Here is a 144179-nt window from a genome sequence, read left to right as displayed (position 1 = left end):
AGGAAGCTTTCCTTGATCTTCCATTACCAACTGAGTTTTGGCCTTACCTTTCAGACCTCACATAGCTCTTTGTTTGATTTGCTGATTGTGGAATTTTGGGTACAGTCAGTCCTGCTCTAATGTTGCTTCTAAAATGCAAATTTGATAGATTAGGGAACATTTTGAGCATAATGTGAATTTCAAGTTAGCTGAGGCATGATTTCTTGAAAGGAACATTGAGAATGCAGAGAATGGGACCACTTTATAACCACTCATAAGCTGCCACCATCCTGAGGCCCACTTTCATGAATAAACTTTAAAGGCCATATTAATTATATCTCTTCTTGGACTGTGTGGAGGAGAGCTACTTCTAACTCTTGTTCCTTCCTTCTCTGACTGATTCAGGATCTGTTCAACTTCCCCTCTTGGGGAAAAGAGTGGAACAATGGCCAAGATCACTATTTATTGCAGTATTGATGTATTTCTTAAGCATTTAACATGAATTAGACTATGCTACTATTTTTGTTAGGTTCCTAACAAAATTGTAACATGTCACTGATGGAGTTTTTTAAGAGTCATTCTCCGATCCCATTTTCCACATAAACTCTGTAGTTTTTATTGTTTGACTTGGCATAATGGGATGATTTTTCCCATTGGATATGTTATATTATAGCAGGACTGCCTATATTAGCATTAATTTCTCCGTGTATCTTGTCTGTCTTTCAAGACTCACAATGGCATCTAAAGCTGGTACAATTTTTAAAAATAGCTTTTTATTGACAGAACGTATGCATGGGTAATTTTTCAACATTGACCCTTGCAAACACTTCTGTTCCAACTTTCCCCCTCCTTCCTTCCACCCCCTCCCCTAGATGGCAGGTAGTCCCATACATGTTAAATCTGTTAAAGTATATGTTAAATACAATATATGTATACATATGTATACAGCTATCTTACTACACAAGAAAAATTGGATCTAGAAAGAAGGTAAAAATAACCTGGGAAGAAAGCTGGTACAATTTTTTATAAACATTAGTTGCTTAATAGTTGTGGTTGTTGATCTTTCTCTAACACATACTCCAGAGCACACTTATGCTATGTGATGGTTCACTGAAGGGGAAAAAACCCAGTAATGATTCAAAATGATCTATAAAGGAAGGGTAGAGAAAATAATCTCTCTTACCCAGGCTGGGTGACTCCTGAATTTACTAATCTACCCATACTAATGAAAAGTCAATCCCTGATTTCTGCCCAACAATGATCCTCCAGGGCCATGAAGTCCAACTTTCAGGCGACCTTGTCTGTCTGTGGCTCAAAATAAGAATGAACTCCTTCTATCCTTCTATTCTCAACACCCTAACATGCATTTTAAGATTCATCCGATAATGAGTGGAAGTAGTTTCTTGGTTTTCCAGTTCCAAGTCTACCAAGTCAAGCAGAAGATAGCAAAGCAAGACTTATCAGCAGTTCCTATTGTTCTGCTTTAAGATTGGTATAATATCAGATCAAAGACCTCCTACTCCCGCTTTCACTAGGACCAATTAATACACCTTCCATGAAAAAACTTTCTACCAATGACACTAGCACTATGTCTTTGAGTTGTCTCCTTACACATTGCCCTTTCATGTATCTTGGTACTTCTGGAGCATTAGGCTTTACTTTATGACACATCTCAGGAAGTTGATAGTGAAATGGGGTGCACCCTGATGAGAATGACCTGGAAGGTATGGGGTCTTGAGAACAAAATTTGCAAATCTTTGGAAGCCACCAGAGAGGTTTAGTCTAGAGAAGATTTTGAAGGTGGTAGCAGGTCTTTAAGTCTTTGAAAGTCTGTGCCCTGGAAGAAGAATTAGATTTGCTTTGGCCCCAGAGGGAAGAATTAGTAGTGAATAAAAGTTTCAAGAAGGCAGATTTCCTTCTGCATAAGGAAACTCTTCCTAAAAGTTAGAACTACCCTGGCCACCTTTGAAGGCAAAAGTTTTCCCTTTCTGGACACCTCTAAATGTTCTGTCATCAGCAGCGGTGTCCTGGTAAATGTTTAATAACAGGCTTTCCAGAAAAAAAAGCATGCATGACACATTTTAAAATTAATTTGAACTATTAATATTTTCTCCATCATCTTTTAAGTGTAGACAACCAAGCGAATAATAAGGCAAACGCTTGTTTGTAGTATTTGCTGATTTCCAACTTGCAAATGCTCACACTGAAAATTTAACAATCTGCTCACGCATATCATTGGAGGAGGATAAAAAAGAATACCACAGCAGAGGCTTGAATTGATCAGGGACAGTCTTTGCAAATCACAATCAGTCACAATAGAAGCTAGACATCTGTGACTGATGTTTAGGGGACATATAGGGGGAGGGTGATAAGCTAGGTGTTGGGGAATGGGATGTGAAGGACTGAATACTAAATATTGAATACCAGGGGAAGTTGGATTAGGGCTCTGCCTGTGCAGCAGTTTTATTCCTTATAGCTTTTAGTGAGATCTCTATAGACTCAGACATTTAGATAATTAGATACTTAGATAAAACCAGGTTTCCTCCATGTTGCTATGCGACCCCAAGAGACCACAATGGAAGGGAGGGCCCAGGAGCAACAGCCCCACAGCATGGGATCAGCACCTGCTGTTTCCTGGAATTTGTGTCTCACTCTGCAATACCCACAGCTCTGGTGGCCACCGCTTCCTTGCCCTGCATTCTACCAGTGCTCGTACCTTAACAAATGATCCAGCTCAAAGGACTATGGGCACTATTAAATGTGCCTTGGAGCAGGTCGTTGGAAGAGATTAAGCAATACAGTTTACTAGGCTTCTGATCCTTCCACAGTCAGTCTTGAAAAGGGATGTGATGACATAAAAAAGACTTGTATTCACGGTCTCCATCCAGACTTAACTGAGGATTTAGAAGACAAACAAACAAAAGCAATTTTTGTTCTGCATGATCTCTGTCTGCACCTTATTATTGTTCATTTTTCTCTTGAGAATTAGCCTTAGCCAGGACTTTTGGAGCTGAACCAATCTGATTTTGTTCTTTTACAACTGATGTGGCTTGTGTTATAAAAGGATCATATCATAGGAGGGGGAGATTATAGTATTGGTGTCTTGATCAGCTATGAAAACATTCCTCTCAGATTTGCTTGACACTAGCAGGGCCATTCGATCAAAACATCACTTCCAGAGAGACACAAAGTGGAAGATGCGACTATATTTTGCAATTGTAATTACAAATTACAAATTACAAAAGCTAACATTTATGTGGCTCTTTCTGTATGCTTTCTGTATGCACTGATATCTACTGTTTCCAGATTTATCAATATGATTTAAATAGGGCTTTAACAAACTTTTTTTTTGTTTAAATCTTTTTCACACTCATTGAATCAAATACCTATTAGTTTTCACATTTCACAAATCCTTCTACACTCAACTCAAGAATCACTTCCTTCAGGAAGTCTCTCATGATCCTTCCAGAGCACTTTATTGAGTATCTCCATGGTTTTATCACTATCATCTTGTTTTATACTAATCTGTCTATATATTCTAGAACCAGACATTATTAGCCACTGCCTTTCATTTGATTGTAGTTAGAAGTCATATATGCCCGATCTTGCCTCAACAATTTCCCTTCTCCCCTCTGGCTTCAGCAAACACAAGACTCCAGTTCAAGAGTTGGACCATTCACCTTTCCAAGTGTTGTGTTAAAGTTCAATTCTCTGACCACTCAGTGGGACATTCTCCCAACTAGCTAACCATAACCCTAACTAACTAACCCTACCTTTTGAGCAATTTGACCTGACAGCTATAGAAAGGCCTTTATACTACAATTCCCATCTCTCCCTGGCAAAATGGCATCTCCTCAAGGGCAGGATGGGCTTCTTTTCACCTTTGTTTCCCTATCACCTCAAGAAAGAGTTGACACAGATTAGGTGCTGAATGAATATTTCCTACCCTGGATCATCACTGGTCATTTGTGAGCAGAGCAAAAGCAAGATCAGGAGTTTTAAGATTTAGAGCTAGGCAGGACCTTAGAGATTTGATATTGTGGACAATGATATAGCTCTTTACAGGTTATAAGGTATTTTATATTGGAAGATTACACTAGCTACTGTCTGAAGGATGGATTAGAAAGGGAAGAGACAGGAGACACTAAAATCAATTAGAAGGCTATTGGGATAATCCAGGAAGGGATTAAGGGCTTCATTCTCTTTTATTTCACATACACAATTACCACGTTTTTATTGATCCTGTCTCCACAACATCCCATAAATCTATCCCCTTCTTTCCCAAATTGGGCTATTTAGATTTCCATTTCTTGTTTTGTGAGTCTGAGTATTTTATGTTTTCATAAAGATTTATGTCAGAAGTTATCAATTTTATTGGAGTATAGTTAGGCAAAATAGTTGCAATAATTTCCTTTGTTTCCTCTTCCTCTGTTGTGAATTTTCCGTTCATTTTTGAATCTGGGAATTTATTTTGTTTGGTAAACTTAGTCAGTGTGGTTTGTCTATTCTATTAGTTAAAAAAATCAGATCCTAGTTTTGTTTATTAATTCAATTTTCTCACCTCTTTGATTTTTAGATTTGCTCTTTTGTGTTTAGTTTTTTAATTCACTTTTTTTTTTTAAATTGCATGCCCAGTCCTTTGTGCTGACACTTGGAGACATTCCCCTCTAAAATTGGGGGGAGGATTGCCTCATATTCAGCGTCTTAGTTACAGATTGTGACATTTGTCATTTGCAGAAGAAAGACATCAAGAATACCTTAGTAGTCAGGGAAGACTTCCTGAAGGAGTTATTTTGATCTACCTCAGACAGGATGTAGTGAAATGCTGCTTTCCTTAGACCTTGTTGAACTACATCTAGAATATGGCAGTATTCAAGAGAACTCCAGATAGATTAAGCAACTTGTCCATTTGTAGGGAGCCAGTGGTGAACACAGTCCTCTCTTGGGACAAAGGCTCCTTCATCATCAACAACAACAATAAGCCTATTTGAAGCATCTGCTCCAAGACAGGCACTGTGCTAAACCATGGTAATAATTTAAATAAAAAAAAAAAGTCAAACACAATCCCTGCCCTTGAGAAATTCAACTTCTAATGGGGGAGACAATATGCAAACAACTTTGAATGTATAAAGTTGTATGAATAACTAAGGAAATCCCACTTGTAAGCAAGAATTCACAGCCAAAGTGAGGAGCAAGCAGAAGGAAGGTCTTGGCAGTTGGGGAGGGGGGAGATCAACCAGAAAAAGATTCTTGAAGAAGGTGGGATTTGAGCTGAGTTTTGAAGGAAACTGGGTACCTTGGAAGAGACATGTGAGGGTATTTTTCACACGGGGCATAAACCTGGATTCAAGAAATGGAGTGTCATAGCTTATAAGAGGGGAAGTAAGGCATGAGAAGACTGACAAGGTAGGAAGGAGTCAGGTTAGGAAGGGCTTTAAATAGCCAAAGAGAAAATTTTATACTGGATCCTGGAGGTGATAGGAGAATGGGGGAATGATGGTCAGCCTCATATTAAGAAGATCACATTGGTAGCTGAATGGAGGATGGACCAGAGTGGGGAGAGACTGGAAGCAGGAAAATCAAGCCAGTTCTGGCTATGGGTGAGTGTGAGTGATGGGGTATCCCCAGGGCATGGCAGTGTTAGAGAAACGGGGGTGTACAAGAGACAGTATGAAGATAGAATTGATAAGACTTGGCCACAGATTGGCTATGGAGGATGAGTCCTAGGGTCTCCATTGAAGGAAGGAGCCCAGAGCTGCCAGTTTATTTCCCATGTGACTACAGGACCTCATCATGCTCCATCCTCCACTTCCATTTTAAGCATCTTTTTATGCAATGTCTCTTTCATTAGATTGTGAGATCCTTGATTAGCAGGAACAGTCTTTTGCCTATCTTTGTGTCACTAACACCACAGTGCCTGGCACATAGTGGGCTCCTAATGACTGAGTTTAAGTGAGAAGTCAGATATAACACCTGCATTATAAGTCTGGGTCACTAGGACTTACTAGCAGTAAGAGGGAAGTCTGTAAGAGGGCAGGCAAGTTGGGATGGGGGAAGATCACAAAATTATTTTGGACATGTTGCCTTTAAGATGCCTATGGGACATCTAGTTCAAGATGTCCAATAGGCTGTTGTTGATAGAAGAATGGAGGTCAGGAGAGAGGTTAGGGCTGGCTAAATAGACCGGAGAATCATCTTCACAGAAATGAGAAATGAATCTGTAGGAGCTGATGTGTTCTCCAACAGAGTGATTGACAAAGTCAAAAGTTACAGAGAGATCAAGAAGAAAGAAGATTGAGAAAAAAGGCTTGAGATTTGAACATGAAGAGATCACTGGTCATTGGAAAGAGCTGCTTAAGTAGAATGATAAAATTGGAAGAGGGTTGAGAAGAGAATGAGAGGAAAGGAGGTGAAAAGCACCAGTTTCAGGCAGCCTTCCTTCTCACAGAGTTTAGACGCACAAAAAAAGAAAAAAGCTAGAATGACATAGCTGGCAGGAATCGGTGGAGCAAGTTAGATTTTTTTCTTTTCTTTTTGGATGAAGGAGACATGGGCTTATTTTTAGGCAACAGGGAAGCATCCAGGAGAAAAGAAAAGATTAAAAATACGTGGGGGATTGGGAATGCTACAGGAACAATCTGTTGGAGAACCAGGATGGAATGGAATCAAGGGTGCAGGGAGAGGGATTGACTTTGGTGAGGAGAAGGCTCACCTCTTTCTAGGAAGCTCTTAGTAATAGAAATCAGAAGTAGTTCTCTTCTACTCCCCCTCCCCAATCTTTGCTTTCCTGTTCATATAGTGGCAGCTGCACAGAAAGCATTAACACATTTTATTCTTCAAAGAACAAAGGAACCACAAGTCCTTAAGCCCGTTAAAAAGATATTAGTGATGGGGAGGAAAGTGGCGGTCTAGAGTTTTAATGGAGAGGAGATGAGAAAAGCCACATAACTCCTATCTCAAGGTAAAGGGGCCTAATGCATCAGAAATCAGATTCTTTGATGCTAAAGATACCGTGGCCCTAAATTGAGAACAAGAAAAGTCCATTAGTGACGTGTGTTTAGATTGCTCCTCAGCAGAAGCTGGATTTGAGCCCTAGGAGGGAGGGGAACAAATAATTTTCTGTCCTCAAGAGCTTTGGTGCATTAGTGTCAAATTATACTTTGTTCAAGGTGGAAGAATGGGGTGGAGGAGGGATTGCAGAGACAGAGGGATTCTGAACTCTGTGAGAAAATAGAAAGCTCCTTTCTGGGCAGCTCAGACTTGTCAGGAAGAGGAAGGCAGGAGAGACTAGGGTGGAGAGGGATTCAATTTAATCTTATGAGCATTTGTTAAAGGCTTACTATGTGCCAGCCACTGGGAACAAAGCAAATAAATCAAAACCAACTCTGCTCTTTAAAAACCTTATATTTTGATGGGAAGAAAAAGATTGGACCCAGATAAATAAATGCAAAATACAGTCAAAGTACATATATTGTAATTGGGAGGCAAAATGATATTAAGGAGAAAATCATGACCTAGAAAGTTTAGCTGTCTTGTCAAAAGTCACAGGGGGAGAAGTAAAGGTCTCATTTAGGAGTTGGTACCTGGACTCAGTAGTGAATTCATTTGAGAGGTGATGAGCATTTGAATTAGGATAATGGCTATAAAAGTGAAAAGAAGGGGATGGATATAAAACAGGCTAGAGTTGACAGATCAGTTGTCACCAGCAAAACTACATTTTAGTGAAAGTGAAAAACTTTGAGAACACAGATCATAAATGATAAATATTGACAAAACCTTCAGACACGGATACATAATTTATGACATACATAAGAATGGTATGTACTATATCAGTGTATGATAAACAATATATAATATACATTTTATATATGTTTGCCATAAAAACATACACAGATTATTCTTTGACTCCTTACCCATTTACAACCAGAACTCACAAGCCCCCATCAATGTGTTTTCTTTGTTTTTTCTCTTTTTATTAGTCAAAAGTTCTATTTTATTTGTATATAGGGTAGTATATGCATGTGCATAAATATATGACACCATGGTATATAATGAACTAAGAACACAAATCTTAGTGCAATATAAGCCAAATGCAAAGAAATATACATCACCTTGGCAATTGGAAAAACGTTTTGGACATGGATTTGGCTTGCTTGTGACCAGGGGAAATGGTCAACCATCACTGCAATATTGCTTATATTCTCCCCAGCTCCTTGCAGAAATAAAAATTCTATAGACTCAATGACTCAAAGGTTTGCAAAGGTTGATTCTTTCCTAATACCCAGCATAAGATGATAATCTTTTCTTGTGAACATGCAAGGCATATGATTCATACTTCTTAAAGATAGAGGCAGTAAAATTTGCTTCTTGCTAGCTGAGTGTCTTTGTCCCAAATGTCCAAAGGGATCATGTGATGTTATCAGGGCCATTGAGTATAGCTACTCATATAGCTTGCAAGCCCCCACCAATGTGCTTACTTCTTTTTTCTAGTTAGAGAATATGATTCATTCATTGAAGGAATCATTCAAAGCAAAGGCATTTAATGAAAAACATAACAAGAAAAGAAACATAAAATATAGGTCAGAGGGATCCAACAGGCAGTTCTTGCATCACATGCACATACCGAGTGCAGCCTGAATCAGATTAAAATGTAATTGGGACATATTAACAAAATAATAAAAATATAATAAAACATAATAATGTTTAGTTGTGGTTTTCTAAGATAATATGGAGCCCATAGGGACTGTCAGTTTCTATTTCTATTTGAATTTAGCATCAATAAATTAAAGTGTAATCTTCACAAATACACTCACTTTCAGTGAGGAAAATGGGTATGAATGAGAATCACACATGAGGAGCACTGGTGAAGGGAGCATGTTTAGCTTAAGTAATATGTATAGGGGCCACTCATAGTTGGATGCTACAGGGTCACCAATGTCTTTTGATGATACAGCCACAGCTTTTTTCTGCACCTGCTGCCTGCTGGGCATTGCCTGGGTAGCTCTGCCATTCTCTGCCAATATCTCTCTTATCAGTTGTGCTCGTCTTGTGGTCTCTTAATTGATCTCATAGTTGGGCAATGACCCCTATTACCACCTTCTGAACTTTATCTCTTAATTGGCCATCAGTTGGCTTTCTCAGTGCTGATCTGATAGAGTGTGGTTTGTAGTGACTTCTTCAAGCCAAAGGTAGGCTGAAGGCTTTTTAGCCTGAAACAAATCACATCCAGCTAAGAAGCTAATAACAGTGATTCAGGCTGCCCTAGGCTAAGATTGTTTTTATTTTCAACTCTATAGTCCTTTGTACCAGATTACTATCTGACTTAGGTTTAGAAATCCCCAAACTCCTTTTTGATTTCAAAACACAAAAGTATGTGTGTCTATGTATGTATATATGTCAACATACAAAATCCTAAGTTAGGGACTGTATTTTAGAAGCAAAAAAAAAAAATCTTGTGATTTCACTCTATATAAGAATCAGAGACTCTTGGGTAAAGCTGGGATACACCTAACCAGGATTGGTAAAAATGCATTTGTTTGTCATTGTACACATTTAATCAGAAGAAATTTAAACTAAACAGAAGGGAGAGGGAAAAAAAAATATTTGTATATAGCCCAAAGCCATGTATAATAGAGCTAGCCAAGACATGAGAAAAAGAAGAGCCAAAGAAACAATCCAGCAACTGGAGAAAAAGAAACCCAAAGAAGAAATCATAAATAAAACCTATGTTCTGTTACAAAAAGCATGGGCAAAGTGAAAGTAATAAGCAAAGTCAACTTGACGCTAATGCAAAGGTACAAGTGCAACTTCATAGACACTGGGGGGCCAGAGGTGGGGGGGATGGAAGTCATAACCCTAATATAGTAATAAGTGATTCCCTTAGTCATAAGAAACAGAATAGATAAAAGGTAGAAATGGAGTAGATATTTATATTACCTATACCTATGAGCAAAGGTGGTAGTGCAAAGGATAGAGCACTGGGTTTGGAATTAATGATTCATCTTTCTGAGTTCAAATGTCTTAGACACTTACTATCTATGTGACCGTGGGCAAGCTATTTAATCCTATTTGCTTGTTTCCTCATCTGAAAATAAACTTGAAAAGATAATGGCAAACCACTTTAGCATCTTTGCCAAGAAAAAACCCAAATTGGAGTCATGAAGAGTTGGATAACTAAACAACTACAACAACAATCCCCATGTGATGAAATTCAGAAACCAGAGTTTCTTGGGGAGTATGGTGGAGAGAATTTTCATAAAGATCAGTCATGGAAGAAATAGGGATGATTTTGTTATCATGGCATATAAAATAGAACACCTGGAAAAAAGAATAGGTGAAAAACTTGGGAAATACACGCCAATCTTAGCAAGGAGATAATGTTATGGTAGGGAGGACGATTTATATGTACTGGACATCTGCTAGGACTCTCACTTTGTCAAAAGCTGAGATGCTAATCATTTCTTGATTTTCCCTCATGAGATATTTTTCCTTGAGTAGTTGGAGTTCACTATTCTTAACCAACAAGAAGGAAGTAGTTGCTGAGATAAAAATGATGGCGGTCCTAGGGTGAAAGTAATCCCAACATGTTAGAAATTTATGAGTGGAAAGGAAGCTTGACGTATATTTCCTTACTTGGTTTTGGGAGAGCTGATTTCAAAGAGAAAGTATAGACACAATTATGTGACTTAAGCTTCTATCAGGGACATTCTCCCAGGATGGATGGGAATCTCTCAAGAACAAAATTCTTGATGATGATTACAAATAAAATGGATTCTAATGAGCAGGGGAAAGGAAGTTGTCTTAAAAAATAAATAAGCCATGTAGAAACACAGGAAATTGACCAGCTCGCTTAGATTTTTTCAAAGATACATAAAGAAGGTAGAAGAAAGACTAAGTAAAGGGGTAAATTTAAAAAAAATCAGGGCATGGTCTTTTCAACATAATGTCAGGGGTGCTAAAAACTAGAAGAAGCTAAAGTCATTAAAGATTGATAAGGATGACAAACAAACAAACAAAAAACCTTTAAAAACTCTATTGGGGAAAAGAGGAAGCTCCAGGAAGAGACAAGATTGGAGCCTAGGTCGAGATGTACAACTCTCATTTTGCACTTTTTTAATGGCTAAGGGAATAATTCTTGAACTGGGGAAAATGAACACAGTACATAATAAGAGTTGGTAACCAAGATGACAGTGAGAGAAAACTGAGTTTCTTGATGAATCAGTAGTGGGTCATAAGAGCCAAGAAGGCCAACATCATCAACAGTATTAAGGAAAGTGTGATGTCCAGAACTGGTGAGATGAAAGTCCTGCTGGGCTGGCACTGTTCAGATTACCTCCAGTCTTTTGTGCTTATTTCCTGGCACTTATTAAGAAAGGTCATGGATAAGCTGGAGAGCAGCCAGTCAAGGCAGTTAAGGATGCCTTAAGGCTCTTTGTGAGGACAGTGAAAAGCCTTCAATCCATGTCATTTGGTTAAGGAAATGGAGAAAGCTGATCATTATCTCTAAGTATTTGAAGAGTTGTCATCTGAAAAAGAGGTTGGACTGGTTCTGTCTAGCCCTGGAGGGAAGAACCAGGAGGTATGAGTGGAAGGTGCAAAGAGGAAGATTTCAACTTGATGACATGATGTCCCAATGATGGGAGTTGTCCCTAAGGGGACTGGGCTGCCTTGGGAGTGGGTGGGTGAATTTTTCATTCTTGGAGATCTTCAAACCAAGGTCAAATAACTATTGCTGAGTATGTGGTGGAACAGGGAACTCTCATTCACAGAGTTGGAGAAGATGACCTGGGACATTCAGATACTTTGCAGTTCTTTACGAGAGAGAGAGAGAGAGAGAGAGAGAGAGAGAGAGAGAGAGAGAGAGAGAAAGAGAGAGAAACAAGATAACTATAAATATGTATATATATATATATATATATGTTGGATTAACATATATTTTAACATATGCAATATATATTGAACTACCTGTCATCTAGGGGAAGAGGTGGGGGAAGGAGGAGAAAATTTGGAATAGAAGGTTTTGCAAGGGTCAATGTTAAAAAATTACCCATGCATATTTTTGTAATTAAAAATCTTTAATAAAATAAAAAAATAAAAAATGATTTATGAATTACAAAAAGAGAGAGGAGAGGGAAAGGGAAGAGGGAGAGGGAGAAATTGGGAGAAAGGGAAGGAGAGAGAGAAAAGAACCCCTAGAGTAGGGATGATAGGATGCCAGGTAATGTTGCCTGGTCCCCAAGGTATTGGTAATGGAGAGAAGGGGTGGTGACCCAGAGGTGGCAACTAGAGTTGTAGCGTCACCTTCAATGGACAAAATGAAGGGACTCTTGTGGTGAAGCAACTCTTCATATATTATTCCCAAGTCAAGGACATCTCATATACCAAGCTATCCAAGCCCTCTCAGATTTTTTTTTACATTAATCTAGGCACCTAGATGAGGTAGACACCTAGTTGTGCCTACCTCATCTTTCTACAATGAATTTCTGTGAATGGTAAAGCTCTAAGAAAGATATCAGAAATAATAAAAATAAAAATCAGAATTATAGTATCATAATGATTATTCCTACCATTTTTTACTCCATTTTTACTTACCCAGCTCTAAGTTTTCCTTCTTATAAACAGATCTAAAAGGAAACCTAAATAAAAGTTATGTTTATCCATCAAAGTAAACCTAAGACCAAATTAGTGGAGGGCAGTAACCTGGTGGGATGTGGATGATCCTGGTCACAGGGCTGACAATCATGATCCACCATCCATCATCACTTCCTCAAGTCAATGTCAACACATTCTGGCATATGACTCAGTGTCCACCCCCATGCTTCCATCTCAGCATGCAGACCATCATTCCCCAAACCTACGACTTAGGACCTCTTTTCTGACCTGTCCTGCCAACACCTAAAGCACCCACAGTTTTGTTTTCAGTGAGTCATCCTTTTCTCTCTGTGTTTATGTAACTAGCTGAACCACAACTACTGTTGCTGATTATAAGCTGGAAGTGATCTAACAATGTCTCATTTAATGGTCTCCATTAATTTCCATCTGGTCTGTGGGTGGCTGGGTAGTCATTACTCATCAATAAAGATTTTCAGATGCATATACATGTGCATGTAAGCAATAAAGTTTCACTAATTCTAGCTAATTGAAGGGAAGGTCTCTCAGAATTAAAGACAAATATAAAATGTAGTTTATGACCTTGAAGGGCACAAAGTAACTTCAACCTCTTGTTAGCTGGTTATTGACAATTATTAGCTTTGTTTTGACTTACTGCTGGACTAGATGGTTCAGTAGTTAGAACATTGGTCCTAGAGGCAGAAAGACCTGAGTTCAAGTATCCGGGCAAGTCACTTAGCGAATTCATTCATTCCATAAAGAGGCAACAAGATGTAAGAGATGGTGGCTTGGAAACAGAGGCCTGGCTTCAGACCCTAGTTTAGGAATTCACTCTGTGGTTAGGATCTACTCATAATCTCCCTGAAACTTAAATTTGCCATCTGTAGAATGGGAACAATATCTACTATCCTTATTAGAGGTGTCAAATGAGACTTTACCCACAGACAGACACACAAATACACATATCTACACATGTGTACTCATACATGCAAACATACAATACATATGTGTATGCACACATACAAACATGTGTGTGTATATTGGTACTATATGAGGTACAGGACATACAAAGACAAAGTTTCAGCAATCCTTCCTCTCAAGGAGCTCATCAAAAAGAGGAATTACTGGAAGAAGGAAGATTAGTTCAGAAATGAACATATCCCATGTATGTCGATATATAATAATAGCAGTATGCAAGACAAGGGCTAGAGTGTTGGGTGGAGACCAGCTTCCTGATTGGTCAGTGCTGGGAGAGGGGAAAGAGCTTCATCTTCCAACTGATTGATGTCACATTCCTTGGTCAGATGACAACTCCCTTGGAGTTAAGGGCCCAGAGCCTGATGGAGGGCATCGGCATTGCTGGTCCCTTCCAGCTCCACGCTTTTGATCCTTTGCAGAGTGGTATTATGGGAAGATACTGATTTGGATTCTGAAAGACCGGCGTTCAAATACCAGCTTTGACATTTATTTCCTGTGCAATTTTGGGCTAGTCTTTTTCCTTCTCTGGACCTCAAATTTCCTCACTCATATAAGGGGGGACTGCCCAAAAAGTCCAGTGTGGTTGGCTGATTCACTGACTCCTGGGGAGTAGGATGAGGAGCCCATTTCAGAGAGATGGGGTGCAATGCAAGTATCTTGCAGACAGTTCAGAGCATGCCAGACTTTCCATCATGGTCTTATTCAGCTAACCCCATGGGGAATGGGAGGCTCCTGGACTGGCTTCAGAGACATTCAGAAGACCATTAATTGACCTCCACTCCTTCCTTTTGGTTGGACCTCTTATCTTGGGGTGACTTGGTCTTAGGCCAACATGTGACCTCATGGATGTAGGCCCATGTTCTTTGGCCACTTGGTGGTCTTTCATTTCAGATAAAGGGACTGTAGACTTCAATCCTGTTAAGTCTTAAATGGTCAGAAGAGCGTACCACCCAGATGGAGGAGTCCGGGAGTGGAGTCTTTGGCCAGTTTTTCAGTGAGCCCAGCATTGGCTGGACTATTGGATAGAAGGAAAGAAGCACATCTTGCAGGCATTTCAAAAGAACAAAAGGCCTCTGGCTGACTGGTCAGAGGGAGAGAAGTGGAAGAATGAGTCAGAGAGTCTGGGATACTTCTTAGCCTGAATTAATAAGAGAATGGTGAGATCATTGGTAGAAGCCTGGATTTTAGGAAAGAGAATCCTTTGGGGGGAGAGAGTGAATTTGGGTTTGGGCAGGTAGAACAGAGCACTGGATCTGAAGTCAGGGGAACTAAAGCGGACTCTCTCTTCTCTCTGTTTGTCCCAAGCCCAAGGCATTTAAAATTTTTGGTTTCAACTTTTTCATTTCAAAAATGAGAGGGGGGTGAATTAAGTGGTTTGTGAGTTTTGATTTCCCTCTCAGTCTATGATTCTATGATCCTGTACCTTCCTCAGGCCTCAATTTTCTTGTTGGTGAAATGAAGGAAATTAGACTAGATGACTTCTGTAATTCCTTCCATTTTGAATCAATGATCCTATATCATGCTTTGGTCTCAGTTTCCTCATCTAGAAAATGAGGGGTTGCATTTCATGGTCGCTGAGGTCTTTGCACCCTAGATCACTGGGGGTGAAAGGACACAACTCCTGACTTCAATTCTGTGAGTTTCCTTGCCCCATTTTGGATACCAGTCCTTCCATCACTTGGCAACCAATCGCCAAGAGATACTGTGGCCCGGTAGCCAACTGCAGTTGAGGATGGATGGTCATCTGACAACAGACACAAGATCCCACATTGGGTTCATTCTCAGAGTTTTCCAGATTGGTAGATACTAGTTGAATTTCTAGCTTTTAAAAGCATGGAGAGGGGCAGCTAGATGGCATAGTGGATAGAGTAGAGCCAGGAGGACTTGACTTCAAATCTGACCTGAGATACTGAACACTTAATAGCTGAGTGACCTTAGGCAAGTCACTTAACCCCAACTGCTTTCCCCCAAACCAAAAACAAACAAGCAAAAACCTTAAAAAAATGGACCCATTTCTATATTATGATGAAAAGTTGGGGAAGACTTTACTGGAAAAAAAAACAAAAACCAAAAACCAGGATGACTCAGTGGAAACAGCCTACAAGATAACAGGGCAGGAGTTTGGGTTAGAGATCTAAGCTTTTCATCTGGGTCCTCCCAGTAGAAAGAAAATCAACTACCTGGGTTTGATGTTAACAAAATTAATTTTCCAAGAGCTAGAATTTCTTTTCAGTTATTTCCAAGGCAAATTGGTGGTGTAGGAACTAGAATGCTGGGTTTATAGTTTTGAGTTCAAATCCAGCCTCAGACATTTCCTAGCTGTGTGACCCCCTGAGCAAGTCCTTAACCTCTATCTACATCTCAGCTCTAAAATGGGCAAAGGAATAGTACCTACTTGTCAGGATTATTGTGAGGCTCAAATGATATGTTTGTAGAGGGTTTAGAGGATTTAGCACAATACCTGGTTACATAGTAAGCACTTCAATATTTGTTCCTTGCCCTTCTCTGTCTTCAATCTAAGGCTCCATGTCTTGATCTCTATCTTGTCACTGGACCCAGATGGCTCTGAAGGGGAAAGTAAGGCCGGTGACCTGCCCAGTCCTCAAACACTTAAATCCAAGTCACTTGCAAGTCATGGAGTCATCTAGCTGATGTCATGGGCCTCTTCGAAAATGAAAGATTAGCTACAATAACAGCAGCTCCATGCTCAGAGCTTCAAAAACCAGGTCTAATCTGGGGCTTCTCTCCCAAATCAGTTTTTCTTTGGCTCATTGTGCTCCTCTCTGTGTGGCTCATGTCTAGGTTCCCCCAGATATCAGGGAGAGCGCTCCCACATTCCATATAAGCCCTCAGAGCCACGAAGGTATATGCTGGGTCTAGGGCAGTTTTATTTTGCTGCACGGGATGAAAAGCTCTCACGGTACCCCATAAACAAAGGAGGAAAATCATTCAGGACTGACAGAAAACCTTAAGCAACAGAAAATTCTCCTTTTGATTTCTGCTTTCATGGTACCCTAAAATCGGTCAGACTCAGAGCGCCACCCTGTGGTTTGGATTTCCCTTAACATTTGTTTAAATTTGAGATGGCTAGAGAGCTCCTCTGATATTCTGGGAAGCCCCATGTTCCACAGGGATTTTCTTTCTTTCTTTCTTTCTTTCTTTCTTTCTTTCTTCCATGTTCCACAGGGATTTTCTTTCTTTCTTTCTTTCTTTCTTTCTTTCTTTCTTTCTTTCTTTCTTTCTTTCTTTCTTTCTTTCTTTCTTTCTTTCTTTCTTTCTTTCTTTCTTCCTTTCTTTCTTTCTTTCTTCCTTTCTTTCTTTCTTCCTTCCTTCCTTCCTTCCTTCCTTCCTTCCTTCCTTCCTTCCTTCCTTTCTTTCTTTCTTTCTTTCTTTCTTTCTTTCTTTCTTTCTTTCTTTCTTTCTTTCTTTCTTTCTTTCTTTCTTTCTTTCTTCTCTTCCTTCCTTCCTTCCTTTCTTTCTTTCTTTCTTCTCTTCTTTCTTTCTTCTCTTCTTTCTTCCTTTCTTCCTTCCTTCCTTCCTTCTTTCTTTCTTTCTTTCTTTCTTTCTTTCTTTCTTTCTTTCTTTCTTTCTTCCTTCCTTCCTTCCTTCTTCCTTCTTTCTTTCTTCTTCTCTTTCTTTCTTTTCTTTTTTTTCTTTCTTTCTTTCTTTCTTTCTTTCTTTCTTTCTTTCTTTCTTTCTTCTCTCTCTCTTTCTTTCCTCCTCCTTTTTTTCTTCCTTTCTCCCTCCTTCCCTTTTTTCTTCCTCCCTCCTTTCTTCTTTTCCTCTCTCTCTTCCTCCCTCCTTCCCTCTCTCCCTTCCTTCCTTCCTTCCTTCCTTCTTTTCCTCTCTCTCTTCCTCCCTCCTTCCCTCTCTCCCTCCTTCCCTCTCTTCCTTCTTCCTTCCTTCCTTCCTTCCTTCCTTCCTTCCTTCCTTCCTTCCTTCCTTCCTTCCTCTCTTCCTTCCTTCCTCTCTTCCATTCTCTTCTCCCTCCTTTTCTCTTTTCTTTCTTTCTTCTTCCTTCCTTTCTTCTCTCTCTTCCCCTTCTCTTCCTACTTCTTTCTTTTCTTCCTCCTTCCTTCTTTTTCTCCCTCCCTCCTTCCTCTTGTTGTCTTCATCTTCCTAGTCTTCCTCTTCCTCCTACTTCTTGTCTGTTCCGATTCTGTCTTCGTCCATCTTAGGATTGTCTATGTTCTCAGAAAATCTACCTCGTCACCTAGTGGATAAGCTGGAGAATATCCAGAGAAGGGGCTGAAGTTGGAGATGGGTCCATCTTAGGAGTATTTGGAGAACTTGGGGATGTTTAGCCAGAAAATTAGGACACCTGGAGGGAGGGAAGGGATGAAGCTCTGATATGTGCTTTCAGACATTTGTCTGTCATGTGGAAAAGATGCTAACTTTGCATGTTTCATTGTGCCAGAGGGCAGAAGCAAGCTAGGATGATTGCTAATGAGACCTCTTTTCACTGACTGGCTCTAGATTGTCATTTCTAAAAATCACATGTTCTTCATCTGGGTGAAGCACCTTTCTGACTTTAGATCAGAAGAGTCTAAATTTGAGGACAGGTAGAGAGTCTGCTTCCAGGTCATGGCATCAGCACTAGATGGGCACTCTCTGTTTGTACTTGATCTGGGATTCTGGACTTTGATCTTGATCACCAAACATTCATATTCTTTCTATTTTCCTTGGTCAATTCTCCTCTTTACCTTTAAGACAGGACAACGAAAATTCTGATAAGGACAGTCAGAAGAAGTCATAGAAGCCTTTTAGACAGTTGCATCAGTGTCAAAGACTGAGAGATGAAGAGTACATGTTAATTTTGTTATTTTTTTTTAATTGTATTTTATTTTTTCAAAATTACATATAAAAACATTTTTAACATTTGTTTTTAAAATTTTTTGAGTTCCAAACTCTCTCCTTCCCTTCCTCCCGTCCTTTTCCAATCTCTGTTTCTGTCTTAGAATGAACCAGAGGCAATTTGATATAGATTATACATGTTCTATGTCATGCAAACATATGTTCCACTTATTCAGTTGTAACTTTAGTTGAAAGAACACCGACATTTATGTCAACAACAAAAAAGAATTTTAAATACCACCAAACCCCAAACCAAAACAAAATTAAAAAACAAAAGTTTAAAAAGACTGCTTTAATCTGCATTCAGGCCATCCAGTCTTTCTCTAGCGGTAGACAGCATTTTTTCGTGCTAAATCATCTGGGATTGTCTTGGATCTTTGCGCTGTTGAAGCCAGAGAGGTCATTCATAATGGATCTTTGTCACAATGTTGCTGTTATTGTATACAGAGTATACTGGCTCTCCTCACTTTGTATCAGTTTACGTAAACCTTTCTAAGCTTTTCTGAAATCATCCTCCTGATCATTTTTATTGTGCAATAATAATCCATTGCACTCATATACCATAACTTGTTCAGTCATTTCCCAATTGTGGGCACTCCCTCAGTTTCCCTCAAAATCCTCTCAATTCTTTGCCACCACATTTGCTATAAATGTTTGTGTACTTATATGTCCCTTTCCTTCTCTCTCTCTGTCTCTCCATCTTTCTCTCTCTGTATTTTTCTGTCCTTCTCTCTCTCTGTGTGTCTCTCTCTCCCCCTTTATGTCTCTTCCCATACCCCACTGTGGATCTCTTTGGGAAACAGACCTAGTAGTTCTAATTCAGGACAGTTAGGAGGCATAGTAAATAAAATGTTAGGCCTGAAGTTAGGAAGACTCCTTTCCCTAAGTTCAAATCGAGCCTTAGATACTTACTAGCTGTGGGAACCTGGGCAAGTTATTTAATGCTGTTTGCCTCTGTTCCCCATCTGTAAAATGAGGTGGAGAAGGAAACAGCAAACCATTTCAGTGTCCTTTCCAAGAAAATCCCAAATAGGGCTACGAAGAGTCAGATGTGACAAGAAGAAGTGGTGCTTCTGGGTGAAAAGACTATGCCCAGTTTTATAGACCCTTCAGCACAGTTCTCAGTTGCCCGAAGATTACTTTGGAGAGAAGGAGATGAGTATCAAATGCCCCATAGAGAAATGAGAATTAAGAAATGGCCATTTTTTTTTGTTGAGAAGAAAGTGTATTATAAGAGAAAATATACTTAAATGGAAGTCAGGAGTCCTGTATTCGAATGAGGGCCTGCCACTAACGGTGTAGCCTCGAAACAGATCATTTCACTTCTCCATCATTCAAGCTCTTTCAACTAGATGAGACCAGGACATGGGTCATCTGAACAGCCCATCCCACTACATTGCTCTCTCAGAGACTCAGTGACCTGCTCTGGTCCCACCCAGGTGGACATTTTAGGTGACATCTCTTTTAATGAAACAAATAAACTCTTGAGTTGGAAAGTATCTTGAAGACAAAAGAGTCTAATCTGTTTGTGACCAAATAAACCGCTTACAAAACCTCAAAGAAGCACGGGCTTGGAGGCTTCCATTGAAGGACAGCCCATTCCCCTGGGGGCACAGTGCTAAAAGAGAAGACATTTGCTCAAAGTAAAATTTGAACACAGGCCCTTTGATTCCAAATTTAATGTTTGTCCCACCATTGCCACTGTACTATTTGCCCTCTGGATGTTCTCCCATTGGTCAAAGTCCTGCCAAAACTGTGCTCCCCAAAACTGATTTGGTGTTGCAGAAGTATTCTGAGCAGGGCCGAGGGCAGAGGGAAGCTGGTCTATAATGTTATCCTGGACACTCAGATGCTTTTCTCAACTCCAGATTTTCCTTCTTTCAACTTCCCTGTATTGCTTATTGCCTATACAGAGTGTACAATAACAGCAATGTTGTGACAAAGATCCTCTGTGAATGACCTCGCCGGTCTCAGCAGCACAAAGATCCAAGACAATCCCAGATGATTTAGCATGAAAAAATGTTATCTACCGCCAGAGAAAGACTGGATGGACTCTGAATGCAGATTAAAGAAGTCTTTTTAAACTTTATTTTTTATTTTGTTTTGGTTTGGGGTTTGGTGGTATTTTAGAATTCTTTTTTTTGATTCTTTCTATCATGGGACCCCCCACTTCTCATCCTTTCCCTTCCAGGTGAGCATAGCTACCAAAAAGAGGATCATCCAATTGCATTCAGAACCTTAGGCATCTTAGTGATTGTTCTGGTGACACTTCCTTTTATTGAAATGGAGGCTCAGAGGGATTTAAAGCAATTTGTCTACACTTCCAGGGCAGCTCAATGATCTTGATTCCCAATTTAGTTTGCTGCTTTCATAATTTTATTGCTATCTATTTTCTATGATGTAGTGGAGCATTAGGATAAAGTTGAAAATCAATAAAAAAAAACCCTCCCATCACTGTGAGTAGCCACAGTAATGTCTCTCTCTCTCTCTCTATGTCTCTCTCTGTTTCTCTCTGTCTCTGTCTCTCTCTGTCTCTCTCTCTCTCTCTCTCTCTCTCTCTCTCTCTCTCTCTCTCTCTCTCTCTCTCTCTCTCTCTCTCTCTCTCTCTCTCTCTCTCTCTCTCTCTCTCTCTCTCTCTCTCTCTCTGTCTCTCTGTTTCTCTCTGTACATGCTTGCAATTGGGGTTAAGAGACTTGCCCAGGGGGTAAGTATTAGATGTCTGAGGCTGGAATCTCCTGACTTCAGCGCTATAGCCACGGTGCCATCTAGCTGCCTCTAGAAATGTCTTCATAAAGCCTTTTTGATTGATAAGACAAAGGAAGTAAAAAACCTAGTCCCTGCCCTCAGGGAGCTTTTATTTTAGCAGGAGGGATAGCATTGAGTCTGTCCCCTCATGCTCTACAGGAGAATCATTGTGTCACTCCAAGGGAGGCAGGATTGACTTTTCTAGCCTTCCTTGCCCCTCCTTCCATCCTTCTCTAAAGGGAGGCTATAATCCGTGTCAGGAGGTTGAGATCAGAAGCTTGTCCACTCTGCTCTCCTCTATCTTCTCCTTTCAATATCATTAGTCTAATGGATGTAGTTTTCCTGTTCAAACTAATTTCTGATCACCATTTCTTAATGAGGGGAGAAGGATCCAAGTTTTGTATCTAAAACTTAATCCCTTCCTACCCAATCCTAATTCTAAAATGACCACACACAGCAAATAGGAGAGAAATCCTTTTATTCAAGTCAACAATAAAACAGAAATCAGAGAAGGTATATCAAGGAAAATACAAGGCAACAATACTGAGAAGGAGCTGTCCCATGGGGAGGGAGCTAACTTGGCTCAACCAAGAGGCTCAGATCTCACCTAAGCTAAAGTTTCCCCAAGGTAGGAAGCTGGGGATGGAGGTGTGGTGGAGCCAGCCTACTCTTGTTGGCTTCTTCCTGGAGACTAAATATCCCTTCAGTGACCTGCAGTGGAGTTGGTGACAAATCCCTAGCAGCTAGAAGCCTCCTAGACGCCAGAGAATCTAAGAGACTTCAGAGACCCGCAGAGCTGGCGGAGAGAGCTCTCTTCCTTCCCACTGTCCCACTCCACCTGGTCTTCGAGGAGATTGGGGACAAAGATCTTAACCAAGGAGCAGAAAGTCCTACTCAATGACCTTTAGGACTGTGTTTACATAATTAACCAGATGGAAGAAGATACAGAATAGCTGGAAGGGAATCCCTGGGGGGAGAAGGGGAGGAGAGCCTAGTACCTGTGAGGATAAGGAAAGACTCAGGAACTGGAGTTTGACCTGGGAGCTGCAGGAAGCCACAAGGACCAGGAACCTAGTCTCATTTTTCCACTTCTTGAGAACTGTAAACTTGTGCAGGTTGGATCTCAAAGGAATGGTCTCCAAATCTGTCCAATGTATATATATGCATGTGTGTATATGTGTATGTGTGTGTGTGTACGTGTATGTCAGTTGTTTTTCTTATCCCCAGAGGGTACAACTGGGAAGTCTCTTCTTAATGGACCTTAGCAATCTTCTAAACTAATCCCTTCAATTTACAAAAGCAGAAACTGAGATCCAGAGAGTTTACAGGATTCTCAAGGCCATGTAAACAGTAAGTGGCAGAAAAGGGATTTGTATTCAGGTCTTCAGGCTCCAGATTCAAGACTTGCTTCCTCATCTGTTTTCCTCCAGTCCACTCTTTGCTATGAATTTGCTCTGTGATCTCAACTAGGTCAGTCATGTTGCCTTTCTGAGCCTCAGTTTCCCCATCTACAAAACAAGAAGCGGAGTAGTGTGAACAAGATGGACTTATAATCAGGAACTGTCTGGGGTCAAGTCCCAATTCTGGTGTTCATTAGCTGTGTGCCCTTGATTTTCAATATAAGGAAAATGAGACTAGTAAAGGAAACTCCTGCACCTTGTGAAGATAAAATGAGATCTCTGAAAAGTGCTTTGCAAATGTCAAAGCTTCTACATGCTCACTGTTAGTATTCTCAATGTCCAGATGATTTCCAATTTATGTAACAGTTTCAAAATCCTCAATTTGTGAGGTTGTGGCTGTTGGACCCCCTCTTTTTTTTGGGGGGGGAAGTGGGGGGCTCTGGACAGAGTGTTAAGGAAGTAGAAGTTTGGCAATGATTAGCAGCCAAGCTGACTGTTGTATTCCTGCCACCTAGTGGTGCCATACTAAAACAGCTTAGATTTATTTTGATACAATCTTTTAGTAAGCTCACATATACCTGTTCTGTATTCAGTAAATGCTAAATGGTTGGTAAGTAATGGTGGGAGATTCCAGAGAGATATACACAGAGAAAGAGAGAGAGAGAGATAAATAGAGAGAAACAGGAGGTATACACATAGAAAGAGAGATAACACAGACAGAGAGAGACAGAGAGAAAAAGAGACAGACCGACAGACAAAGGGACAGAGGGAGAGGGAAGGAGGAGGGAGAGGGAACAGGAGAGAGAGAGAATGCTTCGATCAGTGTTCAGATACAATCAGTTCCTTTTCTGGATATGGATAGTATGTTTCATTGCATTTTTTTTTCAGTTAGCAAGCATTCATTTTCTTTTTCTCCTACTAGTTTCCTTCCCTCCTTTTTCTTTCAAAAAGTAAGCAATTTGATACAGATTATTTCATTGACTTTGGAATCTCTTTCCTTTATAAACCACCTTTCACAAACCAATATTCCTAAAACATAAATCTGACTATATTACACTTCTACTCAGTGGTTTCCCCATGGCCCCCAGGATAAATTATGAAATAGCTTTGCAGAGCCCTCAAAAGTAGGGCTCCCATCAACATTTCCATCTTATTTCATATTATTCACCTTCACATATTTTTCTTTCTGTTCAAATGAACTTGCTCCTTGCTCTCTGTGTCCTGATTCACACACAGTGCTTCCTTCCATCTTGCATGCTCTCCTTCTGAATCTTTGCCTGTGTAAATCCCTAGTACAAGCTAATCTAATCCTCAACTCAGGTACCCAGGGTCTTTAGGGCCATTTGCACTTATTTATCTGCCTATCTATTAAATTCCTAGAGTCTTAGAAGGGCTGAGTTTGTCACTTGCCTCAGGCTCAGACTAGTTGTATGGCTCTGAGCTTTTGAATTAACTTTTGAAACTCAACTCCAGCATTTGTATAATAAACTTGGTTGACCTCAATGGTTCCAGCTAGCTCTGACTCTCTGAACTTCAGATTCTGGAGGGAAGCATCTGGTTTTGTTTTGCCATTCCATCTCCAGCACGAAGCCCAGTGCCTGGCACTAGGAACATCTACAGAAAGTTCCATTCCAATCCATTTGTGTCTAATGCCCCAAGAAAAGCTAAAGTATATAAATCATGGATCACTTGGGATCAGAAATGACTAAATCTCATTAGTGAAAAACCAGGCACGAATGTTTGTGGCAGCCCTTTTTGTAGTGGCTAGAAACTGGAAACTGAGTGGATGCCCATCAGTTGGAGAATGGCTGAATAAATTGTGGTATATGAATATTATGGAATATTATTGTTCTGTAAGAAATGACCAACAGGATGATTTCAGAAAGGCCTGGAGAGACTTACACGAACTGATGCTGAGTGAAATGAGCAGGACCAGGAGATCATTATATACTTCAACAACAATACTATATGATGACCAGTTCTGATGGACCTGGCCATCCTCAGCAACGAGATCAACCAAATCATTTCCAATGGAGCAGTAATGAGCTGAACCAGCTACGCCCAGAGAAAGAACTCTGGGAGATGACTAAAAACCATTACATTGAATTTCCAATCCCCATATTTATGCCCACCTGCATTTTGGATTTCCTTCACAACCTAATTGTACAATATTTCAGAGTCTGATTCTTTTTGTACAGCAAAATAACGTTTTGGTCATGTATACTTATTGTGTAACTAATTTATATTTTAATATATTTAACATCTACTGGTCATCCTGCCATCTGGGGGAGGGAGTGGGGGGGTAAGAGGTGAAAAATTGGAACAAGAGGTTTGGCAATTGTTAATGCTGTAAAGTTACCTATGCATATAACCTGTAAATAAAAGGCTATTAAATAAAAAAAAAAAGAAAAAAAAAAAAGAAAAAGAAAAACCAGAATAAAATCCACCCAGGCAACAACCATCACTTTATCTAGTTTTTCTCTCCTCAGTCATTTATATTTGGAGACTCCCTAGCACAAAGACTGAGCAGACATCATTAGTAATAAGTAATTTCTGAGGAATAGAATATACTTTTCTCTTAAGTAATACATCATAAAAGCGGTTATTTGCTGAAATTGGACAGGGATAATGAACAGGCAGCATCAGGAGACAGACAGCTGCCACCCCTAGCTCTTTCTGCCCTTTTATTTCCCTGATTCTTCCCCTATCCTCTGGTACTAGTTATTCAGGGAATAAGGGAGGACTGGGGGGAAAGAGTCAAGTTCTCCTGATGTCATCGCTTTTGTGGATTGTGGCACCCTCTGGTGGGCAGATGTGCACATTTTCTATTTTATTTTTCAGTAACTCTTAAAAGAGTAAGATGGAAGCAGGAGGGGATGTGAGAGGTCACGCAATTCAACTTCATTTTCCAAGGGAGGAAATTGAGCACCAGAGGAGTCAAGAACATGTAGATTTAATGTGCTTTGGAGAATCTTTAAGTTATTTTAAAATGACTAAAGTGGCAGTTTTTAATCTAAATACTAATCTTATTCTATTTTACAAACTATCTTGAGAGCAATACTTCACCATAATTGGTTTTCTTTGTGATATTATGTATTCTATTCTATGCATTTAAAAACATTATTCTTAAAAGAGTTATCTAAGTTTTTTTCAAAGCCTGCCAAAGAGATTTTTAAAGTAAAAAGTTTGTAAACTCCTGGAAGGCATTAAAAATAAACCCACTTTTCTTTTTCTTTTTTCCAGTTGGGGGTAGATGAGTAAGAGGGATAGGGCAGAAAAAAGAAGAAAAAATGAAAAAAAAAAGAGGTTAATTGAAACATTTAAAATGCACAGAAGTTAACAGAAAAAGGATTTTTTAAAATCATAGACAAGAGGACAACTTTGGGTGGTACACATTGAATTTATTGCTTACAATAACTATTTATACATCTGTTATAAATAATCGAAATTCAATTATATTTATAATGTACCTTTTTTTGTATTGCTCTGAATATGAAAATGCCCAATTACTTGCTGTTTGTTAAGTTCAGGATGAAAAATAGATTAATTAATTAAAATAAACCCATTTGTTTACTTCAAAAGCCAGAATTTTTGCATCATGACCAACAGAATAAGAATAGTGGGAAGAGCACTCATTGGGATTGGATGATTGAGGCTCTATTCCCTCCTTAGATGCTGACCACTTCTGAAACTTTGGTCCAGTCACTTCCCCTGTTGTCCAGCTTTCATTTTCCTCATCCATAAAATGAGGGGTTTTGACTATATGATCTCCAACGTTCTTTCCAACTCTGAAACTTACAGTAATATATCAAATGAGAGAATATGGTAAAGTACTTTTCAGATAGTAAGTAGCTGATAAATCTTATAACTTTGACAGTGAAATTAATTCAGGTCTATAAAATGCTCTATATAAATGATTTCATTTATTTTCTCTCTTTCTCTCTCTCTCTCTCTCTCTCTCTCGCTCTCTCTCTCTCTCGCTCTCTCTCTCTCTCGCTCTCTCTCGCTCTCTCGTCCTGACATGATTTCATAGGTGTAGGGAAATATGAAGTGTGGAAGTAATAGCTAGCCTTTACATAGCACTTTAAAGTTTGCAAAGAAAATACTTTACAAACTTTATCTTATTTACAAACTTTACAAACATTATCTCATTTGATTCTTACAACCCTGGGAAACAGATGCAATTATTATCACCCCCATTTTACAGTTGGGGAAACTGAGGCAAACAGAGATTAAGTGACTTGACCAGAAACACACAACTAGTAAGTATCTGAGGCTAGATTTCAACTCAGGTCCTCCTGACTCTGTGTCCAGTTCTCTATCCACTAAGCCACCAGCTGCCCTCCCAGGTGCAAATCTACATTTGTCTAGGGGTTCCAAGAGATTGTGATTAACTCTTTGGGACTCAGTTTTCTCAACTATAAAATGATGGGATTGGACTAGATGGCCTTTGATGTCTGCTTCTGCTTTAAATCGATGATCTACTGACCTCTGGTCATACAGTTCTGGTCATACAAGTCACAGGCAGGACTTGAATCCAGGTCTCTACTCATCATACAACATCATCACCATCCCTTCTAGAGGTACCTTCTAAAGGAAGCTTTGTTAGCAGTAATAGGTAAATTGAACATCCCTTTTTCTTTTTCTGAAGTCAATTATTCTTCACATCACAGTTATTTCCTGAAAACCACTCCTATTCCAAGACTTTTTTTCTACCCACTTACCCAAAGAGCCCTCCCAGGGAAAATAAAAGTGATTGAGTATCACAGTGTACCCAACAAGCTGATCCTCTAAGTTTCCATCAATCTAAGAAAGGGAAATGGGTTTTATTCTCTGTTCTGCACCAAGGTTGGCCACTAAAATTACTTGGTATGACCATGTGCGTGTGTGAAATGTACATATAAATACATATACTTATAATATATACATACACACACATACACACATATACATATATATATATAGAAAGAGAGAAAGTTTGTTATCCTTTGTTTTTTTTTTTTTTTTTTTTTTTTTTTTTTTTTGCTAATGTATGTCCTTTATTAAATTCTGCTTCTAATTAAGCAAACTTTCTACCCTAAAGAGAGAAATCAATTTTCTGCTTAAAAGACTGTCAATAAAATCCCTGTGATTAGTAAGATTGCAGTTAATTATTTTTTTTTTTTTTTATTTAATAGCCTTTAATTTACAGGATATATACATGGGTAACTTTACAGCATTAACAATTGCCAAACCTCTTGTTCCAATTTTTCACCTCTTACCCCCCCCCCACCCCCTCCCCTAAATGGCAGGATGACCAGTAGATGTTAAATATATTAAAATATAACTTAGATACACAATAAGTATACATGACCAAAACATTATTTTGCTGTACAAAAAGAATCAGACTCTGAACATTTAATATCCTTTGTTTTTGAAGAAGACCAAAATGACATCATTCAATTAGAATTAAGTTGTAGTGTGTTTGATTATGACTTATCAGACCAAAACAAGCTCTGAAACTCTACTCCAGGTTGGGTACAAATAGTCCAAGTGAACATTTGGGATGCATGCTCTGAATTTGTGAGTCTCACATTTCTTTTGAGCTATTTCAATTCTGCTTTGCTCAGAGAGCACAGCACCTTCTCTGATGAGGGCTCAGTGGTTCCCATGTTAAGCAATCAATTCCAAAATTCTTCAGAGAATGGTGTCAATACACATAAGTATACACACAGAGACATATGTGTGTGTATAGTGTATACATATATAATATATACATAAACATATTTATTTACACTTGTAATCTTTCTATACACTATTCTCTATTCTTTGTTTTCTAGCCTCTATACTCTATCCTCTAGCAATTCCATCCAAATTCAACAATGAGCCCAATGTCAATTATGTTTTATTCTGTAAGTATTTATTAAATACTCACCATATTCAAAGAGAGAGACAGAAGCAGAAAAGTATATAGAGAGAAATGGAGATAGAGACAAAGAGACAGACAGAGAGAGAGAGAGAGAGAGAGAGAGAGAGAGAGAGAGAGAGAGAGAGAGAGATACTTGTTAGTAGAAATTTTGTAAAAACCCATTAGCACTAGAATCAGTAAGATGTAGATTCACATCTCAGTACTGACACTAACTGTGACTTGAAACAAATCATTTTACTTTTTGGGTCTCAATTTCCTTATCCATAAAATGGGGAATTGGATTTTAATGCCCCTAAGATTCCTTCTAGCACTTAGTCTATGACTCTATGATCTAAAAAAAAATAAACACATAGAAAGCATGTGTAGCTTATGGGTATGAGTTTGTCTAAATGTGGTTTATGCAGAAGCTTTAACAGATATTTTGGGAAACTTGCCCAACCTCTCCAAAGGTTATTTTGATTCTTGTTTGAAGGGGAGGAGAAGAGGTCGTGGGGTTGAATACTATGATGTCACCAGAGAGGGTACCAGACTAGAATTATGTTTACCTGCTGTCCTAAGTATTGTTAGACTAAGGGGCTACTTCTTCTCTTTTAGGTTCCAATCATTTTCTGATCACTGAAAGGCGAGGAAATACCTTAAGCTTCTATGAGAAATTTTTACTCCTTCCCACCAAACAGTACTTACAAAAAAGATCATCGCCAAAAATAAATGATAATTAAGTCTATTGAATCAAGAAGATAGCAAACAGTTTAGATAATACACAGAATGAATGAGCTTTCTCGGTAGGAACAAGTTATTTTAGCTCAATCAATAGAGAAAGACATAGTTACTGAATTCAGTCAAGGGGAAATGTTTTAAATTTTCTCTGTCAGTTAACTGCAAACCAGGATGTAAATTTATTTATTTGTTTGTTTGAGACTGGGTCTCCTTTTTTAATCCAGACTAGAAGTACATCAGTCACCATTGTTCAACAGGGAAGCTTTGACCTGCTCTAATTCTGATTTGGGTTGGTTTGCTCCTTTTAGACAGTCTGGTACCTCCTTGATCCTGGGGACTCGAAATTTTGGTGCCAGATTGGCTCCCTTTGTCCACAGCAGCTCAGAATTTCAATCTCAAATGATTCACCAACCTGTCTCCCCAGTAGTAGGAATTACAGACATATGCTCTCCTGCCTAGAAAATTAGTGGCAAGAGAGTTGGTTCTCTCTGTCTCTGTATTCTTGTCTTTCTGTCTCTGTCTCTGCCTCTCTCCCTCTCTCTTCCCCTCTTTCCCTCTCTCTCTTTCTGTCTCTGTCTATCTGTCTCTGTCTCTGTTTCTGTCTGTCTCTGTCTCTGTCTCTGTCTCTGTCCCTCTCTCTCTCTCTCTGTCTCTATCTCTGTTTCTCTCTCTCTCTCTCTCTCTCTCTCTCTCTCTCTCTCTCTCTCTCTCTCTCTCTCTCTCTCTCTCTCTCTCTCTCTCTCTCTCTCTCTCTCTCTCTTTCTCCAATTTCACAGAGGAAAGTAGGAATGTCTTTCCAAATGCTTCCCATACACAGGAAATCACAGGTTTGGAGAAAAATCCCCAAACAATGACAACAATAAACCAACTCTTGAAGCAATGAAGAAGTGAGAAGTGTTGTGAGAAATCACTGTGGTGAGGGATTAAGGGTGGGGCAGCTGAGCTAGCCTTGGCAGGGAGATGGGGAAAATTTCAGGAAGAAGAAACAAAGGGGTGGGCTAAGGTAGGATAAAGATGAATTCAGAAAAGGGTGAGTTGCCAGTTTGGCTGGGATGGCTCCAGAGTATGCAAAAGGAAAGAGAGAGGGAGAGAAGCTTGGGCAAGTAGATGGTGGTGGGAGGGGCTGTTGTGGAGTCTTCAATGAGACTCCACAGAAAAACCAAAGAGGTTAACAAGAAAAGGGGAGCTAGCTCATGATTTTTGAGCAAGGGTGTATCATGATCACCCAGGAGGAGGTATCTTTTTTTTTGTTACTATCAGATAATATTTTATTTTATTTTTTTAATGATAGCTTTTTCTTTTCAAAATATATGCATAGTTTTCAACATTCACTCTTGCAAAACCTTGTGTTCCAATTTTTTTCTTCCTCCCTTCTCCTTATCTCCCCCCAGATAGCAAATAATCCAATGTATGTTAAACGTGTGCAATTCTTCTATACATATTTCCACAATTATCATATTGCACAAGAAAAAAACAGTTCAAGAAGGAAGAAAACAAAAAACAAGCAAACAACAACTAAAATGATAAAAAAATTATCTTGCGATCCACATTCAGTGCCCATAGTGGAGGTATCTTTCTTAAAGAGGTCACTATCAGTCATACAAGTTCTCCTGGTATATAACAGTGCCCAGGAAGTCCACCCCATTCTGTCTCTTTTGTCTCCTTACAGTTCAGTCATGAGGGATATTCACTGTTCTTTCTTGAGGTGGCTACCTATTTCCCTCTCCAAAGCATTGGCTAAACTTCCCAATCCAATACTCTCTGTGAATACTTTGAGTACTGACAGGTTCTTCAATTTCCCTTTTTGATCTTTCTGGGAATCATAGGATTTAGGAATGAAAAGAACCTTAAAGATGACCTAGTCCGCTGCCCCTCCCAATCATTTTACAGATGAGGGAACTGAGGCCCAAAGGAGAGAAATTAACTTGACCAAAGTCACACAAATAGTGCTCAAGTCAGGATTTAAACCCAGCTGAATGGTACAATGGATAAAATTTTGGATCTGGAGTTAAGAAGTTCTGAGTTCAAATCCAGTTTCAGATACTTATTAGTTATATGACACTGAAAAGCCATGTCGCTTCTGTCTGCCTCAGTTTCTTCAATTGTAAAATGGAGATAATGATAGTATCTATATCCCAGGGTTTTTGAGAGTATAAAATGAGGCAACATTTGTAAAGCATTAAATACAGTGAGTAGAGCAAAGTAGGTACCATATAAATACTAGCTATATTAATGATGATGAAGATGATGATGATGTCTTCTGACTTTTGAATTCCATGTTCTTTTCCTTAGACCATGATTAGGTCTGGTGAGCCATCAGTGAGATATCCCTTCCCTAAAGAAATATTGCTGGGGGTTTGAGGAAGCACTCCTTTCCCCATTTCTATAATATATAATATTTCTATTCCCCATTCCTATTCCCCAGCTCAAATTTGGAGTCATGTCTAAAGGACTCTCAAACTGTGCATATCTTTGATCCAGCAGTGTCTCTCCTGGGTCTGTACCCCAAAGAGATCATAAAAAAGGGAAAGGATCCATATGTGTAAAATGTTTGTGGCAGTCCTATTTTGTGCTGGCAAGAAACAGGAAACAATGGATGTCCATCAGCTGGGGAATGGCTGAATAAGTTATGGTACATGAATGTGATGGAATATTACTGTTCTGTAAGAAACTAGCAGTGAGATGATTTCAGAGAGGCCTGGAGAAACTTACATGAACTGATGCTGAGGGAAGTTAACAGAACTAAGAGAACATTGTACATGGCAACAAGATCATGCAATGATCAGTTGTGATGGACAGTTCTTGGCTCTTTCAACAATGAGATGACTCACGCCAAGTCCCTAACCTTAACCCTAACCCTAAATAGACTTGTGATGGAGAGAGCCATGCATCCAGAAAAAGGACTATGGGGACTGAATGTGGATCACAACATAGTGTTTTCACCTTTTTTGTTGTTTGTGTGCTCTTTTTTTTCCTTTCTGATTTGATTTTTCTTGTGCAGCATAATTGTGGAATTACGTATCGAAGCATTGCACATTTTAAATATATATTGGATTATTTGCCATCTAGGGGAAGGGATGGTTGAAGAGAGAAAAATATGGAATAAAAGGTTTTGCAAGAGTGATTGCTGAAAACTATCTTTGTATGTATTTTGCAAATAAAAATCTATTATTAAAAACATAACCATAGCTCACTTCACATTTCCTAGGCAATTATTTCCTGTGATTCTCACAATATCGTCCAGAGAGAGGAAGCGTAGTTGTTATTGTCATGTTCTTTTTATATCCATATAGGTAGGACTACAACTCAGGTTTACTGAATCCAAAGGAAGCCTTTCCCCACCTTCTGCACTTTCTCCTGTCGAGTGCTGAGACTCTCCATATGCAAATGACTTGGGAGCCCAGAGGGCCCATACCTCCTCCTGCCAGGAACCCCATTACAAATACCTTCCTAGGAATCCACTCCCTCAGAATCACTGCATTTCTTTCTTCACTAATTGGGGTTACATTAATATTACATTGATTTTTATGTAACCAGAGGGGGAGAGAAAGTTGGGCAAGATTTTCTTTTTCATCTATATTTGGCCTGGAACCTTTTTCTCTCAGAGGTACAATGTGCTCCTCTTAACCCAGGTCTTTTTGATCTCCAGAACATCACACTGCAGGGGGGCAGCCTTTGAAGTCAAGTCTATCAGAATTCTCTGTTGGAATAGAGCTCTTCATGGGAGATCTCCCTCCTTCACTGGACAATGGTGCTTGTGACTCATAGCTTTTCTTCTTCCTCACAGTGTAACCTTTTAGCTTGTTCCTAACTTCCCATTTTGACTACACTGAGGGCATGCCATTTTCCTGACCATCTCCTGCCCTGTGGCGCCATTCAAAATCCCTATGATTTTAAGTTGTAACTACCCACCTCCAAGCTCCCATTCCTTACCTACATGTCAGTTTTCTCACCCCTATCCAGGTCAAACTTATCCCTTCCAGGGACCTACCCAAATTTGATCTCTATTTCCATTATCCCATAACTATCAATTCAATTCAACATTTATTACATGATTCCTATACACAAAGAGGAAGATTCACTTGTGGTGTTGGGAAGAAAGATAGCTCAGAGTTAGAGAATTTTTGCATCTGGAGAAGTTGCTTAACTGTTCAGTGTTCCAGGCAATTTTTCTATAACTATTAGATGCAGGACAAATGCCAATCTTAAAGGAGTTTCCTCATTGAAAGTTCCCTGCACCAACAAAGTCATAGGTTTGGTCAAAAAACAGATAGTGTGACATCGGAGTTACAAAAACTAGAAATTTTTTTTAAAGTTCCTGCCCTCAAGTGATTTAGATTTTCTCTTCTGAACATATTTCCATATTTATCTTACTGTGAAAGAAAAATCAGATCAAAGGGGAGAAAAACACAAGAAAGAAGAAAAATAAACAAGCAAACAAACAATAACAACAAAAGGTGAAAATACTACATTTTGATCCACATTTGGTCTCCACAGTTCTCTCTCCGGATGCAGATGGAACTTTTCATCCTAAGTCTATTGGAATTGCCTTGGACCCCTTTATTGTTGAAAAGAGCAAGTCCATCACAGCTGATCATCACATGATCTTGTTGTTGCTCTATACAATGTTCTCTTGGTTCTGCTTACTCCACTTAGCACCAGTTCATGGAAATATTTCCCGACTTTTCTAAAATCAGCCTGCTTATTATTTCCTATAGAACAGTAATATTCAATTATATTCATAGACCATAACTTAGTCAGCCATTCTCCAAGTAAAGGGCATCTACTCAATTTCCAGTTTCTTGTCATTACAAAAAGGGCTGGATTAGTTTACATTCTCTAGGAGGAGACCACAAATCTAAAAATAAATATAATACAAGGACAGCCAAGGAAGAAGAGACCATTGATGGAATGGGCCCATTCTAGGGACCACAAATACTTCAATACTTCAGTCCTTCAAAATTGATGATTTTTATAATATGGTTGTAATCATATAAAATATCCTCCTGTTGCTACTCACTTTATGCCACATTGGTTCACACAGGTCTTCTCAGGTTTCTCTGAAACTATAATTTCTAATAGTACAATAGTATTCCACTCAATTCATGTAATATAATTTGTTCAGCTATTCTTTAATCTAGGGTCATACATGATCATAATACTTACATAATTAAGTTTCTTTCCTGTTACATTATGGTGGTCATTCAGTCCCTTATTTTTAGACTACAAAAAGAACTGCTATCAATATTTTTGCACTTATGGTCTTTTTAATTTTTCTTTGATCTCTTTGGAATATAGGTTGGGTGGTGGTACCCTAACCCTTCTCTAAGACAAAACCATTCATTCAATCAGTTTGCAGATTTATAAAAAGTTGGGAAAGGAGCTGGGAAAAGCACAGGGGAGAGTACTTCATTAATGAACCCATCTTTGAAGTAAAAAAAAAATACTAGAGGTAGGCTCAGATAGTTACACAAATATAGTTCTTATTTGTCTGAATCCTTGCAATAGCTAGGGTTCTTCCTGCTTGGGCTGGTTTGTGCTATCCAAGCTTTAGAGGCTTTTTGGTTGTCACTCTTCTGCATTATAGTTTGGGTTTCTAATTCCACTCTTCATTGAAAATGCAGCATTCATTCATAGCATTAGACTCCTTCAGAAAATAACTTGAGTTAATCTCAGAATTTCAAGAATAACTATATCTATGATTATGATTATGACTGCAATGATTTCTCCTCCTCCTCTTCCTTTCTCCTCCTCTTCTTCTTCCTCCTCTTTCTCTTCTTCCTCCTCCTCTTCCTCTTTTTCCTCCTCTTTCTCTCTTCTGTCCTCCTCTTCTTCTTCCTCCTCTTCTTTCTCCTCCTCTTCCTCCTCCTCCTCCTTTTCCCCCTCTTCTTTCTCCTCCTCCTCCTCTCCCTCCTCTTCTCTGTCGTCCCTTTTCTCCTCCTCTTTCTTCTTCTCCTCCTCCTCCTTCCTTTTAAAGAATAACTTCATTTTCCTAGATAAGCTAGAGAAATCATGCTCTCCAAAAAACACTCTTCTTCCCCAACACTGATATACTACATCCTTCAAAGTCTTTTTTATTTCCTAGTTGTTAGTGTTCCCCTCCCTCATCTAGTCAAAATGACTTTGTAGTTACTTACTTGTACACATATTTTCCACTACCCCTGCCTTATAGTCTGATGAAAGCTCCCAAAGAGCAGGGCCTATTTTTACTTTAGTCTTTTTATCTCTAATACTGACAGAGTGGCTGGGCCAGAATTATCTATCATCTCCTCCATTAGTCTGTGAGCTCTTTATGGGCAAAAAAACCTGATTTTGTCTTTCTTTGTATCCCCAAGTCTTGCAGGATCCATTGCATCGAATATAGTAAGTGCTTAATCAAAGCTTGCCAAATTCCTGACAGAAATGTTTAATAAGTTCATATTGAATTAGCTTGAATTGAAATACACGGGGTAGTTGAGGAGACCACAGTGGAAAAGTTTAAATCACAACATCAATTGCTTTTCCTAGTCAGGTACTAAGCCCAGCAGATGCATATTAAAGCAAAAATAAAGACGTTCCCTGCTCACAATGAGGTTGCATTCTAAAAAGCAAAAACGAGCCTATTAACTGAACTAAAATGGAGAGAGTGAATGTCATGAAGAAAGTTGGGAGAGCCAGTTGTAGAGTTCCTCTGAGGAACTCATCTGGGCACTTTTCTCTTTTTCTTTCTTTCTTTCTTTCTTTCTTTCTTTCTTTCTTTCTTTCTTTCTTTCTTTCTTTCTTTCTTTCTTTCTTTCTTTCTTTCTTCTTTTTTTGCTGAGGCAATTGGGGTTAAGTGACTTGGAAGTGTACTTTTCTTAAAAAAGAGGTCCTGGGATTGCACAAAAACTAGTCATTGGGTAGTGGTCTTTCCTTCCCAGAATCATTCATTTATTTATTTAGATTTTTTTTGGACTAGATGAAAGAGATTTTTTGCCTCAATTGCTCCCTAGCCTTAATCACTGAATGGGTGTTGATTCTGTCAAACTGAGACTTGTTGAAGACTTTAGCTAAAAAAGGCCAACATTTCCCATTGCATTCGGGGCCATATCAAGTAGTCCTGATCTATATCTGACCACTGGATCCAGATGGTTCTGGAGGAGAAAGTGAGGCTGATGACCTTGCATAGCCCTCTCTCACTTAAATCCAATTCACTTGCATGTCATGACATCACCTCCCCGATGCCATGGTTCTCTTCAAGAATGAAGGACAAATAACAACTTTTGATAGGGACAGTGACTATAATCCAAACTGAGTGTATGGACTTTGACAAGTGATCCTTTTACCAAAGAACTCTTCTAAGACAATGTGCCAGATGCCAAAGCTATGTTGTCTGCTTACTTCCATTGTTTGATTTCCTTTTCCCCCAAAATAAGCAATAATTTTAGTGATACCATTTTAGATCACTTAAATGTCCCCCTGTGTCCTTGTGCCATCCCTTATTACAAATACATTTTTAATAGAAAAAGGGAGGGAAAAATAGCAAAATTTTTCACTATGTCCCCCCAAATCTGAGAGTATATGCAGTCTCCCACCTGTGAACCTTCCTACCCCACAATCTCTGCAAAGGCACAAAGGCACATCTTCTCACGTTTCCTATTTGAGGCCAAGCTTAGTCCTTGTAATTTCCATTTACAGGAAATTGGGGAGTGGTGTGAGCACCACTTGAAACTGATTGTCAAAATCCGAGACCCGCAGAATGCATGTCTGTTAATGCTAATAAACCCAGAGAACAACATTACTTCTCTCACCTCCAAGCATGTGCTTGCATGAAACAGTTAGGCTTGTTTCCTGAACTTCTGACTTTATTTTTATCAAGGCAATTCAGAAAATACTCTTATCTCAATTGTCCAAATTACTCCATTATTTTATGATAGAGCAGCCTAGTAGTCTATGGTTTACTGTTTAAAACTCCCATCTTCACAAAGATTAAAAAAAAAAAATAGAAAAAGCAAATGCTGAAGGGGTTGCACAAAGATAGGAATACTAGTTATATAAGGCTAATACAAAGGGATCTGGATGATACAGTGCATAAAATGCCTGGATTGGAGTCAGGAAGATATATCCTTGAATTCAAATCTGAGCTCAGCCATTTATTAACTATATGACCTGGACAAGTCACTTTGTTTTGTTTGCTTCAGTTCTTCACCTGTAAAATGATCTGGGGAAGGAAATGGCAAATCACTACAGTATCTCTGCCAAGAAAACCCTAAATGAAATCACAAAGAGTTGTATATGATTGAACAACAACAAACAAAGAAATACTTATAAAGTGATGATAGAGATAGAAATTCAACAAACATGGAAAACAATTAGATGTTATCCTTAAAAAGGTGATTAAAGGGCCTATTTCCTTTTGACAGATCCTACTGTTAAGTACATGCTCCAAGGAGGTCAATGATATGTAAAAAGTTTTCTTTTATACTGGGATACTTGGTGCAGAGCATTTTGTATCAGCAAATCCTTAAAGAATAGATGTTCTTTAGATATCCCCCATAGGGATATGGTTAATTAAAGAGTGATTCATACTCTAATGGGATATTTCTGAGTCATAAGAAATGCCACATAATGAATTCAGAGAAACTTTGGAAAACTTAGATGACCTGATAGATTGCAGCAGGCAAAACCAGAAATAATGATTATAACAATGTAATAGGAAAGAACATTAAAAGGAAACATAATTGTATGCTATATAATTACAATGACCAGATTTGTCTCAGGAAAAGATTTGAGGAAATGCACCTTCCTCTTTTCATTACAGACTGGGGGGGGAGGGTGCAGAAGGTGGGCTATAGGTGGGGGATATTACATATGCTGTTAGATGTGTTCTATGTCATTTGGGTTTAGTGAACTCTGTTTTTGCCTCTTTTTAATCTTTTATCAAGGGAAGATTTACTTTGAAAGGGAAATACATACACACACACTATATATATATATATATATATACATATACATATATATACAGACACATACACATAATGCAATATACATATGCACATTCATACATAAAACACATACATGTATGGAAATTCATGTTGAAGAGATCCTGAGTAACAAGATGGAGTTGACAGGGAAAGACTAAAATTCTGATGGGATTAATCTCTGAACAAAACAGTTTAATCTCTGTAGAGGTCGTGGGTAGCCCTACCTTGCTATGTCCAGTTAGACATCTGAGTTATGTCAAACTCCTGAGATTAAATTTCTCCTATAAATCTTCCATAGCTTACGCCATCTTTGCTGAACTCCTTCTGGGAGTCTGCCATGGCACTCTGTCTCATGGTGTCTTTCCCCTCATCCTCCATCATGCCTCATGGTGTCTTTCTCCTTCTAACTAAGTACCTCTTTTAGGATGCTAAAGTCCTTTATGGATTCAGCTTGCCAGCTAACGATATATTTCCACCTCTTGGGGTTTTTCCTTTCTTCTGGTTAATTGTGAGTTCCATTAGGAAACTTGACTTTTCCATGGCTAATTGTTAAAACCCCTTTCCTTGCTATGTGCTCTCCCAACTCTATTTCCCATTTCCCATTCCTGGTGTCTATTGTACCACTTCATTTTGCCCGTAACCTCTTCTCTTAAACATACCTATGTTTTGCCAACAAAAATGGCCATTGTGAATTCTTCACATGACCGAACCCCAACATTTGGTGTTTCTCAACATTTGGTGCTAAATCTTAAACACATTGTTTGGGTCTTAAATCACATCATTATCATAAAAAAGCCATCAAGAAAAGACGAAATATAAATAAAAAAGAAAATGAGATGAGCAGCTTTAGGGAATAATGGGTCCTTCCCTCCCTTGCTCTGCTTCTTGGCTTCTTCATAACTAAAATCTTCTCTTTATAGGAAGTCTTTGCCATTTGCCTTTGATTCTAGCACTTTCTCTCCACTGATTATCTCCACTTCATCCTGGATAGATCTTGTTTGCACATGGCTATTTGCATGCTGCCTCACCCATTAGACACAGCTGCTAAAGAATAAGACCTGTCTTTGACTTTCTTTTGCCACAGTGCTTGGTATATAATAGACACTTAATATATGCTTATTGATTAATAGACCTCACGAAAGTTCTTCAAGCTCACACCAATGGCTATTATCTCCTAAACTGTCATGGAGTCTTTGTCAGTTTCCCAATCAGTCCTTCGCCACCTCCAACCAAATAAGATGAGGGCAAAGTCAGATCAGACTCACCAAAATTGGGTTAGAGGCATAATTACCTAATAATGTCGCCAAATTAACTTTTCCTTCTTTCTTGGATAGGCAGGTTAGAGAATGTTGACTTCATAGGTCTGGATAAACCGAACACTTGAAGCCCTCATCATGGTTCAGATGGAATGCTGGGGCTCAGAACACCATGGGCAGGTTCATATCAGTTGCTGTTTTAACATGGTTCCCCACATCTCTGAGCAATAACTCTGTTTACTTTACCTTTTCTATCTCATCTCTTTCTTAAAACTGCTAAATGCTAGATCTGGAAAGGACCTCAGTGGTCAACTCATCTCATTTTACAGGTCAGGGAATTATAGAGGTGATACAGTGGGATAGAAATAATATTGGAATCAGAATAAGGAAGCCTCCATCCAAATCCCAATGGGCCATTCACTATTCTTGTGAGTCCTTGGACAGGTAAATAACTTTTCTGAGCCTCAGTTTCCTCATCTGTAAAATGGGGAGATCAAACTGAGGACGTTCAAAGGGCCTTCCAGCTTTAATTGATTATTCTTTGGATCAAGCCAAGTTGATATGCATCATGCTAGGTAAAAGCTATTGGTCAGAGTTGGCACTATGGGGCAGGCTCCTAAACTTCCTTCCCTATGATCTTTTCCTGACATCTTTTCCTCTCTTCTGTCTCTATGACTTAAAAAAAGCTGCAGATAAGAGGCTAAAGCCTTAATGTTGCAATGAGTTAACCATTAAGCTGTCTTAAAACTGGCTGTCAACATTTCTATGAATTTGTGGCTTCAGGGATTTGCTGATTCAACAATTCAGACAGATTCATTCATTTCTGAAAAGGCTTTTTTTTTTTCTGTGTAACTATGTGAAATGTGAACTCTGGCTTATTAAAATAGGGGTGTTTATATTCAGACTGTTTGGTGTTGATAAAAGGCAGTTTAAAAAAATTACCTAGACTTCATTTCCAAGGTCTCAGTCTTTTACCTGCTAACAAAATGAAGAAAAATGATCCACGGGGCCCCATCTATCCTCTGATGTAAATTGGCTTTTGATTAAAAATAGTGCTGATTATTATAGGGCTCTCCTAATTTAAATTAATGATTACTCAAATAAGAGTCATTGCCCATTATTTTTGCCTGCTATGAGAAATCCTTGGGTTCCTGAACTGCATTCTTCCCCATTCAGAAACAGTCTCTGCTCAGCAATGCTTCAGCCCCTCCATTAATTATTTTGAAATTTCTTCATTCATATGCACGCAGTTCTGCTCCTGCAGAAATACATTCTAATGAAGATTCTGGAAAGTGACAAGCTATAATTTCTAGTCAAGGACTCTGACAGAGCTAAGCAATGAAAAGAGACTCTATAATAGCATTGGAGGAGAAGGAGAATAAAATTCAATTTTAATATTTTAATTATATCCTTAATTAGAAGAAAAATATTGAAATCTTTTATGCTCAGACAGGGTACCCAAGGCCAAAGAACTGTTCTGATGGTAAAAGTATATTTTTGAGGAGGAAAAAAGAGAGAGTTCCATATTTAGTGGGAATAAGTTTGTTGCTGTGACATAACTGACTCCATTTTGTATCGTCTCCATTCTGTGACTGGGTAGTTGTCAAATGCTATTTTTCTATTGTAATAGAAAAGGATTTGGATAGTATAGTTTGGCAATGACATGAACACCCTCCCCAATTCACAAAAAATAATAATGTGTATGTCCTTCAAAATCTGATAAGTGATTACTAAACACTTGCTAATGACTTCAGCTTTCGTAAATTTAAAGCTAAATTTATAAGTTCATAAATTCATAAATTCGTCATAAGCTTAGATTAAAAAAATCACCCATTAAATGTTGGGTATAACTAGCTAAGGACCAAAGTTACTATAAGTATACCACCAGAAACAAACTTCCTCTAACCTCCCATCTTTAGCTTGATCTTGCATTATGATTGATGCTAACTCTTATTTTATTTGTTTTTAAAAAAATATAAAAAAATTTCCAAATACATGCAAAGATAGTTTTCAACATTAACTTTTGCAAAACCTTATGTTTCAACTTTTTCTCTCTCCCTTCCTCCTCCTCATCCCCTAGACAGCAAGTAATTCAACATAGGTTAAACATGTACAATTCTTCTAAGTATATTTCCATATTTGTCCTGCTGCACAAGAAAAATCTAAAAAAGGGGGAAAACAAGAGAAAGAAAAAAAAAGCAAACAAACAATAACAACAAGAAAAGTGAAAACACTCTGCTTTGATCCACATTCAGTCTTTATAGTTCTTTCTCTTTCTCTGGATGTCGATGGCTTTCTCCATCCCAAGTCTATTGGAATTGCAAAAGAGCCAAGTCCATCCCAGTTGATCATCGCATAATTTACATCAGGGGATAGATGGGGCCCCGTGGATCATTTTTCTTCATTTTATTAGCAGGTAAAAGACCGAGACCTTGGAAATGGAGTCTGGGTAATTTTTTTAAACTGCCTTTTATCAACACCAAAAAGTCTGAGCATAAACACCCCTATTTTAATAAGCCAGAGTTCACATTTCACATAGTTACACAGAAAAAAAAAAGCCTTTTCAGAAATGAATGAAACTGTGTGCAATTTCTTCTTGGTTCTACTCCCTTCACTTAGTACCAGTTCATGTAAGTCTCTGCAGGCCTTTCTGAAATCATCCTGCTCCTGACTCTTATTTTCATTCTTGAGAATTAGCATGACTCAGATTTTCTCAAGGATAGTACTGACCGACAGAACTTTGCTGATTTATCAGACAAGCATTTGGGAGGGAGAAATGTCACCCCTGGCTTGGTAGAGTGGGGACTCTTGATTAAAGTTTGCATTCCCCAATTGATAATATAAACTAATGTTTGCACACCTTTGATTAATAAGGTTTGATTACTAGCAATGAGACATGTATATCAAATTAAAAATTAGGCTGCATTAGTTAACATAAGTAATAAAAAAGTTGTTTTCCCTATGTAAGGCTTGGCAAGGAGACTATATTGCTATTTAAAAATTCTTGCTATTAAACACCCTATTGCTATTTAAAACTGGTTCTCATACCAATTTTCCAGATGAGGACATAGAGGCCCTGAGAGGATAATAATAACAATAGTAATAATGATAATCATAATAATTATTAGCATGTATATAGTTTCTACTATGTGCCAGGTATTTAAAACTAAAGCCCTTTTACAAATATGATCTCATTAGATTCTCACAACAATCCAGATGTTATTATCCTTATTTTGTAGTTGAGGAAACTGAAGTAGAGAAAGTTTAAGCGATTTGTCAAGAGTCATTCATCTCGTAAGCGTCTGAAGCTATAATTGAACTCAGGTCTGCCTGCCTCTGGATTCAGTGCTCTATCTATCCACTGCACCTCTTCTCTGGATCACACAACTATTCAGTACCTGAGGCAGGACTTGGAGGGAACGTGGGTCCTATCCCAGGCTTCCTTGGGTGACCTTGGATGAAGGTCTCTCATTACTCATCCAGAGGAAAGATAGCCTCAGAGCTCACTCTGGCTCAAAGGGGATGTGTCCTCATGTCCATCATGGCAGTGTGCCCAGATAACATCGGTCATCAACTGGGATTTCTAAGAGGGAGGAGCAGCTCAAAGATTATGACTACAAGGCAGGGAAAACATGATGTTAATCTTGCATACAAATATCAGAACGATCTGAAATGTCATCGGCATGCAGAACTTTCAACATGGAAATTCCTTCTCCTGATCCAGATTGCAGCCTGTCTGTAGCTTAGGAGACCCCACGGCGACAGGGCGCACATTTAAAGCCAGAAGGCATCTTGGAAGTTATAGATCCCAATCCTCTCATTTCAAAATGGGGAAGTAGAAACTCAGAAGGAGATCTCAAGACACAGAAGCACTGATTTAGAACTTAGAGAGAACTCAAGGTCATGGAGTCCAATGTGAGTAAACTGAGGCCCAGAGAGTGAAGTGACCTGACTATGATCACATGGACAGTAAGTGGCAGAACCAATATTTGAATTCAAATCCCTGACTTCAAGGTCAGTAGTTCTTCTTCTACTACAGGGGTGGTGACTTTTTGGGTCAAGTCAGAGGGAGCTGCTCAAAGCATGTTAAAAAATGGAAGTGGAGATGCAGCTAGAAAGTAATAGTGACAAAAGTTGAGCCTTTTGTCCTTTAGCTCCTGGCCAATGCCGTACTATATAAAAATACTGTTGTCGCTCGGTTGTTCAGTTGTGTCTGACCCTTCATTATCCTATGGAATCCAAGGCACACCAGACTCTTCTCTCCTCCACTCCCTCAAAGCCTGTCCAAGTTTATGTTGATTGTTTCCATGATATTTTCTCTCTATCTCATCCTCTGGCAGCCCCTTCTTTTTTTCCTTCAATCTTTCCCAACATCAGGGACTTTTCCAATGAGTTCTTTCTTCTCATCATGTAGCCAAACTACTTTAGCTTCAGCTTCACCTTCAATATTTGACTTTCCTATGAATATCCTGATTTAATTTCTTTAAGTATTGACTGATTCTTCCTCCTTGCTGTCTAAGGGATTCTCAAAAGCCTTCTTCAGCACCACAGTTGGAAAGCATTGATTCTGCAGTTCTTGGTTTTCATAAAAATTCATACATTTGGGGAAACCAAAGCTTTGACTCTATGGACCTTTGCCAGCAAGGTGACACCTCTGTCTTTTAGTACACTGTCCAGATTTGCCAGAGCTTTCCTTCCAAGAATCAGCATCTTTTAATTTCATTGCTGCAAATGTCATCTGTAGTGATCTTTGAGCCCAAGAACATAAAATCTGACCCTGCTTCCATTTCTTCTCCCTGTACTTGCTGGAAAGAGATGGACTCAGTTGCCCAGCTCTTAGTTTTTGGATGTTAAGTTGTAAGGCAGCTTTTATACTTTCACTAGGGCTGGAAGGAAGCTGAGAGCTACTTGGACCACATTATGCCTTCATTTTGCAGATCATAGGACTTATAGACAGAGAGCTGGAAGATCATTTAATTAGAGGTCATATAATCCAACACCTTCACTTTACAGATGAAGAACAAGGTGATGTGCCTTGGGTCACACATTAGGCAACTAGATGATACAAGACTAGGGCTGGATTCTGTAAGACCTGAGTTCAAAACCTATCAAACATTTAGTAGTTCTATGAACCTGGCTAAGTCACTTGATCTTTCTCAGCCTCAATCCCAACTATCTGTAAAATGGAGCAATAGCACCTCCTTCACAGGACATTGTGAGGATCAAATAAGATAATATTTGGAAAGTACTTTGCAAACCTCAAAGCACTATGGAGATAGCCCCATTTTTTCCTCTTCAAAGAGATACTTTTACAACTAGGAATAGTTTAACAGTTTATCAACTACTTTTTTTTCTTTAGATATGTTTACATCTATATATTATATCTATGTACATATTTTTTTCAATAAACAAAAAATTCACTATTTCTCCCTCCCATCTTCCTCATTATTGAAAAAACAAAACACAAAACAAAACAAAACAAAAAACAAAATTGTTGTAATGAACAAGCATGGTCGTGCAAAAACAAAACAAAACTAAATCACGTATTGCCCATGTCCTCCAAAGATATCTCATTGTGGTGCATCTGCTGTTGAGTGTACAGAAAAGATTTCCACATTTAATTTATAATTAAAATATAACGTATAAAATATAAAGATGGTTCCTCATCTTCTCACCTCTTTCCTAGCTATTTTAAAGTCCAGGTGAAAGCAGGAGGTGAACCCAGATTTCCTGGCTCCAAGCCCAGGACTCTATCCACTAAAACTAGACTAATCCTCTTTGGGACCCAAACTTTTGCCAAAGAAGTTCACTTTTCCTCCCTCTAGAACATGGAGCACAGTGATGTCCAGGGGATCCAGGCCAACTCTCTGTTCCATAGTGTTTGATTTAATATGTTACCCTGATGTTCAGAAGCAGAAATAGATACTGAGAGATTACTCAATAATTTCCCAGTAGGTGGGAAAACACACACACACATACGCAAACCTAGCAACATTTATATTACTCTGATAAATCACCTAACCTGTCAGCCTCAGTTTCTTAATCTGTAAAATGAGGATTAATAGTAGCATCTACTTCATAGGGTTGTTGTGAGAATGAGATAATATATGCTAAGAGCTTTGCAAAACTGAAAATGCGAAATAATTTGTTGTTGTTATTATTTGTACCCAATAGGCAAAGAAGGAAAGGATATGATTTAGTCTCTCAGATTTATTCAATCAATATTTAAATTAAAAATACTTTCAGAGTTTTTTTCTCCTTATTGCAAAATATCTGTCCTATGTGTTGATCCCACAACCCAACTATCTTTGGCCTGCCTAGGACTTGAAAAGGTCACTGATCAAAGCAGTTTTGATCTTGACCTTTTGAATAATTAATAAATTATTATTAATGAATATCCCCTTACTTGAATGTACCTTATTTCATCAGCATGCTGTGCTTCTGGTATGGGTGTGTTCTCCATTAATTCAGGCTCTATCCAGTTTATGATTTTCAATCAAATTTAATCAAATATTCATTTTCCCTGCTGTAGACAATACATGCAACTTCTATGACACAGGGAACTTCCAGTGAAGAAAACCTTTTTACCACTTATGGACAGAATACTGTCTTCCTGGGGCTCAGGTGCTAGCCACAGTATCAGGGAAATGGGTTCGTATCTTGCTTAAAACATTTGTTGGCTGCAGCATTCTTAACTAGTTATTTAAGCTCTCTGTGCCTCAGAGATTGTAATGAGAGGATTGAAATGGGAGGAAGGGAGCAAGTATTTATTAATCAGCAACTATATGCTAGCTACTGTGATAGATGCTTTACAAGAAATATCTCATCTGATCCTGACAACAATTCTGTCAGGTACTTGCTATTATGATCATTATTTTACATTTGAGGAAATTGAGGCAGACAGAGATTACATGATTTGTTCAGGATTCAATCTCTGTTATGTCTCTGAGGCTGTATTGAACTCAGGTCTTTCTTACTTCTGGCTCAGCATTCTGTACATCCTTTAGTTGTTTCTCAAGGAAGTCATCACGGGAGAATGGGCAGAACATGGAGCATGGCAGAAGGATGTTCCAGGGTGAGAAGTCTCTCCACTGAACTGTAGACATATCACTAATTGCCTTTTGGACAATTTCAAACTGGATGCCCCAGAGATGGCATAGCTCTAAATGAACTCATCTTTCCTATCAAACCTTCCCTTCTTCCTTTCTTTCCTGTTTCTGTTGAAGGGACCAGCATCCAATCTTCCAGGTTAATAATCACTTCCAGGTATTTTCCCTGACTTTTAACTCTCCCAAAGCTCCTATGTACATTCAGTCGCCAAATCATGTTACTTTTATCTGTTGAATATCTTTTGCATGGATCTTTCTCTCTACTCATGAAGCTAAACTTCATCACTTCTTGCCCAGATCAGTAAAACAGCCTCCTAGTTGGTCTTTTTGCCCCCCTTTTTTCCTATTTGGGTCCATGGTAAACTGTGCTGCCAAAATGACTTAATTTAAACTTCACTCTTTACCTTTTAAAGTCCATCACCATTTGGCTCGAAACTATCTTTCTTGGTTGATTGGACATTATCTCCCCTCATGCCCTCTGGGGCCTTTTCTCTGTTGCTCAAATTTGACACTCCACATCTTCTGCCATTTGTGTTAGTTTTCTGATATGTCTGAAATGCACTCCCCTCTTTACTTCTATTCCCCCAAATTCTCTCTTCAATATGTAGCTTAAGCACCACCTTCTACATGAAGCTTCTCTGGTCCTCTCCTTCTAATTGCTAATCTTCTCCCTTCCAAATGATCTTGTGTTTATCTACATTCTTTTATTTGTATTAATTCTTTTAATTTTCCCTCCGTCAAAATTTATTTTCCTGTTTTTTTTTTTACTATTATTAAGCATTGCTTTCCCCCTCTTTCCACTTCTCCTAACTACAGAGGAAAAAAAGAATATTAAGGTGATTCAAATAGAGCGTGGAAGACCTGGCGTTATACTTGTCCTCAAACTCTGGGAAAATTACTTAATCTCTAATTGCCTCAGTTTCCTTAACTGTAAAATGAAGTTGGCAATATCACCTACTTCCAAGGGTTAAGATATTTAAGATAATGGTAATATTAGAGATAATATTTGTAAAATATATATCACAAAGTCTAGCACAGAGTAGGCATTTAATAAATACTTATTTTCTTTCTTCAATAGTCCCTTCAATATTATAAATTTTCTTGTTTGTTCGTCTTTGCCAGTATCATGGGTATGAGGTATAACTTGCATCCTTCTAAATAATTTGGAGCATTTTCTTCTCTTCTCTTGAGAAATTTCATTTCATAGCCTTAGAGTATTTACCGATTGGGGAATGGCTCTTATTCCCTCATTATTATTTGAGTCACTTATAGCTACTTGGAAGAGAATTCACTATTTGACTAAAAATGTTTGGGAAAATTAGGACTCAATATGCAATGTAGTATGTTTTTTTTTTTTTTTTACCAACAGCTCACAAGTAATCCAGAAGACCTCCAAATAGCTATGTGTCCTAGATGGAAAGGATCATATCATAAACAAATTAGAGAAAGAAGAAAAAAATCCATTAAATTTATGGTTAGGGAAAGGCTTTATAACCAAACGAGGTAAAGAGGCTCACAGAAGATAAAATGAATAACTTTTATTGCAAAAAAAATAATTAAAAGTTTCACACAAGTCATCAATACAAATGAAATTAGAAAAGTAAATTGGAAAAAAATGACTCTTAACAGCATTTCATTTATAAGATATATGGGATATTTATTTTCTTTACACTTACTCTTAATATATTTATATATGTATTCATTGTATTCCCTAATTGAATGTAAATTCTATGCAACAAGGGATTGTTTCTTTGTACTTGTACCTCTAAAGCTTGGTAGAGTGCCCAGCATATATTTGGGATTTAATCAATGCTTATTGATTGTTTGAATGATGAGATATGGGATTGGAATATTTCCCAATTTGCTCAAATATGGCAAGGGGATGTGGAGATCCTTTTTTATGATGCCAGGTGGCAAGGAATTGTTTGGATCATACTATATAAAATTATAAGGTGGGGAGAGATGATGTTGGGAAGGAAGAAGAGCTTCCTGTTGAATAGGGGATCTTTTACTTAGTATTTCTTAAATTTTATTTTCAAATGAAAACCGGCCTTTTCTCTGCTTCTCCTCCCTCCACCACTAGCAACACAAATTCCTGCATTGCTCATGTTAAAAAAAATCTGAATCTGTAATCCTGAGTCCATCACCTCTTTCTCTTATCAAGAGGTGAGTACCATGCATCGTCATGATTTATTTGGTATAATAATTGATGATTGTGTTGATCAATGTTCCTAAGACTTTCCATTGTTTGTCTTTAAATTGCTATTTATATAATTTGTTCTCCTGATTCTTCTCATTTAACTCTAGATCACTGTAAACAAGTCTTCCCCAGGTTTCTCTTAAGCCGTTTCTTTCATTGTTTCTTATAGAAAAATTTTATTCCATCACATTCATATATCATCACTTATTAAGCCATTTTCAAATTGATGGGAACTCCATCAGTCTCCAATTTTTGCTACTCCAGGTAAGGAGTTAAAGAAAACATGTTTTTCTGAGTTCAAACCTGGTCTCAGATACTGTATAATCTATGTGATCTTGGGTAAATCATTTAACCCTAATTCAGTTTCCTCATATACAAAAGGAACTGGAGAAGCAAATGACAATTTGTATTTGTATAGTATTTGCACCAAGAAAACCCCAAATGGAGTCATAAAGAGTTGGATACAAATTGGGCCTTTTTTCCTCTTTCTTTGATCTCCTTGGGTCATAGACATAAGAGTGGTATTGATGAGTAAAAAAAATGAGTAGAAAAAATGAGCTCAATTTGATACTTATTGAGGCTTAGTTCCAAATTGTTTTCCAGAATGTCTGGACCACTTCACAGCTTCACTAATGTATCCCAATGAAATTACTTTCCCATAGGCCTGGTAACATTTGTCATTTGTCATTTTTTGTCAGCTTTGCTAATCTGTTGGGTATAAAGTGGAACCTAAGGGAAACTTAAATATGTATTCTCTAATTATTCGTGATTTAGAGTGTTTTAAAAATATACAGCTATTGATAGCTTGATTTTTTTTCCCTCTGAGAATCCATACAGCTATTAATTGAAGAATCGTTCTTATTGAAAATTTGAATCATTTCTCTGTAGTTCATAAAAATAAAAGCTTTAGTAGAGAAACTTACTGCAAAGGTATTTTTTCTTTTGCTTATTTGCCTCTCTTCTAATTTTAGATACATTGGTTTTGTTTGATGTTATTTTATGTTAAAAAAAATTGAACTTTTTATTGTCTGTGAACCTCTCTGTCTTTTGTTTTGTCATTAACCTTTCCCCTAGCCATAGATCTAACAGATCATTTCTTCCTTGTATCTCTGATTTATGATGTAACTCTTTGTATCTAAGTTATGCTCCTATTTAGAGCTTATTTTGGTGTAGAGTGAGATATGTTGGTCTATACCTACTTTCTGTTAGATATCTTTCCTGTTTTTTCAAGTTTCCTCATCTGTAAAATGAGCTGGAGAAGGAAATGACTCCAAAACACTCTAAGTGTTTTTACCAAGAGAAACCCAAGTGGGGTCATGAAGAAGAGGACATTACCAAAATGACTAAACAATTATAATTTTTATTATATTGATTCAAATTACTCATGAGTAATTAATTTCTCCAATTATTTCAATCTGTCTTTGTGTACAAGTTGGGTAAAAGACACAACTTATAGTTATCTTCATTTAGTTTCTCTGTGTTCTCGATAGATTAACAAATATTTTAAACTTGCTGTAGGTATTTTAATTTTTAAATTAAAGTAATTAAAAGAAATACAAAATAGAGGGAAAAATGGAAACAGAAAGAAAAAAAATTGTCATAACAGATATGAGAGGATTCAAAATATGAGATAAGCTCTTTTGAGGCTTTGCTGGCAGCTCTGGGGCAGTGCTGGGCTGCTAATTTTCCTGGATGATCTTTTGGAAGAAGCATCATGGATGCCCTCTGTCTGCAATTTATAAAAATCAAAGGGTACATTTATAGGAAGATCTATATGCAAGAATAGACCTATCAAAGTGACTCTCTTCAGAAATGAGAGGATCCAATTCAATTCCAATTGATCAGTGATGAGCAAAACTAGCTACACCCAGTGAAAGAACACTGGGAAATGAGTATGAACCCCAACATAGCATTTACACTCTTTCTGTAGTTGTTTGCCTGCATTTTTGTTTCTCTTCCCAGGTTATTTTTACCTTTCTAAATCTAGTTCTTCTTGTGCAATGACAGAACGGTATAAATTTGTACACATATATTGTATTTAAGATATACTTTAACATGTTTAACATGTATGAGACTGCCTGCCATCTAGGGGAGGGGGTGGGGGAAGGAAGGGAAAAGTTGGATCAGAAGTGTTTGCAAGGGTCAGTGTTGAAAAATAATCCATGCATAGGTTCTGTCAATAAAAAGCTATAATAAAAAAGAAAGTTATAGGAAAAAAAAAGAATAGACCTATCAGCATGAAGAGAAAGATAAAAATCACTATGGAGAGCCCCACAGAGTGTTCAGAAGAGCTCAGTAACTCCAGTGTGTGGTGGTGGTCCCTAGAACTCATTGGGAAGAGGTTACAGAAGAGTACTTAAAGCTAAAAACCACAATTTAGTTTATTCTAAATAATGGTTTTGTGATTTTTTTTCTAGTATGAGTGAACAGGATGTTGAAGCAATTGGGACTTTGTATAGTGCAAAATGGTATGGCACTAGCTAGTGGATTAAGCCTTGTGGTTTCAATAACAGTCCCACAAAAGATTACCAGTATGTCAAGGCATATAGCTGGCTTGTTCAATATCTGAATAATAGGGAAGCTCAAGAATATGGTGAAGATTAGTAGGGTCATATTCACATGAATGAATTGTTCTTTAAAGATTTGATAGAATTTATTTATAAATCCATCTGATCCTGTGGTTTTTTTCTCCTTAGGAGCTCATTTATGGATTGCTCAATTTATTTTTCTGAGAATGAGTTAAGTCCTCCATTTCTTATTCCGTTAATTAATTATATCATTTTATATTTTTGTAAATATTCATCCATTTCATTTAGAATATCAATATAATTGGAATTTATTTGGGTAAAAAGTAATTCTTAGTAATTTATTTCTTCTTTATTGGTTGTGAATTTGTTTAAAAAATTGATACTCATAATGTGATTTTTATCTTTTTTTTAAAAAATAAATTTATCTAATGCAAGACAAAATTAGAAGGGAAGCAAAAATATTGGAGAAACATTTTTTATATTCAAGGGTTCTGATAACAGCTTCATTTCTAAAATATATAGAGAATTGACTCAAATTTATAAGAATTCAAGCTATTCTCCAATTGATAAATGGTCAAAGGATATGAATCGATAATTTTCAGATAAAGAAATTGAAACCATTTCTAGTCATATGAAAAGGTGATTTAAATCACCATTGATCAGAGAAATGCAAATTAAGACAACTCTGAGTTTGGTTCCACTCCACACTTCTCAGATTGGCTAAGATGACAGGAAAAAATAATGATGAATGTTGGAGGGGATGTGGGGAAAACTGGGACACTAATACTTTGTTGGTGGAGTTGTAAAGTGAGCCAACTATTCTGGAGAGCAACTTGGAACTATACCTGAAGAGCTATCAAACTGTGCATACCCTTTGATCCAGCAGTGTATCTACTAGGTCTGTATCTCAAAGAAATAATTTAAAAAAATGGAAAAGGACCCACATGTACAAAAATGTTTGTAGCAATTCTTTTTGTAGTTGCAAGTAACTGGAAACTGAATGGATGGCCATCATTTGGGGAATGGCTGGACAAGTTATGGTTTATGATTGTTATGGAATATTATTTTCTATAAGAAATGATCAGCAGGATGATTTCAGAAAGGCCTGGAGAGATTTATACTAACTGATGGCAAGTGAAGTGAGTAGAACCAAGGGAACATTGTACATGGCAACAACAAAATTATATGATGATCAATTCTGATGGTTGTGGCTCTTTTCATAATATAGTGATTCAGGTCATTTCCAATAGAGTTGTGATGGAAAGAGCCATCTACATCCAGAAAGAGGACTGTGGACTGAATGTAGATCACAACATAGAATTTTTGTTGTTGTTGTTTGCTTGCTTCTTATTTTCTTTATCATTTTTCCCTTTTTGATCCATTATTTCCTGTGCAACATGATAATTGTGGAAACATGTATAGAAGAATTGCACATATTTAATATATATTAGATAACTTGTTTAAGGGAGGGGATAGAAGGGAGTGAGAAAAGATTTGGAACACAAGGTTTTGCAAGGGTGAATGTATATATCTATTCATATCTTTTAAAAATAAAAAAAGATAAAAAATGCTGTTGTTGTTTTTTTGCTTCCAATTTTGTTTACTTCTTCTATTCTTACAAGGATTTTTATTTAGTATTTAGTTTAGAGTTTAAAAATGATTGGTTTTCTAGTAGTTTTTAATTGCATGACTAATACATTAACCTGCTCTTTCTATTGGTGAAAGTATTTCTCCTTAAGCACTCCTTTGGCTGTATCTCCTAATTTTGGTTTCTCGTTGTTGCCATTATCTTTAAGAGTAAGCAATTATTTTTTTTTATCATATTGTGGTCCATAAAAGAAGCATTTAGTATTTTTCCTTTCTGCATTTGTGTGAGATTTTTCTGTCTTAATATATTTCAATTTATTTTAAAGAGATTATTCATAGTTGAAAAATATGTATACATTTTTCTGTTTTTATAACCATCTCCAGGAGTTTATCATATCTATTTCTAAAATTCTATGCAAGCCTTTTATTTATTTTTTTTATTAGATTTCTTGAGATCTGAGGGATGTAGTAAATTGAAACCCTTACTATAGTTTTTCTTTTTATTTCTCTTCATAAATCATTTAACTTCTTCTTTAAGGATTCAGATACTATGCTATTTGGTGCATATATTGTTTAGTATTAATTCACTGTTTCTGGTACCTTTTGGCAAAATATCATTTCCTATTTATCTCTTTTAATGAAGTCTATTTTTCCCCTGTTGCTTTGTGTGAAATCAAATTTAACACCTTTAATTTTTTTAAACTTCAGCTTAAGAATAATAGATTTAGTACCAGACTCTTACTTAATGCTGTCTTCATCTTTCTGATTCAAGTATATTTCTTATAAAGAACGTATTATTAGATTCTGCTTTCTAATTTATTTTGCTATTCTCTTCTATTTTATGGGTAAATTCATCCCCTTAAATTCTGAGCTTCTTGAAGGCAGAGATTTTTTTTTTTTGCCTTTTATTAAATCTCCAGCTCTTCACAGTGCATGGCACACAACAGGTATTTAATAAAATGACTGATTCACATTGTGAATTATTATATTTGATAATTAATTATACATTTCCCTGTAACAGTGGCTGCTTGGAGATCCAATCCAGAATGGATCTCCTCTTGTGAAAGGATGTTACAATGAGACTGAGAGGCTGTTGCTGTTCTCTGACCTCTCCAACTGAGAGGCCTTTGCATTGTCTGACCTCTCTCCTCTTCCCTCTACCTCCAATTTATCTCATTCCCAGTCCACAACACCTGTGTCAGCAAAGGCTGCCCTGCAATTCCTTCAGATGTTATGATCCACAGCTGTGGAGGCTCTTGGAGAATTGACCTGCCCCTTAACCTTTCCTTTCATTTTGTTTTCTAATATTTTTCCTTGTCTTTTTTTCCAATTCCCTTTTTATAAATAAGGCTTTAGTGAGAAAGAAATAAGCTCAACACAAGTATACTAGGTTTGCTTTAGTCTGTTTCTCTTGTCCTCTTTATTCTTATTCACCAGAGTTCAATAACAAGGCTCTTGTCCTTTTTTCCAGTCATTTCCTTCTCTTTGTGACTCCATTTGAGGTTTTCTTTGCTAAGATACTGAAGTGAGTTTGCCATTTTCTTCTTTAGCTCATTTCTTAGAGGAAGACATGAACAAACAGAATGACTTTTTCTTTATTTGTAAATCCATCTACCCTTAAAGCTTATAGAAAGGATTATACTATGTTTTTCTGTGTGTTATTCTTCTTTTAACCTGTCTCTCTTTTTTTTTTTTTTGTATTCAAAATTCTTGCTCTTTAATAGCGCTTGCTGCTATACCATGTGTTGATACTATGTGTCCTCACTATTTGGATTATTTCCTTGTGACTCTTTGTAATATTTTTATATGATCTGGAAACACTGGATTTTGTCTATGATGCGACTCCTTGTAATATTTTTTGTATGATCTGGAAGCACTGAATTTTATCTATGATGCTTTTGAGTTTCCATTTTAGTGTTTCCTTCAGGAAGTACCTCATGGATTCTTTCTATTTCTATTGGATTCTTTCTATTTCCTAAGACTTATGAGCAGTTTTATGCTTTTCTCTTTCTGTATCTGTTGTTTGCTTGGTTTAAATTTTAAATTTTAAACCAGTGGTTCTCAAAGTATGGTGTAGAGAATCCTGGGGATCTCTGAAATCCTTTTAGAGGGTCTACAAATTCAAAAATAGTTTTTATTTCCAATATGGTAAATGTCTATAAATATAATCCAGATAAACAAAAATGCTTTGGAGAGATCCTCAATCATTTTTAATAGGATAAAGATACTGAAAACAAAAGTTTGAGAATCACTAGTTTAAATCTATGGAACAAGATGTCTTTCACAAATTAAGCTCATCACCTCCAATTTCACCACCTCCTTTAAGTTTCTCTTTCCTTTGATTGGATGGCTTTCTTTATAAATAAGGCAGGAACTAGATTTAGCTTACTACTCTCTGTATCTGTTACTCTTCCTGATTTCAACTCCACAGACCAAGATGTCCCCAAGGTAGGTACTCCCTGATCTTCCCCCCTTCCTCGCCCTATCCATCCTTTTTATTCATTATCTTCCTCCATTAGGCTGTAAGGCCCCCAAGGACAGAGGCTGTTTTTCTTTTTATTAAAATTAATAAATTCCCCAGTATAAAGTGCCTGGCACAGAATAGGTACTAAAACACACACACACACATTTCTTTTCGACTAGATTGGATCTTTTTTATTCATGTTTTCAGGTTATCTAATAATTCTTAAATTACCTTTCCTTGATCTGTTTTCTAGGTCAGTTGTTTCTGCTATGAGATTTTTTCATTTTTCATCTTAGTTTTCCCCAGTCTTTTTACTTTGTTTTATACTTCTTATTGCCTCATATAACCATTAGTCATTTTGAATTTGTTATGATTTTTAGGGTATTTATTTTTTGGGTAAGACTTCATACTTTTTTCCAAGTTGTTAATTCTTTTTTTTTTCTATAGCTCTTGTTTTTTCCCCCTTCCCTACCTTTGATTTTTAAAAATAATAGCAAAGATAATTTTCAACATTCATCCTTGCAAAACCTTGTATTCCAATTTTTTCTCTCTCCCTTTCCCCATGCCTTCCCCTAGCAAGCAAGTAATCAAATATTTTTCATTTCATTTTTAAGACAAATTTTAATTCTTTAAAAATTCTTGTATCATATCTCTCAGGAATTCTAGCTAAATTTGTGCCCAGACTGTGTTTTTATTATGAGGCATTGCTTGTAGATGGTTTTGAGTCATGCTTTTCATCCGAGTTTGTGTCTTAAGCAGCCTTATCAACATCAATGCTCTTTATGGTAGGATTTTTGTTGTTGTTGTTGTTGTTTGATCAGTGTTTCAACCTGCTTCCTAATTTCAGCTTTATTTTAGGACCATCTCCTGTGCATTTTTGGACTGCATATGAATGAGCTTGTGCTATTTGGTTGTTCTGCTGCTTTTTGGGGGTGTTGAGGATTATTCTATTCCAGAATCTAAGATACAACTCAAGATGGAAACATACAGATTTTTTAACTTGTCCAAAGATGTGTGATCCAGAGCAAAATTTGATCACTCCTGATTGAGATCCAAGTCTGAGCTACACACCTATAGTCTTGTCCCTGATTAGCATTTCAGTAGACTGTTGCTAGCCTCAGTCAGTATCAGTTAGCTGGAAAGCTTTTTAGGCTCCAAATGACAGTCCGTCAGGCTTTCCTTTGGCCTAGGGCTCTGCCCTGTTTATTAGGCTAAGTTTTAGCAAAGGCTAAAATTTAGTACCCACTATTTTCCTGGGGTCAAAGCCACATAAGTACACTTGGGTGCTCAGGAGTCTGGGGCCATGACCTCAATCAGGAGACAACCCTTTGGTGCAGTCCCCTATTCAGTTCACCTTCAGATCTAAGTCCCAGAACTGGACAGCAAATGCCAGAGTGGCCCATTGACACCGGTTCCTGAATTTGTCACAGAATCTTGGCCCTCCTGTGTAGGTTTGAAGTCATTTTTTTACCTGGCTCATTCTCATTCATTTCCTTCCTGTTGGAAGGCTCTGCTTGGCAGGTGGCAGCCAGATCCCCTCTTCCCACCACAGACCTCTCTCTTTGCCTCACTACATTGAACTGGGTTGGAAATGTGACTCACTGTGATTGGTTTTTCTTCCATCTCCCCAGATCAGAACTTGGTCTGGTACATTTTACACTTTCTAGACTCTTGTGGAAGAGGCAAATTGGGAAGCTAAGCTATACTTCTGCTTTGCCATCACATCTCTGGCTCAGACTGGCTGCCACTTATTTTTCAAACTCCATAGACTTAACTTGGGGGGAAGAAGCTTGACTTTAGAAAAGGTAAGGAGACGCAGAAAATAGGCATGATTAAGAGCAGGTGGAACCATCAGAAAGGAGCTAGCTTAAGTTTCCAGAGGTTGTAGCAGCTTGATCTGGACTAGAAACCAGAAAGTCCTGAGTTGAAGACCTGTCTATGGCCCCTACTGGCTGTTATCATGGGTAAATGACAATTTCTTAGTGTTCCAGATAATTCACTGAGATTATGATCAGCAGAGCAGGTGCTAAATTTCATTGATAGTATTTACTCATGGGGAATTCCTTGTGATAATGAAGCTATAGGTTTTATGCAAACACACATATACTTATATGTGTTGTATAGCAAATATACATACATGCATATATATGCACACCTATATTAATATGTAAATACACACATACATATATAGATTTCCAAGGTTATTTTATTTTTTAAAATAGCTTTTTATTTACAGGTTATATGTATGGGTAACTTTACAGCATTGACAATTGCCAAACCTCTTGTTTCACTTTTTCCCTCCTTCCCACCAACTCCCTTCCCCAGATGGCAGGATGACCAGTAAATGTTAAATATATCAAAATATAAATTATATACACAATAAGTATACATGACCAAACCGTTATTTTGCTGTACAAAAAGAGTCGGACTCTGAAATATTGTACAATTAGCTTGTGAAGGAAATCCAAAATGCAGGTGGACAAAAATAGGGGGATTGGGAATTCAATGTAATGGTTTTTAGTCATCTCCCAGTCCAAGATTATTTTAGAGATTTCTCCCAGGTTCTGGGAATCTAAGGAGAGGGGAGATGACCTCTTGTTTTAGGGAAATTCTTGTCCAATAGGGTTTGATGTCCCTTCTGAGTCTGGAATGCTATGACTCTATGACATTGATGGTCTAAACCAGACCCTGAAAGTTGGTAGTCATAGTTTATGGGTCCCTACTACAGGGATTTTGTGAAATCATAGATGCCCTGATTAAAAAATCAGGGACAGCTAGAGAGAACATGAACACGGAGTCCAGAGCCAGGAAGACCCAAGTTCAAATGTAACCTTAGACACTTACAGTTATGATCCTGGAAAATCATTTGTTTGCTTCAGTTTTCTCAATTGTAAAATGGGGCTAATATTCTTCCCCAGGTTGTTGTCAGGATCAAATGAAATAGTAATTGTAAAGAGCTTAGTTAGCAAACTGTTTGGCACATGGCAGGTGCTTGATAAATGCTCATTTCCTTCTTTCCTTTTAGAAATGGTTCAAATGCCAGAGCGATAACACTGATTTGATGTTTCCTTTCATGCAATTCAGGAGGAAACATTACTGATCCTTCTGCTAGAAGGTAAACTGCTTGAAGGAAGGAATTTTTTTTTTTCTTTTTGGCTCCAGCAGTAGTGGCTTGGCACAGTACTTCATACACACAGTGCCTCATAAATGCGTATTGAGTTAAATTAAGTTGGCCTTGCAGCCACAAATTTAACGTCATCGCCACACAGATCTGGGATTGCATTCTAGTATAATCCTTTCAATTTAACGTGAGGAAAGCGGGCCCAGAATGTTCTTCAAGGTTCTAGGGGCAAGAAGCAGAAGGAAAGAACTTTCCTTTTGACACTAGGCTCAGGACTTTTCTTCTGGAAAGGCCATCTCTACTGTCTCTCACTTTTTTTCCTGATGTTTTTAATAATTTGGTCTTAAAATCTCATTGTAGCCCTTGGCTCTTTGCTCTATATCTCACCGTGGCCTTTATCCAAAAGCAACACAATTCTAATCTCAGTGTTTGAACAAGATTAACAGGAGGGAATGAGTCTGGCTTCGTTCTAAGGGTTGTATCCAATGGAAATGGAATGGCCTGAGGAGGCCTTGATTCTGAATGACAAAATGATCCCATGGCAGGCCTGTTACACGAATAACTAGGCCACATCGATTGACATATAGGTACATTTCTACATGCACATATCTGGGACCCCAGAGTCTGATCATCTGTATTCTCAGTGTGTGGCACTAAGTACCTTTTAATAAGTGATGGTAAGCTAACCTTACTCCTTGATTGATAGGACACAGTGACCTAAGACAAAGCAGTCTTAGCAGGTAAGGGGAGGGACTGAGCACTCGATTTGGAAAGAATGGAATTTAAGGGGCAATGTTCTGGGATTGATTTATAATGGAGGCTAGAAAGTCATCAAGTTCAACTCTCTTGTTTTATCCATAAGGAAACTAAAGCCCAGAAGGAACAAGTAAGTGATGGTGCTTGGCTAGCAAGTTATATCCACCAGCAGGATAGAAACAGCAGAGCTTAACATGTCTTTGGTAGGATGGATTACAGGCCTTCCTCGGAGGCCTTGTGAGTTTGCTTCCAGTTCCAAAATTCCAAATTATCCCGATGTGATAAAATAAATATTGCAATAAAGCGAGTCATGATTTTTTTTTAATTTTCCAGTGCATTTAACAATTCTAGTTATATTATACTATAGTCTATTAAATGGACAGTAGTATGTATAGGGAGGTGTATATTTTAATTAAAGATACTTTGTTACTAAAAAAAATGCTAGCCATCATCTGAGCCATCAGTGAGTCATAACCGATTTCTTGCTTTGCTGTTGGCTGTTGATTGATCAGGGTTGTGGTTGCCGAAGATTGGGGTGGCTGCATCAACTGGCTGCTGGTTGGTAGTATTTTACCCACAGTAGAACTTCCTTCAAAATTGGAGTCTCCTGTCCCTGGAGAGGCCTTGATTCTGAACAACAAATGGCCCCCATAGCACACTTGTCACACATTGACCACATCCATGTATCTTTGGGTCCTTGGTGGTAAGCTGTGCTTAATGATTTGATATTCAACTTAAGCAAGAATTACGTAAAACATTAATACGTGTCTAACTCTGTTGGGCCTTGAGAGACTAATGAAGTCCCAAGAGCAGTTATTATCTAGAGAGCTATGGTGGTGTTGAGGCCGGCTCCATCAGACTGCTTTTGGACAGTGACATGGGTAGATTGGAGGAAATCTGGGGTGTGGTCTTAGGACTCTCAAGAGAGATGTGCCTTAGTGTGTGAAGAACTGACTTTGGAATTAGCAGCAGTTGTCCTTGGCACATCCTGACCATGGGAACCTTCAAGTTACCAACCTTTCAGCGCTCCAGGCAGTTTGCTAAGACTAGCATTTGCAAAGCAGGTTGTCTCTGAATGTCTGAAGGTGTTTCTTCATTGGGAGATCCCAGGTCTGGTCCTCAAATAGAAAAATTTAGAAGGTTGTTTTCTCAGAACAACTCTGGTGGCTGCAGATTTCCCCATCACTGGTCTTTGAGGAGAGGCTGAAAGATGAGATGTTGTAGGGAGATTCTTGGCAAGTTCATTCCCCTTCTGCATCTGAGATGTTCTGTGAGATCAATGATCTGACAATTTTTATTCTCGCTTTATAGTTGGCTAAGAGTGGCACAAGACTGACCATTGACTGCATTATTGGAGGGAAGTGTCCACATCAATCAGGTTGTTGTTTCTTTGGTATATAGCAGATGGAGAAACTAAGATTCAGAGGTGGAGCAACTTGCCCAGGATCATAAGCCAGTCATGGTCAGAGTCCGGGATCTGAATCCAAAGTCTCACTTTGAGACCAGTGGTCTTTCCCACTATATAACCTTGCTTTTCTGAAGGTGGATATAAAGAACCCAAACTATAAACTGAAACTGAGGGAGAATCAAGGCAAGGAGAGGCCATAAGTATGTGGGAAAGTGCCTTGGAGATGGGAGACACAGTTGGCCTTGGAGATCCCCCCTTTTTCACTAAGACAAGGTGTATTCTCTGCTCTTGAGATCCATCTTTTAAAAAAGAACCTTTCTTTTTATGAACTTAATCATCAAACATTTTAACATAATGAAGAAGAAAAAAGAAATCTGCATATGAAACCATGAAATTTGATCATATACATTCTTCCTTCCTTCCTTCCTTCTGGTTATTGGACAGAAGCTCCCAGAGAAAAAAGCCTAGACAATTGCACAACTGGGTACATAGCTGGAATCTGACTGTCTGGAATCCTCTAGACAGGGAACTAAACAGACCTGACCCCTTGGACTTTGGACAGATCAGGAACTGGGATAAGGGCTGAGTAGTGATCCTGCCATCCAGGGCTAGGGCTGAGTGTGCCCTGCTCTCTTCCAAGTTGCAAGTTTCTCAGATATTTCCTGTGATTCCCCACAGGTATCATGTGGATATTTATTCTCCCGAAGAAGCCGTTCTTCAATGTTAATATCCATTTGTTTCCAAGACTAGCAAGAGCTCACATCTATACCCTGATGTCTCAATGGCAGAAGAAGACCTCAGTCCAGAAGAATTCCCAGGTGCTGGGTGCCACACAGTTTAGGAGATTGGCTGACCTCCCCGAAGACAATGCTGTGCCTACTTCTGCTTCAAAGAGTAGAAAATCCAAGGATAAATGGTCCTTTCCTGTATTAGATGGAAGGATTCATCAGGGACACAATGATACAACTGAAGCAAACCTGAGAAACAGTGAAGCTTGTATTCAGAGGTAATGAGCTACTCACTAAGATTACCAAGGGGTTTTCAGCTCAAGGAGAAATGATTATTATTTATATGTAGTCCAGAGGGTCCACAGAACTGAGTTAAAACCATATTTACTTGCCTTCTAAAAAAGCTAATAATTATGATAATAATGATAGTAATATAAAAGATCAGGGGGAAGAAGACCCAAAGAAAAATCCCCTGTTCTTTTCTTTTTTTTACAGCAAATATACTTTTAATATATTTCACTCCACTCCAATCTTCTCTACTCCAATCTAATTCCAAACAAATCCCCTTCTATCTTAACCAAGCCAAACCAATTCAGCAAGCAATTACTAAGTTTACAATTCCTGCAAATCATTGTCTTGGGTATTAGAAATATTAAGGTAAAAATAAAATGTTGTTCAGTTGCATCTGATTCTTTATGACCCCATCTGAGGTGGGTTTTTTTTTTTTTTGGCAAAGACACTGGAATGACTTGCCATTTTCTTCTCTAGCTTAATGAGGAAACTGAGGCAAACATGGTTAAGTAACTGGCTCAGGATCGCACAGCTGCTAAGTGTCCAAGGCTGAATTTGAATTCAGTATTCCTGATCCAGGCCCATGATTTTATCCACTATGGTGCTCCCTAGCCACTTTGTATCCCTATAAGGGATACTAAGGCAAAACTGAAAATTCCTGTCTTCCAGAAGTTTCCAGTTTACTGGGGATACAACAGTTATACAAATTATTTAGATACACATACATAGAATTTATTATTTTATATTATAACACATACACACATATGTAATAGCTAAAAGAAGAAGGAGAGAATGGTAATAACTATAGGGAAGGCTTCCTGAAGGAGGTGGAAAGAAGCTGAAGATCATACAAAATGGAGGTAAGGAAGGAGACCATTCCAGAGAGCCAACATAACTCATTTGGAGGTAAGAGGTGGAGGCTAAGTCTGAGCTTCACTGGAACATAGTCTGTGGGAAGGGGAATAAAGCTCAATAACCCAGATTGTGAAGGGCTTTAAGTAGTGATGGGAAATTTGAGTTTTATTCTAGAGATAATAGGGAGCCACTGAGGGTCCTTGAGAAGGGAAGTGCCATGGTTAGACCTGTGTTTAGAGAAGATTTTTTTAGTCACTTGTTGGAAGGATGTTAATATTCTACTTCGCTGTTCTTGGATCCAGCTGGGTAGGCTGGCTTCTCGCTGGCCACTTACCTAATTTCTGCTAGACTGCTTTCTGCTTTTACTAGTGTTCCACAGGCTAACCTTTCTTTCTTCAAAAGCTCTGCATTCTCCTTGTTGCCTCTCAGAACTTCTTGTTTCTCCCAAGCCGAGCTCCAGTATCACCATTACGTGAACTTGCTGGTGCCTCTTCGATGACCTGTTTGCTTTATATATAGTCTCTATTCCTTGTATATAAGAGGTGATTTGATGATAGGATTATACTCCTTGAGGGCAGATGCAATTTTACTTATGTCTATCCCCACAGAGTAGCACAGAGTCCCAATAGGCTCCTGACTCCCAATAGGCATTTAATCCTTGCTGCTATTGATTGATGGATTGGAAAGGGGGGAGACTGAAAGCAGGATGCTCTCCAGGAATGGATGGAAAATACTGAGGGGCTGACGTAGGGTGGTCAGCTGACTGAAGATGTGTGGGAGTAGAGAGAAGAGGGGTGAGTTTGAGAGAGGCAGAGGTGCAAGTGAGCAGATTTGGTCATGGATTGACTGTGGGGGATGAGGGAGAGGAATCGGGTAGGAAGGTGCAGACTTCAGGACTGAGTGAGCAGTTGCTGTTCTGGACTGGTGGAGAGTCTTCATGTCATGGATGGAACCTGCTGTACTTACCTCTAGTTCACTGACTGATAAATATTCTCTACACAGAGTGAAAATGTCTAGTCCTCATGGATAAAACTGCAAAATTGCTAGTATGGGGGGGGGAGGGAAGAGGAGAGGAAAGGAGAAGGGAACAGGGAGAGAGAGAGACAGACACAGAGATGGAAAGAGACAGAGGGAGAGACAGAGATAGAGAAAGAGACAGAGAAACAGACAGATAGAAATAGACGCAGACAGACATATACACACAGAGAGAAATAGAGAGACAGACAGACAGAGGTAGATAGACACAGACAGACAGACATACACAAAAAGAGAGAGACAGAGACACAGAAATGGAGAGAGACGCACAAACGGACATAGAGACATAGACATATGTAGAGACAGTGACATGTTAACTTTTTATTATATCCATGTACCCCATTTTGTTTGAAAATTTCCCAATTGTCGGGCATGGACTTTGTTTCCAGTTCTTTGTTATCACAAAAAGGGCTTCTATAAATATATGGGGATTTACTTCTTATCAATGATTTCCTTATAGCATAAGCCCAGTAATGGAATTATCATTGGGATAATTTCAAATTGCTTATCAAAATAGTTATATTCATTTACAAGTTTACCAATAATGCACTAGTATGCCTATCATTATATAACCCTTCCATTATTGACTATTCTTATCTTTTTAAATTTTTTTGCCAATTTTCAATATGTGAGCTGAAAATTCAAGGTTGTTTCAATATATATTTCTCTTATTACTTTTGTGATTTGTGAATATTCTTTCATATAGCTATTAACAGTTTGCAATTCTTCTGAGAACTGTTTCATATCCTTTGGCCACTTTTCAAGAATGACTTTAACATTTATGTTATATAAAGATATACGTACACACATATATGTATATAATACATATTGTTTTTATATCTTAGATAAAATATTCTTATCAGAGAATTTTGATAAAGAAATTTCCACCCCGATTTCTTTAAACTACTTCTCTTTTTATCCTTGGTGCGTGTGTGTGTGTGTGTGTGTGTGTATGTACAGCTTTTCAGTTATATGTAATCAAACTTACCTGCTTTATCTTTTTGTAATTGCCATTATCCTGTGTTTAGTTAATACATTTACTCATAACTGTGAGAGATAATTGGAAGATCAAGTATTTTATGTATGTTCTTTATTATGAAGGCTATATATCCATTTAGAATATATTGTGAAATTTGGTTTCAGGGATAAGTTATACCTAATTTCTGCTAAACTACTTTCTGCTTTTACTAGCAGTTTTTTACCAAATAGGGAATTCTTTCCTAAGTAACACATTTTTTTTGGTTTATTGAAATGATGAATTATTGAATACTATTGTTCTTATTTGCTTATCTAATCTGCCCTGATTTTTTTTTAACCAATGCCAGATGATTTTGATTGCTGCTTTATGATGCAGATTGACAACTGGAAATGCTATTTTTCTTTCAGTCATAATAAGTTTAAATTAAAAAAAATTTACGTGTCTTTTTCTTATAAAAATTGTATTCATTTCACTTCAATCATGACTTTCAATCATGGCTCTTATATTTTTTAGTCCTTTACTCTATTCCTTTTATAATTAAAACTTCTAAGGTATCTATTTTGAATTCCTTCCTCAATTCCTTCTATATTGTTGCTCCACATATCTTTACTTGTGTTCTTTCTCCCTTTTTCTGTTGTACCTCACTTCTTAGAAGCATTAAATACTATGGGTTATTACCCATAGGATATCTCTATTGAGGAGACATTCTCCAATGATAGAAAATTTGTATCTGTAATTGTGTAATCCGTTATTAACCTTTACTCTCCTTAAGATAATTTTTCTCTATTTTCTTGAAATCTCCTCTACTGGGTATCAGTTGCCCCTAAGAATTCTGATTTCTTATTCTGAGGCAGGATGAGTGGTCCTTGAAACACCAAATTCCTGCAAATCATATCCATATATTTCTCCTTTCATACAAAATTTCTCTTCTTGGATAGGAGCATTTACCAGTGTAACCCTTGCCGCCATTAAAACAGGATTTCTCCACTTTTTTACCCCCCCCCCCATTTCAATCTCTCTCGCATTCTTCTGTAGGATCTAACAACAATTGCTAACATTTATATAGCATTTACTATGTGCCAGACATTGTGTTGAGTGTTTTATACTTACCTCATCTGTTCTTCACTACAACTCTGGAGGTAGACTACTATTTTCCCATTTTGCAGATAAAGAAACTGAACAAATTGAAATTGAATGACCTGTACAGGATCAAATAATTAATAAAGATTTGAAGCCAGATTTGAATTCAGGTCTTCCAGCCCTGATGTTAGCTGATCTAGCTATTCTGTTTAGGAAAAACTAGTAGTGTTTATCTACTTTCCATCTGTTGCTCTGCCTAGGATAAGTTCATCACTTCTAATCACACCAACAAGCTATTAACTCAAGCCTTAACTGAAACCATCTCAATCTTCTCTTTCCTTTAATTGTAGGCCTAGAGGTTATCAACTGTCAGAGACTGGAGAGAAAATGCAGAAATCTGACTCTCAGTTCATTCCACTTTACACCTGCCATTCTTCCTGTTTCCAACTCCACAAAGCAAGATTTTCCTCCTTTCCCTATCTTCTTTTGTGTTTTCTCCCATTAGATTGTAAGCTCCTTAAGGACAGGGTCTTATCTTTCTTTTTATTAATAATATCCCCAGGACTTAGAACAGTGACTGGCACATAGCAGGTATTTAATAAATGCTTTTTAAGTTGGATTGGATTTCCTTCTTTGTTAGCCTTTGATTTTATTAGGGTATATCACACATTTTCCCATCTTCCTCTCTCTCTTTTACTAATGTCTGATGCTGCATATGTTATATTTTGGGTTTGTTTCTCCCCAAGCATTTCTCTCTGACTTCTGTTTTCACCCTTGTTTTCCTGTGTGCATTTAGAAAGAAATCTCTTAATGGCATATCTGTTATTTTGTTGTTGTCATTATTGGTTGCTGTATTTGTTTACCTTTCTTATATATCTGTTGGTTGAAATATTTGAAAATTGAATAAGTACCTCAGGTCTGGTTTTCTTTTAAGAAATGTTTCAAGTGCCTCCTTTTATTGAATAGTAATTTTTTTCTTAACTTGGGTTCCTTTGCTTTTCAGAAAACATTAATCTATTCTCTACTGTGGTTTCTGGTGGGTAAAGAATAGTTGTTTTGTGTTGTCTGAAATTCATTTCCTGTATTTTTGAAAGTCTTCCTCCTTGTTATTTTCAGGATTTGTTGTTTGTGGTTAAATTTAACCACTATACATCTTGGAGTTTGTAGTATACGTTTCTTTTTCCTCTCAAGGTGATTTGTGAATTATTTTGTTTTGTACATCCAAAAATTCCAGGAAAGTCCTTGTATTATTTTTTGCATTGTGGTATTCAGGCTTTTTATATTGCTTTATTCTAGTAGACTGATAATCCTTAAGTGGTCTCTATATATCCTGTCTTTGGGATCAATATGTTTTGCTTCTAAATGTGATTGTTTTATTTCAAAGGTTTTGCTTTTTTGTTGATCTTCTTCCAGATTATCCTTTACCTATGGGTATTGAATCCCCACATCTTTCCATCACTCACTAATTCTTTGTCCTTAAGTTCTCTGGGTACTATTCTGCTGACCAAGCCTGTGCAAACTTTTCCCCTTTGCTATTCCACACGGGGAGCAAAGAGAGATAGAGTTGTACTGTGTTGCAATTGTATATATTGGCTAGTACCAGCTATTCTGGAATATTATGAGAAGAGAGTAAGAAGATATTGAGTAAGCACATCAGAAGCTATTGATTAACTTTCTTTTCTCCTACTGTAAGGAATCATTCCCTATTTGGTTTCTTGGTGTCCTAGAACATGTTGTTGTTGGTTAGTCAATTCAGTTCTATTCAACTCTGCATTTGGCATTTTCCTGGCAAATGTTCTGGAGTGGTTTGCCATTTCCTTCTTTAGCTTAGGTTACAAATAAGGAAACTGAAGCAAATAGAGTTAAGGGACTTGTTGAGGGTCTTACAATGAGTAACTGTTTGAGGTCAGATTTGAACTTGGGAAGATAAGTTTTCCTGACTTCAGGCCCAGAACTCTATCCACTGTATCATTTGAGTGCCCTGTCCTAGATCACGAAGTCAGTTAAATTTGTTTTACCTCTTCTACATAATTAATGTTATAAAATTTTTGAGAGCTTGATAATTTAGAAGTCAATGTTTAGTCCTGCATACTACATTATTCTTATTGGTTTAACACAAGACAATTTATTCTCCACCCATCAGAAATCACAACTTCAAACTGAATGTTATTTAAAGAGAAAAAGAGCTCAAGATACATCCCAATGGGATATGGTCTGTGAAAATGAACTAAATAATCAATGAGAAAAGATGGGTGTTCAGTAATAAAAGCACTTGAAACATCAGTACTTGTCAAGTGTTTTATTTTAACTTTTTTTTTTTTTTTTAAACTGGGTCTCCATATTTGCTCAGACTGGAAGTGTAATGGCACTCACAGGCCCAAACCCAACACTGATAATCAAGAAGTTTATCTTGGTCATCCTGCCATCTAGGGGAGGGGGTGGGGGGGGTAAGAGGTGAAAAATTGGAACAAGAGGTTTGGCAATTGTTAATGCTGTAAAGTTACCCACGTATATATCCTGTAAATAAAAGGCTATTAAAAAAAAGATTAAAAAAAAAAGAAGTTTATCTTACTGTGTTTTTCTACTTTGGTCTGTTAATTCTTCAGTAGGCAGTCTAGAGGTCATTGACTTCATAGGATTTATCATATTGGTGCTAGAATTAATGCTTTAGTCCTATTAAAGCTCAGTACTCTTGCACTCGAGTAATCCAATCCATCAGTCTACTTTTACTGTTGCCTTGTCTAAAATCATATTTGCATAATTGCCTTTTTTTGTGTTAGTATGAAGCAAAATATAGTTTAGCCCCACATCTTGATCTTTTTGTTTCAAGTGAGTTTCTTGTAAATAATATGTTGTATTTTGTTTTCGAATCCATTCCATTAACTTCTTCCATTTTATAGGGGAGCTCGTCCCATTCACATTCAGTTATGATTGTTAAATGGTTTCTTTCCCTTCATTCTTTTCTCTTATACTTTATCTTCTCTATACTTTTCTTTCCCTATTTCAATTATTAATTTCCCTTTTCTTCTTAACCTTATCTTCACTATCCCCTTTCTAAACTTGTTTTGCTTATGACCACTCCCTCACTAAATCTACCCACTGTCTTATTTACCCTTTTCCCTATTTTTTTTCTATTTGTATCTCTGTTGAGTTAAATGTATTTTATATGAAACTCTGTATGCATGTGTATGTTTGTGTGTTCTGTGATCAACTTGGATAAATGTAAATTAAAAGTAATACCTGCTATTCCTACATCTTTTCTATTGGCATATAGTTCTACTCATACAATCCAATTATGTGTTTTAATAAGTTCCTCTATCTTTTTCTCCCATATTCCTTTATTGCCTCCTCTCTCCCTGCATTTTATTTTTTTCATACATTTTCAAAATATAACTATGTATGTGTCTTCTATCTCAATTAACTACTTCTCTGACTCCCTAAGAAATTAGTGCTCTTAAAGAGTCCCTTTTAATATTCTTCATCTCCATGAGAAGTTAAATATCCCATCTCTACTTTACAACTACACCTTGGTTTATTTTCTCATCTAAAATATACAAATGATCTCCTCCAAAGTAACCTCAGCTTTGTGCAACACTGGAGTAATGGAAAAGAAAAAGAAATGATTTGGAGACAAATTATCTGGGCATGAGTCCATCTTTTGATGTTTACTCCCTGTGTAACCCGGTCAAGTCACTTAAATCTTTCTGAGCCTCAGTTTCCTCATGTGTAAAAAGGGGAGATCAGATTCGATATTCTCTTAAGTCTCTTCTACCTCTAAATCTATGACTCTATAATTAGACTGGAGCCTGCTTTCTGGGTCACTAACCCAAATCCTTCCTCAAGGTGATAATATTCATAGAACTAACCTCATGGTGTTGTGAAAATTAAGGGAAGAAATGCAGATAAAGTGTTTTATAATCTTCAAAGCATTGTGCAAATTTCTGTAATAGTAATAATAATAATGACAATAACCAAGATGCTAAAATTTTAAAAATACATTGTCACAGATCCTTTATCATCTTTTGGAAAGCAGATATTTAGAGTTACTTGGAAAAGTCTGCCAAAGAAAAGAAAAGGACATCCTAAGACACATTCGAGACAACCATAAGCTATTGGCCCGTGACCGTCTCAGGCTGGTTCTAGATGATGACAGCTTCTTTGAGCTTTCCCCGCTGGCTGGCTATGATTTATCCTATGGTACAATCTCAAATGCTGGCTGTCTCACTGGTGAGTTGAAAAGGCTAATTCTCATTTGTCTCTATTGGGAAATCTGGGCTCTTGCTCTGCCATCTTGCCTGAGCCAGGGTTCAAGTTGCAACATAACAAGTACTATTCAACTTCAAGTTGAAGATAGGGAAGTAGTGGTTATTTCTTCAATTTTCTTGGTGTTTTAGATCACTAGTTATATACTTGGTTTCTTGGGAAGGATTTATATATTTTTTTATTGAGCAAATTATTTAAGACCTTGACCAACAGCAGTTAATGAACTAGGTTAGTTGAATCTAATGCATTAACACAACTAGACCAAGCTTTCTAAAAAAGCTACTCTTTTTTTCCCCCCATGTAAGGCCTTATTTTTGTATTCTCAATTGTCTTTTAATAGAGGAGTGGTAGAAGCTATTGATTTTCAGTCAAAAACGTCATCAGAAAACAGCAAACCCCACTCTCTGAAGCCATCAGTAGGAATGCTCACACTCCATGGGGATACATCCCTAAGATTCTTCCAAACTAAATTCCACACTCTGTAACCTCATCGCATTGACTGGGAAACTCAATAGATCTAAGTCTCTAAAGACTATGGGAGTTGTTTTCCTAAACAACTTGGAAAGAGAAGAAGCCATTGAGGGAGTGAAGATGGAGAAAAGAGGCAGTTTTAAATATCTCTGAAAAGGAATTCAAAGGAAGAAGCAAGAGAGAGTTGGAGAGAGAGAAATATCTTCAGCAGCCACAGATGAAATAGTCTTCCCAGGAGACAGATTCTTTAAGTCCTTTTAAACATTAATTTATTAATTAATTTTACAAATGCTAAGTCTTACAGGGGCTGGAGCTTCTGCCTTTCCCCAGCCCACCACTTATCTTATTAAGAGAATCCATCAGAGATCCATCTGATTTAAGACTACTTAGAGAAATAGCTCACTCTGATTCTCCTTTATGTTTTATCACCACATACAACTGATGGGATGATCTGTTGCTAAGAGTTTCTCAGCTATTTAAAATTTTGTGTACTGGGTAATTTGCATTTTTGACAAGGACTTAGTAGATAAAAATAAGATAATTTTAATGATGTCCTGCCTAGATGTTTTTGTTATAGAAAGTTGGAGAGGGAGGAGAAAATATGGATAATTGATTATACAAATTTCAAATGAAGGAAAGAATATCTTCCCAGATTGTTCACTGGCAGATTTCCTCAGAGCAATTTTATAAATTTTATTTATAATCTGCATTTTTAAGCTTCCTAGTTTTGTGAACAAAAGAAACCATGTAGAATTGGGACCTTTGACTCGGACCCAAATTCTTATGAACCAATGTCTCCAAAAATATAGATGACTTTTTTTTTTTTCCCAGTGGCCTTTGGACTTTTCTTAAACTTCCAAAGTGGGGAAAGGAGAATAAGGACTTTAAGGGAAGGTCATAACCTCAGCAGGGCTGTAGTGGGTAGAGATGGGCATGATTTATTCCTGACATATCTCCTTAAAGTGAGAGATATGGGACAAAGAGTACCCTTTCTACAAACTATTCTCTATAATGATGTCTACTAGATATTGTATGTATCTAGGGAATGTATGTGTATGTTTACATGCACATGTATGTATAGTCTAGATGTCTATATAATGCACATGTAGCTGTATAGATGTTTATATCCACAACATAACACATACATATGTACATTATAAATACATATACATATATATAGAATGTTATATAATCCTTGAACTGAATGGCATTATGACATGCATTGTGACAATATTCATAACCATATTTTATGTATTATAAATACATCTAATTTTTTATCATAGCTTTTTATTTACAAGATATATGCATGGGTAATTTTTAAGCACTGATCCTTGCAAAACCTTCTATTCCAACTTTCCCCCTCCTTCCCTCCACCCCTTCCCCAAGATGGCAGGTAGACCAATACATGTTAAATATGTTAAAGTATATGTTAAATACAATGTATGTATACTTAGCCATTCAGTTATTTTGCTGCACAAGAAAAATCGGACTTAGAAATAAGGCAAAATTCACTTGAGAAGGAAATAAAAAATGCAAGTGGACACAAACAGAGGGATTGGAAAAGCTATGTAGTGGTTCACACTCATTTCCCAGAGTTCTTTTAGTAGGTATAGCTGGTTCTCTTAATTACTGAGTGAATGGAACTGATTTGGTTCATCTCATTGTTGAAGAAATATATACATCTTATTTTGAGGGAAAAAAAGGATCCTCATGATTTAGCCACACACATATATTATCAAAATCATCCAATATATTTATATCTTGAGGAATTTAAAGGATCAGCCTTCAACATATCTAAAAGATCATGAGAAAAATTTGACAATTGAGGCAATATCATTAATTATAAACCCACAGATGCATGTGCCTACTTTCCCATTTCTACAAAATCCTTAGAATAATTGTGTGTGTGATTGTGTGTGTGTGTGTGTGTGTGTGTACACAGACACACAGATGTAGTTATTAGCTAGAGGGGAAGATCTTCGCTCCATCTCAAATCTCCTTTCTGTGTACTTGGTCTAGCATAGGTGATCTTTTCACCTTTATTTCCTTTTGTGCTTCTTGTACATCCTAGTGTTACATGCTATGATGGTAGAATCCAAACATGGTGGATTCGTTTTTATTAAGAGAGGATAATTTATTAAAATGATATTGACTGACCCTTCCTAATTTTAGTTTTCATTTTTTTTCTCCTGGTTTCATTTTAAATGTTCTGAGGATATTATTAACATAACTCGGGAGGTTTATAGTTTACCTAATGTTGAACTGCCCCTGTGATTAATTGGTATTGATACAATCTGGTCAGGGTAAATATATTTACTATTGTCTTTTTTGGTTAATATTTTATTGTATATTTTGTTTCAATATCTTTAATAACATTGGTTAATAATCATTTTTCACTGCTTTATCTCATCATTTTGGTATAATGACCATGCTTATCTCAGAGAAAGATTTTTGAAATGATACCTTTTTTCTTCTATCATCTTTTATAAGATTCTACCAATCAGTTTATATTTAATCTATCACTATCTTTGTGTTCACATCCCTCAGTTTGGCAAGGACAAAAAGTCTTTGCTGACTAAAGTACTTTCTTTGCTTTTGGCCAGTTCGCTTTTTTAATTGTTTTAAATTGGAGAAGCTTCCTCAGGAAATGGTAATACTTCATGCTAATGTCTGTCTTTTGACATCAATAGCTTGTTTAAATAGTTGAGAGTTAGATGCTGTGTCTTCTATTTTGTATCAGTTCTTCTAACTTGGTATTGATTTTTATCTTTGCTTTAAGAAGTGGATAGTCTGATTATATGCAGAGAGACGATTTAGAAATAATCTCCACGTGAATAACCAGTCATCTACTTCTTATTAAGATGGAGTCAGTGTTTGTGTGAGAGTAATTTTATTTTATGCTCACCATACCTAGTACTTTTGACTCTCTGCTTTTAGAAAACACACTGGATTTTTGAACAATAGACCTAAACAAGTCTATAGACTTCTGAAAATCATATTCTTAAACTAAGATATATTTTCTAACATTTTTTTCATTGCCCTTGCCTATCGCTTTCTAGTTTTGCTTTGAAACTATTAAGGATTAGAGGGAAGATCTTAAGAATTCTATATAGAATTTTTCTACCCCCTCATCTTATACCACATATGTTGACATATCAACACATTTTAAGTTCTTTGAAAACCTAGAAGTCCTATACAAATACTTATTATTATTATTATTATTGGAGTAGTCTTTTTTACAATTTTTTTAATAATGAAAACTGCTATATAAGGTAATTACATATCCTATGAAATTCTTTGTTCTTATCTTCAGCAGAGAACCAAGAGTTATTTGGAATTTTTCTTTGTTTCATGGGTTCTCAGGACGAATCTATCATCCAGTGGCCAGACTCCTGGTGATAAGACTCTCCACATTTTATCAGCCAACAAGCATTTATTAAAGGCCTCCTGTGGATAAGGCACTGTGCAAAGCATTAGGGATTCAAAGAAAGGGAAAAAAAATCCTTACATGGTCTCTGTCCTTAATGAGCTCCCAGACCAATGTGGGAAACAATATGCAAAAAATTATATAAAAACAAGTTATAGGTGATCGTCTCAGGAAAAAGGCACTGAGATTCTGGAGGATTGGGAAAGGCTTTTGACCAAAGGTGGGACTTTAGCTGAGATTCAAAGGAAGCTAGAAAGCAGAAGTAAGGAGGGAAAAAATTCAGGAAGAACATCAGGGAGGTCAGTGTCATTGGATTGTGGAGTATGTGGAAGGCAGTAAGATGTAAGAAGAATGGAAATGCAGAAAAGGCCAGGCTATTTAGAGCTCTAGAACCAGAAGATTTTATATTGGATCTTGGAATAAATAGGAAATAATTAGAATTTATGGAATGGAGGAGCAGTGGTAAGCTTTTTGGAAGATCCATTTGGCAACTGAGTGGAGGAGTTGGGAGTTGGGTGGGGGGAGAATGCAGTGGGGAGAAATGAGTCAGAGAGAGCCATTATGAGGCTATCCCAATACTCCAAGAGGGATGTAATGAGTGTTTTGTACCAGGATGGTAACTGTGTCAGAAGAGAGAAGGTTTTTCCTTTCTTTGAATCCCTAATGCAGAAGTTTAAATTATAAGCAGTTATTATTACAGACAAGACATTTTATGAAGGTAGAAAATGAAGTTGGGGTATGGGTAAAAGATTTGGGGGAAATGATGAATTCAGTTTTGAACATGTTGAGTTTAAGATTTACTAGAGATTCAAAACTAGTGGTCAGCAGAGGTTGGAGTAGAATAAGTAAACATGAGAATCATCAACATAGTCAATTAGCATTTATTAAGTGCTTGATGTATGCTAAGCACTTTGTCGAGATGGTAGGTATAAAAGGCAAGAACTCAGTATGATTGATTTAATCTTACAACAAATAATGGTTCCCTAGTGATATAATGATTGGTTTATAATCAGCATAGTGTAATGATGTAATTGTAATAGAGTATATAAACTGGGGACAAACTGAACCAGAGACAGAAAAGATTTGACCAGGCTCCTAGTGGCTCTCCTGTCTCTTGCATTTCCCCAACTGAAACCAACACCCATTCTGGAGGGCCTCCAAAATAGGTCTTGGTTTCAGTGCAGGAGGCAGGAGAGCCTCCACAAGGGTGTCTATCTTGAGTTTGGAATACAGAAATGATGAATTTATGAGAAATGATCAGATTACTAAAAGAAATAATATATGGAAAGGGAACAAAGGCCCAGGATAAGAGACTGGGGGACAGGACTGACCTGGATGAAGATATGACAAAGGAGACAGAGGAGTGGCTTGCAGGAAGAAAAGCAGGAGAGAGCAGAATTACTAAAATTTAGAGAAAAGAAAGTTTCTGGAAAAGGAAGGTTGTCTGTGTCAAGGTCAAGAAGGATCTAGGACAAACACAAATAGGAAACATTTGCTTCCCTCAAAGTGTTTTACATTCTCTGGGAGGAACATACCCTATAGTATGGGAACCACATTATCTCTTGTGAATAATTAAACAATTTAAATCCAATGATGTTTGAGGGGGAAATTGAATTAAATAGCCAAATGTACATTATCCCATAGGAATTGGGAAAATAAGTGGAGTTTGGTGCATGTTAATTGCCAATGATGCAACAGTGAAGGGAGGAACTCTGTATCCTATCACAGTGAAGAAACATCTTCGAGCTCAAAACATCGCAATTTTGAACCGTTTGCCAACAGTGTATTTGATGGACAGTGGAGGAGCATTTCTGCCCCTACAGGTATTTTCCCAGAAAATTAAACCAATAAGCACTTATTAAATACCGACTATATGCCCCCTAAGTGTTGAGGATATAAAGGCCAAAATGAAACGGCCTCTGTTTCCAAAGAGCATGTTGGGGGACACAACATGTACATGTATAAGTGTATCTGAGTTAGATGCAAAATAAATAGTCCGGAACTGGGAAATCTCTAGGAGGATCAGCAAAGGCCTCATGGAGAGGATATTTCAGCTGGACAGTGAAAAGGGAGTAAGGAAGCCCATGAGTGGAGATAATTGGGGAGTACTTTCCAAGCAGAGGGTACATACATCATTAGGTATAATTGGGCAAATTTCATGATCTTTATACTTTTCTTTCTTTCTACATGAGGTATCAAGGACATCGATGGAAAAAAGTTTCTGTCTGTATTAAAAATCTGTCCAAAATGTAGTTATTATGAATCAAAGTCTCGAGAACAAGCTCTCTTATGACCACAAGAAAAGAAAAGCTTAATAGAAATCAGATCTTACTGAGGACCTCCCAGTGACTAGGGATGTGTTGAATATTTGTAGTGATCTGTTTGCTGTGGCAGTTTACCAAAAAAAATAACCAAGAAGAGAAAAAGAACCCTGAGAACCACAGTCAATAAATAAAAATGTCCAGGTGAATTTTGCAATGACTTCAAAAAGACTATATTTGTATTTCTACCAATGTTTAATAATAGCCATACATGCCCAAAGCTTGGGTTAGTTTCCCTTTTAGAGATGATGGTTTATCTCACTATTCTCCAGCTTCTTGATGAGAATAAAGTATCCTCATATAGAATGGAATAGATGCTGCCACAAAAGGCAAAGGTAGCTAGATAGCTAAAAAGATGATACATGGTAGATGATGGATGGACAAAGAGTCAGAAAAAAATGATCGATTAGAGATGAATTTTTAAAGCAAATAAAAACTTCTGTCAACTATACTGTCCATGGCTTTGTGTGAAAATTCAACTACTAACCATATGTGACAATTGCTTTTCTCTTCCTCTGCTGAATCAGACATTTACTTCCTTTTGTAAATCATTTCTTTAATATTTTTGTCCCCACAAATCTTTGAACAAGGCTTAATTTCTAGCAGAGATTACCTTATTTTTCTTGATAGAGCTTGCTCACCTGCCTTTGATCCATTAGGAAATACCTGCCAACTGAACCATAGCTAGGGTGAGGTGAATAGAGCTTTTTACCAAAGTGTCTAGAGCATTTGTTTCCTTTCAGTAGTATCAAGGAAACCACTGATTCTAACATCATTTAAACAAAAATCACTGACTAAGGGGCAGTGAGGTGGTGTAGTGGATAGAGTACCAGCCCTGAAGTCAGAAGGATCTGGTCTCAGACATTTAATACATCCTAGCTGTGTGAACCTGGGCAAGTCACTTAACCCCAATTGCCTCAGGAAAAAAAATCATTGACTAAAATCGGAATCAGTTGAGAGGTAGAATTACATAATAGGGAGTCGGTTGACTGGTCTCAGAGTCAAGAAGACCTGGGTTCCTCATCTGTCTCTGAAATAAATTAACTATATGATCATGGGCTGAAAAGTCATCTAACCTCTCAGTATCACCAGATAGCTCACTAAGACTGTAAGTAATAAATGAATCACTAATCTGAATTGATAGAGTCTCTATACTGGGAATTCCCTGGAAAAGAAGCAAGTAGATAATAACTTTCTTCCCACTGGATCACAGGGCAAGTTTCTCTGTCCTCAATTGTGGCATGTCTTTGTTTTGCTTGGGGGTCTTTATCTCTTCCCCTCAAGAAATCTGTATTTTAAAAGTTAATTTAACATCCTCTTCATGCTACTGACACAATTATGCTTTGTGAAGCTTGATTAGGGTACAAAACCCTGATTACAACTCAGCCTACCCATTCCCAAATACAACTTTTTCCTAGAAGTAACTTTGAGTTTTTATACTAGAGAATAATAAAAGTATTTAGTCAGTGTCCTTTCACTTATTTAACTGGACTCTCTTGGTGGATTGTTCATTAAAATAACTCATTTTACTTCAATTGATAAATGGTCAAAAGATAACGGATAGACAATTTTCAGATAAAAAAAACATTTCTAGTCATATGAAAAGGTGCTCTAAATCACTATTGATCATAAAAATGCAATTTAAGACAACTCTGAGGTATCACTAAACACCTCTCAGGTTGGCTAAGATGACAGGAAAAGATGATGCATGTTGGAGGGGATTGAGAAAACTGGGACAATATATTGTTGGTGGAGTTGTGAAGTGATTCAACCATTCTGGGGAGCAATTTGGAACTATGTGCAAAGGGCTATAAAACTGTGCATCTCCTTTGATCCAGCAGTGTTACTACTGGGTTTATACCCCAAAGAGATCTTAAAGAAAGGAAAGGGACCCACATGTGCAAAAAATGTTTGTGGCAGCTTTTTGTGTAGTAGCAAGAAATTAGAAACTGAGTGGATGCCCATCAGCTGGGGAATGGCTGAATAAGTGATGGCATATGGGTCTGATGGAATATTATTGTACTATATGAAACAATTGGCAGGATGATTTCAAAGACTTACATGAACAGATGCTGAGTGAAGTGAATAGAATCGAGAGAATATTGTACAGCAACAAGAAGATTATATGATAATCAACTCTCGTGGACATGGCTCTTCTTAACAATGAGATGATCCAGGCCAGTTCCATTGATTTTTGTGATGAAGAGAATCTGCACTAAGAGAGAACTGTGGGGACTGAGTGTGGATCTCAACATAGCATTTTCACTCTTTTTGTTATTGTTTGCTTGCATGTTATTTTATTTCTTTTTATTTCTTTTTTTAATTTGATTTTTTTCTTGTGCAGCAAGATAATTGTAAAAATATATAGGCATATATTGGATTTAACATATATTTTTACCATGTTTAACATATATTGTATTACTTGCTATCCAGGGGAGGGTGGGGGGCGGAAAATTGGACACAAGATTTTGAAAGGGTTAATGTTGAAAAAAATATCCACGTAGGAGCAGCTAGGTGGCATAGTAGATAAAGCACCAGCCCTGAAGTTAAGAGGATCTGAGTTCAAATCTGTCCTCAGACACTTAACACTTTCTAGCTGTGCGATCCTGGGCAAGTCACTTAACCCCAATTGCCTTAGGGGGAAAAATAGCCTTGTGTATGTTTTGAAAATTAAAAATCTTTAATAAAAAAGTAAATCCCACTTTAGAAACCTTTTTTGTTACAAACAGGTTGTTTTTAAAAGAAAACCCAATCCAAAATTTAACCATCTACTCTATTCTAAAAGGAGTTAGAAATTAGATTTATAATTCAATTAATATTGAGGACTCTTGTGTATGGAAACTCACTTAACCAATTTTGCAAAGTGTAGTTTAAGAGAATAGCCTGAGGCACAGGGAGGTTAGGGTTTTTTTGGACCAGTTATATAACGAGGATGTTTTACAGACTGTGCAGCAGTCTTCCTGGTCCAAAGTCTGTCCACTATCTACTTTGCCATACTTCCTTTCATGCTTAAAATTGAACCAGACCTTGTCCCCAGAGGAGCTTACATTCAGATTTGTGAACAATATTTCCACTGTCTTTGTGCCTATCTGCTTATTTAGACTGGTGATCACCGAGATTTATTTACCTATTTCAATGAATAGTAATTTTTAAAAATTCAGTTGTAATTCCCTGGTAAATAGAAGGGATCATATTGGAAATTGATCATATTTCTGTCTAATGAGAATCTTTCTTTGTGTCTTTTTGCTTTTCTAGGCAGAGATTTTCCCAGATCATTGCCATGGTGGAAGAATTTTCTATAATGTAGCTCTCATGTCCTCTATGAAGATTCCTCAGGTAACTTGCCAGTGCAGGGAAGATGTAGCAGGTCTCCTCCCTTGCCACAACTCCCTGTTTTTCTCTCTTTTATGCAATGTCTCTTCTCTTAGAATTTCAGCCCTTTGAGAGCAGACAATATTTTGTTTTTATCTCCAGCACTTAATACACTGCTTGTCACATAGTAATCATTTAATAAATGTTTCATCTCTCCTTCTCCTCTGTCTCTGTGTGTCTCTGTCTCTCTATCTATCCCTCTATCTGGAAAGTGTTTCAGAGTTTTCTATATTGAGATGTACACATTTTCAAGCTGGCTCTTCAAAAATACTGGACAAATTGTTGATATTGGGTTCTACAGATTCTTCCTATGTCTAGAAATGTTTAGAAGCATTTAGGATCCGTCGATCAAAGAACTTGGTTCTTGGATCAGAAAACTGTATGTTAAAGGCTGTTAAGATGAGTCCTTGGGAGTGAGGGTTAATAGAGGTGTTAACAGCTGAGAGCCCATGTCTATATTTAAGTCTCCTGCTCTCCCTAGGTGGCAGTGGTGTGCGGTTCTTGCATTGCCGGAGCTGCCTATGTTCCTAGTATTGCAGATGAAACTATCATCATAGACAAGATTGGCTCCATGTTTCTTGCTGGGCCTCCCCTGGTAAAAGCTGCTACAGGAGAAGATATTTCTGTTGAAGAGCTAGGAGGAGCCACTCTGCATTCTCGGTAGGGAAAAGATTGTTCTCTCACCTTGACATGTAAAGCCCTCCCCAGAAAGTGGCTCCCCCCCCTAATTTTCCCAATATTATTTGATAGTATTTCCCTTTCTTTTCCCCATTTGTGAGAATAAGAGATGCAGTGGATAGTCAGAAAGACCTAAATTTAAATTCTGCCTTTGATGTTTACAACCCATGTGACCTCAGGAAAATCAATCGACCTGTCTAAGCCTCAGTTTCTTCATCTGCAGAAGGAAGGGCTTGAACTGGACAGCCTCTGATGTCCCTACTAGCTTCTGTGGTCTTTCCCAAGGTCTCTTCTAACCCCTTTGGCTGTCAATAATCTCTAACTCTTAAGATATTTTGTGAGTACTTGGCTTTTACTGATCCAAATATATGCTTCATTCTCCCAGGAGAGTATAAACTCTGAGGGCAGGAAATGTTTCATCATTTTCTTTGTACCCACAAAGGTCTAGGGAACTGGCCTGCCCATAGTAGACTTGCCAGCCTGCTGTATGGTTAAGCCAGGATTTGAAGATTTAGAAGAAAGATCCTGGATGTTGAGTGCAAAGATCATTATGGGATGATTCATGGGAGGTCAGGTCCTGTCATCTCTATGATCTTGGGAAAGCTATTTTATTTTTTTGGATCCCTGTTTCTTTGTATGTAGAACAAGAGAGTGGATGACCTTGAAGGTCTCTTTCAGCCCTAGATTGTGGCCCTCATGGACCACAAATGAGTCATGACCTGAGTTATTTGACTGAGAACTTATACTATTGAGATCACAGAACCCTGAAAATATTGAAATATAATTTATGGCTTGGGTTTTCACTAATTACATTTTTTAATGTGTTGAAATATGATTTTTCTATTAGTCCCTAACCTCTTTTCCTCTTAGAGTCAGTGGTGGTATTGATTATATCACATCTACAGAGGAAGAAGCCTATGAACAGGTTCGGAGTATTGTGATGACCTTCAATTGTGGAAAGCAGATCACAGAGTCTGTGGAGTACGATGATCCCTTATACAGCCCAGAGGAGCTGAATGCTTTGGCCCCACAGAACCATGAATGTAGCCTAGATGTGAAACTGGTAAGCAGAAGAAGTGTTGGAATACAAGGGATCCACCTGACAGTGGCTGCTGGAGATCCAACCCAGAATGGATCTTCTCTTATAAGAGGATGGCACAAAGAGACTGAGAGGCAGTTGCTGTTCTCTGACCTCTCTCACTGAGAGGCCCCATTGTGTTGTCTGACCTTTCTCCTCTTCTCTCTGCCTCCAATTTGTCTCATTCCTAGTCTGTAACAGATGTGTCAGCAAAGGCTGCCTGCAACTCCTTTAGATGTTATGATCCACAGCTGTGGAGGATCTCGGAGAATTGACCTGTCCTTTAACAAGGAAGGGCTCCACTTTAACTGTGATTGGGATCGATCCCTTTAATTAGGAAGGATTCCATTTTCAAAGGGAATTTAGGCAAGTATCTTATGTTATAATGAGAAAGCCTCATGAATGTGTCAGATATTCAGGTTAATGGTAATGAAAAAGATAGTGGAAAGAGTGCTGAACTTCTGTCAGAATTCCATCTGTTTTTTACTAGCTCTGGGGAGCTAGGTGGTGCAATGAATAGAGTGTCAGGCCTGAGGTCAGGAAGACCAGAGTTCAAATTGCCATCAGATTTTTATTGTGAGATCCTGGGTAAGTCACTTAAAAAACAACTTTGCCTCAGTAATTGTAAAATGTAGATAATAATAGCACCTACCTCTCAGTATTATGAGAATCAAACAAGAAAACATTTGTAAAGCACAATGCCTGGTATATTTTAGGCATTTATTAAACATTTTCCCTTTGCTTTTTCTTGAAAATGTTATTCTCCTCAGTTTCTTAACTTTTAAAATGAGAGGGATGGACTAAATGATTCCTAAATTCCCTTCAAGATCTATACCTATGAAACATGAAAAAGAAAACAAAACTTTGGTGATAATAATAAACTAAATCAATCAGCTAGCATTTATTAAAACAAAACACTACTGTGTGAGTGACAGTCTTAGACCCCATAGAGTTGTCTTTTTGTGTAAGTAAATTTTACATTTCAGCAAGACACTTGACATTTTAGCATTTTTGTTTTGTGATCTCATGGATATGGGAATGGGAACAAGCTCCTTGAGGGTAGGGACTGCCTTCCTTTTCTCTTTGTAGCCTCAGCATTTAGCATAGTGCTTTACCCATAGTAAATACTTAATAAACACTTCATTGGAAGTGTTCATGAATGCTTCATTCACTCATGGTCAGAAACTGTATTTCCTCATTTTCCTCCTTGGTGTTCAGTGTGCTTCATCTTTAGTCTGCTGAAATTCATGGTTGCCCATTGTATTGATCAGCATTCTTAAGTCTTCCTAAATCATCAGTCTTTACAAAGTTGACATTATTTGTCACTACCTAGAGGGTTATTGTGATGTTCTTCTTCTTTAAAATATAATGTTTCTCTCTGGGATCAGATTTCTCAGGGAGGTTTTCTGGAGGCAGCCCTAGTTTCAGTTAAAAGTAATAACCACCCAAATGCAGCCAGGTGCTAAAAGTTCAGATCTTTTATTGTGTCCTTCAATATAGCCCGGTTAGTTTTCTTAGAGGCCTCTCTCTCTCCTTGGTTCTAAGAGCTCTTGCAGCTTTGTCCTTTGCTTCTGCCTCTGCTTTCTTCTGTCTCCAGCCTGCACCAAGGTGAAAGATGGAATGAATCTGTTTTACTTCCAAGAGAGGGTTTGTGGGCTTCTGTATCTCCCAAAGTGTTCCTGTCTCTCAATCTCCCAGAGTGCTCCTCTCCAACTCTTGGCAATGTTCTGAACTAACTAACTTGAAACTCTAAGAGCTTCTATATATATGATCTCCCAAAGGTTGACTCTTCCCGAGGGAGGGATTAAGGGAGGTGTGAATTTGGATATCTCATACTAAATCCTGAAATCTCCCAAGTGTGTGAACTCCAATGAGTACTTAAATACATTAGTGAGTTAGAGGATTTGCTAAGTACCATGCTAAATTAGCACTTTGTAAGGATAAATATTTTTGTATATATGAGTTATTTTTCCTCCTTCTGTGATTTCTTTGGGATATAGGACTTTTTATGACATAAATGGGTCAAAGGATAGCCACAGTTGAGTGATTTTTTTTAGTGAAATAGTTCCAAATTTCTTTCTATAATGATTGGACCAAGTTCTCAGCTTTACCATCAGGGTTTTAGTGTGCCTGCTTTCTCCCACAGTCTTCCCAAAAGTTGTCATTTTCCATGTTTATAACTTCTGTTAATCTGAAACATGTGAAGTTGAACTTCAAAGTTGCTTTAATGTGTATCTCTCATTAGTTATTTGCATATATATACAACTATGTATATGTATGATAGATGATAATTTGTATTTGTTTTTGAACCTTAGGCTATTTATCAATTGTGGAACAGCTCTTGTATTTATAAATGTAAATCAGTTTTTTATATATTATGGAAATGAGACCTTTATTGAGAAATTTGCTGCAAAGAGGATTTTCCCCTCTATAACTTCCACTTTTTATTTTAATAATAACAAGAACAATAGCAGTCATATAGCATTGTAAAATTAGTGGTCTGCTTTACAAACATTATTTCATTAAATTTTCACACCAACCCTGTGAGGTAGATGCAATTATTACCTCAATTTACAGAAATGGAAGTTGAGATCGATATAGTTAAATGATTTTTCCACCAGGATCAATATCTGTGTCTGAATGTAAACTCAGTTCTTCCTAACTCCAGACTTAGGACTTTATTAATTTATCAACGGAGTAATGGCTCTTATTCTTCTAAATTTGAGCTAGTTCCTTATATATTTTAGAAAAGGAGATCCTTGGGGAAAGATTCTAGGAGGATGACAGAATAGTTCAGAAAACTTTAAGCTCTCCAGATTTTTTCCACAAAGACAATAAATTTGGGCTTCAGGATGAGCATAAACTGGTAAAAAAACAAAGAAAACTTGGGGCTGAACAGGGATTTTTCTGGGACCAGACCACCCCAAGACTGGGATTAACTAGTTTGAAGAGCAAATGCAAAAGGCTAGCTTCACAGAACAACCAGCAGAAAGCCCTGGGGCTGTCTGGATTGAGCTGGAGCCTCAGCTCCAACTACAAGAAAGTTCACTTCCCCCAAAGCATAAGGAATTAGAGGTCCAAGTGTGGGCAGACTGAGGGAGCCTCAGCTGATTAGAAACTCCAGGCCCAGCTGTGCTCCAGAGATAAAGCCCTGAACAAGAAGGAACCAGCACATCAGTAGTCTAAAAGCAGGAGGTAGGGAGGACTCTGCTGACTGCAGGCACTTGTAGGAGGGGAGAGGTTACAGGTCAGAGAGGAGAGTTTAAGTGAAGCTAGAGACACCCCCCCCACCCGAAGATTAGAGGTGTTTTCACTACTAGCTCTTAATTTTTTTTTAATGAATAAACAAAGAAGAATGAACCCACATATAGAAACTTACTATGGGAATAAGGAAGACTGGAGTTCATCTTCAGAGGACAGTAAAGTTAAAAAAAAAAGTCTCTTCTACCCCCAAAGAATAATGTTAAATGGCTATCTACCCAGAAAAAATTATAGAAGAATTAAAAAAAAACTTTTAAAATCAAGTGAGAGAGATTGAGGAAAAACAATCCAAAAGAACTCCCAAGAAAATTATGGAAAAAAAATAACCAACTAGAAAAGGAGATAGTCTTAAAGAAGAAAATAATTCTTTGAAAATTTTGACCAAAAAAAGTCACAATAATGAACACAATAGTGCACTGACACAATAATGCAAGAAATAATTAAAGAAAATTGTTCTGGAGGGCTACAACACAAGGGGAAAGTAAACATAGGAAACAAAATCCATATATCACCTTCACAAAGAGATCCTTTGTGGAAAACACATAGGAATATTATTGCCAAATATTGAAACCCCTAAATCAAAGAGAAAATTTTACAAAAACAAACATACCAAAAAAAAAACCCTCTCACAATTCAAATATGCTGGAGCTACAAATAGAATTGTGCAGGATTTATAAGCAGTCATCATAAAAAAACTGCAGGTCCAGAAATAATATACATTAACCATTTGCAGACCAAAAGAAGTTGGTCTGCAGCCAAAAATATATCCAGAAAAATTCTCCATAATGTTGAACAACAAAAAAATGGACATTCAACAAATTTGCAGGTTTTCAGAATTTTGTCTTAACCAACCCCAAACTTAATAGAAAACTTAACATATAAGAGCCAATATCAAAGATTAGTTTCAAGGAACTCATCATGGACAAGTTGTGCATATTGTACATGGAAATATATACCATATGTTTAAGATTGACATCAGTAATTGGGCAAGTCAAAAGAAAGATTGGGGCAGAGTTGAGTGTGATCTGATTCTAAAAAAAATCAATACTATCTAGGAAAAGGTAAAAACAGTAATTATGTTATACAAATGGGATGCAGAGGAAGAAATAGGTAACAGATGAGGGAAGAGCTCATAGTTCTAAAAACCTATTTACGTCTGGAATCAATTAAATGGGAAACACAATACATATACATGGTATTGTGATCCATATAGATATATACTGTGTGTGTGTGTATGTGTGTGTATAGATATAGATCTCTCTCTCTCTATAGATATAGATCTATATATCTATAGATCTATATCTATATTTCTCTCTATATATAGAGAGAGACAGAGACACCATATATATCTACATGGTATGTATACATACATATATACTATGTATGTATACATAGCATGTGTTGCATATAGATATATGCCATGAAGAATATAGCACCCTCCAAAATCTATAAAGAAATAAAGGGAGAGAGAATAGGATGAGAGAATAGGGTATAGAAGGATGTGTAGATTTATGGGAGTAGGATAAGTTGTGTAGATTACTGGGAATGGGATAAAAAGGAAAGGGAAAGGTGAGAAAAGAAGATAAGGGGAGGGATCCATGGGCAGAGGGAGGTTAAGTAATAGCAAGTCAAGTTAAGGAGCAGAAATATAAGAGTTGATAGGATAAGAGATATACACAAACACTACAACTAGCATAGGAGTAGAATTTATTAGGAAGAGAAAAATAGGGCTAGTAATTATTGATTTTAGAATAAGTCAAACAAAGATTCAGTCTCTCTCTCTCTCTCTCTCTCTCTCTCTCTCTCTCTATATATATATATATATATATGTATGTATATGTATGTATATGTGTGTGTGCCTGAGTATATATGGATATGTATACATGTAGGTCTATGTGTATATGTAGGTATATGTACATGTGTGTAGGCCTGTGGGTATATGTGTGTGTGTGTGTATCCACATTTATCTATCTATGCTTAATTGTAACCTACTTGGGGAGGTGAGGAGGATAAAAGGTGGAAAAAAGAATCAAGTAAAAAATGTCCAAAAGAGAACAAAAGAATAACTTACAAGAAAGCACAGAAAAGATGGACAATTTCTTCTATTTATAACATATGCTTTCTTGAAATAGAAATATATCATTATATATTTTGAATCCTCCCTGATGCTCTTGCTGGGCACATGACAATATTTTATTTTGCTTTTTAAAATTCATTTTCTCTCTTTTTTCTATTTTGTTTTTTTCCCACATTTTATATTTAGTTTAATAAGAAAAGAAAAAAAAAAGAAGAAAATGAGACCCTTAACAAAGATACTGCAGAAATTTCTCCCCAGTTACCCATTTTCCTTCTCATTTTAGCTATATTCATGTAAAAACTTAATTTTTCTAAATTAAAATTTCCCTTTTTATCTTCTGTGATTCTCTTCCATGCATTGCTTAGTTTCAGACTCCCCCTTATGCATAGATCTGACAAATAACTTGTTCCTTGATTCTCTCGTTGGCTTAGGAGGTGCCTTTTAGTCATGCATCCATTTGGAGAGATTATCTTGATATATGGGTTATAAGGGATGTTTCAGAAGGAGCTAGCCCTTCTGGTGGGAAGACTCTCAGAGCCATTTTCAGGGCTGCTCATCCATCTTTAGTATCCACCTGGCACTCAAACCTCACCTATGTCTCTAAAAAGGATATACCAAAAAGATATATGCAGAGGTAGGTTAACCCCACAGACAGACTAAACCACCAAGTCACATGAAGACTTCCCAGAAGGTAGTGGAATGGACAGAAGAGGATGATCTGTTCCAATTGTCATGAAGGTGGCTGAAGCAGCATCGTGGGATGCTTAGAGCTTGGTCAGACACAAAGATCCCAAAGCCATCTCAGGCCAACACGAGCTATCTTGATTTTTGTCTTATCACTGAACTCTGATGACTGGAAGAGAGAGTGACACTGACAATTTTGAGCAACTCTGCCTCATTTAAATTCAATTTACACACAAATCAAGATATTACCTGTGTCACTTGTTGTGATATGGGAGCTACCTCCCAGTGACTGCTGGAGGTCTAACTCACATGTGTAGAATGGATCTCTTCATGTGAGTGAATGATGATACAAGGAGACTGAGAGACAGTTGTGTTGTCTGACCTCTCTCCTCTTCCCTCTTGCCTCCAATTTATTTCCCAATCTACAAGCAACACCTGCATCAGCAAAGGCTGCCCCAAAATTCCCTCAAGTGTCATGATCCACAGCTGCAGAGGCTCTCAGAGAAATGACCTGCCCTTCACCCAGGCATGGTCCTTAATAGTCACTGATACTTTTTTAGAGAAACAACATCTTGTGGAATTCTGTCTATACTTAATTTCTGCCAGTTCCCACCTCCACCCTCCCTCTGCCCAGTTTTTTTTTTTTTTAGCAGTTTTGTGAATTAGGGAACCCTTCCTTGCTTCACTAGGGAAAGTTTGGGTTTTTGAACATTGAACTACATTCCTCTCTGTCAAACACTTCATCTGTTCTTCTGATAAACCCCTCTATTTTTAAAAAAACATTTTTTGATGATTATTGATTTATAATCTAGTTTGAGATCAGGGTACTGCTAGATATTCTTCCTTACCACTTTTTTCATTATTTCTCTTCATACGTTGTCTTTTCCCCATTAGTATATAAGCACTTGGAGTGCAAAAATTATTTTGCTCTATTATTTTTGTATTAGTGAGGTTTAGCACAGTGCCTGGCACATTTTCATTTATTCATTCATTCATTTATTCCTGCAAATTCTTAGTCAGATTCATGATATAGAGGAATAAGTATTCTTTAACGTACATTTTCTCATTCCTTCTTCCTGATGCATGTTTTCCCATGTATTTCCTCATCCTCACCTTTTCAGAAGGTGTTTTGAAATCACAAAGTATCAGGAAGTATGTTAATTTTATTTGGAGGGTTTTCATGAATTTTCACTCCTCCCTCCTTAGCAACCACTGTTAGTGAATAAATTGCAATTATTTTCAAGGTGGTCTTTTTGTAAATACTCATAAGTACGATATGTGATGACCAAATTGTCCATAAAATGTTTCCTGTCAAATTTGGATGTATGATAAAATCCACTCTGTTAACTCACTTCTTGGTTTCCCCAAGGAATACCAGTGCTCCATCTTTCCATTGAAGAATGGCTTTCTTCTAGTTTTGTTCATAACTACAAAGTTAAAATGGATATGACTCATCTTCTCCAGCTATGTGTTGTTGGATTCTCACTTTCAGAGAACCAAGATTTGATTTGAGGTCCATTGTGATATTTTTTGGGTGACATAGCTTCAGGCTAGACCAATTCAAAGCTTCACCATTTAGTATCTTTTGCCTCCATTTCTTAACCCTCTGTCACCATCACTGCAGAGGGAGAAAGGAACTGGATGCAGGATTGAGTGACATTTTTTTATTTCTGTTTTTCCAATAATTTAATAGGAAATTTACATTTACAGAATCAACAAAATTGACAAAATGGCAAATATATTGACTACATATACACATACACACATAATATTAAGGAAATTTTTTTAGATGTGTCAATCTTGTGGTAGATGGTGACACCCACTGGCAAAGGATGGTGTAGCACCCCAGTCCTTTGAGCCCATTTTAAATACTACTTTGAAGAACATTCCTTCCTTAACACCAACAGGCTAATGGCTGAAAATCATGGTTTCAGAAACACATAGTTTCTGAAGAATTAAAGTTGACTTTCATACAAAGGGCAATGGGGAAGCACATGAAAGATGTCAAGAACCATTCTATCCAAGGACTTATGCTGGAGAAACAAAAATATGCCATCAAAAAATCCATGACCAGAATAAAAGGATGGACGAGATTTCTGGACCAAGATTCAAGATGACCTTATTTCAAATCCAGCCTCAACAACAGGCAATTTATTTAACCTCTGCCTGCTTCTTTTTCTTATTTATAAAATGGGGTTGATAATAGCATCTCCCTCCCAAGGAGTTTTGTGAGGATAAAATAAAATGATGTGTACAACTTTGCAAAGCTTAAAGCTTTAGGTAAATACTAGGAATGATGATGATGATGATGATGATCATGTAAGAATAAGGGATAACTGACATATACTGGAAAGATCTTAGACTCTGTTAGAAGAGTTGAATTCAAATTCTATCTCTGATGATTATGGTTTGTATGAACTTTGATAAGTCATAATCTTCCTGGGACCTCAGTTTCCTCATGGGCAATATAAGAGAACCAACAAAATGATCTTTGAGGTCTCTATGAGCTCTAGATCTAAGGACTTATCCTTAGGTAAGATGTGCTCCATTGTAATCCTAGCCAATATCAGAAGATCCAGAGGAAAGCCTTCATCATGTTTGGTGGGTAGCCACTGGTAGATTAACAGAACTTTATTTAAGAGATGGCGTGAATGGTTATGATCTGTATTACTGGAAAGAAGACTCACATCAGATAGACTAAGTTCTATAGAGATTTCCAAACATGCTGTGGTTTATAGATGTCTTGTATAACAGAAGATGTCTCACTATGGCATGGAAGAGCCTTTTGTTTCAAAGGCTACATCAGTGATGTGTATCACTTGTTAGGTTCTCCTGAGCTGAAAAGGCTTCATGTGATGAGAGATTAGATCTGCTGTCTGGGAACCAAGCTACCTCAGAGGGCAATAAGCTGTAATGAAAAGAGGACTGGATTTTGGAGCCACAGGAAAGCAATTCAAATCTGGACTCTGTCATTTGCTATGTGTGATCTTAGACAAATAAGTTCATCTCTTGTTTTAGTTTCTTCATCTAGAAACTTAAAGTATTGGCCACTAGAAGTATTTCTAACTCTCAATCCATGATCCTAACAGCTCAACCATATATTGGCTGCTCCATAATGAATTCTTTGGTCTTGGTGACCATGAAGGGTTGGGTTGGATAGAGATTCAATCTCTGATTTTATTGGGTTCTTCCAGGTGAGGAAACTCTCTTTACCAATGAAGATAACCATGTTCTCTGTAACTCCCACTCTTGTGCAGTTGAACAGATGTGATAAACTCACTCTCTATGGGAGTACCGCTAGAGCCAGGTTGAACTATAATTGGGAAATGTTTAAGAAAATAAAAATCCAGGCAAACACAGACAATATCATGTTGTGGTTTGTGAAATCAATATCCCGCTCTTGGAATCGGTTTCTATCTGATCAGATTTGATGTTATTCTTCTAGAAATCTGCCAGATTTTGTTACTTATCCAGGTACACATATTAAGGATGGGACAGAGATAGGACTTCCAAGGATTTCAGTTCTTGGTTCCAAGTCTCTATTCACAACATGCCTCTGCCTCAGTCAATGCCCTTGAATATAAATGACTTAGTCATAAAAAAAGCAAATTTGATAGAAGACATTCTTCACACCAGGAGTCTCTAGCACTGCCAAAATTGCATGTCTTTTTTTTACAAACATATTTGTATATGATTTTACAGTGGAAGTCATTGAAAAATACATTTTGCTACTAGTCAGCTTTGCTGAAATTTGCTGTTCTGCAAACCAAAGGGTGCTGCCTGGCTGTGTTAGCAATCATTTATAAGTTGTTTATATGCTTGCCTTTTTCAGATTATGAGTCGTTTGATTGATGGGAGTCGATTCCAGGAATTCAAAGCTGAATATGGAACCACTCTTGTAACAGGATTTGCTCATGTAAAAGGGTAAGTATTTCCTAGCACTGGGGTCATTTTTTTAGGACTTTCAGAGATATTCAGTCTTTTGCCCGTGGTCAAAAAGCTAATAAATGTAATTGGCTGCATTTGAACCCATGTTTCCCTGACTTCAAGTCTGTCATTTCTGAAGGGCTTGTACTAGGTGACTTGTAACCTCGCTTTCAGCTATAAACTTGTGAGTCTGTGATGTTGGATCAATTACAGCAAGAGTATATTAAGGATTTGGGGAATGGGGGAGAAAGACAAAAGACAGTCCTGTTTCCAAGAAAAGTTGACACAGAATCACAGGATTTAGAAGTGACCATTCATTCTACCCTATACTTGAAAAATGGAAATCTCTATTTTATCAGAAGACAGGTGATCATTTGGCCTCTATTTTGAAGATCTCTAAGGAAGGAAACTTTCTGGAGATGACCCATTCCACTTGGGGAAGGCTTTAATTGTTAGGAAGTTTTTTTTCCCCTGGTATTGTCCCAATGTGCCTCTTTGCAACTTTAATCCATGCCCTTGATTCTTAGCACTGGATACAAACCAGATAACCCAACTCTCTCTCTCTCCAAATACTTAAATATAGCAAGGCTATGATTCACTTCTCTAAACCTTCTCATGCCTAGTTTCTTCAGCTAATCTCCCTGTAGCATGGACTGAAGGTTCTTTACCATCCTGGATACCCTTTTCTGGATACTCTCCAGCTGGTGCTCAGAAATGCACACAATATACTAATTATGATCTGACTACAACAGAGTACAAGGGATAATTCACTTATTCCTTGAAGCTATGTGGATTTTGACTCGTCTCTTGGTTTATAGCAGCTCTCCCTCTCTCTGGAGCATGAGCAAGTCCTGCGTTTAATCAGAAAAGTTTCACTAAAGTTTACCCAGTGGCTTTCAAGGATTTTTGGTACTTGGTCTGACCAAGCCTTTGATTGATGGATGATAAGCTCTTACCTAGCTAAGGTAACAAGGTATGGCATATTATCTTGGAGAGGTGGGGAGTGATTTGATTATAACAATACCAACAAGAAAAATAACAACATATAGAGTTTACTGGGTGTCAGATAATATATTAGAGTGCTTGAAAATGATTATCTGATTCTCATAACAACTCTGTGAAATGTTATTTCTGTCATGTCTCTTTATGATTCCTTTTAGGGTTTTCTTGATAAAGATACTGGTCTGGCTCGCCATTTTATTCTCTAGTTTATTTTACTATGAAGAAACTGAGACAAATAGGGTTAAATCACACTCAGGGTCACAGAGCAAGTGTCTGAGGCCAGATTTGAACTCATAAGGATGAATCTTCTTGATTTCAAGCCTCTCTGCCCTATACCTAGCTGCCTGGTCATTCTTCTATTTGCCATGTTCTGTTCTAGGTATGATGGAATACAAGAGCCAATCAAAGCAATCTCTATCATCAAGGAGTTTATGTTCTATGTTGCACTAGTGTCTTGTGCTTTGCAAAGATGTCAGCTACATAGGCTTATAGGTCAAAGAGTGGAAAATCCATGTAGGTCAATGCCCTCATACAACAATTGGGGAAACTAAGACCCAGAGAGAGATGTTGAAGGAATTGCCCAAGAAGAGTCCAATAAAATCATACTTTATTTCAAATTTTCTTGACATTTGAGGAAGATTATACTTTGGGACCCAAATTGCAAGAGACTTGACTTACATCCTACAGAGTATAACAAGTTCTGTCAAAAGGGAGGATTGAACTGGGTGATGTTGAAGGTTCTTTCCAGTTCTAGACTAATCATCCTAAATCAATCAAAATCAGCAGGTCATGTTCTCTATACCCTTGGATTGGACATTCTTTCAGAATCAGCAGCTTTCAGCTTCCTTATGGTTCTTTCTCTTGCTTATTCAAGGAGATGAGCTCCAATAGACAATATGTCTATCTTGTATTTACATTACTGCCTGCCAGTTGTATCTATTAGATCATGAACTTCTTGAGGACATTTTTGCCCAGATGATAAATGGTCCCACCTCTGACTCACATTGGCCTTGGATAGATCATTTCCTCTCTAAGGTTTTAGGAAATTTTTATTGTTGTTTAGTTATTTCAGTTTGTCTGATTCTCCATGAGGCCATTTGGGATTTTCTTAACAAACATGGGAATGGTATGCCATTTCCTTCTCCAACACATTTTATAGATGAGAAAATTGAGGCAGACAAGGTCAAGTGACTTGCCCAGGATCACATGGCTAGTTAAGCTGTATTTGAACTCAGGTCTTCTTGACTCTAGTTCTAAAGCTCTATCCATTGCATCATCTGACTCAGGCAGGTCTAGAAAACCATGAATTATAGAACAAATTGACATCTGCATTGGCAGGAAGATTTTTCTCATGTGATAGAGGGGAAAGAATGCCATCTCTGGAGTTGGCCAACATGCCAAATATTGCTTCTGATATTTATGACTTGTGGAAATGTAAGTGTTACTTAAACTCTCCTGTGTCATTTTCCTCATGTAAAACAAAGGGCTTGGAGTACTTGATCTTTGGGGTCCCTTCTAGATCTATGACCCACAACCAATGAAACCACAGGTCTGATCCAAGAAACCCCCAAAGCATGAGCCAATTCCTGAAGGCTTATTCCAGGCTAATCAGTTCTAAGTTGTAAGTCTTTGAGTTCATAGGGTGTTTTGATCTTGAAAGAGAATTAAGTGTGAAAGCAGGAGGAATGCATCTTTGGACAGGTTTAGACATTCACTCTTCTTCCCTTGACCTTGGTACACAATATCTCCCTTGTATCTTTTCTCTCCCCTTCCCCACCTCCCTTTACTAATCTAAAACAAAGGCACATAACCTGTAGTCAGTTTGATTTTAGGGATATCTCAGTGAGTGTATGCTTTATGTCTGATACTGAATTCAGTTGTGTATTTTACTCAGCCTTTATAAGCTGAAAAATAACTTGTTTTCCTCAAAGTAATTTAAAACAAATTCTTTTGGAGCTCTCAGAATGATCCATTTTCCTCATTTAAAAAAGAGATCATTAGAGTACCAGGAAAGATGTTTTAAGAAAACAGGCACTGGGGATAAGCCTGGTGCCTTCGGTTTTCTGCTGAGGTAGCTCTCTGACAACAACCCCCCCCCTCCCCACTGTGACAGAGGAGAATGGAGGGGAGAGTATGGGGGACTGTTCCTGTAAAAGGTTGTTGGCTGCTCCCTCATCATGCCGGGAGCCCTGGGGATCCTTTCCAGGCTCCAGCTGGGAGCGTCCCATCAAGCAGGTCTGTGTCAGGGAGACAATATGAGTTGAGTGGGTGGGAGAAGCAAAGTTGGCAGTTTAGGGATTTTTATCCACCAGCAACGGTTTCCAAAGCAACCAGCTCATTTCAGGGACAGGGATGAGTGTGTCCCTGCTTGGGCATGGGTGTCTCCATCTCCCTCCTTCTCCCTCCATTCCTTGGGTTCATCTGAAGACAGAAGAAAGGAAAGGGCCTCACGCTGAGTGCACAGCTGCTCAATGAGCAGGTGTCGGGCTAGGTGAGCCTCTCACGCTGACTCGGGGCCAATCACTGATTCTCCTTTTCTGCCTCAGCTTTCTTGCTCCCCCTTAACAAAACAGAACAAACAAACATCTCTTCCCCAAAACTAAACCAAATAAAAAGCTCAGTGATAAAAGGGGATGGTGGGCAGGTGTCAGGCTCCTTGAGAGAAGAGACTGGTTTTGTTTTGTTTTATTTTGCTCATATTTATAATGTGCTTAGTGAAGTACCAGGTACATAGTAAACACTTCATAGATAATTCCTCCCTTCCTGCTTCTTTCCCCCTTCTTTTCTCATTCTCTCCATTTCTCCTTCCTTCCTTCCCTTCCTTCCTCCCTTCTTCCTTTCCTCCTTCCCTTCCTCCCTCTCTTTCTCCCTTCCTCCTTCCTTCCTATTGTAACAGTGTAGTAAAGGTGTGATTGTTCACACATTTATATAGTGTTTCACCAAAAGCTCAGTGGAATTATATGAGTGGCTCAGTGCCTCATATCAGGTAAATGTGAAAGCTGAAATTTTCTCCTCCAAGAGCAATGATCCATGATACCATGCTGCACCCCAGATAGTAGGACTGTGCTACCAACAGGAGAAGGGAAGACTTGGGAAGGATGCTGCCTTCATGTGTCCAAGACTAGGAAGGAGCTAGAGTGTCTCTCTTCTTCCTCATCATACCACATTCACAGTGAGATCTTTAGCATTGGGAGCCACATTTTAAGTCATCAAACCAAGTAAATAAGAATTTATTAGGCACCCATTATGTGCTAGGCCCAGGGCTAAGTGCAGGAAGGCAAAAGCTGCCCCTGCTCTCAAGGAATTTAGTCAGATGGGAGAGAATATTCATGAGGTTCTGTAAAAACAAAATCAGTATTAAATAAATTGGAGATAAACCATAGAGGGAAGGGATGGCTTGTGCAGGGCTTCCTGTAAAAGGGGGATTTTAATTGGGACTTGAAGAATACCAAAGAAGCTATTGTAGAAAAGGACACTGATAAGCTGGGTTTTCTCCAGGGGACAATAATCAGGATAGTGGAAGGCCTTGAGTTTGTGTTCCATGAAGACCAGTTGAAGGTCCCGGGTAAGCGATATAGAGCCTGGAGAAGAGGAAATTTGCAGGGAGAACTTGATCTCTGGCTTCAGATTTTTGAAGGGTTGTTTTATAATCGAGCTTTGATTTGACATGGCCCTAGAGGGCAGGTCTAGGTGTAATGGATGCTTCAGAAAGAGTTGAAACTAGTTGCTTGATAAACTTTCTACTTGTGAGAGCTGTCCAAAATGATAGCAGATGGCATCAAGAATTAGAAGGTTATCCATTGTGGGCTCAGGAAACCCCTGAGGACCACCTGAAATGGGGACGTGGTCTATGTTTCCTATAAAACTCTTCTACCTTTCACTTGTAGAAGAAGCAGTGAGAACCTCTGACTAGCAGTCCCATGACTGACACAGACCCAGAAATGTTATTTAGACGGAGACTGATTGTCTTAGATTAAATGTATTTTCAGGTCCATGTCAGGTTACACTGTCTCTGACATGACTGTGAACAAGTCATTTATTCTTCTCAGGACTACTTCAACTCTATAAAATTAGGAGAGTGACTCTGGTTTCCTATGAGGCAACTTCCAATTCTAGAACCTTGCTCAAACATTCTGTGACACACTTTTGGGACCTCAGCAGAATGGAAGCTTCCTGAGGGCAAAGATAGCCCCTTTCAGATTTTCTCAGGCCTCACCTTCTGCCTGCATAACAGTAGTTATTTCATAAATGTTTGCTGGTCATAAGAATCACTCACATTTCTTTAGGAATTGGCAGTTTGCAAAGTACTTTACAAATATGGTTACCTTTGATAGTTACAACAGTCCTGGAGGTAGGTGCTATGTTTTTCTCATTTTAAAGATGAGGAAACAGAGGCTAAAAGAGCTTAAATGACCAGGATCACATAGCTACCAAGTCTCTGAGGATTTGAACTCAGGTGTTTTTGATTACAAGTTCAGGGGGGCTACGTTAGTGTTCTATTTGTTTTAGCGCACTGCCTCTCCTAGGGGCAGAACCTGGACATCCAAGTGACTTTAGCTTATCTGCTGCATTGACATTGACAAATGTTAATACATCCACAGTGTTTTTCCTCATATGTCACTGGTCCCCACAGAAAGCACAAAAACAGAGTCTTGTTTTTCTGACTTTGTTAGGTATCTCATTGGCCTGGTGGCGAACAATGGGGAGCTCACCTATCAGGCCTCCCTCAAGGGCAGCAACTTCGTAACTCTGTGCAGTCACCAGAACATCCCCATCTTGTTTCTCCTGAATAGTGTCCCACGAACATCTCCATGCACAAGCCTTGCACAGGTACGAGATCTTTCAGTGGGGGAGGAGAGGGGTGATCATGACTGAGAATATGTCCTTCAAGCAGGCTTCATGAGGGGTGGCCATAACTGAGAGTGTGCCTTTGGAAAGGGCTTCAGGGTGGTAAGACCCATTAGCCCATCATCTCACTGAAATCTAACAACCATCTTGAGAGACAAAGCCAATAGTCCTTGAACTCCTTTCGCAGATGAGGAATCCTGGAAAAGTGAAGTTAATTGTCCAAGGTTACCTTAACTTCTACATGAAAAGTGGAACATTGTTCTAGGCCTCTTGTCTCCTAGTCCAGGGTTCTTTTTACCTTTACCTCTCTATGAAAGGATTAGAAAATAATGTTCGGAATTCTGGTTGTCCAATTCCCTCATTTTACAGAGGAGAAAACAGACCCAGAGAGGATAATAATAATAATAATAAATAATAATAATTTGTGACATCTAATACTTGCATGAGCTTGGACAGTAATAACATATATATATAGGGCTTTAACATCTGCAAAGACCTTTAAATATTATTTAAATTGATGCTCACAGCAATCTGAAGATTCCATTTTACTGATGAGGAAACTGAAACAGAGAGAAGTTAAATAACTCGCTTAAAGTAACACCATGTACAAGTGGCCAAGCTTGAGTTTAACCTCAGATTCTGTGACCTGAAGAATAGCATTTTTTTTTTTTGTTGTCCCATCATAATGCTGCACAGTTCTCTATGGATGGATTTCTTTTTCTTTTTACAATATAGTTCAATAATTTGCCCACCAACCTCATTTTTCTCCTCTATTAAATGGGAGATAAGACCAGCAGGTCTCTAAATCCTTTTGATCTCTAAATTCATGATCAATGCATCTTGAGCTTCATCTCCTCACCTTTCTCCCTTTGTTCCTCCTCCACTCTTCTCTTTATGGTCTTGCTAGCTTCCTTCTCTGGGTTCATGTGCCATAGTTCTGCTGGTTACTGTCCAATCCTGTAAAATGCTCCAATTTTACAGATAAGAAAGTTAAGGTTCAGAGAGTTAAAGGCACTTGCAAATAGTCAAGCAGCTAGCAATTATCAGAACCAAGATTTGAAGTCCAGGGATCTCTCCACTATACTAAACCTCCTGAAACAATTTTTAAAAACGAGATCAGTTTTCATAGAATCATTGACTATTTCCCAGAATGTCCCCAGATTAGATAAATGAGCCTCAGAGAAGACTGACAGCTAGGTGGCTCGTGGATGTCTCGGCTGGTTCTTGGAACTGCGCAAAGAAAATCAAGGCCCGTTACCTTGAATGTAGTAAACAATAAATATTAGTTAAATTGTTCTTTTCTACTGAAGTGTAATCTATCCCATATGCCTCAGCTGGGGAGGAGGAAAATGATAAAACAGAATCCTAGATACCTAGAGATAGAAGGGATCTATGGGTATTTTATCCAGCCCATCATGTTACAGAGGAGGAAACTGAGGCCTAGATATATAATCTGGGGGGAGCTAGATGGAACAGTGAATAGAGCACAGATCCTGGATTCAAGAAGCCCTGAATTCAAATTCAACCACAGACACTTAATACTTACTAGCTGTAAGTCACTTAACTCCAATTTTCTCACCCCCCCCCAAAAAAAAAAAACAAAGAAAGAAAGGTCTATGATTAAGTCAGGTCCACCTTGAGTCAAAATTCAGTGTTTTCTCCATTCTCACATTCTTGCTTTTTAAGGGAAAAATGACTTCTTAGGAAAGACCTCGTGACATGTTTTCTTCCCACTTTCAGGCAGAGGATCTAGGCAGAAGAATCAAGGCCCAGGCCTGTATGATGGCCACCATCGCTTGTGCAGAAGTCCCCAAGATAACTCTGGTCATTGGTGGCTGTTTTGGAAACGACAGCTATGCTATGGTACAGAAATCACGTCTTCGTGAACTTCCTGAGCAGCCTCCCTTCGGAGGTTACTTCCCCAACCCCTACTCTGTGTGTAGAGATCATTTACCTGCTGCTAGTTTCAGAGTTCTAGGGATGATACTGTTGTTATATAGTGTGTCAGGTTGTATCGCATCTTATCTTGTTACATTGTGTTACCACGGGTCTCCATCAGTGCACTTCCCATTACAAGGAGCCAGTAGGTTTTAGCAAAGGTATTTAGTAAGACAGTGTAGTAAGAACAATTATTGGTTCTAATGCGTTCTCCCCCACCTAGTCCCATCAAAATGTGGGGCAGCCTCTCCCACAAATGTCCAGAGTCTGCGGGGAAATTGGGCACCAAGATGGTGGAAGCTGAGGTTCAGAGAAGTGAAGTGACTAGTCACAAAACTAATAAGAATTAGAGGCAGGAATCAGACACATCTTTTTGACTCCAAATCCAGAACTCTAACCCTAACCCTAAATGCTCACATTGCATCTCCTCTCATGTAAATTGAGTCTGAATTTAAGTAGGTCTTCTTCAGGTAAATAAGTGACTTATGGCAGAGAAATGGACCTACCTCAGGCACTTACTCTGAGACCCTTGGCAACATCTCTTGCCTTGGTTTCTCCATCTATCATAAGAGGGAGCTGGACTTGTTGGCTTTTAAGGTCCCTTCCACTCCTAGGTCTATGGTCCTGCCTAAAAGCAGTTTATTCTTTTTTTTTTTTTTTAAATCACTCTAATGGGTTGTCTGTTTTTAGTGTGGAAGATCGTTCGACCCTAATTTCTTGTTCCTGTGGCCCAATGCAAGAGTTGCTCTTGTTGATTGCAGATCTCCATTTGTTGACTTTCTAGAAGGAGATGAAAACTTCACCATGGACAAATCTACATTAAAGAATCTGGAGAAAAAGTAAGCTTTCAGGTACCTGCTGCTGACTTTTCACTGAAATAGCCAGACTTAGGAAAGAGACTTCAAGTCAGTAGTTTTCTAACCTTTCTTCACAGCTTCTTTCCTAATATTCTTCAACTAAAACCATTAAAATATAACTGTGGAGCAAAAATATTTTTGTTATTTGACTTTGTATACACAGCACTGTTGGTAACACAGAGCAGGACTTTTACAAAATACCTTCTGAATTGAACACTAGATTCAGGATTAGAAGAATATTTCATGGTTATAGGGACCAACTGGAATTCTGGTTCTTTTTATTAAACTCTGTATCCTTGAGAGGTCACTTTACCAATTTGGGCTTCAAGTTTCTTACCCATAAGATGAAGGAGTTACCAGAAAGAAAGAAATGATTCATCTGTCCCAAAGCATAGTTTAGTTATTTTGTTCATTCATTCATTTATTCATTCATATGTTCATCTATCTATCTGTCTGTCTAGCAGCAAAGAAATAGGAACAAAGGGGATTTTCCCCAGTTGGAGAATGGCTGTACAAATTATGATATATGAATGTAATAGAATATTATTGCGCTGTGACAAATAAAGGGGAGTATTTAGAGAAAGCTAGAAAGACTTGTGTGAACTGATGTAAAGTAAAGGACAATATACAATAACATAATCAAGAAAAAAACATTATGAAAGACATACTAACTCTGATCAATTAAATGACCAATCTGGACTTCCCAAGTGTTCATGATGACATGTGCTACCCACCTCCTAACAGAGTAGTAAGTAATAGATTCAAGATGCAGGATAAAACATACATATTTTCAAACATGACCAATGTGGGAATTTCTTGTACTTGAAAAATGCCTATTTGTTAGAAGGGTATAATTTAAGTTTTTCCCATCTGAGGCATGGTAAAAATAGGAAGATTAAGAATAGGATTCTTCACCTTCTCCTTCTCCCCCAAGACTCCCCAAATCGTATAAAACATAATGGAAGAAAAGCTGGAAAGCATCAAGCCAGCAAGATAATTTTGAATGTTTGTTTTGAATTTCTTACAAAATTAAAGAAATAAAAGCAAGAAGTACATATAGAGATTCATCATTGCTTATATAATCTTAAAATAAATATAGAAATGCACATTTTATTGGTCACTGTTAAGTTCATAATTTTAAAAAGTCAAACAAAGGCACTTGAAGACAGATACACTAGGATTTCTCCCTTTCCAAATCCTACGAGCTCTTTTTCTGAGAGTTGAATTTTAAATAATTCTGTACATTGTGAAGCTGAATTATTTTAAATGTCCACAAAATGAGTCTTGTTAATATTAACATTTAACAAAAAGCAATCACTTAGATTTGGTTGTCACCTTAAATTTGCGAAAGTATTTCATACATTGAGCTTCACAACACACTGGGAGGTAGAAAAGGCTGTTACACTTGGACACAGCCAAGATTAAAAACTAAAACTGCAGCCTTGGAGATAGAACAGAGTTCAAATAGTCTATCAACTACATCCTCAACTTCTTGACCTCCCTGCTTGCCATCTTTTCCTGCTGCTTGTTCTCTTTTATGTGGGTTTTCATGATACTCATTTCTTTTGTTCTTCTACCAATCCAACTATCTCTTCTATAACTCCTTTTCTGAGTAATCATCCATAGATTGTGTCCCAAATCGTGCCTATATCCCAAGGTTCTATCCTGACCCTTCTTTTCTCTCAATACTTCTTTAACTTGGTAATCTCATCAATTCCCATGGGTTTAATTATCATCTCCTCACAGATGACTCCAGCTCATCTTTACAGCTTTACAGTGCCTAACACAATTTGCATTTGAAAAATACTACATCTATATCTATATCTATCTGTCTGTCTCTGTGTCTGCTTATCTATTTCTGTGTCTTTCTATCATCAATCTCTGTCTGTCTACATCTATCTCTTATTTGCTGTTTTTCTCTATCTTTGTCTGTTTATGCATTTATTTGTTGCTATATCTGTCTGTTGTCTTTCTTCTTTCTCCCTTTGTCTCTGTCTCTCTCTCTTCCTCACTCCCTCTCCCTGTCTATCTATCTCTGTGTCTGTCTATATTATCTATCTATCTGTCCATCCATCATCTATCTATCTTTGTGTCTATCTCTCTATCTACCTGTTTCTATGTCCATCTGTCTGTCTATCTTTGTCTATCTATCTATCTCTTTGTGTCTGTCTATATCTATCTATCTCTGTGTCTGCTCTTTTTCTATATCTATTTATATCTACCTGTCTCTCTGTGTATTTGTCTATCTTTGTGTCTGATTGTCTATTTATCTCCATGTCTATCTGCCTAAATCTCTCTACCTATCCCTTTTCTGTCTATCTCTATCTGTGTGTCTATCATTTATCTATATCTCTATCTATCTATCTCTCTCTGTTTCTAGTTCTCTCTCTCTGTCTATATCTATTTCTGTGTCTGCTGCTTTTCTCTATCTATCTGTTTATGTATTTATCTATCTCTGTGTCTATTTATCTCCATGTGTGTCTGTCTGTCTGTCCCTCTGTCTCTATCTACTTACCCCTGTGTCTGTCTGTCTGTCTATGTATTTGTGCTTGTCTATCTGTCTATTTGCCAGACCTCTATATGTTCAGCTGCACTTTCTCTCCTGAGTGTCAGTTCCATATCACCAGAAGCAGGATTCAAGTTCAAATCTTCTCTAACACAATAATATCCATAATTACCACTCCACATCTTAGTGATTCTATTGCAATTTTCAATTTCAGCTGAAATCGTATTTTATTCCTTGTGGATCAGGAGAATACAAATCTCACTGTGGGCAGGGTCTCCTTTATTTTTTTTAATGCCCAGCCCCTAGCACTGTACCTGGTACACCCTTGATATCCATTAAATGTTGGTTGGATTGAATTAACTGTTTGTAATCATCAACCTTAATGCTCTCTTTATCAGACTGGAGAATGAAAGCACAGCCTTTTATTCCTCGGCCAGACTGTGGGATGATGGAGTTATACTACCCCAGAATTCCAGAGAGGTGAGCTCCCTTTGATGCTCTTTGGGTTCAGATGGCAACTTTAAGGATGTGGAATGCTGGCAGGTTGACCTACATAACAATGACCCAATGAATCCCTATTGATTACTAATTTAAGATTATGAGAAGATGGCATGTTCCAAGTTTTTTTTTTCTTTACCTTTCTTTACCTTTTTTTTGAATTAATAGAATTAGTTGGGAGGCCAAAAGCACATGAATTCATTTAATTATGCCAAACAATTAATGGTTTAAATTAAAGAAAAACAATTACCATTAGGTTACCTTGACTGATCTTATTGGTGACTCTTTCTCCCAAACTGGCTCTGTATAGATATAATCATAGTCAGCAGGTCTCTAATCATGTGTATGGAGTACTGGAGAGGGTCTGCTCCGGAGATATGGATTCAAACTGTGCATGCCTCCTACTGTCTGGGTGATTCTAGCAAGGCTGCTTAACCACTCAGTGATCTAGGAAACTCAAAATTCTAAGTTAGTTAAAGAGAAAGCACTCATCAGAATTTCTTACCTGGGGCCTTCCTTGGACCAGGAAACTGACAAGTGTGATGCCAAACTCATTTTTTGTAGCCTTTGAAGGATCATTTAGCTTTGACATCATCCAAGTCTTAGTCCAAACATCCCAGTTATAGTAATAAGCTCTCCATTATTATAGGGACAACAGATGGTGCAGTGGATAGAACCTGCATCTGGAGCCCAAATCCAACTTCAGGAACTTATTACCTCTGTGATCCTGGACAATCACTTAAGTTTTATTTGCCACAGTTTCTTCAATAGCACCTGCCTAGCAGGGTTGTTGTGAGAAGCAAGGAGATAGTTTTTTGTAAAGTGCCTACCAAATGAATATTTAGTTATTCCCCTTCCTTCCCTTCCCTTTATTCTTCTTGTCCAATCTATGAACCTCCTTTTTAAAATAACTTCTTTGAGTCTTTTTCACTTTAGGATTAGTGAGAGATGCTGCTCAAAATCTTATTCCATAGATGAACATATATAAGAGTCTTTGATTGTCACTAGCATGGGAGAATTTGCAAGGTACAAACTTTCTTTACCAAATCAGATTGCAACTTGTTTGTGACTTAATACAATGGTCCTTGAAGTGTGGTCTTGGGGAGTGGTCCCTGGAACTGTTTCAGTGAGACTTCAGGAAAAAAACCCTATTTTTATAATAATACTATGATGTTTTAATTCTTGTTTAATAAATATCAATAGACAAGTTTATCAGGACTAGGAGATTCCTCAATTATTTTTCACAGTACGGAGATATCCAAAGACCACCCGAGTTGGGGAATGACTCAGAGAAGAGTCATAGAGACTTGAGACCCAACAAAGTTTAGTGACTTGCTCAGGGTTACCCAGTGTGTGAGGCAGAATTTTCACTCATGTCTTCCTGACTCCAAATCCAGAGCTCACCCACAGAATCTCACTATCACTTTTATTGGATTGATGTGTTTGCTACTGAGCCAGTAATTTTCCCAACTGACCACATGCTAGCTAAGTCCTCATGCGTTTCCTCAAGCAAACTTTTCTGTGTACTTAATGGAGTTTGTTCTTTTAACCATTGCCCCAAAGTTCTTAAAGTAGCAGCTAGAGCTTTTAGCAGATGTCATGAAGAGACTCAATGTCTACTAAATTAGACTAAAAACAACAATAAACCCAAGTGTGAAGCAATCAATGAAATTCATCTTATTGATGTGAACACTTTCCTCTGATTGAGCATTTTTCAGAAGAACAAAGAGAGTCCCGTATACCATCCCAGAGCCCAAGTGATTAATAAAAGAAAATCTAAATAATAATATCTAGCAATTAATGGAGCTTTAAGACTTGCATCTCAAAGCTTGATTTACATCTCAAGTCTGATCTTCACAATAATATTGGAAGAGGTTCATTATTATCCCCATTTATACATATGGGTAGACTACCACAGATAGAGATGATGGTGATTTGCTCAGGATTATAGAGGTAGTAAGTATGTGAGGCTGGATTTGAATTCAACTCTTCCTGATTCCATGGTCCATGTTCTGTACCACCTAACTACTTAAGTGCTTTTAGAAGCATCCCAAGCAAAGACTGGGCAAGAGACTTTGTGGGAATTCCTGCTACAGATGTGCAGAGAACACAACAAGTTTCCTCAAATCATAGAATCTTTAAAGTCCAGGCCCCTCAGAGATCATTTTGTCTCACACACTTGATTTTCTCCAGACTAGGAAACTGAAGTGATTTTTCCAAGGTCACCTGCTTAGTCACTTATAAATAGCATGAGACAAATTCTTTTTCCAATTCCAAGTACAGTATTTTCCTCATTATACCAAGGTGAACAATGTGACATTTCTTTGCCATGGTAGGGCAAATGGCTGCTTTGGGGATTAGCTTTAAATATTAAGAATCTCTTGGATGTATGAATTGTGTAATTTTGCCATGCTCTGCTAAAAAGTTCTCTTCCTGAAGAATATTATAAAAAGAACAAACAGTTACTATGGTGCTATTCTGTCCTTGGTTGAAGATAAGTCATTTATTAAGGACAATAGGTTTTCCACTTCCCTCAAATTGCATACCTTTGTGATCCTAGAATCACAAAACCAGAGTTGTGATTTTAGGGATCTCAGTGGTCATCTTGCGTAATCCATAGTTCTATGACAATCCAACAAATGGCTGGCTATCCAAACTTTCTTTGAAGACTCCCATTGATAGGAAGCCCACATTCCAAGGTATCCCATTCCACTTTGGGATAATGCTCCTTTGAACATCTTTATCAAGTCTCAGCATCCTGAAAGATTACTTCAGCCTAGAACTTACACCTTGTCAGTGCCCTATGACCCTGCAGTCCCTCCTTCCCTTCGGCTACAGAATGGAGAGTTTCTGCTATTGAAAGAAGGCATCCAGCTGAGCTCTCTCCTCATCTTCCACTTATGAACCTGAGTTGAAAACCTTCCCTTCTCTCTGCTCCACCTCCGTCAGCTTCCTCTTTGAGTATAGCCTTCTCCCATTAGATTGTAAACTTCTTGAGAGCAGAGAACAACTTTCTCTGTAGCCCCAGTATTTAAGATAGTGCCTAGCACACAGTAGGCACATAATAAATGTTAATTGACATTAACTTCCTTTCCTTCCTAGAGAAAAAAAATCAAAGTCTAAGTAGTTAAAGGAGACAAAGGAGAATACGTAATGCACCAGGGCATGCTATTTGTGATGTTTCCCAATCTCTTTTCAACCATAAAATCCCAATTTCTTTGAAAATGTCTGGCATTATTTCATTCTAAGAAGGCAAACAATTGAAAAAAATAGGATGCTTTTTGTCTTTTATACTAAATCTAATAGCTACTGTTGCTACTATTGTTCCTTCTTCCTCTTCCTCTTTCTTTTTCATCATTCTTATTATCAATTATTACTAGAGCTCAGTGTTATAATAAAGGGTAGGAATGAAGATTCAGCCTGTAATTTCAATGGTATATATAGCTCCCTGGTGAGGAATCTTTCTTTACCAGTTCAGGTTGGAACTTTCTCTGCATTTTATCTTAGAATGTGAACTCAAATTCCAACAAGTGAAATGACTTGCTTAGGGTCAAACAGCTAAAATATGTTAGAGGCAGAACCTGAACCCAGTTCTTCCTGGCTCTGAGACCAACTTTCTGTTCACCTCACTGGGCTGTATTTAATAAATTGTAGAATAAACTCTTTCCCAACTCTCCAATATTCCATACTATGTCCCATAGAAGAACAGATCATAGCAATTCCAAAAAAATCATTTGGTTTTATGGAGTCGTTCATTTCCAGTTTTGATCACTTGCATTTCCTCCATGTCTAGGTGATTGCAAAGTGCTTAGAGATCATCAAACAGAAGGACCACCAGACTCTCACTTTTCAGCAGCAGCCCATTCTCCGAATGTAATTTAAAAATGATTGTTAAGTGTATGAAATACTGTACTTCAAGGAACTTTTGCTTTGTACAACCATGGGATTGGATTGGTGTTGATTTACTGAAACTGAAGAAGTTGAACAAAAGAGGGAAACAGAAATTTACTATGAATGCTAAATCATTAACCTTCAACTGCTTCAGGTTCCCCACTTCTGTATGGTTTCCTAGCAAAGAAAGAGTATCCTAGTAAAGAAAGGCTTGGGCTTAAAGACCGGAGTCCTTGGACTTGATTCCTGATTCTTAGACTTATTAGCTGGGTTACCCAGCTTTGTAAGCACCTGTTTTATCAAATCGATGGGGAGAATGACTGATGTGGTCCCAATTTTTAGAGCATGGACAATATGGCTTGGGAAGTCAGCCTTTGGAATATGTAATGGAGGGGCCTTCTCCCTTCCTGTTTCGACCCATGTGAAGGTAACTTCTATTTGGTTTGTTGGTCATGGAAATGCTCTCCATTGGTTGCTGAATCAGAAGTGTGCAAATGTGCAAAGGCTGGAATAGAAAATGGATGAATTCTCCCTCCCCTAGTGATCACTGAAGCAAGAACCCCTGGAGTTCTTGCAAGCCCCCCACAGGGTAGTTGGGAGTGGGGTGAGAGCCACAGTACAAGCGGTATAGCCAGCTGTCTGTCGTGGTTCCCTTCTTTCCCCACTGAATACATTATCCTGCCTGTTTCTGCTCCTTGTGCTTCCTTTTCCCTGATTTTGGGTGAATGAATATCAGAGAGAGAAGAGAGTAGTTGATGACTTTGTGATCTTCAAATGGTTGGATGAGTCCCAAGAAGACCAACAACTACAATCCTACCAGATTTTACCAGTGATAGCAGCTGCTGAGCACACTGAAGAGCCAGCCCTGAGGTTGTACCCACTCATCCAACCTAGCAGTCAAAGGATCTAGCAGCTGAGACACTGGGTCCTGCAGGGAAGGCAGTGATTCCAGTGGTCAGCCATGATTTTGGAGGACTAATTTCCAGTTTAAGGCCATAATCTACAGGAATTGAAGAAACAGAGGAGCTCTGCTCCTGGTTTGAGAGCTTCTTGTACCTTTTTTTTTTTTTGGCCCTACCTTCTCAGTGAAAAATCCTTGTTAAATCTAATTAATTATATTGGCAAGGTATTAACTGGTGATTAATATGGAGAGGGAGTTGAGGGCTCCTTTCAGCCATTCAGGTCATCCCTAGGATCCTGAAAGGAGAAGTGAGAGCCATGGTCTGGGGACTTGATGTGATTATCCAAGTGGGATGGGACAGTGAGCCCCAGAGCTCTGTGCTCAGTCTGTAACATGCTATTTAGGACCATCCATTGACAACTGGAAAGACACTAAGTGTCATTGAGCTCAGCTCTCTCATTGGACACACAAGCACCTGAGCATCCCAACACTATCTGTGTCTATTCTTCCTCTGTACCTCATTTGTATAACATAATTACTATTTTACTTTTTCCTATCTGGAAAAAAGAGGGAAAATCACCTGCCCCAGCAGGCCAAGGACATACAATCAGGACACTGTAGGTTGGGAACTGGAAGGAAGCATAAGGATTGTGGATTTCAACCTCCAACTTTACAAAGGAGAAACCTGAAACCCTGAGAGGGAGTTCTTTGACCTCAGAACCCTAAGCTCTCTTGACTACGTCACACTCCCCTCACCTGGGATCTGGGACTCATCATCAGAACTACACATGAATCAATGACTCCTGAATGTGGATCTCAGGTCTACAGAAAGAAAGCACAGATCTGTTGAAAGCACACTTTTCTATCTGGAATCATTTTAATAATGTCCACACTCCCACCATCTAAATGTGTCCAATAGAGTCTGTCCAAGGGGGTGTTTGGGGGGATCCCCACGGGTGGTCTTTTTGAGGGCAGTAATGTGCCCAGCACCATATGAGACCCCCAGCATTATCTGGAAAGCTTTGGGACATTCTAGGAGCTTGTGGTAAAGACAAGGGAGACCACAAGACCGGGTCACCGGGGGTCTTGATGGTGGGGAAGAGTGACCTGAGATCAGGACTTTTTAAACAGCCCATGGAAGGTGACCGGGATGTTGATTTCCACTTCGGCCCGGGCGACTTCGGTCATGTCCTTAGCGTTGAGGACCAGGAGGTAAGCGGGCTTCTGTCCCACCCCGGGGCTCACCACCACACTCAGAACCACTCCTGCCAATCAGAGGCCGACAGCGGGGAGGGCTGGTTAGAGTTGAGCTTACACATCATGATCACTGTCTGCCTACATTGAGGGAGCTGCAGAAACCTCAAGACTTGGTTCGGCCCTGTGGGTGACATTTGGTGACCCTGTGGTCTTGGGCAGGCACCTCCACAGGGTAGAAAAAGGTCTTGCCCTCCCACCAGCCCCCACCCCAGGCTTATAATTCATGCTAATATCTGGCTCCTGGATCCAGAGGGGAGGATCTGGAGGGGAAACTGAGGCTGGTGACCTTTCCCAGCCCTCCCTTCCTCAAATCCAATTCTATTGCATGTCATAGCATCACCTCCCTGATGTCAGAGTCCTCTTTGGGAACAAAAGACAAACAACAATTGCTAGTGCTCTGGGTGATGGTCTGCCATTGTAAGGCACAGATAAGGTGCTGATTGCACAGGGGCAACAGTGAGAAGGGAGTTTCCTTATCTGGGAGATTCCTCTACTCATGAAATCCCAAAGGGCAGGCAGACTTGGAGGCAGGAAGACCTAGTTCAAATCCAGCCCTGGGTACTTTTTACCTATGTGATCCTGGGCAAGTCACTTCATCTCTCAGCACTTCCTGGATGTTACCTTGTTTAGAACTCACACCAATCTTGGGAGGGAGGGACTGTCACTGAGGGTCCCTAATGGAAACACTGAGAAGGACAGTGGCTTCCCCAGTGACCTAGCATGCTATCATAGCCTGTACTTCTTTGCTCCCTCCACTCTCCTCTTGCTGTCTATAGTAGCCCACCCCGGATGCTAGCCTTGCCTTTGGGGGCATTCACACACCATGGCATTCCCCCTGGCTTTATCTCTACAGATGCTTTCAGGGGGGGCTCCAAGGCCTCCCAATCCCAGTTGTCTCCTCTGCTCACTCTCAATGTCCTTCCTCCAACTGGAAACCATCCTTGTGCCAGGTGTGGCAAAGAATGATTCTGATCAGGAAAGGGAAAAATGCCTGGTGCCTTAGACCTGAGTGAGACCCCAGGGAAGCCTCCCTCTCCGGGGCTATTTCTGGTTTTCATTACCATCATCTTCTTCACGGGCATCTGGATGTGACACGAAAATGGGCTCAGACGGATAGGAGTCTGGCTCCTGCCACACCCACGTTTCTTTGCTCTTGACATTCAGTTTACAAAGCTGTACAAGCAGAGAACACAAAAAAATAGTCCAGTGAACACTCGAATACAAGACCCGCTTCCCTTAAATTGGTGCCAGCCATTACCCTGTCTGGAACAAAGTGGTTCAGTCCCAATCCATAGGCATATGTGTAGGGTTTCCCACCGTACTTGTGATAATTGATTTGGGGAAACTCAAAAGCTGCAAAAAAGCACAAAAATGAGGAAAAAAAATGAAAAAGCATTTCTTAAATCACTCACGGTGTCTCTGGCACTGAGCCATACTGCAGGGATGCAAAGGTCAGCCAGTCTGCCCTTCAGGAGGTTCTGCTCTAATGGGATGCTGCTAGAAAGTGTGAGGGGATGGGACACAGAAATGGCCTCAGATATGCTAATGAAGTTGAATCCTGGGCAGAAACTGGACTTCATAATAAAAGCATAAAGCTGATGAGAATTCTCAAATTTAGAATTGTGGTTTCCCCATCTTTTCCCATTGTTTTCTCCAATAAATAGTCATATTTAAATAAAGAGGACTGAGAAAACCCCAATGACTTAGACTTTGGGGAGAGAACATGTCCAAGACAGAGCCACATATTCTACAATCGTTTCCCTACACCAAGAGTGAGGATGCAGACTTTGATGCCCTCATTTTGCAGATGGGAAGTGAAGTGTATCGGGGTGAAATGAGCTACCCAGCATCATTTGCAGGCTTAATGGACTCAGGCCACCTGTTTCCAGATCTAGAACTTTTTTCAGAGAAATAATAGCAAAATATAGGAGAGATCTTATGGAAGGAGCTCAGATCGGGGTCAAAAAACTCTGATTCAAATTGTGGACCTACAGCTTGTTCCCTGTATAAAGCTGAGCCTAATGTTACTTTCATTTGTAGACCAGCTGTAATTCTAGGACCATCAGAGAGTAACTCACATTTACAAAGTGCCTCTCTTCAAAAGGAGTTTGAGTATGCTGTTAATTGTACAGGTAAAACTGAGAAACTAAAGTCATGACACAGCTTAGCCAAATCCAATAGTTAGCAAATGACCAAGACTCGATTAAAATGAGACAGCAATGAGCTGGACACCTCACAGGAGACCAAAAGCTGTCTGAGGACCAGAAAGGATGTCTTTGCATCCCCAGCTCTGGGCACAGAGTAAGTGCTTGTGGAATTTAATGTCCCCCGCATGGCTGATCTCCTCACCTTGGCGGGATCCGGAGAAGAGGACCTCGGGCTCCAGCCAGATGGTCCCATCACTACGGAGAATAGCGGCTGCTGTGGTGTTGGGCAAACTCACCAGATTTTTGCCTGTATCAGCCTAGAAGAAAGGTAACAAAAGCCACTGATAAAAGAGAAGCAAAATGGCGGCTGGTTCTGGGCTTGACTTCTTTGTCTCCCTCTGCCATTGTGGCCTTATACAGACATGACCAAGCTAGGATGATAAAATTCATTCTTAAGTAAGTATTGCACTCACAACAACTATGGGAGGTAGAATGGAGTATTTATGTTATTATCCCCATTTTATTCATGAGGAAATTGAAGCTCTGAGTTATTAGTGAGCTGTCCATGGTCATAGAACTGGACAATATCTGAGGCAGGATTAGAACTCAGGGATGCTGATATTCTCAAGTGTAGCAACCTTTGAGGCTGCCTTAGGCTTGGTAGTGAAAACAACTCTGGAGTAATAAGCATGAAAAGAGAAGATGGTGGGGCTGGACTCAGTGACCTCAAAATAAGGGCTAGCATCTCTCTAAGAACCTTAAGGTTTACATTGCATTTTACAAACGTTAGCTCATTTGGTTCTCACAACAATCCTGTGAGGAAGGTGCTATCATTATCCCCATTTGCAGATCAGGAAACTGAGGCAGACAGAGGGAAAGAGACTTGCTCAGAATCACACAGTCACTAAGTGTCTGAGGCCAGTTTCAAACTGAGGTCGTCTTTATCTAAGGCCAATGCTAAGCATTTGGCCATTTAGCTGCCTCAAGAGTTCCCTTAAGCTCTCCAAAGTCTAGAATTTAAGAGAGAGGTCTTATAACAGTAGTTTACACAGGAATTTTCTTAGGTACTATATTCAGAATGTATTTGAGAGAACTATAATTTTGATATGTATTTGTATTGAACACATACACATAACATATAAATATATACATACATATATACAAATGTAAATATATATATGTATGTATATAAATATAGGCACATACACAAGTATATAACCATATAATGCATAAATGGATCTGTATGTATATGTTTCTGTGTGTGGAGAAACAGAGACAGAGAAAAACAGGGAATCAAAGAAAAGCACTGAGGCTTAAATCCTATCCTGTCTCTGACATTTCTTAACTGAGTGACCAGGGCACACTGTATGATCAAAGAAGAAAGATTTAAAACTATCAGGCACCTTAGCAGCCAAGTCCAACCCCCTCATTTTACAGATGAGGAAACTGAGTCTCAGAGAATTCTGTAACTTGGCCAGGGTAACACAGCCAGTGATTGTCTCAGGCAGGATCTGAAGACTCTCACTGACTCTAGGTCCAGTGCTTAATACTCTGTACCACCAGCAGTCACTGTACTGTCCTCTTGTTCATGGGAAAAATGGGTGAAGAGAAGATGTGAAATTCCTATCTCAGAGGATGGTTCTGAAGCTCAATTGACATTACATATGTAAATTACTTTGTAATCTATTAAGTGCCTGATAAACATTTTGTATCTACACAGTAAAAACAAAAACAAAAAACAAACAAACAAACAAAAACCAAGAAAAACCCCCCAAAACAAACAAACAAACAAACAAAAAAACCCACAAAACCCTAGAATTCCTTGGAGGTATATTTTGCAGGCAGATTTGTAAGGCTGTCACCTTTGTTCCATATTATTTTTTAGCAAATGGCTCATTCTCTAAGTTTTCTTTTCCTGGAGTATTTGACCCTAGGTCTACATCTAGATTGGTAAGGCCATTGGAAACTTCAGGGAATCACCTTCCATTCTATATTTGGGATCAGATTGCACCAGAGCAGAGATGCTGAGGAAACTCAGTTTCAAGTACTTTCTAAAAGTTTATTTTTATGCATTCCAGATTCATGGAGAGAAGACACTGAGGAAATTGAACCTAAAAGGAAAAGTAATCTTAGTCCTCTCCCTTGTTCCCAATTCAGTGTCGCTGATTTTGTGCTTTCCTGGGTAAGTGATTTCCAAATTAAACTAAAACATATTTTGCTAATCTGTGACTACTATACAATGCAAAGGTGAGTGATGGAGATGACCTATTATACAGCCAAGGAATATGGCGTGATGGACACCAGGGGTTTGCAGTCACCTTGGCAGCCTCAGCCCTTGCCCTCATGAATGCTTTCTTATAAAAGGGCCAGGAATGGACTGGACCTCTCTACCCCTGAATAGAATATCAGAAAAAAATGAATAAGAGTTTTATTGGAATAGACAAGAACCCACTGGTGACCATGGAGGAAGTCATTCTCACACATGACCAAACAAAAGCAAGGCTGGGAACAAGTTCCCCCAAGGCAGAGGACTTAGGAAGTAAGTTTTAAGTCCAATGACTTGCCCAAGGTATCAAAGGTCCTGATCCTTGGGGGCAGGATTGGATTCCCAGGCTCCAGGGATCATTCCATTGTGTCTCTGTTTGGACACAATGTCCAAACTCTGGTTGAGGTTTAGGGCCTCTATGGTGAGTGTATATATACTTTATGAAGAAGGAAAGCCAGTCTGCCATGTCAGGGGCCACCCAACATACTTGGAGCTACTTTGGTGAATTACCTTGTTAATAACCACAGGAAGGATATATCTCCGAACTTCAGGTTGGGGAGCCTTTATGGCATTTCTTTTGACCTCCTCCCAGTTCTCTCGTAAATTGGCTAAATACAAGTAATTATAAACGAACTCAAATCTGTTGAGGGAAGAATTCCAACATGAGCAGAGTAACAACAAACATGTGAATAGTGCTGTATGCTTCCTCAAGTACTTTGTATAACTTGTCCAGCCTGGGAAGCAGGTGCTGGCTTTATAAACCCTTTTTTTTTACAGAAGCAAATCTGAAGTTGAAAGGCTGCATGGCTGGGTAGGAAAGTATCTGAGGGCACAGGAGGAGCTCAAGTCTCCTTGGCTACACATGTCTAAGTCATCTGCCCATCCTTGAAGAAATGATAGATAGCGCCTGAGGCAATCTCTAAGATATGGCAGGAGGGTCCACATTCTGCCACAGGGAGCTGACCATGTGGATGGCCTTGTGAATGATTACTCCTTGAACTACCCACTTCCCATTTCCTCCAATCCCTAGTCTTCATGAGCTGCTATTTGGCCGGTCCCCTAGAGACTAACATATTCAGGTTTAGCCAGATTTCTTTTTGTATGACAGGTGTGCCATCCCCTACCAGGTCTGAACTCTACCTCTATGCCATGCACCAAAATGAGCTGTTGTGGAAGAAAACAGTGAACCATTCTAGTAATTATAAGAGCCAATTATCTTAGGCACTGGAGGGCCTGAAAAGTTCTATACATCATTCTCACAACAATTCTATAAACTATGTGTTATTACCCTCTTTTAACAGAAGAGGAAACTGAGGCTGAGAACAGCTAAGTGACTGGCCATGCATCACTGAGACCATTAGTATGTGAGGCAGGATTTGAAATCCGGTGGCCAGCACTATCCACTATTCCACCAGCTAACTCAAGACTCTTAAGCTTATATACATATGCTTATAGACACCATTTCTTGGGGGGATGACTCTAGGTAAACAGTTCTCTCTATCTGATCAAATTATTTATGCTTCAGAAGATATTACTGGTTGGTGAATATGTGGTTACTGGAGCTCAGTTTCCTCATCTGTAAAATGAGAGTGGTGGACAAGATGGCTCCATGAGTCTATGGTATTCCTAAGACAATCAACTTGGACTTGGTAAAATCTCATCTGTGAAATGAGAGGATTGAACAACATCAAATGTGTTCTTAATCTATTTTGTATTCTGGATCCCTTTGGTAAAAGTCTGGAGAAGGGCTAGCGAGCCCTTCTCAGAATCATGTTCCTGAATGCATAAAATAAAGAATCACATTGAAATATAGTTAGCAAGACAGACATTACAATAGATTCAGAGATTGTAGACAGAGAGAGCCTATAGCCGATGGGTAGGCTTTAGTTCTAGAAGGACAATCCCTTGTTTCTGAGTGAGACAGATGCCCACAAAGGGCTACCTTGGACAGCCAGGGGACCCAGACATGATGACAATCCCTGTAGTGCTTTTCTGTTCTTACCCTTTCCAGCAGCAGAGATCCACAATCAGGAAGTTGCCCTCTTCATATGTGTTAATGTGATGGAAGAGGTTAAAAGAGGATGTTCTGTATTTGTTGTTGAGGTACTTGCCTTGTTTTTTTTCAGCTACATGAAGCCACACCTTGGAAAATGGGAAAAGAGTTAGAAGGTGCCCTTGGGAAAACTCTCCCAGAGTACTTGGCTTAGCGAGGATGGTGCTCACCCCCATGGTTTCATTGGACTCAAAGCAATCCATGTAGTTGGCTCCCCACAGGGTCCAGGAGGAAAGGAACTTGAGCAGGTTAATTTTGACGGGTGTCTCCACAAAAACAATGTAATTTGGAGTCAGCCCAAAGCTGTGGAGAAACACAACGTGAGCATGTGAGGCAGGAGGGCTGCTGCCCAAGCATAGAAATAAACACACTCATGAGGTTTACTTGCAGAGGAAGGGCTTACTAACACAGTCATTTGTACCTACATGTATCTGACTACCCGGAAATACTATGTTCAAGTTTGCTCAAAGGCAAAGAAGATGATAAAAGTGCTCCCTTTTTTTCTCTTGAATATTGAGAAGGGCTCTTGATTTACCTGTGGACGTAAGATGGTTTCAGCCGATCGCTACAGGGAAATTGGACGACCACCTCACACTTGTTTATTGGGTCTTCTTTGTCTAAAATAAAGATATTTTCACAAGACTGATGAAAAATCTCTTCTGAAGGAGTCTGAGAATTAAAAACCTGGTGTGCAAGAAAAGTACATTTTCAGCTTGTGCTTTGAAGAGCCTGTCCTGTGCCAAACCCACTTGTTTGCTAGGACATTTAATCTCATTGTTCCTCACATTTGTTTTTGTTTGTTTGTTTTTGTTTTGTTTTGTTTTTTGTTTTTGTTTTGTTTGTTTTTTCTCTCTCATCAGACTAACTTAAAGCCCCACTCATCTCCATAGGAAATTTGACAAGCATCTACATTGGTTTTCTCTGCTTTAATCTCTTCCTTCTCCAGCCTGTCTCTCACATAACTACCAAGCTGACTTCCCTAAAATATGGATCTGATCTGATTTCCTCCCTTCCCTCCACCCCATTCAAAAGTTCACAAGAGCTTCTTGGTTAGTCAGGGATTTAAATTTCTCCCTTCCCAAATTCCCCTAATCTTTCCAGTCTTACTCATGTGATTTCTCTCCATGCACTCTTTAGTCCAGTCAAACCAGCCTCAAAGTTGTTTCCCAAACATTCTTCTACCTACACTAATGATCTTCCTTGTACAAGAAGTCTTTGTGATCCTCAGTTGAAAAATAGCATTCCTCATAGCATTCCTATGCAGGTGCCTCCTGCTATGGAAGATCTTTAGCAGCGATTAGCACTTTCCTGTCCTGAAATTATTTTGTATTTGCTTCCTTGTGTGCAGTAGAATGTAAGCTCCTTGAGGAGCTTATTTTGTTTTTTACTTTGTACTCCCAGTGCCTAATACAGTTCTCTGCATTCAGTTAATCCTTGTTAAATTAGGATTGAATTGAATTGAAACTTCAATTCAACAGACAAATTTCCAGTGAAGCCATTGAGCTCTTTAGGGAATCAAAGGAGACTTGTGATTCTGAAAAGTGATTTTAGGGAAATCAGACCCAGGACAAACTGGCTCCATCATCCCATAGCCCTGACACATTTCTCACACTTGGGCAAGTTTGTTTAAGGAAGGGTCCAGCCTGTGGTCCTACCTGCTTGTAGGGGAGGAATCCTGACAATGTTGTAAGCAAGAGAAAAGTTCTTTCCAAAGCAGTTACCAATATTATAAACAGTCCCATCATTTTCGATGTGGGGATGAGCCGATGCACCATTGACTGAGACGTAGTTGCAAAGGTCAACCTACAGGACAGCAAATACCAGTTAAATTCTCCTCTGTGGAATCTGACAAGATAATAGAAGAATTGATCTGTAGGAACAAAAGATCTAGAACTTCAAGGGAAATAACAGAAAGAAAAGCAAAATGTAATGGAAGGTGAACAAGCCATCTAGACTTCATATTATATTATAAAGCAGTAATTGTCAGTACTGTTTGATATAAAAGTCAGCCCATGATATTGTGGAGAGAGAGTCAAAGTTAAGAGTTGGGAGATCCAAGTTCAAATTGTCCCTCTGATACATATTATCCAAGTAATGTTAAGCCAGTCGCTAGATTCTCCTGCCTTCAGTTTCTTATCTGGAAAACGAGGGCACTGTACGATATGTACAGGGGCCTTTCTGGGCCCCTCTTTGTCTAAATTTATGATCTTGTTTTCTTTTGTTCCTAGATAAGTAAGAATCAGAAACAACTGGACCCAGCAACATATAATTAAGAGAAATTTGGAAAGATTAAAAAACCTTGGGAAAGGATTCCCTAGTTAACGAAGCTTTTTGAAAAACTGGAAGACAGTTGGGCAGACATTAGGTTTAGACCGACACATTACACACGTACCACAATAAGGTCAAAATGTTCATGTAGAACTAGGAAGCTTGCATGACCTGGTGCCAATGAACACAGTCTCACCTGAGCCCAGGAGAGATTCCCTAATTCCATCTTATTTACAAGAAAGCCTGTGGGTCTTGTACTTTTAGGATCCTGTAAAGAACTACAACTTTCCTTTTGTGAAATCATTTTTAATGGATATGCACATTCGCTATTGAACTAGCAATTTCCCCCAAAGCATTATTGCATAGTACACAGAGGTTTGATCTTCTAGTGGGAACTGCTGAACTCAAATTCTGACTGCACCTCGGGACTTCGGACAGTTCTTTGGTCTGTCTGCTCTGCACCTTGGGACCTCGGACAGCTCCTTGGTCTGAATTCAGATTCTACCTGTGCCGCTTGGTACCTTGGACAGCTCCTTAACTCTAACTGCATATAAACTGCCAAAGTGCCCGAGAGAGGGAATTTCCGCCCCGGGCGTCATCCAGGCAGTGGAATCCCCGTCTAGCGGCAGACACGGGAGGGAGCTACACGGAGCGCACACAGCTCTACCTGCTTGATGGTCTCCAGAGTGTCCGGGTTGATCTTGGTGATGAAGTTGGTCTCGGTGCAGGCGTAGTAATCTTCCCCCACGGGGTAGACGTTCACCAGGGCATTGTCGGTGACCTCCACGCCTCGAAAGTAAGAAAAGAACCTGAGGAAGCAAGCGGAGGGTGAGGCCGGCGGCTCTCCCAGAGAGAGAGCGAGCAGCCGAGCTAAGCGGGCGCAGAGAAGCCGCCCGCCCGCCCAGCCACCTGGAGAAGATGTTTTTGCACGGATCCGGGAAGGCGCAGGTGCCGAACTCCGTCAGGACGATCCTTTTCTCCGTCATGGCTCTCACGTAGGCGTCCGTGCGGATGAACCTGGCAACGAGAGCAAGAGGCGCAGCGCCTGAAGTGCCGGCGTGTGTGTGTGTGTGTGTGTGTGGGGGGGGGTCGCGCGTCCCCATTCCGAGTTGGAAAAAGAGGGAGCAAAGGAGCAGCCTCAGACACAAGGCCCCAAGCTGCACCTGGACGGCGTCACCTCCCCCCCCCCCCCCGAGGAAGCGCTCCTTGATGACCTTTGAGTAAAAAGGCAAGGAGGGCTTCCTTGTCGGGAGGCCGGAGGACCACCCACAGTGAGACAACAGGTCCGGGAAACATTCAGTCTCAGACTGCGATTCCTGCCTTCTAGCCTAATAGAACGGAATGGGGATTAGCTCTTGTAGGCAAAGGACCTGAGTTCAAATCTTTCTTCTGCCTCAGTTTCCCTGTCCCTAAAATGTGGGAGTTGGATGCTACGTCCTCTAAAGTTACTTCAAGTTCCAATTCTATGAGGAGAGAGGGAGAGAAGTATGTCTATAACACTCACTATGTATGATTGTATCTCATTTGATCCTTATGATCACTGCATGAGGTAGGCACTATTATTATTCCTCTATTAATAGGCAGAGGTAAAGTGATGGGGCTAGTAAGTGTCTGAGGCTGGATTCAACTCAGGGCTTCCTTATTGAGTCCCCCAGCTGCCTGTGATTTTCCCTCCCTCACTTACCTTCTATGATACGTGACCCGGCCTTCCTTAAAGTCAAACTTATGGAGAAGGGCTTGCCCGTCAAACAGATGATAAAACGGCTCACTTCCAACTTCAAACAGGCCAGGCCCACATCGAAGGAGGCTGCCAGTGAGCCATGGCGGAATTCTGCCTACGAACAAGGGGCACAAGAGCAAATCCTGCTGAGTCCCAGCTCAAATCCCAGCTGGGGACGCCCATTTTAGACCAGAATAGGAACTTCCCGAGGACAGATGATCCTTTGACTTTTTTGAATCCCCAGAGCTTGCCCAGTGCCCAGCACAGAGGCAGCACTTAATAAAAGTTCAGTAATTATTGATTGACAGAGTGACTTGCTGAACACTTGAACTAGGATGCTGGTGCCTGGGGGAGACAGAAAGGGAAGATGGACTGCCTCTGAGGGGCTCCACGGCAGAGTCACGAATCCAGAGAAGTGGACTCAGGCTGTTGTCTTGTCTTTGGCTGGCTCGGTGGCAGATGTGGAATAGACGCATGAGGTCCGAGAGGCACAGACTTCTGAGGTCAGCTTAGTTGTGATGAGGAAGTGTCAATGGATATGTTTTGTTAAGGTAATACAGTGAAGTAAAAGGCATTGGAGCAGCCCAGTCAGGTTTCAGATGGCCCAGAGCCCACAGGAAGTGCTCCCTCAATGTTGGGAGATGGCAATCACTCAGCACGGCTCACATAGGGCCTGACTTGCCTTAAATCTCTGCACAAGAAGACAAATGGGGGACAGGTACAGGCATTGGTAAAGAGGTTGAGGTGGCTAACATGGTGATACTTCACAGGGGAACAGAGATGTCATCTGTGCTTTCCAGGAGAGCAAGGACAGAAGATAGCGTTGTAGAGATAAGTTGGATAGGAGCCCAGAGGGCTGTCTGGTCCAAGCCCCTCTTTTAACAGATAAGGAAAGTGAGACCTAGGGAATGTCATTTGGTTTGTCCAAGATAGCAAATGTCAAAGGTGGGATTCAAATCCAGTTTCCCTTTTCAGTACTTCAAAGCTTGCAACCCCCTTTAAGTGCCTTATCTTGTTTCAGCCCCAAGACATCCCAAGACATTGGGGAAGTGACTACTCCATCAGTGACAACCTCCATCAGGTTCTCAATTTTAAAGAGGCAGAGAGGGGGTAGATCTCGGTTCCTGTCTTGTCTTAGACACATAATCAACAATGGGACTCAGGAAGTCTTGAAAGTTTTCTTCAGAGGAGCTGCTGGCCTGCATTAATGGCACTCATTTTCTCACTAATATTTCTTTATTGAAACACAGACTCAAGTCTAGTTCTGCCCTTTCCTAGAAGGTGCTCTGTCCCAGTGGGCAGCTGGGAAAATTGAGATTCAGATGAAATGACTTGCCCAGAGTCTGCGTGCTAAGACAAATCCAGGAACTAAATGAACACAGCTAAAAAATGTTTTTTCCTCACATGAATAAAGCCAGATCTAAACAACTAGAAAAATCTAAATTGCTCATAGGTAGTCCAAGGAGATAAAATAAAATGATTGTATTTAATTGGTGTATTTATTCAATGCCATACCAATCAAACTACCCAAAATTATTTTATAGATCTAGAGAAAATACAAAATTAGCTGAAGAACAAAAGGTCAAGAATAACTAGGGAACCAATGAAAAATATGGGAAGGAAAGTGGTCTGGCCATAGGAGATCTTAAACAGTTTTATAAAGTGGTAATTATCAAAATAATCTGGTACTGGCTAAGAAATAAAGTGTGGCTTAGATCAAACATATTATAGTAAATGATCATAGTAATCTAGTATGTGAAAACATAAAGATCCAATCTGTAGGGACAAGAATTCATTATTTTACAAAAACTGCTGGGAATATTGGAAAACAGTATGGAAGAAACTGGGTACAGACCAATATCTAATGCCATGTACCAAGATGAGGTCAAAATGGGTACATGATTTACACATAAACAAATTGAGAGATGGGATAGTTTACCTGTCAGTTCTATGGATAAGGGAGAATTTGGGATCAAACAAGATATAGAGCACTTACTGAAATGTAAAAAAAAATTATTTTGATTGTATAAAATAAAAAAAAAGATTTTGCATAAAGAAAACCAATACAATGAAATTATAAGGAAAGCAGAAAACTGGGGGAAAATTTTACAGTAAATATCTCTGATGAAAGCCTCACTTCTCTGATATATAGAGAACTGAATCAAATTTACATGAATACATGCGTTCTCCAATTGATAAATAGTCAAAGGATATAAAGGCAATTTTCAGAAAAAGAAACCAAAATGATCTACAGTCATATGAAAAGTGCTCTAAATCACTATTGATTAAAGCAATGTAAATTAAAACAACTCTGAGGTACCACTTCACATCTATCAGATTGGTTAATGTGACAAAAAAGGAAAATGGTAAATGTTGGAGATGATTTTGAAAAACTGGGACATGAATATATTATTGATAGAGTGGGGAACTGATCTAATTATAATGGGGAGCAATTTGGAACTGTGCATGCCCTTTGATTCACTAATGCCACTATTAGATCTGTATCCCAAAGAGATAAATAAAAAGGGCCACTATTGTGGAAGGAAGGACCAATTGTACAAAAATATTTATAGCAGCTCTTTCTGTGGTAGTTAAGAATTGGAATTTGAAGGGATGCCCATTAATTAAGGAATAGCTGAGCAAGTTGTAGTATATGATTACGATGGAATATTATTGTGCTATAAGAAATTACAAGACTGATTTCAGAAAAACCTGGTAAAGCTTATATGAACTGATACAAAATGAAGTGAGCAGAACCAGGAGAGCACTGTACAAGTAACAACAATTTTGTTTCATGGAGAAATGTTTGAATGACAACTATTTTTGGCAACATGAATTCTAAAGGATTCATGATGAAACACGCTATCTGACTCCAAAGAAAGAACTGACATTGACTAAATACAGACTGAAGTATACTATTTTTCATTTCCTTCCTTCCTTCCTTCCTTCCTTCCTTCCTTCCTTCCTTCCTTCCTTCCTTCCTTCCTTCCTTCCTTCCTTCCATGTTACTTATCTTGAGTCTTTTACAAAATTACGAATATGAAAATGTTTTACAGGATTATACGTGTGTTTGTCTACACCTAAAAACCTAAAATATTAAAAATTATTTTAACATATAATTGGGGAAAATACTAAATATTATTTTAATAGATTTTATTTCTCTAAATACATGTTAAGATAGTTTTCAACATTCAAACATTCTCTCTCTCCACCCTTTCCCATCCTGGAAGGCAAGCAATCTAATATAAGTTGAATCTGTGCAATTCTTCTAAATAAATTTCATATCTGTAACACTGTGCAAGAAAAATCAAAAGGGAAGAAAATGAGGAAGAAAAAAACAGCAAGCAAACAAACAACAAGAACAACAACAAAAAAGCTGAAAATACTATGCTTTGATCCATGTTCAGTCTCCATAGTTCTCTCTCTGGACGTAGATGGCTCTTTCTATCTCAAATCTATTGGAATTAGCCTGAATCACCTCATTGTTGAAAGGAGCCAAATCCATCCTACTAAATTATTGAATTATCTTATTGCTGTGTACAATGTTCCCTTGTTTTTCTACTCACTTCACTTAGCCTCAGTTCATGTAAGTCTTTTCAGGCTTTTCTAAAACTGTTATTTTAAAAAATTAAAATGTTAAAAAAAAGAGATGACTTGCTAGGGTGACAAAAGTTAATAAACTACAGGCTGAGGTGATTTTTGAACTCAGGTGTCTCTGGTTTTCTTAATGGCAGCCATTGTTGGTGATACCCTTTGGTTTAGGGTAAAGTTTATGTAATTCTCACAAATTTGAATAGAAAAACATGAATTATTTCCTTTGGTTCTAGTTAAATAATTGTGTGTGGTGAGAAAGAAGTGGAGTCTAGTTTCCTATGAAAATAGTACTATATCTGGAGGTCCTCTTGGCCATTAGGTGAAGGGGAGCCCTCTGGTGATCCAGCCTTACTGGGATTTGCAGAGCTCCCTGCTCTTTACAAAGAGTTTCCATAGATACTCATTCAGTCCATCTCCACCATAACCCTGGAAAGGCACCTGGGCAAAAGTTGGCTCCAGATGGCTCCAGATGGAGTTTGCCTGTCCACCCCACCACCTTCTTTTCCAGATGAGACTGCAGAAGCCCAGGGAGGTTATGGGATTTGTCCAAGGCCACACAGAAGTCAGGATTTGAACTTGGATCCTTTGACTAAAAATCCAACTTATTTTCCAGATTCATTTGTGCATTGGAAATTTTTATTCCCACTTTTCTATTACATTTATAAAGATAATCAAGTCCGTGGAAGACAAATGGCCTTGACTAATGTCACAAAGATACATAGTGAGAAGTGAGACAGTAACAAAGATGATAAAAGCAGCTAATATTTTGGCAATGTTTTCCATGGATTACTTCATTACTTCATTTGATTTTCTTACCAGTTGCATGGCCATGCTGATGAGCCTCATTTACTCATCAGGAAGTTGAGGCACAGAACCACTCAGCTAGTAAGTACCTGAGACTGGATTCTAACTAGGGCCTATCTGCCAGGACCTTCTGCTGGCTGCCATAGCTGCCCCATTTCCCATCTCATTCAGAGTCCACCAACTGAATTTGAAATTTTATTTACCACCTGATGTGCACTGGCTTTGGATGGACATGGGGCTTAATTAATGATGACAAAAATCTGTCTTCATCCATTTCACTATCTCATGTGTCCTTGGGCACAACTTCTTACCTCCCTAGCCTCAGTTTAATCTTTTGTGAAAAAGTAAGATTGTTCTGGATGATCTCTAAATTCCCTTAAATCTGAGGCCCTATTAGCCCTGCCTTTAAATTGAAGCTGTTTCCCCAGAGACTTTCCATTAATCCCATTAATTGTCCCTTTGATATCACTTCAATGGCTTGTGGTCTCTTCATCTTCTACACTAAGAGGAGCCCAGAGGAGAGACAAGGTGCCCTTCCTAAAAGGCTCAAGTTTCTTTATTGCTTTTTGTATGTCCTGGTATTTGAGAAAGATTCCAGTCAATAGGGGAAGGGAGAATGGGGGAGGACCCACCTTGGACATGAGCTGGGAGTGGTGAAGACAGCTCTTCCACAGTTTCAAAAAGCTTCCTGTAGCCTGCAGCTGGATGCTCAATTCTGAAATGGGCCAAGAATCAGGAATAAATCAATGTTGCTTCCCAAAGAAAACCCAGAGAAAAAAGTCAATTATGGGAGGTAGGGAGGGGTTGGGGAGGCGACCCTTTAACACAAAGTCAGGCTGAGGAACCGACAGCCTCTGGAGGGAAGACAATCATCATTGTTCAGGTGAGTGAGTCACTGATCCATCCATTAACTCCTTGGAAAGACAAATATTCCTTTGGTGTTAATGAAAAAAATCTTAGAAATCCTTCCATGTGACTGTGACCATAGCAATTCACTGACATCACTTCTTTGGGACTCAGTTTCCTGTTCTGTCTAGATGATAGTCCCCTTTTAGGCAATCCCAGGGAAGCCTTGGGATCTCACAACCATGTTTTTAAATAATTAAAGGAAAAGCTCTGTATCAATCAGAGGCTGATGAAGAGAAAGATCTTTTCCCCCATCCAGTTCACAGACCTCTGAAATCACCCCTGGGAACCTTGAGAGTTGGGGATCTCAGCATAGAAAACTTTGCTTGGATTATCTGTCCCTGGGATCTTAGGGCTCATTTAGTGGAATGAGTCAGAGCTCCTAGATACAAATAAATTTTCTTCTGAGCACTACCGCTACATGGCCAAGTCATTTGCCTGCCCGTGGCTTCAGTTTTAGTGGCAGGGAGGGCCAGATCAGCGGTGTCAGACTCAAACAGAAACAGACCCTGCAGCTGCATCCCGATTTGGAAATTCACAAGTTAATATTATCTGTGTTAATCTAAGTTAGCAATATCTATGTAGTTTTGTAAATTTATTTTGTTAATATTTTCCAATTGCATTTAAATCTGGTTTGGCTAATTCCAGGGTGTTTGGGGCTTGTGTGCTGGCCCTGTCTGGACAACCTCCCAGGTCCCTTTCAGTTCAAGATTGATGATGTTAGGATCCCAGAAGTCAAGTGGCTTGACCAAAGCTCATTGAGCTAGTTCAGATACAAGTGGAGCTTGAGATCAGGGCTCTTTTATCCAGTTTCACTACTCATTCTCTGGGTCCCTGACTTGTTTCCCCCTCCCCAGGGCTCTCCCAGAAGTGAGCAGTAAGCAGGAGGAATGGCTATTTTATCCTGCACTTACCATCTCTGTCACCAGTCTATTGAAATCTCATGTTCTCTTCCATAAAGTGACAATTCCACTATGGAATCATCATAATGGAAAGCTGACATTTATAGACTGATTCAAAGTTTGCACAAAGCTTTTAAGCATAGAGTGATCCTTACAACAACCCTGGAGGTAAATGCTATTATTATACCCATTGTACAGGTGAAGAAAATGAGGCATCCAGAGATTCAGGGAGTTGCTTAGAGTCACAAAGCTAATAAGCGTTGGAAGAAAGATTTGAATTCAGGTCTCCCTGACTCTAGGCCCAGAATTTTCCTACTTTGCCATGTAGCTTTGTAGATATACATAGATAGGCATGTTTATTTATATTTGTACATACACACGTGTGTATATGTACACACACATCTATGGCATTGTAGATATACAAATATGTACAGGTATTTGTGTGTGTATATGTATGTATATATATCTATATATACATATGCTATATATGTATATACACACATACATATATATATATATATATATATATGTATAGTTGTTCCATCATTTTGTTGTGTCCAGTTCTTCATGACCTTATTTTAGGTTTTCATGGCAGAGAACATGGAGTAGTTTATCATTTCCTCTTCCAGATTACTTTGCAGATGAAGAAACTGAGGCAAATAAGTGACTTGCCTCGGATCACACAGCTAAGAAGTGTCTGAGGCCAGATTTGAACTCAGGAATAGGAGTCTTCTTGATTCCTGCCCAATGCTCTGGGAACTCTGGCACCCCTATTTCTATAACTATTTACCTCCTATCTACTTTGTGTTCTTGCAAGAATCAAATCAACAAATGTCTGTTCATCTCAAAGTCTTATAGAAATGTCATCTTTTCTTATAAGGGTCACAGACCTAGCAGTGGGAGTAGCTTCAGAGGTTGCCTACTACACCTTTCCTTTAGACAAGAGAAGGCTCAGAACAGGTCCAGAGACTAAGAGATTTGGCTAAAGTCACACAGCATCCAAGGTCACATTTGAATTTTGGTCTTCTGATTTGAGAGCCAATGATTTTTTTTTTACTGTAACCATCCTCCTCCTCACCATCTATATTGTGGATGCCATAAAGGTGGCATCAATAGTAGCCTCATTCAAGGTCCTTCTGGCTATAAGATTCAGGAATTTGTTCTTAAAAGAAAAGTCTGGCTGACATCCCCCTCTCATCCCTTGCCCCCATCAGCCTCCCCACCTGGGATACATCCCTTGACTGGTAGGAAGGGGCTTTCTTGTCTTTTGCTTATTCTAAGACAAACAGAAATCGTTGCACTTTTAGAACAGAACCCCCCAAAATCTGATCTGCTTTGTAGAACTGGAAAAAACTCTTTCCAGAAACTCCTGACCAACAAAGTCAGCTGCTGCCCTCCCTCAGCACAATGATGCTCCCAGATTCCACTGGAGAGGTGAAAATAAAACCTCTTGCAGCTACTTACCTGCTAGACATGTTCTCCAGACGGTTGGACAGAGTGGGGTGATAGCAGGGGCACAGTGAAGATGCCAGGATTCAGGCAGGCTATTTATATGGCTGTTAAGTCCTTCTGAAAAGAGTTAAAGCTTTGGAGAAAACCCATCAACCAGTCATAGGGGAGAGGGTGAACAGAGGCTGCTTTCACTCCTCAAGACCTCCTAATGCCCTCGAGCTCTTAAGTTCAGCTGTTCCCATGGCAGAGATCTTTGACCTTATTCCAGAGACCTCAATCCTTCTCGGGGGGAGGATGACAAAGAGACTGGAGGGTGGGGGTAGGACGTGGAATCACAGTGATTTCACTGGCACCAGCAGCCACCCCCACCTCCTGGGCTTTCTCATGGTGTGAGCAGGGAAGAGTAGCAATGCATGTAGTGACTAGCACCATGCACAGTAGGACCATATCTCAGGTATTTCTTGAGTCAAGTCTGTCCTTGTGCCCTCCTGCATAGAATCCATTTTCACATTTGCCTTCTGTTGGTATGGCTTGAAATCTCTCTTTTGAGGATCCTATGTTGAAATGATAATGAAAGGCTAGCAGAAGTCTTCCTAGTTTTCTCTAAAGCTATCTCCTTCATCATTTCTTATAGCAAAATAGTATTCTATAACAATCATACAATGCAACTTCTTTAGCTGTTTCTCAATGAATATCTTTTTAGTTTCTAATTCTTTGCCACATTTTTGTGCATATAGGTCCATTTCCTTTTTTTTTTTTTTTATTTTCCCAGCTCATTGATCCAGTAGCAGTACTGCCGGGTTGGTGCACATTTTTATAGACCTTTGTTCCAAAAGCTTCTTTAGACAACTGATGCACGACTTTGCCAACAGTACATTAGTGTGTCTACTGTCCTACATCCCGTTCAATACTTGTCATTTTCCTTTTATGTCATCTTAGCCTCAGAGTTTATAAGTGTGAATTTGTGCCTCAGAGTTGTTTTAATATACATTTTAACACCAGTGATTTAGACCATTTTTAAAAACATGACTATTGAAAGATTTTTTCCCCCCTGGAAATCTTACTTTTGACATTCATCAGTCAGGGAGTGGCTTTTATTTAACTTAGTTTTTTAAGTATTTGAGAAATAAGACCTTTATCACAGAAATAAAGAAATTTCTTCAGGTTCCTTTTTTTCTTTCAACTTTTGCTGCATTGATTTTGTTTGTGCAAAAAATTCAATTTCATGTAATCAAAATTGTACAATTTATCTCTAATTTTCCTATCTCTTATTTGCTCAGATTGTTTTCTTATATTCTGACAAGTAAATCATTCCATAATCTTCTAATCTGCTTATAATATCACCCTGTAAGTATAAATCATGGAACTATTTTGATCTCATTTTGATATATGGTATGGATATTGGTTGGTCGCTAATTTCTGCCAAATTGCTATTCAGCTTTCCAAAATTTTTTTTTGTCAGATGATTTCTTATCCCTGACTTGGATCTATGTTTTTTATCAAACACTAGAATACTATGGCTATTTATTATTGTATATTGTGTATCTTCTATTCTGCTGATTCATCACTATCTTAGCCAGTACCAGATTGTTTTGATGATTGCCACTTTTAATATAGTTTGAGAGCTGGTACACCTAGACGACCTTTCTTCACATTTTTCTTCACTGATTTTCTTAATAACATAAACCTTTTTTTGCTGATGAATTTTGTCTTTTCTAATTCTGTGAAAAAAAATTTGGCCATTTAGTTGCCATGGAATAAAATAATTAAATTAATTTAGATCATATTATCATTTTAATCTTATTGACTTGGTCTACCCATGAGCAATTAATACTTCTCTGTTGACATAATTGTGTAAAATGTGTTCTTTAATTATATTCATTTAGTCCCTGGATTTATCTTGACAGGTAGTTACAAAAATATTTTATGTTATCTGAAGTTATTTTATTTTTATTGATTGATTTATATTTTACTGAGACAATTGGGGTTAAGTAACTTGCCCAGGATCACACAGCTAGTTACTGCTGTCATGCTGTCAAAGACTTCACAATCTTTTTTTTTCCCCCTGAGACAAATGGAGTTGGAATTAAGTGACTTGCTCAGGGCTATATAACTAAGAAATGTTAAGTGTCTGAGATCAGATTTGAACTCAGGTCCTCCTGACTTCAGGGTTGGTGCTCTACCCACTGTGCCACCTAGCTACCCCTATGTTTCTCTTTCAACCTCTTTTTTTCCTGGGTTTTGTTAGTATATAGAAATGCTGATAAAATCATGGGTTTATTTTATGTCCTGAAACTTTGTTAATGTGTCAACTAATTTTTTAATTGATTCTTTAGGGTTCTCTAAGTATACGATGGCATAATCTGAAAACAGTGATTTTTTTTTTAAGGATTATACTCAGTTTTGCTAGGCAGGTGATTATTGTGTGTAATCCTAGCTCCTTTGCCTTCTAAGCACGCTACTCATTTAACATGGACACTGCTAAATCTTGTGTCACCCCAATTTGGGCTCCATTTTATTTGAATTCTTTCTGGTATCTAGAAGAATTTTTTTTGGGGGGGTGAGAGCTTTGGAATTTGGTTATAATATTCCTGGAAGTTTTCATTATGGAATCTTTTTCAGGAGGGAATTGGAGGATTATTTCAATTTTTATTTTATCCTTTGGTTTTAGCTCAGTTTTCCTTTATTATCAAATTCCTTCTTGAATTTAATATAATTATGATTTTTAAATTCTTTTCCATCATGACTTTCAGGTAGCACAATAATTCTAGTAGTTTTTTTTTTCTTAAGGAGCTCATTGATGACTTGTTCAATGTTTTCTAAGATAATTAAGTATTATTGCATTTTCCCTTCTGTTCATTTGGGCAATTTGTAGATATTCACCTATTTCATGTACAGTGTCAGTTTTACTGATATATAATTGGGCAAAATAGTTCCCAAGGCACTGATCACTTTGGAACTGTTCTTTCTTTACATGTGTTGTATCATTATGCCTGTGACACTAGTAAAAGCCAAATAGGGACTGAAATGTTGGTAGATTCTACTTATTTAAATGGAGGTAGAAGGGAATTCAAAGGGATTTAGAATTCAATTACTGAGGACTTGTAAAAATACAAGTTAGAGCCCACAGAACAAATTGGCTTCATATTTTGAGAGTCTCATACTTAATTATTTAGAAAAAGAAGAAAGAAAATAATCCTTAAGACCCCATGACATGAGCTATATGAAAAAGGAACTTGGAATTGGTTAAACAAGCCTGCAGCAGTAGCCATTTTTGGTGCTCTAATTTTGAAAGGGGAGTCATTTCAAAGTGGACAGCCAGGACTATTGAAGATAATATTTGAACTCTAGAAGCCTTTCTGGAATTGGGGGTATGGACATATCCTCAATTGTACCCCAAGAAACATGCTGAGGCTGGTCAATCTTTACCTGAGGAGATATCCTCTGAGAATTAACCAGAGCAGCTCTTCTTACTTTCTGAATTGTGGGTCCTCACTTCCCCCCACCATGGAGGACACAGGGAGCTAAATTGGCCACTGGCCATTTACAGAGTCTTCGTCTTCATGAACTAGTGACACATGTTCTAGTCTCCTGATAAAGGGCACGTATCCATTAGGGTCTTCTAGTGGTCCCTTGGTCATAGTAGAATAGGAAATAGATGGGAATGGGGGGAGAGAAGTTTGTTCAGTAAATCAGGAAGTGACTTACTCTACAAAACTTGGAAAGAAATGAATACCCCTCTCCCCCTTTCCTGTCTGTATAACACGTAGAACATTTTAAATTCTCATTCAGACTTCCAGAGAAAGGACAAGGGGCTCTCTCTTTCTCATTAGCAATGATACTTGTGAGCACATGAGAGCAGGAATATGGCCCCTTACCAAGGTGTACTTGACAATGAACTTGAGATTCTACTTGTCTCTTCTGTTTTGTCTTTCTTTTTTTGCCTCTGAACAGGTAACCGAATAGCAATTCTGAAATACATCTCTCTAATTTGGTGAGAAAAACCTCATGAGTTCAAGAGGTCAGGAACTCCTGGATCCAGGTGCTAATTATACAGCAGCTGGTGATCTGTAATATCTTGGAGATTATGGACCATGCATGCATAGGAGGCCAAAAGATAAGATAAGGGTCTTGAAAGAATTGCTTCAGCAGTATAGAGTTGAGGTCAAATGGTTCAACAATTCCACAAAATATTTAGTGTTTCAGTATTGCCCATGTCTCATAGAAGAGTAAAATAGGAGTTATTTCTTACTGCTTCATAGTTTAAAGATTGGTTGGTTTGCTTCTGGGTTTTTGTTTTAAACATTTCTTTTCAAATGGAGAAAATATATAGCTGGTCCATACTTGATCTATTCTGTTGTACAGAACATAGAAATAATGAGTGCAAAAACACACATAGAGTACATTTCTAAGAAGGACCATTCTGTTGATCCTTTTCAGGGGACTTTCCTTGGGTCTTTATATAGGTTTTAAGAATATAGGCATAATAAATGAGTGAGTAAGGAAACATTTAAGTTTTTCCTTTGCCCCAGTAACTATGTTAAGCCTTTCTTCTTTCCTCTACATTGATACTATGATAGAATACATATTTTCAATGTGCAGATTATATGAATTTTGCAGAATCCTTTAACTAGGAAGGACCTCAGACACTGGCAAGTCCAATCTGTACCTAATCAGAAGCCCCTCTATATGCCACTTGATATGTGATTATCCATACTCAGTCTGGTGACCTTCAGTTAAGGGGAGCTCACTATCTCCCAAAGGCAGCTTTAAGACAGCTCTAATTGTTAAAATCTAAATCAATCAATCAATAAACATTTATTAAGCACCTATTTGTGTCAGGCCCTGTGTAAATTCTAGATTACCCTCTATTTAGCTTATTCCCATTGCTCTTAGACTACTACTGCTGCTGCTGCTGCTGCTGCTACAACAACAACAACAACAACAACAACAACAACAACAACTACTACTACTACTACTACTAAAAATAGTTCATATTTATACAATGCTTTAATCTTTGCAAAGCAGTCAGTAAATAAACTGTTATTAGGTGCCTGTTGTGTACTGGATACCATGTTAAGTGCTGAATAGACAAAGAATATATATATATATATATAATTATGGTTTGATCTTCACAATAGTCATTTTAGGACTAGGCACTGTTTTATTTTTTGCCATTTGACAGATGGAGAAACTTACCGAGAGTGATCAAGAGAGTAGCCAAGCATCACACAGCTAGTAAGTGCCTCAGATTGCATTTGAATTCACATCTTCCTGACTCCATGTCTAGCTCTCTTTCTACCTGTATGAACTTGGGCAGAGCATTTCATCTTTATGGCTCTTCCAGCTTTTAAGAAAAAAGGAGGGGGCTTTGAGAGAGTTAACAGCTTTTGTGATCCTATGAACCTGAATTGTGAGGAGGCACAGAGCTTCTTCTACATGTACTCAGCCTACAGCTGGAGTTGAAATGACCCAGACTCTTAGCTAAGAACATGTAGATTCAGGACAATTAGTCCAACTGGCTAACCTGGGAATCTGGGCTGTGTTAACAGTTCATAGACCCCAATGCCAGATTGTCTACCTAACTTAGGTATGAGAGAGAGAGACTGAGACAGAGACAGATGGAGACATGAGACAGCAGACAGATAGGCAGAGACACAGAGACATAGAGAGACATAGAGACAGAGAAAAAGAATAAGAGACAGAGATAGAGCAAAAAAAGAAAACAATGAAAGGAAGAGAGAGAGAGAGAGAGACAGACAGACAGACAGACACAGACACAGACACAGAGATACACAGAAAGAACCAAGGAGATAAAGACAGAAACAGACAGAGAGAGAAGAGAGAGACAGAGAGACAGTGAGACAGAGACAAAGATAGAGACAGAGATACAGGGAAAGACAGAAAGATGTAGAGACATAGAGACAAATAGAGACACAGAGAGATGCTGAGAGAGAAACAGAAAGACAGAAAGAGAAAAAGGCAGAAAGACAGACAGAGACAGATAGAAAAAGAGACAGACATACAAACAGACAGAGAGGAGAGAATGAGAAACAGAAATAGAGAGTAAGAGAGCCAGAGTCAGAGAATGTCAGAGAGAGGCACATGGGGAGAGACAAAAGGGACTATAAGGATCTACCACGATTGGTGTGCGAGTTACAATTCCATCATGATGCCACTGGGGAAAATCTGGGCAAGAAAGCTATTAGTATGTCTTGGAGGATGATGCTTTGAGGGCAGAGTGAATTAGGATGAATCCACACCATTTATAATCCTCAATCCACAGAAGGACAGAGGTAAGAGGGATCTTGTAGAGCTCGTGCTGTCCCATTTAAACAATATTAAGAAATCAAAGGGTTTTCCCCTAAGTCAGACAGTGAGAGCAAGGACAGCCAGGACCTGAGTCTAAGTCCCCCAAAGGACATTCTTTTGTCTTATGATATTTTGTTAATTGAGATATAACTCAGAGCAAAAGGGTTTGCTTTCCAGCTTCAGGCCCTACCCAGGACAGAAGCCATCTCCATTTAATCTTGCTGTTTTCATAGCTTTTTAAGATTAAAAGCTGATTTTTCTGCTCTTTCAGTGTGTATTCTCTTGAATTTTCTCTCATGCAAAACCATCCTCCAATGGGTCAAGTAGGCTTCCAAATGTCATCCTAGACTCCCCATCTTTCTCATCCTCCACTGTCAGCTGCCAGGTTCTGTTGTTCCTAGTTCATTTATGCTCTCTTTCTCTTCTATGAGCTGTAGTCCCGGATCATGTCATGCTTTGACTATTGTGACAGCTGTTGTAGGTCTGCTTGCCTCAAGTCTCTCCCAACACCAGTTGTTCTTTCTTTTAAAGCACAACTTTTCATTATATGAAAGACTGACCAAGAGTGCAGCCTAGAAGAAGCATGACATCCTTATCTCGGTTCTTCCCTCAAAAAACCCCCAAAAAACAAAAACAAAAAAACAAACCACCCTCTAAAGAAATCTAAAAATATGCCAGACCAAATCCTAATGGGGAAACTGAAGAAAAAGTCACTTTGAGTCACTTTTTCCAGTCCACATCAGGATCAGGGGAATATTTGTGAGCACTAGGGATGGGGAACATTCTGGTGCTCAGGAACAGAAGAGAATGAGCCTGGGCACTAAGGCAAGAAGAAGTCCCAAGCCATGCCAGAGCACCAGGCCTACCTTCAGAGTTTGGCAAATTTGTGGTTCACTGCCCAATTCTAGGTCATAGATTTATCACAGAACCTGTGCCCGAGGGGAGCTTGCCAAAGTGAGCTGAGGCCTCAGACCCAAAGCTGTGTCCGGACTGAGGAACAAATTGAGTCCAGGAGGAAATAGCAAGTATATGACTCAGCTCCCAGGTTTCAATTCTAGTTTCTAGACCAGTCTGAAGTCTGCAGAGGAATGATCAGGAGAGGAACCCTAGACCAAAGAAGAGCCTCGGGTTATGTTGCTCTGAATATGCAGAATTTCTCCTTAGCTGGTAGGAATCAAGTCCAGCAGCATCTGCTGTTGGTTTTTTCCAAAGCCAGATTAGGAACTTACAGCTCAAACTGGGGAAATAGATAGGGGGCGGGAAGTATGGAGATAGAGATCAGATGACTTTGGGAGTAGGAAAAGTTTGCAAGTCCCCAGTCTGAGCTGTCCTTGAGATCCTGAAAAAGCACACTACTCTAAGAATGCAGCAGCAAGGCCCACTAGACCTTCCCTCCAAAAGTGCACAGAGTCTAGTTCTAATATCAAGTCTAAAGTCAGAAGTAGACAGGGAAAATGAAAAAAAAAAACACAAAAAACAAATAGTCTCACCATTAACAATTATTAAGATCACAGTAACACTCAAGACTTCAAACCAGAAGAAGAAAATGACTTCCAAACATCTACAAGTTATGTTGCAAAGAAGAACATAGCTTGAGTACAAGAGTTTTAAGAAGATGTTTTATAAATAAAATTAAGAATGTCAGAAAAAAATGTGAAAAAGAAAAGAAAGCTATGAAAGAACTAGAAAAGGAATGAATAGTTTGGACAAAACTTTGGTCAAGTAACAAATCACCTGAAAATTAGAATATATCAAAAAGAAGCTAATGACTCCACGACACAACAAGAAATACTAAAATAAAGTCAAAAGAATAAAAATTACAAGAAAATATCAAATATCTCATAAGAAAAAGAACTGATCTGGAAAAGAGAACTAAGGAAAAAAAATCAAAGATCTTAAACTATCCCCAAACCAAACCAAACAACCAAACATTCCTCCCCCCACCCAAAAAAATCTTAAAATAAATCTATGTCGATCTCTTAGAAACAGGGGCAAAGTAGAAATAGAAATAATCTGCTAGTAATCTCTAAGGAAAAAAACAACAACCCAACAACAAGGAAAATGAAAACTGCTTGGAATATTATAGCCCAAATCCAGAGTTTTCATCATGTTCAAATAAAAATATATTGCAAGCAATCAAATTGAAAGAATTCAAATTCAGATGAACCACATCCAGAATCACACATGACTTTGTAACCACCCCTATTAACACATCAGAGAGCTTGGAATAAAATAAGCCAAAAGTAAAGATATAAGATTGGAACCATGAATAACTCAGAAAACAAAACTTAAATATAATCCTACAGGAAAAGAAAATTGATCTTTGATGAAGTAGAGGACTTTTAAGCATTCATAATGACCAAAACTGCCTAGAAATTGAAGTGAAAACAAAGGAGTAAAGAACAATCATAAAGAACTAAACAAGAATAAATTGTTAACATTCAAATACATGGAGATGATGCATGGGTCTTCTTTGGATCCTTTTATCATCAGATAGGTCTGGGGATTGTTCTGTAATGTCTGGATGATCTTAACAGAAGAATGGAAAGGGAAGAGGAATACACTGAAGGGAAAGAGGAAAGGGAGAAGGAATTCAGGGAAAATTATCTCCCATAATGGGAATGGACCAGCAGAAGACTATATAAACAAGAAAGAAGTAGGGAAACAACTGACAATTGAATCTCATTCTCATCTTAACTGATCAGAGGATGGAGAACAAACACACAGAGTTTGGTTTAGAAATATACTTTATACATTTCACTCAGTAGGAAAATAAGAGGGGAGGTGAAAGGGCAAAAGAGGGACTAGAAAGAGGGTAGATTAAGGTAGAAATGAGTCTTAAGCAAAACAAACTGTAAGGATACACAAAATATTGATAGCTCTTTTTGCAAGGGAAAAAGGATTGGAAATTGAGGAAACGCCTAAGAATTAGGGAAAGGCCCAACAAATTGTAGTACATAAATGTGATACAGTACTATTATGCTATAAGAAATTATGAAGGGAATGGCTTCAGAGAAGCTTGGGAAGATCCATATGAACAGATGTCAAGGGAAGTAAGAATTAGGAGAATAATTTATAAAATGACAACAACATTATAAATAAAAACAACTTTGAAATACTTAGGAAGTTTCATCAGTGAAATGATTAATCAGAGACCAGAGGTCTCTTATTTATTATAAAACAAGATACCTACCTATCTCCTGATAAAGCAGACAAGAACTTGGAAAGCAGTTTTGGTGACAGACCAATGTGGATATTTATTTTGTGCTTAGCATTGTGCTTGGAACATAATATTTAATGAATGATCATTCATGAGTTCATTTAATGAGTTACTTTTTTCTTTATTTATATTTTTTTCTCAGAACTCTTTATTTTCCTGCTTAGGTCCAAAGGGCACACAGTTTAAACTAATCACTGTATCGTATTTGCATAACATTTTCATTCAGACCAAAATGGTCTCATTAATCCCATGATGTAGATTAATTCTTGGAATTCAAACTAGGCTAGCCAAATGAGAGGCCCTCATGAGGAAATGGGAACATTCCAGGAATAAGTTACTTAACTGGAGCCCAGAAAAGGACAAAGGTTTCACAACAGATAATAGTCAATGGTATTGAATAAAAAGTTCTAAAAAGAACCTGTACACACTCTCAACAGTTTTTTTGAAAAAAATATTACAACTCACTAATAATGAGAGAAATAGATTAAAGAAGCTCTGCGATTTTACTTCACACCTACTGACTGGCAAAGATGATATAATAAAGGAAAATATCAATTGTTAAAGCGGACAGGAACACTAAGATACTCTTGGTGGGGCTCTGAAGTGGTTCAGCATTGTGCAGCCAAGTCTAATGATAATCAGAAAGCCACTAAATCGGGCACCCTGTAACCTAGAGTCACTAGCAGTCCTATACTCCAAAGAGATCAAATAGGGAAAAGAGAAAGATGTAGAAAACTATTTCTAGCTACTCTCTTTGTAGTGGTGAAAAAATGGAAACTAAAAGGAAACCCATCAGTTTGGGAATTGCCCAACACAATATGATATACAAAAATCAAGGAAGATTATGGTGGAACAAAAAATTATAAAAATCACAAAAAGATGGGAAGATTTCAATGAATCTTTAAGAGAGCAGAATCAGGAGAACCATCTCCACAATGACAAAAACAGTAAAAAAGAAAACAACTTTGACAAACCAAAAAACTTGGATCAAGGGAATAATCAATCATATGGTTTGAGGAAATCAATGATAAATCACAGCATTAATGTTCTGAAGGAGAGGGGACTATGGAAACCCACCACAGAAATAGGAAAAGATTTTGATTTCCTTTATTTTGTTATCAGAATAGGATTTAGGGAGAGAGCTCAGTGGACTGAGGGTAGTGATGCTTCCCCCCTACAAACAAAAACAGAAAGAATGGTAATATTTCACAAATGCCTGGAATAAAGTAGGAAGAAAACTCAGGCAAGCAGGACAGCTTTGAAACTAATATGTTGAATTTACTTATTTAAAAATAATAATGGTTAACACTGATGTAGCACTTTAAGATTTGGAAAGCTCTTTAAAAATATCATCTCCTCTTAGTCTCACAACAATCCTGAAAGGGAGGTGGTATTATCTCCATTGTACAGATGAGGAAACAGAGGCAGAGATTAAATGACTTGTCTGGGGTCTAATAAGTGTGTGAAAGATTTGAACATAGGTTTGCCAGATTCCAGTTCTAGTGATCTATCTGCTGTGTCACCTAGAGGACTCCAAATTCTATTTCAGTAACAGATTCACAGTTTCATATAATTTTTGCTCTTTTTCTGTAGAAATATTAATTTTTGTTGATATTTGTCAAGTTCATAATTATAAAAACTGAGGATAGGAAATGGGGTATGTTTAATAACTGCCTTTGACTCCAGAAAAAGGTACACCTGACATGTTTTTAAGTCTAATCTTCACTATTAACACTTTCTAAAATCTAGGAAGGGAAAGGCTGAAGTTACACAGGGAAAGGTGGTCATGGAAGCCCTCAGTGTTGCTCTCATGCATTGTAGAGGTCATGGGAAGTCACAAAAAGCACATTGAACTTTAAATTCAGATATTGATAATATTTAACAATGTGACTTTGGACAAATCTCGCTATACCTCAGTTTCTCATCTATGAACTGGCTCTTGTGAAGAGGTAAGTGCTTCATCATTATAAAGTACAGCATGAATGTTGATTCACCAGATGACTCTGGAATGTCTGTCTACTTCCTAAGGTCTGCTCTACTATTTTGGACAAGCATCAGTTCCAATTCACCATTCAAATCCTCTCCACACCTCTTCCTCTACCCATTCTAGCTCCTCTCCAGTGTTCTTAGACCTTACTCCCTTCCATGTTCTCTGTGATCCAGGAATGCCAGCCTCTTTGATGGTCCTGGAACAATACAATCCATCCTTGACTCCACCGAGGTTCCCTTGCTGCCCTCCTCCCTCCTTTATCTCTCTTTCTTTGCACCTTCTCTGGTTTCCTTCAAATTCCAGTTAAAACCCCACCTTCTACAAGAAACTTTCTTTTTCTCACTTTTACTCTTTCCTTTCCTTTATCTTCCTTCTTTTCTTCTGCTTTCCTTCCTTCCCTTTATCTCTTTCCTCGCTCTTCTTCCTCCCTCCCTCCCTCCCTCCCTTTCTTCCTTCCCTCCTTTCTTCCTCCCTTCTTTCCTCCTTCTTCCCTCCCTCCCTCCCTTCTTTCCCTCCCTCCTTTCTTTCTTTCCCTTCCTCCCTCCCTTCCTTTCTTCTTTCCCTCCTTCCCCTCCTTTCTTCCTTTCTTCCTTCCTTTCCTCCCTCCTTCTCTCCCTCCCTCCTTCCTTCCTCCCTCCTTCCTTCCTCCCTTCCACATTCCCTCCCTCCTTTCCTTTCCTACTTATTGCTGAGTCACTGAAACTTTCTTCCAATGGTGTTCATTTTCCCTCCTCTCTGCTTTCTGTGTGGGTGGGTGGGAGGTGGAGTTAGAGATGACAGAGACTGAGGAGGAGGGAAGGGAACAACTTTAAACAGGATTCGAAACTTAAGAAAAATAAACATCGGAACACACAAATGTTAAAAATGATGGTACATGAAGGCATAAATAGGCATTCTTAACCTAGGATTACTGAACACGTTACAAAATTTTGATCAAGGTATTTCAGTATAATTTTTGGTAATCCTCTGTATTTTATTTTATGCATTTAAAAACATACTTCTGAGAAGGACTCAAGCATGCCCAAGAATGGAGGGATTTGGCCTGTGACCTTTAACAAGATAATAACAAAAATATATCATTTGCTTTTAAGTTTCTTTTTGAATTCTTTTTATTTCCTATGCATTTCTGGAGGGTTAAGATGTTTTGATTATTATCTAAAATACATTTACATTAAATAAATGCAAAGGACTGTTAAAATGACTCTTATTTACAGCCTCGCACACTGCAAGATGCTCTCTTCTCTGGGCAGAAACTATGAATGCTGCCTTCAGCCTTCCTCCTAGACCCTGCAGGACAAAAAAATTGTGGGGGATGGAGATATCCATAAGGAGGTGAGCTAGCTCTGGGAAAGCAGTGGAAGCTGCCACTGAGGCTGTATAAGGCCTGCCAGAGTTTGGCATCAGGGGATCAGCCTTAAAAACCCAGCATCAGCTCCTGCTCCAAAATCATGGATTCTTTGGGAAAAACAAAACAAAACAAAAACAAAATACATGGTTTTGTGACTGCAGATATTTTCCTCAGTTTGCTTTCTGCTGCACTGGGACATCTGTTTTCTGTTCTCTCATATTTCCCTTTGGTCTTCATGTTTGCCATTTCTTAGCATGTAAGCCAGAAGCAGATCGAGGTGCTGTCGACACTGCTGGGTGTGTGACCTGTTTGCCTCAGTTTCCTCATCTACAAAATGGGAACACACTGGAGAAAGTAATGGTAAACCACTCCGTATCTTTGCCAAGAAGCCTCAAGTGGAATGATAAAAAGTTGGTTATGATTAAAACAGGTCAAGAACAACCATTCAAGAAACCATTCTGTTGTGTTCATTTTGCTCCATCGTTTTGCAATGAACTGATGTATATTATTATGAATAATACTGCAATGTTACCTTGTACAAATAAATCCTCTTCCTCTTCCTTGACCTCCCAACACACACTTTGCTCCTATTCTATGATGTGCAAACAAATTGGTATAAAGACACATAGCGAGGTTACATTGGAGACACTAGGAATAAGGGGGGGGGTCAGGAAAGAAGATCCCACAAGATGGCATTTTAGCCAAGACTTAAAGTCAGGGATTGAGGCAATGATGAGGAGGAAGGCAATTCCAAGCAAGAAGAGCCACCAGAGACAATGAATAAATGCCCAAAGCCATCTGCAAGAAAAGCAAGATGGTCTTAGTCCCTGAAATAGACTGTGGCAAAGCAGAGAAAAACTATTCCTATGGAAGGGTTAAGTACACACCTTCCCCCTTCAGAGGTGCCTTCTTCCAGCTATGGGCCATACCCTATTATCTCTTCCTTATTAAATGGATTCCAGGCTCTTCTGATCAACCCCATTGCTTATGATCATCGCTATCAACAGAAATAAAACTGAGGGCAAGAAATGTAAACAGTATCTTCAGATTACGGTTAAGGGAATGTTGGGAAGTTTGTGGCATTTTTTTTAAAGCTTTTTATTTTCAAAATATATGAATAGTTTTCAACATTCACTATTGCAAAACTTTGGGTTCCAAAATTTTTTTCTTCCCCATCCCCTTTCCTAGATTATCCAATTAATCCAATATATGTTAAACATGCAACTCTTCTATATGTATTTCCACAATGATTGTGCTGCACAAGAAAAATTAGATCAAAAAGGGAAAAAATGAGAAAGAAAACAAAATTCAAGCAAACAACAACAAAAAAAGGTGGAAATTCTATGTTGTGAACCACAGTCCCCACAATTCTCTCTGGGTGAGATGGCTCTCTTCATCACAAGACCATTGAACTGGTCGGAATCATCTCATTGTTGAAGAGAGCCATGCCCATCAGAATTGCTCATTGTATATAATCTTGTTGTTGCTGTGTACAATGATCTGGTTCTGCTTATTTCATTCAACATCAGTTCGTGTAAGTCTCTCCAAGCCTCTCTGTATTCATTCTGCTGGTCATTTCTTAAGGAAAAATAATATTTCATAGCATTCATATACTGTAACTTATTCAGCCATTCTCCAATTGATGAGCATCCATTCCATTTCCAGTTTCTTGCCACTACAAAAAGGGCTGCCACAAACATTTTTGCACATGTGGGTCCCTCTTCCTCCTTTCAGATCTCTTTGGGATATAAACCCAGTAGAGACACTGCTGGATCAAAAGGTATGCACAGTTTGATGATGGGCACAGTTCCAGATGGCTCTCCAGAATGGGTGGGTCCATTCACAACTTCACCAACTATGTAATCCCAGTTTTCCCACATCCCCTCCAATATTCATCATTTATCTTTCCCTGTTATCTTAGTCAATCTGAGAAGTGTGTAATGGTACCTCAGACTTGTCTTAATTTGCATTTCTCTGATCAATAGTGAGTTATAGCATTTTCCCATATGACTAGAAGTGGTTTGAATTTCATCTGAAAATTGTTCATACCTTTTAACTATTTATCAATTGGAGAATGGCCTGTATTCTTACAAATTTGAATCAATTCTATTTTTTTTAGAAACGAGGCCTAACTTTTCCCCAGTTGACTGCTTCCCTTTTAATTTTGTCCTGGTGCCAAAGAGTTTTGAATAACGTCTACTAAAGAGCCGAGGCCAGTTCATTCTTTGCTTTTCTAACTCACTGGCCAGCACGAAGGACTGCTCATGAACATGCTGAGAGAAGCAGCAAGTTTTGGATGCCAAGGACAGGATGCCTGCTTAGAGATTCAGGAAGCGCTCCCGCTGCATTCTCTCCTAATATATTCTCTAGTAATAGGCTACATCACGACTTCTAACACCTTGCACAAACAGCGCTCATCTAGCTAAGCTCATTTTGTGATGGGTTGTTCATTTTATGAACCCTTGCTCCCTGTCTCCCAGGATCCCAGAGGCCGTGTCCCAAAGCTCAGCCTCACCCCAGCCTGCAGCTCAATTGGTATTCATTGGTTCTCTCCACTGCAGAGCTTCCCCTGGCTCAGAATCATTCCTCTCCCTATGCAGGATGATACAGAGAGAGCAGCAAGTAGACTTTTTATTTTAAAAAGTCATATTATCCTGATAGAAAGTTGATATGGAGAAATATAGGCAAAGGAGCCCCTCACTTTAGGCTGGTTGTTCAAATTCTGAGAATCAATGGGGGAGACGTCTGAAATGATTTGATTTTAGGAGAGAGGTCATCTGTATGTTTGTGGCAGAATAGGAAAGCATTATTAGTACCAGCAGGAGGAAGCAGACCTAGAGACAGAGGCCACTATATTCAGAACTGATCTGCCCTGCAGCTTTCTTATTCTGTAAGACTATTCCCCAATTCCTATTGATCTGCAGCCTCCCAGAAACCCACGTGAATTTGAGGGATGGATTAGAGATTTCATTAGTGTAGCATTATTCCCCCATTTACTGCTGTGAGGGACACTTATCAAACATGCAGAGGACACAATGCTGTCTAATGATGGCCACTATTTGATGGCCGATTCAGGAAAGAAGGAATGAATTTGGACAGGTTAGAACAATGGGATTAAAGAATCGGGTGAGATTTAAGTCTTAACCCGGATCCAAAAAAAGCCATTTGAAAATACCAGCTATGGCTCAGGATCAGTTTATGTGAAAAAGATCTGGGGATTTAATGGACTCCAAGATTGCAATGAGCTGATAGGGGCTGCAATTTAGGAAGATGTTAATAAACTAGAGAGTATCTAGAGGGCAACAGATGGGTGAATGACCTGCAGATGATGCTCCATGCTTATTAATTCGAGCAACTGAGTATGCATATGCTTTATGAATGCTTGTTAACTTGAGAAGAAAGAGGATACAATGACCATCTCTAAAAATGTCCCATGGAAGAAGAAAGACTTGGTGGTGATACAGTGGATAGAGTGAAGACCTGGAGACAGCAAGATCTGAGGTCTATTTGACAATCACTGCTTGTGAACTTGTCACAACTTCTGCCTCACTTTCCTCAAATGTAAAATGGGACTTATAATGGCATCTTTGTCCCAGGGTCGTGGTGAGGATTTCATTACTGAATGTGGCAGGTGAATGAACAGTTCCTGGTGACTTCTAGGCAGGGAATGAAAGTCCCTGAAAGATTGGGGGTGACCTTCCAGAAAGGGGAGGGGGTTTGGGAAAGATAATGAGGTTAGTTTTTTTTTTTTTTTTTAATGGAACAATAATTTGGCATGAGGAAGAGGGCAGCCAGACTGCCAAAATTCAGTTTCTGCTTTGCATTTGGTGAAGGTCAATGTGAAGAAATGACTTTCAATGAGAAATGATGCTCATTATTATGAAAAATTCTGGTCTTTTAAATTCATTCCCCACCCCCCCCAAAAAAAAAAACAAAAAACAAAACTTCTCTATCAATCAAATGAACTGGATTAATTACTGCTAAAGTTTTTATCTGGAGCATTTTCACAAGACAAAATTCTTTAGACTCTAGTCATTGGGGGATACAGCTCAAAGATTGTGCCATTGAACGACATGACCAAGGATCGTACACAATATGGTGTATTTCTCCTGCATGCTGCCTTGGCTACATGGGGTTTAATTTATTTAGGCTGCTTTAGGTGAAGAATGGGAGGATGAACAGGATGAGAGAATTAGAAACTCTACCATGTGAGGAAGTGTCTTGGGACTGCAGGAAGCTTCTCTTCAAATATCCCCAATGACTTTAAGCTGTTCCAGGAGAGTCTTCATCACTACATGATTTTAATCAAAGGCTGGATGAACAATTATTGGGGATATCTCTTTTTTAAAAATTTTCTTGGTCAGTGATAGGGGAATGGAGAGTTACAGATTGAACAAAATGACTTCTATTG

The 144179-nt window shown here is 38.5% G+C and overlaps 2 protein-coding genes across 5 annotated transcripts; one reads left to right on the top strand and one right to left on the bottom strand.

Annotated features, from left to right (window-relative positions):
• Window positions 1–61086: 61086 nt before the first annotated feature.
• Window positions 61087–107325, top strand: LOC100934782 (methylcrotonoyl-CoA carboxylase beta chain, mitochondrial-like). 4 transcript variants are annotated; one of them, XM_023501654.2, is made up of 12 exons: window positions 61091–61567; window positions 69563–69756; window positions 75335–75513; window positions 79267–79347; window positions 79865–80043; window positions 80932–81124; window positions 90994–91085; window positions 96764–96920; window positions 98679–98801; window positions 99567–99715; window positions 102638–102719; window positions 106531–107325. In XM_023501654.2, exons 1-12 carry the CDS (start codon window positions 61245–61247, stop codon window positions 106612–106614), a joined length of 1836 nt encoding a protein of 611 aa, XP_023357422.1. In that variant the 5' UTR covers window positions 61091–61244; the 3' UTR covers window positions 106615–107325. The 4 variants fall into 4 exon arrangements, with proteins under 4 accessions (XP_031824761.1, XP_031824760.1, XP_031824759.1 ...); XM_031968901.1 differs by lacking the exon at window positions 106531–107325 and having other exon boundaries at window positions 61087–61567; window positions 99661–99727; window positions 102638–102723; XM_031968900.1 differs by lacking the exon at window positions 106531–107325 and having other exon boundaries at window positions 61087–61567; window positions 99661–99715.
• Window positions 107326–108489: 1164 nt separating this feature from the next.
• On the bottom strand, window positions 108490–125065 carry RPE65 (retinoid isomerohydrolase RPE65). Its single transcript, XM_031968365.1, has 14 exons — window positions 124983–125065; window positions 124271–124353; window positions 119205–119355; window positions 118430–118537; window positions 118188–118329; window positions 116908–117055; window positions 115788–115869; window positions 115423–115555; window positions 115202–115341; window positions 113710–113839; window positions 111136–111250; window positions 110045–110139; window positions 109848–109959; window positions 108490–108794 (listed from the first exon to the last, which is right to left on the bottom strand). The coding sequence occupies exons 1-14, from the start codon at window positions 125063–125065 to the stop codon at window positions 108643–108645; spliced, it is 1674 nt and encodes a 557-aa protein (XP_031824225.1). The 3' UTR covers window positions 108490–108642.
• Between the last annotated feature and the right edge of the window lie 19114 nt (window positions 125066–144179).

The sequence above is a fragment of the Sarcophilus harrisii genome, chromosome 4, assembly GCF_902635505.1.
Source record: "Sarcophilus harrisii chromosome 4, mSarHar1.11, whole genome shotgun sequence".
In the NCBI taxonomy this organism is placed as follows: domain Eukaryota; kingdom Metazoa; phylum Chordata; class Mammalia; order Dasyuromorphia; family Dasyuridae; genus Sarcophilus; species Sarcophilus harrisii.
The sequence above is the reverse complement of the archived record's forward strand: the minus strand, read 5'-3'. Positions and strand labels throughout refer to the sequence as shown.

Coding starts and splice junctions, on each gene's coding strand:
- LOC100934782 (XM_023501654.2), top strand. CDS start 61,245: ATGTGGATATTTATTCTCCCGAAGAAGCCGTTCTTCAATGTTAATATC. Junction 75,514..79,266: donor GAGCATTTCTGCCCCTACAG/GTATTTTCCCAG, acceptor TTGCTTTTCTAG/GCAGAGATTTTCCCAGATCA. Junction 99,716..102,637: donor TTAAAGAATCTGGAGAAAAA/GTAAGCTTTCAG, acceptor TCTCTTTATCAG/ACTGGAGAATGAAAGCACAG.
- RPE65 (XM_031968365.1), bottom strand. CDS start 125,065: ATGCAGCTGCAGGGTCTGTTTCTGTTTGAGTCTGACACCGCTGATCTG. Junction 118,538..119,204: donor CGGGTCACGTATCATAGAAG/GTAAGTGAGGGA, acceptor TCTCGTTGCCAG/GTTCATCCGCACGGACGCCT. Junction 110,140..111,135: donor CTTCTCCGGATCCCGCCAAG/GTGAGGAGATCA, acceptor GCTTTTTTGCAG/CTTTTGAGTTTCCCCAAATC.